The following is a 144,179-nucleotide window of genomic DNA, read 5'->3' as shown; positions in this document are numbered from 1 at the left end:
CAGAAATTTTTTTAAAAAGTAAGTTAACCGAAATGTGGGAAAATGACCACAGCTGCCTTTATTAGCAAAAACTTGTTTGGGTCCACTTAACATCGTCATCATCGCTGGATTTGTTGTGACCCTCATTGAGTGCCTTCGATGTTCGGTGCTGTCAAGTACTTTTGCAATGCTGCACTTTTTGAACGCGCCTGCAGTCAAGCTTTCTGAAGTGTCATCTCAGGCTTGTCGCGAGACCCCCTACAAGGTGGATGTTTCTTTTGTCAATGCTGAGTTGCCTCCTTGACTGGAGGTTCGATGGGTTCTTTGCCGTCAGCATGACCATCCATTTAAAGGTAGCATTGTAATGACGCGGCAGCGACTAAACGAACCTGCACTGCCAAGCTGATGCGCATGCCAGTATGGAGGAACACTGAGCGATAATAATCAAAATAGCGGCCTGTAGCTTGCTTTGGTTGGCTGTGGCTGCAATACTGTTTTTAAGAATATTGCAGCCATAGATCGCAGTACATTTGCTATAGGCAAATGTACTGCGGTCAATACGTTTGCCTATAGCAGTGAGCTATACTCTAGCCAACCAAATCTGAAAATCCCGGCGGAAACTATTCAAACAAATGTTGGGGATTGGTTGGCTTAGACTTCAGAGTTGGGCAGTATTTTTCTCTAAATTTTTCTAAGCGAAGGTAGCAGTAGAGTGAAAGTATAAAGACACTTTTATAGACAAGTCTCTTGACCACTGTACTTGTCGAAGTAGCACTTAGCTGTGCTATTTGTTCGCAAAAACATGCCAGTCATTTCTGCGTGATAAAAGTCGCCAAACATATGCTGTGAAAAGATTCTGGAATAGCTGTGCCTGGATTCATTAAAGTGCATTGAGCTGACTTTTTGCTTGACAGAAGCTGTCTAAAGTTTGATTAAACTGGGTATACCATGACTAGCTCTAGTGGGCACTTATCTGAGTTTGCCAGTTTTCAGACATGGTTCAGTGTTTTAGTTGACGTAGTCACACTAGTGCACAGGCTAGCAGCCGTGTGCTTGCGCACTAGCACATGACTGTGTCCTCATCCGACTGTGTGTTACTGTTTCCTCATAATTGCCTGTGACATCTGTTTTTCATTTGTGCATCTCCGAGTTATTTTGTTTGAAGCCGTTTGTTGCCTTTGTTTTTTTCTTGGTGAACTGCAGTGCTTCGATCTTGAATCATACCTGCAACTGAACTGTGAACGAGGGTCCTGGAGGTGCCCAGTCTGCAGGTACAGATTACTTCTGATTTTTTGGGGAAATTGAAAACCTAATAGAAAACATAATAAATGGTGCCACTGTCACAAACTTTTTGCATTATGTGTTGCTTTTGATGTGACTTGAGCTGTAAACGGGGTTGGTGCGTTGGAATAAAAAACAAAATTATACAAGTTTAAACGAAAGTGACTGCTGTTGCGAAGTAGTTGGGTTTCATAGGCCATTGAGTTTGTCATAGAGGGAAAAACTTTGCAGGCAAACGCCATTGACATGCATTGTGCACAGTGCATTGAAAGGCCATGGTCTAAAAGAGCCATATACTGCCACTTATAGCTGAACTGATCGGCGTTAGCCCTTCCGTCTCTCCTAATCCCTGCTAAAATGCCATCATGTGCTGCTTCCATCATGGGATAAGCTGTGGAATCGTGCCATGGTGGTACCATTCCCACTTTGGAACCATGGCATGGTGGTGCAGTTCTCACCTAAGAAACAGGTTTGATCCTAAGTATTGGCAACTGATAAATTCTATCTTTAAAAAGTCATGAAGGTAAAAGTCTGACTTCAGAAATAGTGTGTGTAAGGTGTGCTTTAAAGCACTATTATTGTTTTGGGATTCAACATGCATTACTTAAATGCTACCTACTCACACTCTGTGGTAAATTTTGATTACCTAGAAGCCTGCAGCAGCAAGGGTGAGCCACCGGTTTGGTTAATGTTCAGAGAGGGAGAGGGCAGGGAAACAACTAAAGTCCAAATCACTTCTGTTATTGTGATTGAAATCTGGGGCCGAATTCTCTACAACGACGGGGTAGCGCCATGCAAATGCACGGTATCTGCGGTTGGGGCCGTCACTTTGAGGAGCTGTGCACGGAGTGCGAGCCGCAGAAAAGCACTGTGGCAAGGGCGCAAAGCGACACATGAACGCTTCGCGCCCTTGCCACAGTGCTTTTCTGCGGCTCACACTCCGGGCGCAGCTCCTCAAAGCGACGGCCCCAACCGCAGAACACGTGCATTTGCATGGCGCTACCCCGTCGTTGTAGAGAATTCGGCCCCTGGTGCCATTCCGGGCACATGCTGCAGAAACCGACTACACATTGCATAAGCCTAGAGGAAAAAAAAGCCTAGGAGAGGCGACTGCATCATGTCATGTGAAGCCATGATTCATCATTGTGAAAAAAGCATACGCGAGATACAAATCGGTTTATTTCTCGTCGAACTGCAGGCAGACGAATGGCTAAAGAGTTGCTTTGTAATGCTCTAGACTGGTGCATTGTTCGAGGGGAGATTCCATGTGCTCTTGCTTGCAGTAAAACAGCCATCCTGGAGGGACTGGAGGTGGACCAATACATGTGGGGCATCCTGACCAACTTGAGCAACTCAGACGTGGAGGAGGTCACCATTGATGCCACGGCGAGTTGGAAGCCTGTGACCATCAAGTCTATCAAGGATGAGCACGATGGCACTGGTGAGGGGGGCATCTATCTCCTAGGTGCGGGGTTGTCAGGTTGACAAAAAGTTTGCCGTAGTGCAACTGTCAAAAAATGAAAAAAAGTAAACATTGCTAGGATTCGAATGAATTTTGTCAGCACGGCTAACTGAGGTGCTAACATTAGTTGACCATACTGAGCTTAAGGGTGAGCCCTTTGTAGCAGAGATTCAGATAGGTCGGTGCAATATCAAACTGACCCACACGGTGGAGCACTGTTTTTCGTCAAAAGTTGGCATCCTGCAACCTTGGAGTAAGGGCTTGCAGCAGTGTCGTGCCCTTTGGGGTGGAATGTGGCCTGAGCGTGTGCTTGGTGTCTCTCTCATCAGAGTCGTGCAGCGGTGGCAAGCGACTAAAGGCCATGTCTCCAAGCAGTATGACCATGCCCACCACGAGCAGCTGGGAGATGGGGCAGGGTCTCTCACCCTACCCAGCGCTGCCCCCACCTGACATGCAGTGTGAGTGCCTGCTCCTCACTTGAAGGTTGTCTGTGTTGTCTTTTTCCCTCCTAGTTGCCACTGTAACTTTGGCTCTATTTTAGGTGTCCTTTATGCGTAGGTGCTTGTTGCGAACATGGTTTGTGTTGTGCCATTTCACTACTCAAAACACTGTTCGCAGCGAATCGTGATCATTTATGGTTTCATGTCCGTAGCCTGCCTGTCATTAGAAAGGAAATAGGCTGCAAGCTGTCTCGCACATTAACTCACAGAAATGGAAGTATACTTGCTTGCAACCTTGTCAAAGATAACCCTACAGCTGTTCCACTTGCACCAGTTTGCGCCACACTTGCTTACCTTTGCTATAGTGCGCCAATGCGTCTGAATTGTGCCAAGCTCATTTATTTCCACCGCTGTCCCTGAAGCGGGCTGCGAAGTGCGACTGCTGTATAGTGCTGAGCCATAAAATGTGGCTGTCATATCTTATTTTCAGTTTCATTAAGCTCCCTGCTTGCAGCAATGTGCACCCATGACTTGCCTTTGAAAGGGGAAAAGTGTGACGCGCCTTTTCTTCTTATTTCAAGTGGCAGGTTCTCACATTCCTCCCCGCTGTTTCTGACCAGTGTGCTGTAGTGGAGCTATCTGCGTCCATGCAGGCATGCAGGCTACTAGCACACTTGATGGATAGTTCCACTTACAGGAAACCTCCCCGTACGATATAGTATAAGAACTCTGTTGCAAGTTTCAAGTAGGTTCTAATGCACGGTAGAACATTGATGCAGTAAAATTCCTAGTTCTGACGTGTTTTTTTTTTTTTTTTTTTAAGAATGTCTTGAAACATGTAGTGGCAACAAAGCCACGCAGTCGTGAGGTTACATGTGCATTCGTGTCGGTTGTATGTGAAGCTGACTGTTTGGGCTATAGTATATATTTTTTGTTTTGCTCTGCAGCCATCGTGAATGGTCCCAGCATGGCCAATGGACCAGTGATGCCTGGCGGTCCCGTCATGACTGGTGGCGCAGGCATGCCCAATGGGCCAGTCATGGCAGGTGGTCCAGGCATGCCCAATGGTCCAGTCATGGGCAACGGGTCTGGCATGCCCAACGGGATGGGCTATACCAGCCGCAATGGGGGCTTCGACTTCCAGTCCCAGGCGTCCGACTTCGGCAGCCCCCTTGCCCACCTGAACGACAGTGTGGCATCCCTGGACCACCTGGCTGCCATGGAAAAGTCCCTCAACCATCATGAACAGGTGGGCAGCACGCTCGGACAACCACTCTCTAGGTGCGGTCTATTTGGATTTCCAGGCATCACTCCTGGGCAAGCGAGCCGTATCTGGGTGGCACACCGTCCAGCAACTGAGCAGAGGAACAAAATAGATCACGGACACTCACACCGGCAAATGAGTCGGCAAGACGTACACTGGCCACCTGAGGCCAGTGTACATTTCAAGGGCAGGGAACTTAGATGACTGTGCTTGCCCAACTTGTTGCTTAAAACTGACATGTAATGTGCACAGCAATTTATGCAACTCATTAGAAATGGACTGATTTTATTTCCCGGTCTTTTTTAGTAAGCAATGGCTTCTCTGTTATGGTCTTTTTTGTGCACTATGTGTTACCTAGATGAAATTAGTAGGCTAGATGAAATTACTAGGGTTCTGTGGATATTAAATAGTACCATCGAATTAGGAAAAAAAAGCCAAATATCAAATTGAATATCTTTTTTTTTTTTTGCAGGCCTTGATTTTCTGCAGGTTTTTGCACAAAAACAGAAGCTACTTTGCATGTTCGGGAGTCATGTCGCTCTTTTTATGACGAAAAAATAAACTTTTAAACTCTCATTCGCAGCAGTCCAGTCGTTGAAATTCTATGAGGAATCTGGAGCAGGCGCAATACGCATTTGAAGAACGACTTGCACTAGAGTTGCTGTACTGCAATCATAGGCAATGACTAGATAGTGCCTCTGAACTCTGAAGTGAGCACTTTGCAGGCATAAATATGATCTGAAAGCACAGCAGAACCTTCTTTAGAAGCGCATGGAGAGCGTGAAGTGTGAACAATACGTTGTGGAAGGAAGGCTTGCACTACAGTCGCTGCTTACAGTCTCTGTGCATGAGCCCGCGCTACTACGTGTAAGGGCAGCTTGCTATAGTACCACGACCAGGGCACACAATGAGACACTCCTTTGGAAGCCTGTGGCGAACATAAAAAAAATGCGGCAGCAGGGTGGCTTGCGCTGACCGCTCACCGGTTCAACAAAGGGTTCGTAAAACTATTGTCTTATGTGGTCTAGAATGCAATAAAAAAAAACAGGCAGTAAGCATACACCAACTACATGCAAGAAAAGCCAGAACCTCTTTTGTTTTCAAGTTAACAGAGGTGCTGTCAAAAGCACAACAAAAGCGGCGGCAATTGCTTTACCTGAAGCTTCCCTAACATGTAAGCATCCGGTTGCAGAATTCAAACAAGCGGCCAGAGTCGACGGCACGGAGGAAAGGTCTTATCGAAGCAATCGCAAATTACTCCGTGCTGCATGATAAAATTTGCGGCCTCTACAAGGCACGCTCGTCGAAGACGTGATTTGGGTGAAGCTTGCAGAGTACACGGAAAATGAGTAGACTGTGTAGCAGCTGTGCGTTAGCGTGCGCCAACATCTCTCTTTCGCAGAGCCAGGCCCACTCGGAAAACCTACTCGACTATTCGAAAAATCTACCACTAGTAGATATTCAATTCGCGAATCGAAATATTCGTGGAGGTACTGTTCGATTTGTATTTGAATATTTGAATATTTGTCCACCCCAAACAATACTTATTGCAGTTGCTACATTAAGAAATAGCCACCATTGGCAATTTGCAAAGTCTTCTTGAATGTCCACAGAATTCTCTGATACTGCAACTTGTTGCACGCTTTATCAAAAGTTGAAGTGCTTGAACAGAAGGCAAATGTGTTACTGAAACTAGATGCGCTGCAGCACAGGCCCATAGCAAAAATGTCTCAATGCTGGCTGTAACCTTGTACAGTTAAACCTCGTTATAACGAGACGGGCTATAACGAAATAATGGATATAACGAGCAAATTGTAATTCCCCTTGAAAGTTCCCATGGAAACCAATGTATTTAAAACCTCGTTTTAACTAGGTAAAATTTCCCCGTTATTGGATATAAGGAACAAATTTCATTGAGAAATCAAATTTTTAGCTAATTTTACAACAGTGCGCAACGCGGATTTGAGACAGTGCGTGACGCGGCAACTGTATTAGCAGTTCAAAACTCCCGCCACGCGCGCGAAGCTGGCTGGCGTGCCATGCAGACAATGGGGCCCTTCGATTTACAGTGTCGGACTCACAGCGGGCTCCCCGAGAAGCAGTCCGGAGTTCGATTTTCCCACGCTTCGGGGAATCCGCGGACTATCCGCGGTGAGCCCGAGAAGAACCCCAATGCACACGGCATGCGCGGTTGCGTCGCCTTCCTTTCCCCCCCCCCCCCCCCCCCCCCCCCCCCCCTCCCCTGTTTGTATCGCCGACGTTGTTGCGTAGCTGTGTGTGCGTGGGTTTTGGCAGTCTTCAGCCTTATCTTTTATCGTACTACCGGCGTGATTCCAACAACGCGAGTGCGAAAGGCGGGAAGCGAAAGCGAAAGACTATCACGCTTGAACAGAAGACGGCTATGATAAAAGCCGTCGCATCGGGCGCGAAGGAAGGTAAGGTGCACTCCGTGGTAAGGTGGCAAGAGACTTTGACGTGCGGACGAGTACTCTGTCCACCATCGTGAGCAACCGAGAGTCCATCGTCAGCGCTGTTGCACATGGCTTGAAAAGAAGCGCTAAGGACGGCGTCGGAGGCACTAGATGCGGTAGACGTGCTGCGTCGCTACTTCGGCGCGCACAAGGGCGGCGAAGATGGCGTGAATGTAGTGGCCGCAGCTGAGGGAGCCATCGCTCGCATCAAGAAGGTGCATCAATGTCCAATTACGGACTTCTTCGTAGCCAAGTCTGTTTGAAATACGAATTTTGAACTGCAATAAAGTAGGTTCGCGACTTTTCCTTTTTACCTCCGGATAGTGTTTATTTTACTGACTATCGCCATGCAGCAAGATGCTATTTCGCCCGCTTTTTGTTTTAGGTAACTACAATGCATATTATTTGCAGTAAATGTCGGCTACGCCTATAACGAAATATTGGCTATAACAAGCAAATCGCGGCGCCCCTTCAATTTCGTTATAACGAGGTTTAACTGTATTACAGCCAGCGTTGAGACACTTTTGTGATGGGCCAGCATTGAGTATGTAAATGTCCACTTTAATGTCTGGAATTATGACAAAATATAGTTGCCGTGCATTCAGTGCAGTCAAGCTACATCCTTACCCGCCGCGGTGGCTCAGTGGCTAAGGCGTTGCGCTGCTGAGCACGAGGTCGCGGGTTCGATTCCCGGCCGCGGCGGCCGCTTTTCTGATGGAGGCGAAAAGCAAAAACGCCCGTGTGTACGAGATTTCGGCGCACGATAAAGATCCCCAGGTGGTCAAAATTAATCCGGAGCCCTCCACTACGGCGCGCCTCATCGCCTGCGTTGCGTCGGCGCGTTAAACCCCAGAATCAATCAATCAATCAAGCTACATCCTTCTACTGGAGGGCTTGGTTCGCATTATATAGATAGAGGCGCAAGCAAGCAACATCATTGGAAATACTAACCCCGTGCCCTGACCGTCCTCTTCCAGCAAATGATGCCTATGTCCAACCACCACCAGCAGGATGCGCCAGCGCCTCAGGGGGCAGCATCCAGTCGTCACCCAGGAGGATCTCAGAACGCCGGCAGCAACGCCCCAGGCACGCCGAGCACAGCGGGCAATACTCCAACGTCCAGCCAGCCGACGGCCGTGGCGCAGCAGACACCCCTCTCGGTGGGCAGCAACGGGCCCCACACGCCCCACACCCCGCACACCCCACACACCCCGGGGGGCCCACCCAGCGTGCCCCCTCAGAGCCTTGAGGGCAGTGGGGGCCCCGACAGCCTGGCACCCGACCTCAGTGAGCTGAGCTTTGACCCGGCGGCAGTCATCGACGGCGAGGGACAGGGCCAGGAGGGCCTCAACGTGAGTGCCAGCCGTGATCCCTTCTGGGAGGTTACAAGGGCACCATCACCTTTGCGCTAGGGGGAAAGAATGGCTCTCGCAAGGCTATCAAGGATCCCGATCTCTTTCTGTCGCTAAACTTTACTTGCTCAAATGACACAGTTTCTGCCTGCGCCCCCTACCAATTTCTTCTACGAGTTTGCCTTGCAGAGGCCTGACTCAGAATGGATATTATGAGTGACAGTGAGAGCTGAAGTGTCAGTGTTGCTCTCTGGCTGCCATTTACACCATAGCTGCACCAGTTTACAAGCATGCTTACCGTATTTACACGATTGTAGGTCGACCCATTTTTTCAATTTTGACAATCCAGTGTTGGGGGGTCGACTTAGAATCAATTGAACTTTGTGCCGCTTGTAATGGCAAGAGAAATGAGAAATCAGGGGTGCTACGAGCTGGGGAAGGCGTAACACTGGGGTTTCTCTGGTTACGGTCGAGGCGTAGCGTTTACCATTGCATACATTCTAGCGTCAATAAAGCTGATGCCGACTTCGAAAGTTGGCGTTCCCGATCTGTGTACTTTGTCCACCGTACCTAGAGCGAACGGCTAACTTCCCACCAGCGCGTTTGGAAATGTACTGATTCGAACGTGATATGATTGTGCCTACGTCAGCACCGTGCATTGGTTCAAGGGATTCGTTAATACTCATTTTATTTATTAGAGACGAACAAAATGCTTCTTGATTACACGATTGTCTACCTACTTACAATCGTGTAAATTTGGTAGATGAAACCAGAAAAAAAAAAGGCAAAATTCGCTGTTACTCGTGTCTAGCGCATTATAACTGAAAGGTAAACTTGCGTTTGTCTTAGGCGGTTGCGGCGCACATCATTTGCTTCGCGAGGGTACTGCGTATGAAAAGATAGCAACCGTACGACCATTCCCAGCTTCGCCAGACGCCCTAGGAGTTTGCAAATAAACATCACACCACAAGGCGATCGAGTAACGCTGATTCAAAAGCGAGCAAAAGACGGATGTCGAGCTTAAAAACATCACACAATTTTTTTACCGTAGTGCCATAAAAACACAACTTCATCATCGTCATCATCATCACATTTACACGATTTGTTGTTTTATTTCTCAGTTTATATTAAAGACCACTTAGTACTATGTTAAAGCTTAAAGGAGCACTGACACGAAAATTTTATGTTACCATTTTATTGCTTTTATCGATGCTTAATGGTCTGGCAAACCTGAAACAGCACTTCAAATACTTAAGTGCACGATAGTTAATTACATTGAACGGCCTCAAAATCGTTTGTTTCAAATTCCTGCGCTTTCATCCCGAACGGCGCATATGACAGAATCCCGGCCTGACCTGACCGCTTAGTGCGGACGTCACCGGCGCCCGTTTGAGAGGGTGTTGTGCCGCTCGCCGCTCGTGGGGCCATGGGCGTGAAGTGACATCACGAGTTTTTGGCGAGCGCTGTCGCGTCACTTTTGGCTTCACGGAGTGATGTCACGCTGATGTCCATTTGCTGAGTGCCGCTCCGCACGCTGCTCCGTCGGCGCGATAAATGAGATCCCATTGAACTATGTTCTTCGTGTTGCAGGTTGCTCATATTTCAGCCAGGGTATTCTGTTGAGTGAAGGAAGTGAACTGTGCAATAATATTAATGCTGAAAATTGGTGTCAGTGCTCCTTTAAAGAGTTTTGTAGGATCATTTTATTCTTCCTTGTCAATCATTTACAGAGTGCCAGTGTTAGAGCTGTGTATTTCTGTTGCTTGAAAAACTATCTGCTTGGCCAGCAAAAGCGCAAAGGCAACAAAAAATGTGTTGTGCTGTTGTCGGACGTGGATGTTTCGGAAATCTGATCTTTATTTTCCTGCTGCTTTCCTTGCTTGGGCAGTTACTTCCCGAGAGCTGTGTGGACGCCATGGAGCTGCTGTCATACCTCGACCCGCCTGACCTAGGAGGTGGGGCCAGTAGTGCGGGAGGGGCCCACGCTGGCCCAGCTTCGAGTTCAGCCACGGCCGGGAGCACACCAGCCAACGACGATCTCCTGGCCCTATTTGAACCGTGACTCTCGTGATGAGCAGGACTTGCTTGTGTGCCCGAACAATGGCCTTGCGTGCGTGCTGCTCGTGCTGCAGAAACGGTTCTTGGTGACGCGCGTCTGGCACAGTGGTGTGCCCCATATTGTGATGCAGCATACGCCGATGCAGCTGCGACTGTGCGGCTGTACAGTGTCGCACGTTTCAAGACTTGCATGTGCGTCTGAACACCAAAGAGAGAAACTCCACGGATGGGAGGACTCAACACAGCGGCACTTGTGATTGCATGGGTGTTCAGCTAGCGATTCCTCAACTTCAGAAATCAACGAAAATAAGCTTGGAAGCTGATAATTCATGGTGATGATTTGAAAGCTACCCTTTTTTTTTTTTTTTTTTGTGGACCTGAAAACAACAAAAGAAAGCTCGTTTATTATTTTATATAGTCCTTTTTTTTTTTTCCCAAGATTCCCGTGTTGAGAAGAAAACTTTCGCTGGGCAGGAAATGGTTCGTTGAATACAAGAAGCGACTACACTTGGAGGATATTCCCAAGCAGTCCGTTGCAAAGACCGCAAAGAAAGAAAAGGAAGGGAGAAACAGTGTTGGGACGTCTGCAGCCGGGTACTGGCAATGTGATGCGCGACTCCTGCGTTTCGTCGTCCCACTGTCACGGCAGCGCCTGCGAAGGCGTCGGGATACTGCGACTTGTGCGCTACGATGCTCGTGGCACAGGGCAAGGCGCACCTCCTTCAAAGCCAAGGCCCGTCACGGCATGGGTGAGAAATCTCAGCGACCAGGAGCAGTTGGCGCAGCCAGGACGTGGGTCCCTTTTGCCACCATTACCTCATGATGTACAGAAGCCCGTCTCGACTGGTGGCCGGGGGCATTAGCCGGGGGGAGAGCGGGGACACTGGCCGACGGTGCCTCGCCACCCAGTATGCAACCAACCTACGGTCTCAGCGGAAAAGAAGGCAACGCACAGCTTCTCACTTGTGCTCCAGCAGACGGCAAAAAGAAAAAGAAACGAACGGTCGAGACACACAGTGCGACCTTGTGTACATAGAATTTTAATGGCACATTCATTTCGTGTCCCATGCTTTAAATTCCTTGCAAATCCTGGTATGTTGTGTATGCATGTGTGAGTTTTGTCCATGAATGTTGTATAGCACGTGTTTTTCTTTCCGGCTTTTTTTTTTTTTGTCATCTTTCTTTTTGTGTGCCCTTTGCAAAGCTGTTCTTACGTTTGTGAAGTCCCCAAGTATATATACATATACATATTATATATATTATAAATATATATATATATATATACTATTTATTTTAAGTGTGTGCTTGCGTGGCCGCAGCCTCCTTGTTTTTTCGTGGGGGAAAATCGTCTCCACGTTGTGTTACCGCCAGCACATTCTACATGTCAGTGTATCTGCAGCACTGGCCGACGCACACTTTTCCTCTTCACGTTGGTTGGGGCAGGCCTACTTCGAGTTGGGCATCTGGCAGCGGTAATGACTGGTCTACCGTATTTTTGCTTTGTTGGCTGTTGCTGGGGGAGGGGGTAGCTCTGTAAAGGGTGAGTATGTGCTCGGTACTTTGAGTTTGCCTGCTGTTTTTTTTTTCTTTAAATTAGTTTTACACAAAAATCTTTAGGGAGCTAAATGAAACAGAATTGTGAGCAACATGTGAGAATGTGTAATGCGATGAGGTGGTGGGACTTGGCTCAGTATTTTTAGCTGAGCGCTCAGGAAAAATAATTGGAAGAAGTGGCACTAGTTTAATATGAGCCGAAAGTTGTTTGAAGGATATTTTTAAATTGTTTCTGAGTTGATCATTTTTGGTACGTGAAATCGTTTGCTGGTATTACAATCTGTTTTGCTATAGTGATCAGTTGCGTGTGGAGCACTAAGTGGGTGATATATGCTGAATTGCTACTGCTGTTTCAGGTACTGAATGTTGTGCGGTTGCTGGGCTGGTATTTATTGCAGTTTCAAGCTTGTGTCAATCCCTTCATGCCTGTTGTCTGATGGTGAGAGTCCAGGTTGCCGTGTGCATTATGTGTCGCGCACGCCAGTGCTTGCTATTGAAACGGCTGTTGGGATAATTTCTTTTTGCCATGGCTGCCACACATCATTTTGTACATGCAGGATACTTTCATCTGTTGCTATATATACATGGTTGACCTTGTTTGTGATATCTGAAACTTTTTCGTTTTTAATTTTTTTTTTTTCAAGTACTTAATTTGTCCAAGTACCTGATTCTTTTTGGGCAAAGTGTCTGTCTTATTTTCATGGCACAAGAAATTACCTAGACACGAGTAAAGATGTTTGAACAGATCACTTGCGCCTTTAAATTTCATTGACGCCATTTCCCAGCTTTTCGCACATGCGTTAGTTTCATCTGTGAGAGCACTACAGAGTTCCTTTGCGCATTACGGCATTGCGTTTGACTAAATGACAAATCACGGCCTTGTAGTGAGGTTTTTGCCAAAAACTTACAGCTTGCGTGCTTTACAGAGTAGCAGAGAGCTAATAAAGTAACGAATGGGGCTCTTAAAATACTATAGGCTATAAACGGCTACCTGACATGGGAAGTGGCCACATAAATTGGGGTTATACTTGTAGTTCGGAACCCTACGCTTGCTTCGTACATGTGTGTGATTTTTGAGAAAGAACCACATAGCCAAGCTAGCCAAGGTGGCCTGGGCCATTAATTTTGTGAACATTTTCGGTCTTTGTACATAATGCTGCCTATCAGTACTATATGCAGAACACCAGTGACTGCTATAGCTTGTGTGTTCATTGTTCCAAGTTCCGAGGAGCATGAAAATATTTTTTTTTTGCCCCATTTTCGTAGGAGTCCGGAAAATGTCACCGTTAACGCTAATTGAAAAGCACTTTAAAAGGAGCATGCACGAACTGAAATTTTGCAAAACGAAACAGCTACTGACACTCTGTGGCCCTGGATTCTTGCGCAAGTTTTGCAGGGCATTATGAACTTCCACCTTCTAAGAGGCAGTTGTGCACCAGAAAGATACGGCTGTTCTTTTTGAAGTTAAAAAACCAGCCCTTCAGATTTGGGCCGTTGTGCATATCACATCCTGTCTGAAGCTGAAGCCACGTTCGGTTATGCAAGAGTGTTCGATTTGACGGCCTTTGTTCATAGTTCCGGATGTCTTGCTGCCGTGCAGTACTGACAATCACTCTGACCTCCTGCCCCGAGCAGGTATGAAAACGGGGAGAGTGGTGTGTGTCAATCGCATGATGGCCCTGCTTGAGTTACCCAGGAACTTGTGCTTCACAGCATTGTTTGTCACCCGCCCCTCCGCAGAGATCTAAAAGGCTTTGTCCATTTCTACATAGGTGTAGCATCTTGTTGAACCTGTCTTTCTCATTGCTGCCAGGGGAAGCGCTCCCCAAACCCGTTATACCTCAGAATGCGCACAGCATGCAAAACACACAGTGTTGTTCTCTCTTGTCTTGCGGTAGTTGTGCTGTCCCTGTATACGAGTCCAGCGCAAAAGAAATGTTTTCCAGCCTGGACGGTGCAGTGTCCTGTGTTGTGCTCCGAAACAGCGTAGGCTGCAGGGATGCAGTGACCTCTCTTTTCTCTAGCCTAGTGAGAAATTTCTAGATTGCATTGTAGAAAAACTGCGCTACGAAAGTCGTCGCCTGCATGTGATGACTGCCACTGCTCTATGAAGTCTAGCTCACTTGGTCACTAAGGCTGCTGCTGTTTGTCTGCTGCTCTTCAGGGTGGCCCAGCACTGACGTTTAATTAAAAATCGTTGTGAGCTCGTAGCGTCGTCTGCATTTTCTGCAGAAGAGCACCATAATGCAAAATTCTCCGCTGTAATAAATCTTTATTTTTTATAAGCCAGAAAGAAAAACAAAAACAAAACCCCGGTAAAAGCATCACATGTGTTCTCATTGGCTCGTATACTTTGTTCAGAGTTGGTACAAGCTTTTGTGTGACGTGTAGTGCTTGTGCTTGATTGTTTTGCTTTTCACAAGCGTCTTTATCATGCTGGGTTCGAAAGTGCTGGCCACATACTTGTCATTTCATGCAGTGACCCACAGGCTGTTCGTCATTTATAATTATGCAAGGAAAGGTGTTGCTCTGAGCAGTACAGGAGTTTGTGTACTTGGATGAAGCAAACAGCACATGAAAGGGTGGAAAATGAGCGTGGCAGGCTGGGCTTATGACAACTAAGGAACAAAACAGCCCAGAGCGTTTTGCACAAGGATTGTCAAAAAGATGCACATCTCCACAGCACAGTAGGTATGAGCAGCCGGAGCTAGCGCATAGCCTCCCAATCCATTTTTTTTTAAAGCATCTCAAGGGCTATCAATGTGGCTTTGCAACACAGTGGCCGGCTTTCGCAGCGTTCTTTTCGTCTTCCCTCACAAAGCACATGTGCATACAGACACTCTTTTCACCTCGTATTTCTTTTTTGGAACATGTACATATTGTAAAGTGCTTGCAATGCAACGTCAAGATTGAAGTCCCCGTCTGGGATGCTGCTAGACATTCGCGTACAGAAGTGCTCCCACCAGCCCCGCAATGCCTCCTTGCACTGTGAAGAATAACGTGTATTTAAACATGCCCCTGTTATGTCCTTAGGCACTTGCGTACATGTCGTCTGCTTCACAGCTCTTGTACAGGTCTTTCCTCATGAATAGCAGAAAAAGAAAAAAAAATGTCATTTTTTCAGTTTCTGTGTTTTATCTTTTTTGTATGGACAAGTTTGCTTCTTCCAAATACGTTGCTTAGTCAATGAACATGGTTAAAAAGCTGTCGTGTCAGCTGGCTGACTGACTGTAAGGCCACTCCAAAAGGAGCAGGAGTTCATGGCAACCATAGCGATTAGGGGCGTTGCTGGGCACAAGGAAATTTTACACAATGTAGGCACGTTGTTACTACACGTCCAAATGCGTTGGTCAAGAAGACACGTTATCTCTAACTCAAGCACGTTATTCTTCATCAAAGTTTATCGCATTAATTTTGTTTCAAACGGATCCTAATTATGCCACAGCTCCTTCCACTGCACGCTCAGGGGCACGTAAAGCTTCACAGTCTGTTTTGTGAGCGCAGAAAATGAGAAAGGGAAAAAAATGTACCTTGGAGGTACCTACCGTAGAAACGTCCTTACATTCAGCCAATGCCCAGTTGCGACACCAATTGGTGTCGTTCACCCGTTGGCCCTGGGCCTAATGGTGTGGCCTTTGCACCAGCACCAGCCGCTAGTCGATCAAACGACTTCATTCCGGCATTGTCTCCATCTGCTTGACAACTGCCCTGAAGTGCTTTCTTGTCTGCTTTTGTTATTTTGGCTTCAAGAAAGTGCAAATGGAGTGAAGTGCTGGTTCTTTCTTTTCTCTAGGGAGCATGGGGTTTGTGTTCTCTTATGAACATAAAAAAAAAAACTATTGTCAGTCCTTTTGTGCAGGCAGAGTTGTGCAACGTACGTCATATCAAACAGTTCCTATATGCATAAAGCACAGTTTTAGATCTGGTGACGGCGGGGAACATTGCAACGAAACGTCCTTTTCATTGTTTCATGCCAGCAAAGAGGTGGGGAGCGCATCTAAGACGCGTTTCTTCTGTGCATGCAGTTTATCTTTTCTTTCCCCTTCTTTCATCCTCCTCCTCGTGTGCGAAGGGATGGCCTCTTTTCATTGTCGTTCTCTTTCCATTGCTCGAGTGCCCTTTGGGGTGGTAGCAGCAGCGTTCATTGATGGAGTTCTTGTCCATACCATTTCATGTTCTTCTGTTTGTCATATTTCTAGTGTAGATATCCATATTTATACAATAAAATGTTTATATAACACAACCGGCCTCGTGACCCCTCTGTCTACACCAGGACACCCCATGGGAGTTCTTCGCTACTGGCTGTGGGCAGTAGCAGCAGCAGCTTTCGTTGTAGAAAGCTGCACTTCTTTTCATGTGGTAGTTGAAATGTCTTTGTGCAAGTGCACCAACAATCTTGGCGTGCATTTTCACGTGCGGGTAAACACAAAAGGCAGAGACAGCCGGATTTAATTGGGCCTAGCATTCAACAAGTGATGAGTTGAGACTTCCCACTGCAATAATTCTGGTAGTTCTGACCTTTACAGGTCAGACATTGATGTATGAATTTTAAATAGACGCCTTGAAGACTGCCTTTTGTGCATAATGTGTAAAAGGATGTGTGCGAAGTTGCCGTACTATTACGGTATAGTGGGTACAAGAACAGCAGGAACAGCAACACGGCCAGAGCTCAGCCATTTTGATAGATTTCAAAAGCCAGGGTTACCACATATGTTGCAGTCTCTTCTTCCAGCCTGGTAATTTAATCGGGCTTGCAGCCATTGTGACATATGAGAAAATGAGCTGGCTGATGACAATGCTACCGTCACAGATACTGTGGCAGGAAGAAGCTTGTATTTCTCTGCTATCATTTCTGGTTGTTCCGCCAAATATAGGAAACCACTGACAGTAGGAATAGGCGAAAAAAACTGAAGGCAAGCTGTACTTAGAATAGGCACATATAGGTAAGCATAACATTAAAAAAATGCAGCAGAGTAATTTTGAATAGGAAGTAAATAAACTCCAAGATCAGTCTAATCTACTGGTATAGTTTGTCTGAGCGTTATGGATTAGGATTAACTACAAACGTTAAACATTTCGGATGCCCTGCTTTCGAATATGGTACACTGCACGCAAGCTGGAAAAGAGCTAGTGCATGCGGCAAACACAAATCACAGGAAATGGGAAATGCTGGGAAAATGAGAAAAATCGGTGTTTTTTTTTTACTTGAAAATTTGCCGAATACTGTTTTTTAGCTGCAACCAAAGAAAAGGTAACATTCTGCACTTGTTTTCTCTGTCCTGAACTAAATGTGGTAATTTATTTAATTACCTTGTTCATTAACTAACTTTGCAAATAATTTACTGTAAAGCTGTCTTGATTCTTCGGTGGTTTCTGTCTTGACCCCGTTGCCGTGGGCAATAAAAATCACTTCCCATCATGTTACCATGCAGTAACGAAAGCTAATCCATGCACAGTCAGGGAGTTTTTATAAAACCATGCACGCACCCCTTCGTCTAACATCGACGGTTGAATGCGAGGCTTTATTGTGAGGGATTCCTTGGTTGTCGTTTGAGTTCGGATTCTCACCCGCACACGGTTTAGGCTTTGACCCTTCCCCATTTGATTTTGCACAAAGAAAGCTTCGTGTTCAACCAGTGTCGTTACACGAGGCGGTGAATGATTTTTCTGTGTAATTTTGCACATCAGTGCACCCCTCTCCAAATCCAAACTGCTTCAACCGTGTTGGAGTGGTGTAAACAGTCGTTGGCTTCGTAACATGAGGGACCCGTGTTAAATTCCGACTATGGGAAGGGTTTATTTCTTATCGTTCTCCCGAGATGATTGTCACTGTCAGAGAAAGTTGGCTCTCCTGGAGTGCGTTTTCGGTGCGACATACGCCATCAGTGGGACATAGAATGGTTCTCTGTAAAAATGCTGCAAAGATGTTCATAGAGAAATCTTTCCTTTGCGAGTAACGCAAATGGAAACAAGTGCAGTTATAAGGCAGAACCACGTGCATAACCAACAGTGCGGAGGGCCCCACGTTCCTCTACACGTTAATTGTGCTCGCATTTCCGACTCAGCCACCGAACGTCATCGACAGTGGCGATAGGTACATCATCCGTGAAGTACCTCAGTACTCGTATGAACCCAGTAACAGCCCGCAAGGGCTAACAGCTAGCATTGGAAAACCACGTTAGAAAAGGTGCAGAAATTCTGAAAATTGCATGTCTTCTAATGCGCAAGAATTCTTCTCAAAAAAATTACGCCCACCTCCCCTCGCGGGAACCCTGGTGTGATGCGACGCTGAAGGGGATTCCGTTGGGTGTTTCCGTTGGGTCGATTAGTCGAATTGCGTGAAACGCGTAGTGAACGTGAATTGCGTTTCAATCACATCGTTGGATTCCACGCGAGGGGATGCGGGCGTAATTTTGAGCATAATGAGAGACGTTGTTGTTGTCGTTTAGACGGAGGCTTTATTAAAGGAACCGTCGCATCAAGCAATCGTCGGTACTGCGAGAGAGCAAGTGCAAGCGCGGGCGACCGTCGACTGAGAGACCGGCCGGAGCGCGGCACTCCGCTTCTATGCGCAGCGCACCCGAAGGAGAGGAGACCGCGGAGAGAGAGAGTACTGTCCATGCGCACAGCGCGCAGCGCCGCCCACCGGCGGAGTGAGAGTGCGCTAGCTGCGCCACGCGCCTGCAGATGTTGGGCGAGAGCGTTCGCTATCGGAGAGAGGAGAGGGGGTGTGCGGAGGAGAGACGCAGCTGTGCGGACGCGGACGCCGACGCACGCAGGACAGGGCCGCCGGCAAGAGATGCTCCTCTCAGCGTCGCATCTAAAATAGCAGCAGGCATTCGTATAAAGGCACATGACTGTTCGGGCCGCTCACTGGGGCGTTTGGACGGCTTTTCGTTCTGGCAGCGCGAACCTCACACGTCCGACAGCAGCCTAGCAGCCTCACCACGCGTACATTTGCGCTCCTCGAACTTGGCCTCGGTGAGCAGCCTTTTCGAGCGGGGAATTTCGGCGATGAAACAGATTTGACAGATTTCTGTCACATCTTTCACAGAATTCCTGTTAGCAGATTTCTGTTGAACTGAATTCTCTTCACCGCCTCTCTCCCCTCTCCTTCCCACCCAGCCGTCCCTCCCACACTTCTCCACTCTCCGTGGTTTGTAAGTCTGAATGCCGCCATCCCTCTACCTCCAATCCCTCCCTCGCCGCAGTGTTGGCAACCACTTTCGACCGCCAAGCCCCAGCCCCACACCGCGCCTGAAAAAGCCCTACATCGCCCTACACAATTGTGGTGGCCCTACGCTCTACCCTACGACATACATCTTAATTTACAAGGTATTTTTATTTGGCGGGCTTCAGTTTTTGTTATTCTTAGTTCTGTTTATTTTAATACTTTGACAGCAAAGCTGTATCAGAGTCCGTCAATGCTTTTGTGCTTCGCGATCGGTTTCATAAGCCGCGTTTACATGAATGCGACACCTCGGTAACGGTGGTAACGGGGACGCGCGGGCTCGGGCATGGCGGCGCAGGCATGAGGCCGTCCCAGCGAGCTCAAAAGCTGTTTCACGCAGCGCCATACCTGTCTACCTGTCGCAAGACACGAGTGAGGTGATTACCAGGTGCGGGCAGCTGATTCAGCTGCCGTGTTTTGGTATCAGCCACAGATGCTGCCGCTTCGGCCATTATAAATAAAGTAAAAGTTCCTAGTCCCCTTTGATGCGGGGCAGGCGCTATAGGTAGCGCCACAGGAAAAAGTATCAGTAGCGAGTTTTAGCTGGCCGTTTTTCACGGTCCGCTGCGCTCCGATAGCAATTAAGCGGGAGGGCCATTGCGCATGCGTGGAACGCTTGTCCGCGAATGGCACTGGCTCCGGTTGCGCTGAGCGGGCCGCCGATACCGGAGCGGACCGTCGAAAACTGTCAGCTAAAACTCACTAGTGTACAGTTTGTTCGCCGCACTCATGAGCGGTCTTCTTTTTGCGCGGTCAGTGTTCTCCGTTCCCAATCCGCTCCGAGCCATGTTGAGTCGGCGGCGGCGTCAATTGTGTCAGCTGACCTTCGTAGGCGTGTGGCTTTTTTGTTCCGATGTTCAGCGAAGACACTGACACTGTCTGTTCGGCACTGCAGCCTCTGGGGCTTGTGGCCGCTCGTTGCTGGCTAGCTGCTGGTGTCGCAGAGTTTGTCGGCGTCAGCGTGCCGGCAGTGCTCCTCTCTGGCCCGGTCCTGTGTAGAGTTCCCGCACAGAGCCAAGCTTTCGGCTAGGACCTTGGCTGCCGAGACGTCTACGGGCATCTTGGGGCATTCGTAGAGGATGTGGTCCACTGTTTCGCTGGGGGCTCCGCACAGCCGGCACCTCGGGTCCGACCCGAACACTTCGTGTCGGCCAGGGAACGTCCAAGCTTGAGAGGGCGTTCTGGCTTGAAAGAAGAGGCCGCTTTCTCGGTCTCCGACATCTATCGGCGAGTGGTCGGCCACTCGCCGATGATGTCGCTAGTCGCCAAGCTAACAATGCACTAATTAACTGCTATGCCGCTACGCTACCGCCGTGTCTCAATCGTCATGCGCGTGAACTTCACAATTTCTTCTGAAGTGTTATTTGGCTTTTGTACTGAATGACTCTGCCGTGGGCAAGGTGCGGACGCACCTGTGTCCATTTCCGTACTCGCAGGCAACTGCGCTGCGTCGTGCCGCTTTTCGCAACCGCGGCTCCATTCTCCAATGGGGATGGGGAATTCTCAAGGGTGAGCAGCGCATCACCACGCACTGTCACGGCTATTATTCATGTCTGTTGAAGCCACAGCCGAGAACTGCTTGTAACGGGACAGCCTGTTTTATTTTTTTTTTCTGTAATGGACACGGTAATGGCGGTTTTTAGTGTTGCCAAGAGAAGAAATCGGCCACTAAACTTTTGTGTGAACACCATCTATAGCCTCCTGAGACCCGGGATGCATTTGGGTGCACAATTTTTTTCTAAATTTTCAGCATAAGTAAGGGGATGGGGCGTGGGGTCTTGACGTGCAGGAGGGTGCTGCGGTGTGCACCTCGATACACCGAAACTCGCGTTCTCGCTCAAGCCCTCAAGCTCGGCAACACACCGCAGACGCACGTTTTCGCGTCCACATCTTCTCACTAGAGAGTAGACGCCGCTTCCTCCCCCCCCTCCCTTTGTTTTGTCATCTTGTCTTTCCTTCTCAATTCCACCCTCCCTCATCCCTTTACCCCTTGTCTCCTCTCGCTCCTTCAAATCCTGCGTTACCACTCATTCTCTTTCTTTTCCCTTCTCTCCATTCATTGTCCCCCACTCCACTCGCACTCCTCCTCTCCACGTCGCCATTCTCTTCCACGTCTTCCCAGTTCACTCCTCTCTGCACTCCCCTACCTCTCTCCGTCATCTATTCTCCTCACTTTGTATACTGTGCTCTCTATTCTCCCTCAGCCTGCTCTATAATCCTCTTCCACACCCCAATCACTTACCTTGCATTTCCAAGAGGGTCAGCAATCTACTAGATAGGGAGCATACTCACGCGCTTCTGGAGGAATCGAGTCACCGACAGACCAAATTTATAAGTTTAGGTAGCCAAAGCTTAAGCCTAATGAACTTAGAACCTCACGACAGTTTTGGGACCCAATGGGGAACCAGACATGGGAGCCAGAGATGCCCTCGTAAGAAAATCAAACGCTTCTGGGGTGACCGGGAGCTAACCGAGAAAAAGGAACGGCTGGCTCATACCTCTGTCAGCCCGCAGAGAGCGAGAAGTGAAAACATCCAAGAAGCCCACACCACAATCTAATTTTATTCATACAGTTGACAGTTATTCCCCTGGAGCCGGGTTTGGAGCGGGGACACTGTACAGGTGAGCTCTGCTGGGGGCTCTGAGCCAGCGCAACGCGGCGTTAGTATCTACAATGCAGAGGCTGACCACACGGCTCTTAATTTCGGGGCGTTGTCCTTTCAGGACGGCTAGCACATCATCCTTGTGACACGGGACGGCCACGAAGGCACTGCCCTTGTGGTGGGGATCTGCGAGGTGCATCATGTAGACGGCGTCTGCCTTGAGCCCCGGGAAGCCGCTGAAGAACGCCTTGATGTCGTCTTCCGTAGTGCACTCCGGCATGTCGGTCACCTGCAACATGGTGAGGGGCACCTTGCTGGGGCTGCAGGTTTCCGGCGACGCCGTCGGGGGTGACATGGCGGGAGGATTGGACGTCGGCGACGGAGTGGACACTGCAGCCGGCTCCGGCGTCGGCACGCGAGGCTTGTCTTCGGGCTTAGTGGCATCCTGCGGTTCCTCCGGCTGAGGCTTCACGGCACCATTCGCTGGGGAGGGCACCGACTGGGAACTCGCGATCTTGGACTTCATCTCGTCCACGCTGCACAGAAACGCCTGTACGAAGCTCGGTTTTCGCCCAATCATGTAGCGGTTGTGGGAATGCACGACCGCCCAAAACGCAGATTCCTCGGAGTTCATTTGAACGATCGCTTCTCCCGATGGCTGTCCCTCGGGGGTGCAGATAATGTGGACGCCTTGGTCGACGACAAAGTCTGCGTCTTGTCCCAGGAACTCCATGATGGTGTCGTGCTGCGCGTCGAGCGGGACCCCTTGAAGACGGAGACATTCCTTACCCGTGGACAGCGGAGGCAGCGTCTCGTATCGCACTCCCTCGTAACGCGTCGTCGGCACTGATGGCTCCATCGTCTCGTGGAGCGAAGATGGGGCGGATGGCTCCGTCAAAGCGTCGACGGTTTCGGTGGACTATCGCTTTTCAATTAAGCTTGCAAGATATTTTTCGGCCTCGGCTGCGCTGCTTCTAGGACTCGTCTGTCGCCGTGCGCGATCTTGCACCTCGACATTGGCGTTCTGCACGTGCTCCGAACGTTGGTCACGTGATAAGGTACCGGGACGTTCACGCGATGGCCCTCGCTTCTTCATTCGCCGAGGCTTGGACGCCGGAGGAGCACGAGCGTCGCAAAGGAAAAAAAAAAAGAAAGACAAAAATCAAAAGGAGAAGTAAAGCGAACTGAGCGGCGTCTGCGTTGTGAGCGCGGTTCCCTGTATGCATCTCTACTCTGGCGTCGCTAAGGGCCTCGCTGAAGACACAGAACGCGGGCTAGTCACTTCTGCAATGCGCCAGCTGTCGGCTTTCGAAAGGTCCTGCATCGGCTTCTAAACTTGTGCTGTTTGGTCCTATAACTATACAGGGGAAAGCGTAGATTTTCTTGGGGCTCCATAAGGGGGTCATACGGTTTAATGAGAACTAATTTATTGCCTTCTGAAGAGAAAAAATCAGCGTGATTCATAGCAGCAAAGCGGCCCCTGTAGCAGAGGAACAGCTTTTCACTGGCCACGACATTGCATGGCGCTCATCAAGCACGCTCCGCTAATGCCATAGCGGGCATGTCTCCAAAATGGAATGGAATGGATGACTTTATTAGGAGGGGGACAGTAGGCCCTGTTCTGGGACATGGGAAAAAGGGTAGGGGAAGATGGTTCATATGAGCCTTTTCAGTGCACTGTAAACTGTCACTTAGCTAGTTATCTCTGGTTACGCCCACAGGGGTACCATATGCACAGTTGAAGTAGTGGCGAGGACACTATAATACGACGATCATCCGGGTATCCAAAATGAGCCGTTCAGGAGCCACAAAGGGTGTGTTTGGGGGGTCATCTAGAGAAGAGGTGAACGATCCGCCATCATACTGCTTTATAGAGACCTGTCTTTAGACCGAATGCTGTAATTTGCTGCAACATTTGGGGATTGTTTCTGACATGTTGAACGTGTTCTTCAGAAGTCGTCGGGCGTACTTGAGTTGTAAGGAACTGGTTGCGGTCAGTTGAGTAAGCTACCCGCCGCGGTGGGTCAGTGGCTAAGGCGTTGTGCTGCTTGAACACGAGGACGCGGGTTCGATTCTCGGCCGCGGCGGCCGCTTTTCTGATGGAGGCGAAAAGCAAAAACGCCCGTGTGTACGAGATTTCGGCGCGCGTTAAAGATCCCCATGTGGTCAAAAATAATCCGAAGCCCTCCACTACGGCGCGCCTCATCGCCTGCGTTGCGACGGTACGTTAAACTCTACAATCAATCAATCAGTTGAGTAAGCTGAACATGCCCAGGTGAGATGGAAAAGGTTCGGTGTATTGTTGCCACAGTAGGAGATGACGTCCGGAGTGTAGGCCGAGTCAGCGTTGACTTTGTTGGCAAAAATCGCGGTGGCGGAGTCCTGTTGGCCATTTCAAAAAATATTTCGTCCTCACCAATACACATTCGCAGTGATCTGGAAATTATCTGGGTTTCATTAACTCTCAGTCATTATACAATAATTCTTGGCGTCTGCTACCGGCCTCCGTCTTGCTCGCATGATTTCGTTAATGAATTGCACGACGCACTTAATCTGGTTTACACTCGTTTTTCTACCTCCAAAGTAATCTTTAATGGGTGATTTCAATTTTCCTAATATCACGTGGATCACCCAGCCACCATCCTTGTAACCATTGTCAACGCTATCAAATGACTTCATTGACTTATGATCTATGTTTGCATTATCCCAATTATTAGCACAGCCTAACGCACAATTAACGTAGCGAATATTCTAGACTTAGTTTTAACAAGCAGACCCGATTTCATTTCTCCATTTCACATCTCCCTGGTGTAAGTGATCATTCCTTGCTTACGTTTTCTCTAAATGTAACCAGGTGAAAGCGAGCATAACCAGGAAAACAATTCACAGAAAAGCTAACTTTGCCGCCATAAATAACGAATTATCGACATTCATTGACCCCTTTTTTCAAGACTTTGATAATAGATCAGTGGAATCTAACTGGAACATTTTTGCCAGTAAAATTCATGAGCTAATTGACAAGTTCATCCCAAGCCGCACCATCACCTCCAACGTACATGCGCCATGGTATAACGCTCATATTAAACGCTTATCTAATAAAAAGAAATGTGTGTATCGTCGTGCGAGACTTAATTGCCCCTAGTGAAGCACGTTCTACAGCTTACAAGTTGGCCTCAGAAACCTACGTATCGGCACTCAAGGATGCAAAAAATAAATTCTTAAATAGTGTGCTACCTTCTATGCTGATAACTAATACACGAAAATTTTGGCGTGTTATTAACCCCCCAACCAACAATTCCATTACGCTTTTTGACTCATTTAAGAACCCTATTCCTGCCAACGATTGTTCCTCTTTCCCACCTTTATTAAACATTTTTCTGGAACTTCTGATTTCGATCTCCCTATCACGCATCATTATGATTACGTTATTATGCCTCCCGTGGTCGTTGATGTACCTGGTATTGCTAAACTCATTGAAACTCTGCCTAATCACTTCTCACCTGGTCATGATGGTATCAGTGCGAAATTCCTAAAAAATACCAGCGCGTTAAGTTCAATAATATTAGCAAGAGTTTTTCAGCAACCAACAGACTCGTCTTCACTACCGTCTATGTGGAAAATTGGTAGATATATATATATATATATATATATATATATATATATATATATATATATATATATATATATATATATATATATATATATATATATCTCAGTCTATAAATCAGGCGACAATACTAACCCCATGAATTACAGACCTATCTGCCTTACAAGTGTGTGTTGTAAATTACTAGAACACGTTATTTTTACAAACCTAGTAAATTTTCTTGAAAGTAACTGTTTCTTCACACCAGCTCAACATGGTTTTCGAAAATCATATTCCTGCGAGACCCAGCTCATATCATTCACAGACAAACTGCATTGCATTTTAGATCGTTCTTCGTATGTTGATTGTATTTTTTTTAGATTTTTCAAAAGCCTTCGACAAAGTGTTTCATAAATTACTACTTCATAAGCTTCAGCAACTAAATATTGACTCCAATTTGTTGAAGTGGATTGAAGGCTTCCTAACTAACCGATTACAGTTCGTTTCAGCCAACGGTCATAACTCTCTACCCGGCCAGGTTCATTCAGGTGTACCTCAGGGATCGGTTCTTGGCCCACTCTTATTTCTACTATACATTAATGACCTCCATTCTCTTGTAAATTCTAACGTACACCTTTTTGCCGATGACTGCGTAATATTTCGTGAAGTACTCTCTGATTATGACAATACCACTCTCCAATCTGACTTCAATGTTGTCGCTAACTGGAGTAATTCGTGGCGTATGGAACTAAATATTAACAAATGCAAAGCTATGCGAACATCCCGCACTAATACCACTGCATTTTGTTACTATCTAAACGACACTCCGTTAGAAGCTGTAGAGTCGTATAAGTATTTAGGCGTCCACATAACAAGTAACCTGACCTGGTCCCTTCATATTCAAAATATAATGAACAGGGCTAACGCTAACCGCATGTTAGGTTACTTACGAGCTTAAATTACTGCTGTTCAAAACACTAATTCGACCAAAATTGGAATGCGCTACGAGTGTTTGGGACCCTCACCACGCTAATCTAATTAACGGACTTGAACTGGTACAGAATAACTGTGGTCGTTTTATACTAATCATAACCTAGGTGCAAGTATAAGTGCCATGAAGTCAAACATTGGGCTTCCATCCTTATCATCTCGCCGAAAGATTTCTCGCTTAACTTTGTTCCATAAGCTTTATCATCATGTTGCTCTTCGCGATGAACTAATCCCCCGGTTTCTGTACCTTTCTTCTCGCATCGATCATCGTCACAAAGTGGGTTTTCAGCCAAGCAACACGAAAGCGCTTTATCAGTCTTTTTTGCCGCTTACATATCGGGAATGGAACCACCTTCCCGAAGATATTGTTACAATTGCAGATAGCCATTTGTTTCGCGCATGCGTAGCAAAGATTGTATAATTAGGAGCAACGTCATGTATCTTTCGCATTAACAATTACACTGTATTTGTATTCTGTATTATTTTGACTTGTTAACCACTCCCCTCTGTAATATCTCTGGCCCTGAGGGTAAAATAAATAAACAAGCAAGCAAGCAAACAAACAAACAAACAAACAAACAAACAAACAAACAAACAAACAAACAAACAAACAAACAAACAAATAAATAAATAAATAAATAAATAAATAAATAAATAAATAAATAAATAAATAAATAAATAAATAAATAAATAAATAAATAAATAAAAAAATAAATAAATAAATAAAGTGAGACCTATGTGTTTGTGATGTTGCGAGAGCCATTAAGCAGGGCAGGTCCAGGCAACCGCTGCTGTTGTACCGTTCATAGCTACGTCGGTGAAAATGTCGATTTCATTCGGAGCTTTGTCGTTGGCGAGAGTGCCAACATATTGTTCCCGCACGGCGCGGTTAGGGCGAGAAATGGGTCGGTGTCTGAGGTGGCCCAGGGCGGGTCGCTCCCAGGGTAGAATAGCAGGTGGAAAAGTGCCAGCATTAAAAGTACTGGTTAATGTGTGCCACTTCAAAATGGATTGTCTTTGAGATACGCATTCAAGGTACTTCTGAAAGCGAAGTGTCGTCTCCTCTACCAGGTTAGCGACGGGAGGAAGCGAAACTGCTTCCGGCGGTGCGTTTGTTTTGGTATGGAGTGGAAGCCCCGAGATGGTTCGGGTTAAATGTATTGGGGATGTTCAGCTTGTTTAAATGGCGGTGACGCAATTCTTAAACGGGGAACCCGTAAGTCAGTCGTCCGTGCGCAGCGGCGCGAGCAAGCACGAGACATGCATTCTGACGTGATCCGCCATATTTTCCAGAGATGCAAGTTATCAAGTGTAATGGGGAGTTCTTAAATGGCGAATACATGCAGCAGGACTATTACAGCTGCTTATCTGCAGCCGCAGGAGCTTAATAATGCCATTTTTAGAGGTAATAACCTTGTTGGCCACTTGAAGTTCCATGGTTTGATCCGGGGTAGTCACGCGCTTGCCGACCACGCTGAGGAATTCTGTTTTATTAGGAAATAATTGCAGAAAGAATGTAGCAGCGAGGGTGCGCTCCAAGCTCAACACAGCACCTTGAAGCTCAATTTGCATACCTTCTCTGGAGTCATAGTCGGCAGCTTCTGTCCGCACGACGATATCATCTGCATACATGGCGAAGCGGGCAGCAGAGTCTGTTTCGAGTGTGCGAGTAACACGGTTCATAGCCATGGCTGAATAGTATAGGCCCGAGAATCGAGCCTTGAGGAACGCCTCTGTTGTGGGCGTTGCGTTCCGCGGGTTGAGACGAATGGGTGGGTGCTCTAGAAAGCTCTAGAACCCGTTTCTGCGCCTTTTTACTGGGGAAGGCAGCGGCTAATTCTCGCAGTATGCCCTCTTGGCTGACGTTGTCGAAAGCCTTGTGAATATCGAGAGCGACGATGTAGTCAGGAGTACTCTTGCGGGATGTTCCGTTCACTACTCGACGGAGAAGCCAAAGATAGTCGTGCGTTCCCAAATTAGGGCGGAAGCCAGTTAGGGCCGGGTGAAACCAACCAGTCTGCTCGAGATATTGTTGAAGCATTGATCATTTGTTCTATTAATTTGCATAGGGCAGGGGTTAATTCAATAGGCCTGAGATTTTCGGGCTTACGAGGGTCTTTGCCCGGCTTGGGTATCGGATGAATAATAGGCGTTTTGAGGGGGTCAGGAACTTATCCATGGAGTGTCCCAGGATTGGTTTACGAGAGCCAAAAGTGCCTCTTGCCCATTAGGTGGTAGGTTATGGATATCCTGCCATTTATTTCGGTCATGGCCCGGTGCTGACTTCGGCGTTCCCTGTGACATAGCGACTTGGAGCTCGCTCAAAGGGAATGGGGAGGCGAGGTCTCGAAGGGGTGCACACTAAACTTTTTTACACCCTTTTTGGCCGAAAAGGGTGTAAAAATCTTGTCCCATGGCTAACAGCCTTAAAGGGTGTTTCGGCAAAAAAAGGGTGTACGGATGAAAAAAAAGGTGTTGAGCATCCTCAACACCCTTAAAAAAGGGTGTTGAGGATGCTCAACACAGTTAAAAAAAGGTTTTGAGCATCATCACACCCTTTTTTTAGGCTGATGGCATGCGCAGTGGCAATGTGAATCGGTGGAGCGTGCAGCATTCAACACAAACAGTCAATACGCACAAGCTACAGTTGGAACACAAATAATTTGAGCAAGAAAACCAACAGGATGCAAGCAGTACAGGGAGAGCATACTTGCTTATGGCGTGTTCGGTTGGCCGCTCCAGTCCTCTGGCCTGGAGTCGCCAGATGCATACCTACCAGGTTCCCCGGGATGGCATTAGGGATATCTGTCCGGGGGGGTTGGGGAGGAGGAGGAGGAGGAGGAGGAGGAGGAGGAGGAGGAGGAGGAGGAGGCTGTGGATTTTCCATCACTATGTGATGGTCATTCGGTAGCGACATTATGGGATTATATATGGCCGGTCTTGTAGGTGTATCCTGTGACAGCGGTATATAGGAGACACCACATAGTGAGATGGCGATGTAGGGCTTTACTGCATGCGTTTGGTGTCTTGATCGTTTTGAGGGTCCGTTTTTGACACTTTGTGTTCCTGTTTGGGAAGGCGACTGGGACATACTTTGCTAACCGCTAGGTGACCACATCTGCTTGACACGCGGCGCAAAAAGTTGTGGACTCGCAATCTCCTTCAGAAGCGTGGGTGCGACTGCATTTTTTGCACACGCTGGGTGACGGACAATACTTGGACGTGTGTCCCAGACTGTGACAGTTGAAGCACACCAACCTTTTGGGGCGGTACTCTCCCACGCGTACCAGTTCCACGTAGTATTTCACTACTATGTGCAAGGTGGTTCAGTTAAATGTAAGAATGGTTCGGTCCGATTTGCCGATCTTCTGGACACGAAGCACTTCAGCTTGTTCACATCGAATCCAACTGTGGATTGCTCATTACTTTCATTAGGGTCCACTTGGATGTCACCTCGTATGGTGTTCTTGTTGGAGGGCATGCGTTCTATTGTCACTTCGATAGTTTCGATCTTCCCGTTCTGGCGGAATGAAAGGTGATCTATTTTGGCTAGCTTGGCTGCATGGCTTTCATCGTATACGGCGTAATACGCGCGCTGTTCGCAGCATCGTCAAATGTTACGGCTGCCATTTCAGCTAGTTCGGGGCTGGGGGCTGTAAGTGTGAAATAAAATTAAATAAATGGCTGCGGCTTAGCTCAGCTAACCCTGGATGCGCAAAGCGGAAGCTCATCGTAGTCTGGTTAAGTCTTGGTTTCACTTGGTTAACCTTTAAGGTATCTTGATTTGATTTGATTGTTTTTTGCAGGGACCGCAAAGCATTTTGCGAAAACCTAAATGGTCTGCAAAATCCAAATGATTCGTCCTAAACACAATTGCCTTTTGCGTTTATATTTGAGTTTTTACTGTACTCAAAGAATTTATTTATCGCCTGCCATCTAAGTTTGTCTTGTTATGCGTGTTCTTTTTGTCTGTTTTTTATTTCTTATCAGTGTGCACCTTCTTATTATTGCTTTGTTATGAAACTGTTCAAGCTTAGATGTACGCCCCCCCCCCCCCCCCCATTATGTAATGCCTTCGGGCCTTAAGGTCGAATAAATGAAATGAAATGAAATTTGTAATTGTTATTCTATTCGTCCAAAGACTGCCTTTGTCTACGGTTGCGGTCCCGCTTCCGGTGTTTTCCTAGCCGAACTACTCGCTCTTCCGCAGTCTCCGACGCTAGCTCCGCGCGCTTGGCATTCCGGACCATCTAAAAGTTCGCCGGGCGATATTAGCGGGTTGGCCAGACGCCGCTTGCCGACGATGGCTCAAAGCCTCAGGCTTCCGCGCAACGCTCAGAGAAGGAGACCCGGCCTCACTCTCATCCTGGCCAAGCTCGCATGCAAGTGGCGAGTCAGGCGTCGTCAGGTCAGACGTGGTCAGGCGTCGACCCAGCTGCGGAGAGCGCATGCGCCAAGCCGGCAGCAGAGGCGGGTCTCGGCCCGGCGAGTCACGTGATGCGTTGCCAAGGATACGGCGCAGCTGCGGTCAAATGAACGTCAAAGTTCCCGTGACGGCGAAACCACTCGAAAAGCATTGACGGACTCTGGTAAAACTTCGCTTTAAAAAGAAAAGCGCAGCAAAGCCGAGCATTCTTTGAAGAAACTGTGAGCCGGCGTGGGCGCCGGCAAGAGGCAAGTGTGTGTGTGCGTGCGCGCGTGCGTGCGTGTGTGCGTGTGTGCGCGCGTGTGTGTGTGTGTGCGTGCGTGTGTGTGTGTGTGTGTGCGTGTGTGTGTGTGTGTGTGTGACTCAACAGCCTAAGCTACAAACCCTCCCTCCTCCCATCCCCATTTTAACACCTGTGTGAAATAAAGGCTGGTACCTATATACGGCGAATGCATTAAAAGATGCGGCAGACTGTTAAAGGAGTACTGACACAAAATTTTAGTTACGCTTTTTTTGCTGTTATGGGTGCCTACCACCCCACTAATCATACAACGACACATTATACGGTCGGTCGCTGCGTAAATAATTATTTACTGCCTCGTTTATTCGTGTCAGTTTCGGTTTCGACAACACGAACACCGAGGCGGCCGCCAGGGTGGGAGGGCGCTCTTGACGTCACCGTTCTCGTCGCACCACTGCGCGCTCGAGCCGGCCCGCTTAGACCGGCCGTGGTCTGCACCATCTCCACGCAACCGGGCAGCAGGACACCAGTCCCCAAACCCGTGACGTGTTGCGCACGCCAGAGCAGCGCGCGCCAAGCGCCGACAGTGGCGTTGGCCACGTCACGGGGGTCCTAACGTCGGAAGTTTGAGTAGAGTGAACTGAGGCCAGGAGGAGCAGCTGTCGTCATGCTGATACCGATTGCGAAAGGATGTCCCCTGTGAGCTTTCTCGTGGGCGCGAAGATTAACATTGATTTAAGATATGTTATACTGAACGGTTACTGTTGAAACTTGCTGGGAGATATTTTCGAAGCTACAGATGTTAACACAGCGTATAATAATTTCCTTTTTTCTTTTCTCCGGGTGTACAAAAAACATTTTGTATTAAAAAGTAGGCCCAAACCTAAGAGGTGTAGAAAACCGTGGATGACTTATGACATTCTGAAAAATATCGATAAGAAAGACCGCCTATATAAGAATTTTATGTTATCCCGCGAGGAATCAGACCTTCGTGTTTTCAAAAGTTTCCGAAATGCTTTAAATAAGGAGATGAAAAAGTCAAAGGGACGTTACTATATACGACAGTTTACGTCTTGTTCGCAACAATCCGATGTTCTATGGAAGAAGCTCAACTCGCTCTTGGGGCGGGGTAGGATGCAAGAACAGCCAAAGAAAATTTTGCACGAACAACAGACGCATACGGGTGAATCTATGGTAAATATATTCAATAATTACTTCGTATACAGGGATTTTAACACAGTGTCCACCTCCTACAAAAGAACATTAGGCCCAGAGAACTGCTCTACATTGTTCCTACAACCAACTGACGAAATGAAAGTGTGTTCTACATTCTTGAACCTGAAAAATTCCCATAGCATCGATGCGGACGGAATACAAATAAAGCCTGTTAAATATGTTATTGATATAATAAGTCCTGCATTAACACATATTTTTAATCTCAGCATTTCTACGGGTGTTTTCCCCTCTAATATGCAAATCTCACGTGTTACTGCCTTGTACAAAAAAGGAGACAGGCAAAATGTTTAAAATTACCGTCCTGTATCCATCCTTCCTGTATTCTCCAAAGGGTTAGAAAAGATAATTTTAAAAAGAATAACCGATTTTTGCCAGAAGAATAATATCATAACTCCCTCCCAGTACGGTTTTCAAAAGAATAGGTCGACGGAATTGGCGTTATTGGACCAAAAAGAATATATACTCCGGAAGATTGAACAGAAGCAGGTAACAATGGGAATTTATATCGATTTTACTCAGGCTTTTGATTACATAAATCATTCAATACTCTACAAAAAACTTCATCACTATGGTATTCGTGGGCTACCGCTGGAATTGTTGCAAAGCTATTTGTCTCACAGATACCAGTTCGTTTCAATGAATAATTTCAATTCAGACAGAAAAAAACTAATTTCAGGGGTCCCACAGGGAAGTATACTAGGACCACTGTTGTTTATTCTCTATATTAATAACATTGTACACATCTCAAATGAGGAAAAATTTAGTATCTATGCAGATATCACCACAATATTTGTTTCAGCATTTTCTAGCAATGAAATTGTGTCTAGAGCTAATAACATATTGTCAAAACTTGACATTTGGACAACCGAAAATCAATTAAAAATCAATCCCACAAAAACCAAAGCAATTGTCTATCATTCTAAAGGAAAAGATGTGTTCCTTAAGTCTGAAATCTTATTCAGGTCATCAAAAATAGAAGTAGTAAATTCGGTTAAAATACTCGGTGTTTATTTCACGGCAACCATGCACTAGGATGACCAAGTAAATTATCTATTGAAAAAGTTGAGCTCAATTACTGGCATTTTGAACCGCAACAGGCACCTTCTGCCTGAGACCGTTAAACTTCTGGTTTATAACGCCTTATTTGCTTCCTACTTAAATTACTGTCATTTAGTTTGGGGTACTACTACCGAAACAAATCTAACAAAACTACTAAATATTCAGAAAAGAGTCCTCAGAATAATTGGAAACAAACCATATACCGAGCCTACCACGCAACTATTTAGGAAGTTAAAAATTATGAGAGTACATGATATCTACGAATATCGGCTAGCCAGAGAGTTATCTAATAGCATTAAAAAGAATAATCCATTATTAATTGAAATAGCTGATTTACATAATAATGAACTGTCTTACAAAACTAGAAAAGCAGAGAAATGGAAGGTTCCAAAATCTCGCGCAAACTATGGAATGCAAATGCTTGCAAATAACCTGCCACGTTTGCTGAATCAGTTTGATAGCCAGGGAATAGAGCTGACATTGCTAAGCACAGTTTATTTAACTGATTTATATACTGCCTAACACGAAGGTGCTTTTATTACTTTCTGTCATTGCATTTTTATAAAACTGTCTTGTATTTTATTATTTTCGCGGAACTCCCATATAATTTTTGCATCGTTTCCTAAATGCTTGTATTTCTTTCTCTATTCCACCCTTCTATAACCTGAACAGGATGTGCCTGTATTTTTTGCAAACTCCTGGAAAGTATATTATGGTCGTAACATCCTCGTATTATTACGTAAAATCCTCAATAAGGTTATTTGCCGATGATTGTGTCATTTATCGTGTAATATCATCAAATTCAGACACTCTAACATTACAGTCTGACCTAGATAAGATTTCCACTTGGTGTGATACTTGGAAGATGCGTCTTAACAGCCAAAAGTGCAAACTAATGAGAATTTCCCGCAGTACTGCTCCGCCTAACTTACACAATTATCACATTATGGGTTCTGCACTCGAAGAGGTCACCTCTTATAAATACTTAGGCGTCTACATAACATCTAACCTTTCCTGGCAAACTCACATTAACCATATCACTAACAACGCCAACCGCATGCTTGGTTACCTCCGTCGCAATTTCTCAATGGCTCCAGTTAACGTAAAGCTACTTCTCTACAAAACACTAATACGCCCTAAGCTTGAATATGCCTCTTCTGTCTGGGACCCTGGAGTAGAATATCTAACAAATGCAATAGAATCTGTTCAAAATCGTAGTGTACGTTTTATTCTTGCTAACTACTCTCGGACAGCTAGTGTAACATCTATGAAGACTACCTTAAACCTCCCTCTCCCCTCACACCGCAAGAAACTAGCACGATTAGTTCTACTCCACAAAATTTACTATTACAATCCGGAATTAAGAAGTCAACTTTTCTCTGCACCTTCTTACATATCGTCTCGAACTGATCACCTACATAAATTATTCGTTCCACAGTGCCGCTCTAATTTATTTTTCTACTCATTTATCCCAAAAACCACCACTGCATGGAACCGCCTCCGCGGCTCAATTGCTAGCATAACCGATTTGTCTGCATTTAAAAATGCTATAGAAAAACACTTTAGCTAATCCGCGTTTTTTTTTTTTCGATTTTTCCTGTTTTTGATACCCTTTCCCGTGTTTGCATTATGTATCAACTCCACTCCCTTCTGTAACGCCTTCGGGCCTTGAAGGTACAATAAATGAAATGATTTGTTTGATTTATGTCAAGCTTTGAGACTAAAGCATGTAAACTTGTTTAGTGCTTGTATTTGTAAACTTTTTTCCGTATTTATTGTACTTGCAGTTGGAGTTGTAGCTGTGTAAGTGTTGTTTTGATAATTGTTCTCGCGTAATCTTGAATATTTTGTGAAATTGTTCATGCCGGCTGTGTGTGTTTGCTTGTGATCGGCGCCAGTTGTTGCCGCGGGTGGCCAAGGAACCCTCAAGCCGTCGCAGAACGGCTTTTACCCTGGTCACCTCCCACTTTTGTGAGGTCCAATAAATAAATAAAGAAAGAAAGAAAGAAAGAAAGAAAGAAAGAAAGAAAGAAAGAAAGAAAGAAAGAAAGATATCTCCATATAAAAACGAAGCCTTTTACATAGTTATCTCAGCTTTGAAATTTCGTGTGGTGTTACGAATGAGCCCGCCGCTGTGCTTCCTTCAATATTCCTCGGCTGTGCGGCGAAGCCTCCACTACGCGCGCCTTTCAAGTAGGCTCTCCCTGTCGGTGACTCACACTTGCAGCCGACAATTCAAACAAGCTGCGACTTGTCTGGATCGGTGGCGCCTCGTTATCGGCGTGATCAAACTTCGGTGGCATGCCGACGCAACAGGCTGAGACTTGTCTGAAGGACACGGAAGCCCCGCGTCCGCTGCGGAGACCTCCTCTCTCCCCTCTCTCGGACTCAGCGTGCGCCGCTACTACTGACTGCTCACGAACACTGGAAAGAGCGTTGTGTATGTCTGGGCCGTTCGTGTCGTGTGCAGAATCTTTTGACCGTTGGCGCTTTGGCTATAAATAAGACCCCCCAAGCGCTGTAGTTCATTCCTGTTTGAGCAGTGAATCAATGCTGGCACTCTGCTCGAGTCCTGTACTGTAACCTCGCCCGTCGGGGCATTGTTCTTTGGCTTCGGCTCATCTCTCGCTATGAAGTAAACAGTTACGCTTGCCTACGGCTTCTGGACTTCTTCACGGCTGCAACATTGGCTGGCCGCTCGCTTCAAACCACGCTACCACACGCATGTCGGAGGCGGGGCTCGGCTCGGGTCGGCCTTCCCGTACGCAACAACGGGTTGTCAGCGGTGGGATGACAACGTCGCAACAACTGGTTGGCAGCGGTCGGATGGCAACTTCGTAACACCTGGAGCCAGCGGTGCGAGATCCAACACCACGGACGTCGAGGCGGCTTCGGACTTCGTAGAATTCACGGCGGTCAAGGGTGAGTGCGGGACTTTTCTTCACTGAGTTTTACCAGGCTTCTGAGGATAGCTGGTAGGGCGTGTGTTTTTGTCGCGTGGGTTATTCGCGCAAAACATTTTTTGAGCAGTGGGAAAGCAGTACTCTAGACCGGCCATGAATTTGAAGGCGTTGAAAAAACCGCAGTTGTTGGAGCTTGCAAAAGAGTTGCGCTTGGATGTTTCGGACGCGCTGAGAAAGCCAGAGCTGATGCAGGCCATACTCGCTGTTGGGGCTGACGATGATGAGCTGTCGGAATGCATTGAGCGGATTAATGACAGGGAGACCACGAAACGTCAGGCTGCAGAGGCATAGGCTGAGCGCCAGCGTGAGGAATGCGAGGAGAAAAAGCGAAAACAGGAGCTCGAGAGGCAGAAACAGGAACGCGAGGAGAAAAAGCGAGAACAGGAGCTCGAGAGGCAGAAACAGGAACGCGAGGAAATAAAACAACAGGAGGAAAATAGACGAGAGCATGAGAAACTCCTACTCGAGCAGATGGAAAGAAAGCGACAGCATTAGCTGGAAATGAAGCGTATCGAGATCAAGGCATCTCGATCAAGGCGTGAGAGACAGCAGCGCGCGAAGCGTGCAGTCTGCGACGACTGAGCGACCTACGTTACGAACGAGTGACCTAATGCGACCCTACAAGGTAGGAGAAGACATCGCTTTTTTTTGGTCAACTTCGAGCGTACGTGCGAGAGGGCCCAGTTTTGCCGAGACTCATGGCCGCAAAAGCTGCTTACGCTTTTGTCAGATGAGGCATCCGACGTGATGGCCTGCTTGCCAAAGGAGGAGGCGGGGGACTACGAGAAAGTCAAGTCGAGCCTCTGCGTAAGTACAGGCTGTGGGCAGAGGCGTTTCGCCAGAAATTCCGTGAAGCCGAGAAAGCTAAGGGCTAGTCGTACTCGGAGTTCGCCTATAAGCTGAGGGCTAACATGGAAGAGTGGCTCAAAGAGGCAAAGGCTTTCGGAGAGCACGACAAGGTAGTTGAGTGCTTCGGTCTCGAGCAGTTTTACCGCCTTCTACCAGAAAACCTGAGACTCTGGGTGCAAGATAGGCCAGGGGTAAATACTGTGGATCATGCAGCTCAGCTAGCCGGCGAGTTCGTCGCACGACGAGGTGCGCAGGGACTGAAAGACGGCCAAAAAGAGTTCAGGCCGAGGCCTGATAAGTCAGCGCCGAAAGGCAGAGCTCCCCAGGAAGACGGTGGAGCTAGCAAAGTTGCTTCGTGGATAGTGAAACTGGCTGCGAAAACGAAAAGAGAGCGGACGCTGAGAAGCAGCGCAGAAAGAAAGCTTTTGAAGCACGCAGACAGGCTGCGTGTTACAACTGAGGCGAGACGGGGCATTTCGCTGCGAGTTGCAAAAAGAGAAAACTCGTCTTTCACGTACTAGATCAGAGTGAGGATAGCAGGCAGTTTATGGAGCCGTACGTACGTGAGCTCGTGGTCAACGGTAAACCATGCCGAGTTCTTCGCGACTCCGCGGCGACGGTAGACATGGTCCACCATACGTTGAACCGGATTAGGTGACGGGGCAGAGTGTTTGGGTGAAGCAGGCCGTAGCAGCACGAAACGTGCGCCTGGCGATTGCTAAGGTCAGCATCGGAGGTCCGTTTGGTGAACTTGTCACGCAGGCGGCAGTATCCCCACAACTTCTTCCGGAATACAGGTACCTATTCTCAAACAGTTCGGATCAGCTGTTACGCGAAAACGGGTACAATTTCGAGAAACTGCCGAGGAAAGAGTCAGCTGTGCTCGCCGCGAAGCGCTCAAGTATAGAGTGCCTCGATGCGCGCGCCCCCGCTTAGAGTGCCTCGATGCGCGCGCCCCCGCTTAGAGTGGTGTCAGCTTTTGAAAGGGCAGGTGCCGCCTCGGCGGCCTTGGCGGCAGCGTGGCCGCCATTTTGACTCCTCCGGCCGGGCACCGGCGCTTGGTGTGCATGTTGTTGGTCGCTCGATGCTCGTTCCCCGCCAGTTTTATGCGATCGTTTCCATCACCATGCCCTTGTGCTGCGGGCCGCAGAGCAAAAATTATTCTAGGAATGGCTGAAAACTCTAGCACTTGCCCAGGGGATCGAAAAGAAGGCTTCTTTGGACAGCGAAAATCAAGCGCGACAAGCGGCATTTGACCAAAGCCTCATCCATTTGTACCGTAAATGAACATTTATTTTTTTGAGCGTGAAAGCTATTTCATCTGCCAGAAATATTTAGCGCACCATTATTTTTTATTTGGGTGGGCGGGCAAACGTCGGGCAGCCAAGTGTCGTGGAGCGTACGGGGAATTTGGGGACCGACCGTGCGGTGAGAAAATGCCCCAGATAGGAGGCCGGAGTATTTATTGAATACAAAAGCACCCGCTTGGGCAATATTTGGCGCAGCTTAAAGGGCCCTGAGTACTCTGATACATTCAAAAGTACTACCGAGGGTTTCAGAGTAGTGTCGTTGCGTGGGAAAGTTTCACCCTGGGTTCAGAACTTGTATTTATTCGTGCACGCTTTTCACAACTTCGTCGAAACTTGCATGCCTCTTCCGAAATGAGAAACTTTGGACACGAAACGTATGCTGTTACTGCGAAAACTGTTGAGCGTTACGATGCCGGGCCGGTTACCGCCGCCTTTGTTCTTGTGAAGCAGTGCTTTTAAATGACAAGTAAGAACAAGCCCAGGCCTATTGCGCAGTGTTGTGTCATTCTTACACGATAATTAAATTCTGCCTACTAGTTGGAAATCACGACTTGGTTACAAACTTTTCATAGAAATAAACCTGTAATCCCTGCTATAAAGTATCGCCCCAACGACCTTATCTTTCGTCAGCTGATTGTTTTTTATTCGCAAACATTTTCAGTGTGAAGGTTTAACGTATTACCCTAACAGCAGGCAAGGAACGCCATATATAAAACCTCGCCCCACAAACCTGATTCTTCGTCAGCTGATTGTTTTTATTCGCAAAATTTTCAGCTCAAAGGTTTAAAGCATTACCCTAACAGCAGGCAAGGTCCATTGTCGCGATCATTGAAACGGCTCACGGGAAAACGCACGTGAAACCAGATTATTAAAAATTTCCCGTGGAGCTAACCTTTCCAATGAATAAATACTTCTCTCTGTCACACACACATGCTCGTTCTTGCCGGGGATCATACAGCGCGCATAAAGGAGGTACAAGGACGTACATTCATCATTATTTTGCCAGTCTGCTGAAATCCAATTGTAATTTCCTTTGCAGGCTTACTTTGAACCAAACTATACTATGAATGAAACTGCGGGATGGTTGGGAAAGGCTGAAACCGAATGCAGTCATGAAGATAACAGCGAGTCAGCGACAGTCCTCAGCAAGTTCTCCATGTAGGGTTTTATTAGTGAAATTGCTTCCGTAGGCGCAGCATTTGTGTACACGAATAAATCACATGTTCACTGGAATTTTCGGGTTTTGTTTCGTAAAAGTAGAGCGACAGTATGAATGTGATGTGTTCAGGTATGCCCGTAAAGTATCTTCTGTATATGGTGAGGCGGGGGATGGGTATCGATGTAAGATATTAATAAGGGAAAGACAGGTGTTTATATACCGCAAAAAATTTAAATATTTGAATCATTTCCGCAAGAACACTAATAAAGTAGTTCACATTTCATCTTACCAGCATATTTACACAGTACATGCCACTCGACACCTTATTCCTAATTCCTTCTTCTGCGTGCAATGCAATTATGCCAGTTTTAGAAAATTAATAAATTGTTTGTAAACATTGTTTGTAAACACTAGCTAGCTCCACAATACTGAAATTTTTACGTTGAGGTACATGTACGGCTGCTGGCAGCATGTATAAGTGCTTTAAACGATGGGTGGCGTATTTGGAACAACGTTTTTACAAAGAAAATAGGTAAAGGTTTAGACATCGAACGTCTGTTGTTTCCCGCCGAAGGAAGATGATTCGCTTTTAATACATCAAAAACTACGCCAACCACTGACGCCTAGCACACGCACAGGCCATTAGCTTACAAGGCATACTTCGTTCCTTTGATAAGCATTTAGGCAACAACAGCACTAAGTGCTGGCTAAGCTTCGCAAAATAGAAAAGCTTGCGAACATGCGCTTGTTCCTGAACGTATCGTGCACCTCAAATGGTCGCACGCTTCGCATGCTACCCAGTTGTGGCGGGAGGCGCAATGGCGGATGCCGTAGCAGACGACGCGGCTGTCCTCACCCTCAGCGGAGCGCGCGAGCATCAAGGCACCCTACTCAAGTAAGAGTAGTGTCGCCACCTCTGAGAGGAATGGCGAGACTCGGAAAGATAGCGAGGATGGGGCATTTCCGGAGGCTCACGACAGAGGGCAGCGTAAGTACACTGTGTGTAAGGCCCCTACTGTGAGCGGAGATGTGTCAGCGTCGGCGTGTTCGGAATGCCCAGGTTTACGGGAGGCCGTGAAAACGGCTATCGATCCGAACGCGCGCAGTTCGCAGGCTAACGACGTTCCGCGGGAAAGCCAAAACCATGACGTTAGCGAAAGGAGGCAGCACGAGTCCGTTGAAACGAATGGTGTTTCTACGGACGCGAGTTCAGAACCGAGCTGCGCTGGGGCAGAGCCGGCAGTCGAGACACTGAACGGTTTTCACGGTGCATGAGCTAAGCTTGGCGATGACGCCGCAACGGAGCGAGTCGCTAGCGTTCCAACTGCAACTCAGATACTCGATGTTGAGCAACGGCCAGCCGAGCACGTAGCCATTCCAGTGTCGCCTGGGGTTGAGCCGTCTGTTGAGACCGGGCCACCGGGCCGCCCATGCCTAGATTGGCCTTGACAGCCGGAAACGAGAGCGAAAACACCCTCTGGTGTTCGCTTACCGACAGTGTGGCAAAAAAGTGCGGCAAGAGCTCCCATGCGCGCCTGCCGAGTCGCAGCGCCGCACGCACGCTTTGCGCCAGGTCTCAGCGGACCTCGGAGCGGCCGAGAACGAAAGCGCACGCCTTGCTCGAGCGGTGGAAAGTAGAGCAGTTTTCTCCGCGCGCTCGAGTCGAGATACGTCTCAGAAGAAGGCCGATGTCCTCTCGACCGGTCGCAGCAGCTTTCAGCGAACGGGCGCACCTAAGGTGCGATTCAAAAAGGGGAAAGCTCAGGGCAATGATGAGAGCTCAATTAAATCGCAGCTCTCAGCGCGAGAAGTGGCCTGTAGACGCCTGACTTTCTCGTTTGCATTATTTTTCCTGAAGTAGGTTTCGCCCTTTACGATTACATTTCTTTTAAGTGCGAATGCACTTCTTAAGCGACCCTGAACCTGCGTCCACCGGCGATGTCCGCGCACGTGGAGATGGGCGCGCGCAGCCTGGCCGCTGACATGGCACATACCCACGTGGGGGATTGGCCAGGAATCTCCTCGTCTTCCTTGGCAACGGGGGGAGATGGGCGCGCGCTGCCTGGCCGCTGATATGGCACATACCCACGTGGGGGATTGGCCAAGAATCGGGCGTGAGAAGGGCTAATGCACCTGCTTAAAGGAGTACTGACACGAAATTTCAAAGCTGAGATCCGCTCTGGCAATCAAGTACAACGACAACACAAATAGGTGTCTGTGAATAAATGCATCTTTCTTTCTTTGTAGTTGTGTGTGTGTGTGTGTGTGTGTGTGTGTGTGTGTGTGTGTGTGTGTGTGTGTGTGTGTGTGTGTGTGTGTGTGTGTGTGTGTGTGTGTGTGTGTGTGTGTGTGTGTGTGTGTGTGTGTGTGTGTGATCTCTCTTTCGCGAACATTACCGAACCGCGCAAATTCAACTCGTGCATTCGCACTTTCACATTCTTCCCCTCGGGGAAATGCGGGGAATTTTTTGTGTGGGACATTTCCAATCACGCGAAATGTCACCTTTCAAGTTTGTGTGCTTGGCTAAAGTACTGCTGGGCTAAAATATAACTAGTGTAGTTAGTTATTAGCGTATTTTATAGCAACTAAAAGCCTGGTAGAGCTTCAGTGTGGATTTGTCTTCGCACTTGCCGGCGATGTGGTTGTGTCTTCCTGTGTTGTTCTGTTGCTTGCCTAACCAAGCCAGAGACGTTCTTGGGGAGCGACTATTCGTCCAGTGACCGGCCTGGTGAAGCTCCAGCACGGTGTCGTACAGCCCAGGCCTGTTGTCGAGCATCTGGCGAGCACTTCTCTCCGAAAACATCCCTCCGGACAACGGTTGAAGACCCTTATCTATCGGGATCTCGGACCCCCGGCGGGGAAGCTGTTACGAATGAGCCCGCCGCTGTGCTTCCTTCAATATTCCTCGGCTGTGCGGCGAAGCCTACACTACGTGCGCCTTTCAGACAAGCCCCACCGTGTCGGTGACTCATGTTTTCACGTCTCGACAAGCCCGGGTCAGACGCTTCGCTTTCGGCGCGTTTCAAACTTCGACGGTTACCGGCGAAGCACGTCTCAACGCGCTGCAAGGACACAGAGGCCCCGCGATCGCAGCGGAACCCTCCTCTCTCCCCTCTCTTGGGCCAGCGTGCGCCCCTGCTACCGACTGCTCACGAACTCTGGAAAGAGCGTTGTGTGCGTCTGTGCCGTTCGTGTCGTGTGCAGAATCTAGAGGGAACGCTTGTTTGGACCGTTGGCACTTTGGGTATAAATAAGACCCCCCCTCCCCCCCCAAGCGCTGTAGTTCATTCCTGTTTGAGCAGTGAATCAATGCTGTCTCTCTGCTCGAGTCCTGTACTGTAACCTCGCCCGTCGGGGCATTTTTCTTTGGCTTCCGCTCATCTCTCGCTATGAAGTAAACAGTTACGTTTGCCTACGGCTTCTGGACTTCTTCACGGCTGCAACATTGCCTGGCCGCTCGCTTCAAACCACGCTACCAAACCTATGTCGGAGGCGACGGAGCTCGGCTCGGGTCGGCCTTACCGGATGCAACAGTGGGTACTCATTTATATCAGCCTGTGTTTTTCAATGCGTAAGTATTGAAAAGTCACCCAATTTAGATAGTGACAGCCTAATCTGAAACGCACGAGAATAAAAAAATTGGGCCCATCTCCCCGCGAGGGGGACTCGAGTAAATGCGTCGCATAGGGGGTGGGTGTATTGCGTTAATGTTTAGTGTTTGGGGAGTTGGTGGTAGTGAATGCGTTGCATCAGCAGCTTCTTGACGTAGTTTGAATGAGTCAAGGATATAAGGCGCGTTCGTAGCCTCCCATTCTGTGTCGGCTTTGTGGCGCAGTGGGTAGAGCACCTTGTACATTGCGTTCCGCCCGCAGGGTCGAGGGATCGAAACCAGGTGGCGGATAGTTTTTTTTTATATAGTGTAGGGGGAGGGGTGCGGACTACGACAACGGACGTCAACGCGGGTGACATCGTGAGTTACTGAAATGCTCTGCATTTAAAATATATTGAGAATTAATTATCAAATCGCAGGTTGACATTCTACGTAATCCTGTCCTTTTTCATGCGTGTATAAAAGCAGAAGAAAAGAGAACTGAGGTCTATCTGACGAAATCAACGTGTATTCCGATCCCGTGCTCTCAGGTGATTAGCAGTGTGGATTTAGGCATTTAATGCTTCCGAGAAAACGTAAGTTTTGTGAAACGGAAAAACCGCATCCAAATTTTTATGAATAAATAAGCAATTCTCAAAATTTCTGCCATTTTTAAAATTTCGTGGGCTTTGTTTGGTCCTACAATTTGTGTCAGCGGTTTCAATGAAGCACAAGCAACGCATTTTCTGTTTACGCAAGCGTAATTGGATGCTTGCCGCGACCGCAGCCTTCAGTTGTGAAACTTGGCAGGTTTTTGGCACCCTCGTAGAGTGTACATTGAACCCTCCTGTCTCTCGTCCTTCAGCCACGCAGTAATTGTTTTTCGAAAAGAAAAACATTAACCAACTAGCCATCAAAATCGCATTACAGGCATAGAGCAATGATTTTCCGCGTCAAGCAATAACTTTATACTGTCATGCGGTATTTATTCTGGAAACGATCCTTAATTGGTGTCATAATCATAAACGTATTCCTATGAAATTAACCGCGTTTCTACCGTAAGTAATGAAGTTACGTCCCTCAGCCTTTTTGGTTTGGGGTAAATCTTAGAAGGTAACCCCCAACTTTGTCTTTCGCTCGTGCGCGACGCCGTTTCTTTAACCGCCAAAGGCGAGCGCCGCAGCATACTTGGATCAACTTGTCACGCCGGCTTTGCAGGAGCATTTAGCTGCAGTTCATTCCTCGATGCGCCAAACTGCACGCAGACACTGCATGAAAAATTTACACTAAGGAACGGGCTTGCACTTCCAGCTGGACTTCCAGCTTGGTACAGTGAGCGTCATCGGCGATTTCCAATTACTGAGTATAGGTATTTGTAAATCATGCACATTGCATGCCTCGTAAAAGTCACTTCCACTTTCAAGATTTACCGATAAGAAAACGTCCCTGTGGTTATCTGCGCTTGGCAAGCCACACCTTACCAGAACGACAGAAAGCCACGCACAAGTACGCCACGCAGGCCGCCACCGCCATTCCACTGACGAGCGGTTCGCCACGGGCGTCGCTGTTCGCTAAAGCGACGGCGGGGCCATACAATGGCCGCCCGGTCCCTATTGCGAAAACACAAGCATCCAGTTGCCTTCAAGACGTAGAGTTTAAATAGACTCCGTATTGCGTTTTTATAAAGTGAACAAGGACTCCCAACCTATTGACTACGGACGCTAGAAAGTCTATTAACCTTTTTTTTCGGAAACAACATATATCCAGTCGCCTTCAAAGTTATTGAATTTTAACAGGCTCCGTATTGCACTTCCAGAGAGGGAAGAGTCAGACTGAATACTTATGGACTGGGGTGGTTAGAGAATCAACAAATTATTTATTGCCAGAACATAATAAGCAAATGTTCAAGAACCAAAAATCTGGCTGCTTCTACTGACTCTCATGTGAGGAACATGCAGCTGACACTGGAGGCTCTCGTAAGACCACGGCGGCATTGAGATGGGAAGTTTCCCCGGCCACTAATGGCACAATATTCTTAGAGTGTTAAGAGCAGTGTGCGCATGAGAGGCCGTCCTTGTTCGAAGCCGCCTTATTATCGCTCTTCCAGCACTGGTTTCCCCTAGACGCATTACCTGCGTCAGTAACCTCTATGACGCCATCAAGCGGAGTGTAGCAGACTGGCTCTCCCGTATGACCTTCTCGCTATGCAACGCTTCCAGGCGCTCATACTGGGATTCTGAAGGGGAGATCAGAGGCAAGTGGTAAAGAATACGAATTAGTGCTGACTGCAGCTTAATCAAGGACGCCGGGTGATTCCCTCATTTAGCTCCAGCAATCCTACTTAAAATCCCAGTCACCTTCAAATTTTTAGGGATGGTTCAGTCAATCCGCACAGAGGGGTTACTGCAGCTGTGTATGCCATTCCTGATGCCCAGGTTTCCTGGGCAGCACGCCTGGATCATGTGGTGTCCTTCACCGAATACGAGTGCAATGCCATTGCGGCTGCTTTGAGGAAACTCAAGTCATATAAGCCGCAGGAAGTTGTAATTCTGACTTATTAAAAAGCAGCACTACTACTTTTACAGCGTGGGATCCCAAAGGAAAGGGTCTATCAGCGTTCCTTACGGCTTGTGCAAGAACTCAGCATCAAGTGTTTTAATGTGCGGTTTCAATGGATTCCCTCCCATGGCGTCAAGGGCAATGAGACCGCGATCAGATGGCACGGCATGCGCTGCAATTTGCACCGACTATTAAAGTTTAAACTGGAACTAAAGTTAAAAACTGGAACGACTTCAGGCGAACAGTCGTCGAACATTTCAAGTCCTTGGGAGATCCCTATCATCAGCCTTGCGTCACAAAGGGAATTACGAGATCGGAGGCAACATTGCTGTACCGCATCCGAACGGGCTCAGCGAAGACCACAGCATGGCTATTCAAGGTGGGCCTCGTGCGATCGCCTTTGTGTTCGTCATGCGTAGTGATAGGGGATGTACACCACTATTTAACGTGTTTCCCAGAGCATGATGTCGAGCGGACTGCAATGCTCTCAGCGATTCGAAAGTTGGCAGCCCCATACAGCACTCTGGACCACATCGTCTTCCCAATGGGACATTGGATGCTGCGCAGAGACGTGTCGCGCCTTCTACTAAGCTTCCTTCAGGAGACAGAACTGGTGAACTCGTGGAGGAAGGACCGTAACATTGACTAATTAGGAGGAGCTTGGGCGGAGCAATTGTCGGCATATCCAGTTAGGCTAACCCCGCCTAATCCCACACAACAACCACGACCACCGCCACAACGTAACAAGCAACCAAGTGCCTTGAAGACATGGAGTTTTGATGGCCTCCACACTGCATTTTTATTGAGTGAAATGAAACTCAGAAGTTCTTTAATGTGACCAACTATTGACTAGCCCTGTTAGTGCTAGTGTCAGGGGCGCTACGACCCCCAACACCCCTCTGCGTCACTGCTACACGATAACATTATCGACAAAGGAAATAGTCTTTATTTCCACCTTGGGGACTCGTCGGAAAGTTTCCTGAGAGATGTGAAATTATAAATTTTAAGCCAAATAATTGAAACGAATCATAAACATGCGTAAAAGAACCAGACGGGTAAAGCGCAAATTTGGACGAGAGACGAAGGAAGACGACAGGGGCAAAGCTTCGTCGCTCGTCCAAGTTTCGTGCGTTTCAAGTCTAAAATGTAGTATTAACTGGCCCAGAAGTCCGCAATAATGACCTACGTAAAAAAACTCATCCGCTTATGTCGATACATATACGTGGGCAAGGAATTATACCAAGCAAAAAAAAAATAAGCAAGGTAGATGTATAAAATAGCATGCCTTGTCATATTTGTATTATTCATTCCAGTCGTCAAGGTGTAAAAAGGTTATTTACGGCTATAAATCTTAGCAAAATTAAATTGTGATGCATCCGACGCCTTTTAGTCTCCACTGACATGGTCACAGTATCGACTGGGCACCATTAATCAGTCAGCAGATCTATTGTTTCAGGGCACCACATATTATACGCTTCAGGTCATACCTTCAGCAAATGCAAATGACAAAGACAAGCTGCGCATGAAAACTGTTTGGCAATGGTGATTTATTTTACAAAGCAGCAAAAAAAAAACATTACTAAATATATAAAAAAAGCTTAGCGACCCCGTTATGCGTAGAATATGCGTACGTGGCATTTTAATTCCATTCCTGGTCGTACAAACGTGCAACGTATATAGTCGTTCAAAGGTGAACTCAGACTAAACTTGTAGTAATCGGAAAATCGCATTGCAGTAATCGGGAAACTTGTAGTAATCCCAACTCTAATCGAACCTCGAGTGGCCGGAGTTGGAATTAAGAATACGGAAGTTAAAAGTCTCAAAGTGGCCTTACAGAACTATGGACAAACGAGCAAGAATTCAAGTCGCGCGGGTACACATACAGTAAAAGCTCGTTAATTCGAACTGCTAGGAGACGCCTCCTCAGTTCGAATTAATGAAAGTCCAAACTAGCGAAAGTGAAGAACAAAAGCCGTACAATGCGATTATGGAGCAGTAGAGCATGCCGGTAATTGAATGCTTGAAGAAGTTCGAGAGTGAAGCCTGCCTTTTATCCTTGAAGGCAAGAGGGACGTACTACTTTCTTCTTGATCAACGAGCGAATGTAGCGGAAGGCCTCCTCTTCGCCTTCTTCAAACCTGAAGAAGAGACGGGCGGCATTCCATTACTTCCGAGCGGTGGCCGCACTGAAGATTCGTCCGTGGTCACTGGCAGCGATAGGCTCTGGGCTTCTAATTTCAGAAATGATGCCATCCATCAGTAGGCCGCGCACCTTGAACTCGTATCGACGTAGTACGCAAACAAACGTCTTGTCCACCATGTACTTTAACTTAGTACTTTAAGTTAAAGTACTTAAAGTGACTTTAACTCATTAGTACTTGCTTAGTACATTAACAAATAGCGCACCTGTATTTCCAAGGCTATAATGCCGCGGGATTACGACAAACAAAGCTTGCTGCCGAGAATGTGCTTCTGCAGCTTCGTTGGGACAAGCGCTTTATTTGCAGCAACAGAATTAATAACATGTAATCTCTAACCGGTGCTATATATCTTAAAATACGTATATATGTATTCCAGCTAAGCACAAAGTGCTAAGGAATTGCTTTCGCGGATTGAAAAAGTTTGTTGAGATGCCCTTCCTATCCGTTATGGCAGACGGGCAACTCTTCGGCGGGTCGGTTGTGTTTAGCATATTTTTTGCCCGTCAGGGATATAGCAGGCTTTTATTGTGTTTTCTTGATTGCTTCTTTACATTACATACATTTGTGTCATCAAACGGGGTCACCAACACAATCGCTTCAGCGGGCAAAGTCGTTGTCAAATAAAAAAAATTACGGGGGAGGCTTAGATATCTAAGAATCTGAAGGCGAAAGTCTTCTTGGGCCTTCTGTTGATCCACTGCTGAACTTCGCGGCCGTCACCACTTGACCAGCCCCCTGCAGGGCAGCACCCTCCGAAGCTCGTTCCGCTCGCTCGCCACAGACTGAACCGTCGAACCCTCCCACCCCCCCACAGCTCCCTATCACCAGAGGAGGCCCGCATGTGGCGCATCATCCAAGCGCACGCGTTCCCTCTCCGGAGGCACGATCGTACAGCGCTCCCACCCCCACCTGTTTCCCTCACCTCGCTGCCTGCACTGTGGTGCACTGGACACGCACTTTCATTCCCCCTTTCATTCCCCAAGAATCCCTCCCTACCCCTCCCCACCCCCCAGGCCTGGGAGCAGGCCATGCGGAGCTCCGAGGTTTCGGACCAGGTGCTAGTCACCTCCCAAGGCCTCCAGGTCGCTGCGGCCCTGTGGGCAGCCGCCACCGCCCCATAAGGGGGAGCTCTTTCAATAAATGTTATTTCTCTCTCTCTCTCTCTCTCTCTCTCTCTCTCTCTCTCTCTCTCTCTCTCTCTCTCTCTCTCTCTCTCTCTCTCTCTCTCTCTCTCTCTCTCTCGCCATCGCCACCTGTTCGCCAACGTCGGTATTCTCGGTTACAACTCAAGAACGGCACCACCTCATGTAGTGTATCACTCCGCCAAAGCGCCGGACCCGTGACGCCAGTGCGCTCGCGTTTTGAAAGGGGTTTGCTATGAATGCGTGATATCGTCTGCCTTGTCTCACGCAGTTTGTTTGTCGTCACTGGAGTCGTTTATAAGCATATGAAGTCCAAAAAATCACGGAAACGGCTCACGCCATGTTCAAAATATTCCCAGTAACGCCCTACTTGCGGCGCGCGGAGAAACATCCGGCTACGGTGATAAGGCACGGCGGCAACTTTCGGTGCCGTTCTTAAGTTGTCACCGAGTATAGCTTCACCTCTCAAAGCGGCTCGTGTATTGCACGTGCGGTGGCGGCCTAACCTGCTCCAGCGCTGCGCTCCGGCGCTCTTTCTCAGAGTCCTCCAACCCTCACATGGCACTAATTCCAATGGCTGAATTCCTAGCTGCGATTGACCACGCAAAACTTCGGACGACTCCGGGACCGGACGGCATTACATATGAGGTGTACAAGAACCTTGATGAGCCAGCGCTTAGCCATCTCCTCAACTACATCAACGAGGTTTGGCTCTCTGCCCAAATACCAGAGTCGTGGCTTCACGCAGACATTGTGCGTATACCGAAGCCAGGGAAGTCACCCGACCATCTTCCCAACTTGCGCCCAATCGCCTTGACGTCCACGCTTTGCAAGCTTCTGGAGCGCATGCTGGCAGCCCGCCTTCAATGGTGGTTGGACACCTTCCAATGGTATACCCTTCAGCCCAGATCGGGTTTAGACCTCGTCTGGGTACAGAGGATGGGCTGGGCCATTTGTCGTCAATGGTGCTACTGGGAGGTCGTTCACACAAAGTGCGGACAGTCCTTGCTATGGACATCCACAAGGCGTACGACAACGTCAGCCACGGGGCAATCCTGGAAACTCTCCGAAGTCTTTGTGTACCAGACAAGGTGTGCGCTTTCATCGAGACCTTTCTTACTGGAACATCCTTCTCTGTACGAATCGGCGGGGCAAACTACGGCCACTTCACACCAGTTCGCGGAGTACCTCAGGGGTCAGTTATTTCACCCCTCCTCTTTAATATTATGATGTTGCCGCTTGCCTGGCATCTGGGCTCCATACCGGACATGCATTTCCTCGTCTACGCGGACGACATAACGGTATGGACCGTCCACCCAGACCTGCATCGCCAAAACGTGTGACTTCAACAGGCCTTGAGAGACACGCAGACATGGTGTCAATACGCTGGACTGACACTTTCAGCGGACAAAACAGCCGTTCTGCCTGTGGCCAGTGCTTGGGGCCGTCGCAAACTAGCGATTTCACCCCTCATACTGCAACTTTCCGGCCAAACCGTACGCACCGCCGCATCTCTTCGCGTGCTAGGTTTGGAAATCTCTGCGTCTGGGTCGGCTGCCATGTGGCTTCGATCTGCCCGACAAAAAGCAGAACAGATGCTTCACCTGATTCGGCGCATCTCACAGAAGTCTGGTGGTTCTTGCTCTAAGATGGCTCGCCTCCTGGTGAGGTCAGTACTGCAGCCTCGAATGGTTTATCAGGCCCAATTCCAGTACATGACTCAGACGGAGTGGGCCCGACTTGAGGCTATCAACAGAGCCGCTATGCGCACCATCACCTGCCTCCCTGCAATGACCCCGATACCATCGCTCCAAGCTGAGGCTCAGCTGAACACGCTTGACGAACTCGTCGAACAACGTCGCTCAGCCCGCATACACAAACGTACTTTTGTTGCGGAAGCAGCGGCCTTGGCTAGCTATATGGGCTGTTCCCTACCTGCTTCACCAGATCGCCCTGTAACCAGGCCGCCGTGGCGGTATCACCAGGTGACCGACAACCGACCACTGACTAGACTGCACACTCGAACTACCGGAAACGCATGTGCGAAAGGACCACTACTGAAGGCTGCGACCCAGTACGAGGCGATAGAGGCCTTCGTGGACGCTGGTGCCCAGGATGGCGTTTTATCTACGGCTATACAGTGTCCCGTTTATCCTGACGCCTCTCAAACTTGCCTCTACCAAACCATCCGCACCCTGCCCTCTCTACTGGCGGAGCTCACAGCCATCCGGGATGGCCTACAGGCACTAACGCCGGCCCTACAGCGTGCCCCCGTGGGTTCTATCCTACATCTTTATACGGACTCCACCGCGGCGATACGGGATTTACGCCAAGTATCGAACAATTGTACCATTTCAAGGGACATCCACACACTACTAGACACGTGCCCCTGCCCTCTCAGGCTCGTGTGGGTTAGGCGGAATACGCTCCCCGCTCACATTGCAGTGGATATGACTTGTCACCCGACGTATATTCCTCGGCCGCTGCCAATGTTAAGAACCGGTCCGATAGAAAACTTTCTCCAACGGAAGGACGATCTGCGTCGCGCCACACGTGCCCTCATCCCCCCGTGTGGAACGGACCTCCCCAGTAGACTTGCTCGCTGGGAAGAGGTTTTGCTGCGCAGACTTCGCGTTGGAGTGGCGCTTTCACCTGCTGTGACCTGGCCGTGGCCACCACGCTACCATGCCCCGTTCGACGACACCTGCCCCTTCTGCACAGCTCCGGCCGCACAAGCTGACGCGGACCATCTCATATGGGCGTGTCCTTCACTGGCCTCAGCCAGAAAGCGACACCTGAGAGGCACAGGCCTCCATCCTGGAAGACCCCCCGATCTTCAGCGGTGGCTCTGGGGACCCCACCACCGCTCCCTTCTTGACTTCCTTCGAGAGACGGGGGCCCATCTATATTTGTAAATAAGTTATTTTTATGCCAACGGGCATTCTATCGTAAAAAAAAAAACCCTGATAATTCCATTTCCTGGCGCTCGATCTCCTGCTCGCGCTCCTATTTCTTGTTCCTCACGATATTCTGTACCTCACAACGCGTGGGCTTGAAATATATCGATCTAAGGGATTTCGCCTTAAACACTACAGTGAATCGGGGGAAAGGGCGTACAAAAAGTAGTACAAATAAGTGCACGAAATTCAAGTATCAAACACGCGTAGCTTGACTGGAATTGTTAATGAAAGTTTGCTGGCTAAGAAAAAGTCGCGGATGAAATCTGCGTTTAGGGCGTAAGATGTTAAGATAAGAAGGAGCGTTTTGGAAGGGAGTTGTTGCTTCCAAGCACTGAAGGTCAGCGAAGAGAGCGAGACCAGCAGCCACATTTTATAACCGCGGCACCGGAAATACAGAGGCCATTATTGCGACCGGGCGGGGGCACCCGATCCGAGCTCCGTGGCCTCCGACATACGAGTGGTAGCGTGTATGATACGAGCGGCCAACCGCTGTTGCAGCCGTGAAGAAGTCCAGAAGCCGTAGCCTAACGTAACTGTTTACTTCATAGCGAGAGGTGAGCAAAGAACAATGCCCCGACGGGCGAGGTTACAATACAGGACTCGAGCAGAGCGACAACATCGATTCGCTGCTCTAACAGGAATGGTTTACAACGCTTGGGCAGCTCTATTTATACCCAGAAGCGATAACGGTCAAACGCAAACAAGCTGGAACACGCACAAACGTCACAGACACACGCAACGCTCTTTCCAGAGTTCGTTAGTCGTCGGTAGCCTCCGCGCACGTTGAGTCCGAGAGAGGAGAGAGAGGAGGACTCCGTTGCGATCGACGGGGCCTCTGGGTCCTTGAAGAGCGTGGAGACGAGCCACGCCGCCAGCCACAGAAGTTTTGATGGGCTGAGAGCGAAGCGTCTGACGCGGCTTGTCGCAACTTGTCACCGACATGGTTGCGCCTGTTTTCGAAGGAGCACGCAGGGGCTTCGCCGCACAGCCGAGGAGTGATGCGGGACAGTACGGCGGCGCTGGCCGATTCGTAACAGCTTCTCCGCCGGGGGTCCGAGATCCCGATGGACAAGGGTCTTCAATCGTTGTCCGGAGGGATGCTGTCGAAGTGAAGTGCTCGGCAGACGCTCGACTCCAGGCCTTGTCTGTACGACACCGTGCTGGAGCTTCACCGGGCGGGTCACCGGACGAGTAGTGGCTCCCCAAGAACGTCTCTGGCTTGGTCAGGCAAGCAACAGAACAACACAGGAAGACACAACCGCATCGCCGGCAAGTGCGAAGACAAATCCACACTGAAGCTTTACCAGGCTTTTAGTTGCGATAAAATACGCTAATAACTAACTACTCTAGTTATATTTTTGGCCAGCAGTACTTTAGACAAGTGACAAACCTGAAAGGTGACATTTCGCTTGATTGGAAATGTCCCACACAAAAAGAAACGTAATCGTAAAGGGCGAAACCTGCGTCAGGAAAAACAATGAACTTGAGAAAGTCAGGCGTCTACAGGCCGCTTCTCGCGCTGAGAGCTGCGATTCGAGCTCTCATCATTGCCTTGAGTTTTTCCCTGTTTGTACCGCACTTTAGGTGCGCCTGCTTCCTGAAAGCGACTGCTGCGACCGCGTGAAAGGACACCGGTCGTCTTGTTCGACAAAGGTCGAGCGCGCGGAGGAGCGAGCGGGATTTTCCACCGTTCATACGTTAGGCGCGCACTCCTTCTAGGAGGCGGCGTTCCCTTGGCGCGATGCGAGCTCATGGCCTTGCCCCTCGGCGTGCTCGCATTGAAACATGCGCCACAAGTACGCGCGGAAGTTTTCCCTCTGTCAGGAGTCAAGGTGCGAAGACGGCGGAGACGACGACGAAGAAGGGAGAAGAAGCGAGAAATTTCTGGAAGCTGGTGGAGGAAGAAGGAGAGGAAAAAACGAGAAGGAAGACGACGAGCGGGTGGACGGAGATCGTGGTTCGAGGCGACCGAAGGAGGCGGGACCCGAGGTCTGGGAACCCGCAAGGCACCAGCGGCACTGGCCCGTTGGCTTCCGCAAGCATTTGACGCGGGTGATCCTGGTCAACGGCGGCTCCGCTCCGCTGGCTTCAGCACCGGCTTGCACGGGCACGCACGCACCAGTGGCTTCGCCCCACTGGCCCCGTCACCATCTTCACGGCGCTGCGCTCAGGGAGCCATCTCAGTGACAACGGATACCCCGCTACCCCAACGATCCAGTGCAACGCAACGACAGAATGTGCGGTAGGGAAATGGCGTTTAGGAAACTATAGGGACCAATAGGTATAGCGAGAGGACACTATTGCAGTTCATGAACTAAAAGCCATTTGAGGTCTTTTTTACATGTAATATATTTCTAGCACTTTTATTGTATATTTCTCTTACATTATTCTTCCTTAAAGTCTCATCTTACTTTGATCCCTTTGTGTCCGGAGCCTATTCTTCTACCGAGGTGACGCGTGACAAAAACATTGGCGAGCCTGCCAGGATCCCTTTCCCCATTGTCACCTGTTTACCGCGGTGGAAGAGATGGATCTCGAAAAGTTAATGACATTGGCGAGTAGCTTGGGGTTGACTAAGGAAGAGATGTTGGACCTGTACGAGAGGGAAAATCAGAGACGCCGAGAGGAAAGAGCAGCAGTGAGGGACGCGAATCGAGAAGAGGAAGAGAGAGCGAAGCGCATGGCGGATGTAGAAAAAGAAAAGCTAGCCCAAGAGAAAGAGTTGGTCGAGTTAAAGCTACGTTTAGCAAATGCCAGTGCATCAAACCAAAGTGGTGAACAATCCCCAGTATCTCCAGTACCACAGATGTCCAAGAGTCCGGAAATTTGCCCAAGAAAACTCATGGCTCCTTTCGATGACAAAAGAGATGACCTCGATGCTTATCTCCATCGCTTCGAACGAGTAGCACTAGGGCAAGGTTGGGAGAAGAGTCAGTGGGCGACAGCATTGAGTCTCTGTCTGGTCGGCGAAGCACTTAGTGTCTTCGGAAGAATGCCGGCATCAGAGTCTATGGACTACGACACTGTAAAGACAGCACTGCTGCAAAGATTTAGACTGACAGCCGATGGTTTCCGCGAGAAATTTCGCAGCGCAAAGCCAGAGGATGCGGAGACAGGAAAGCAGTTTGCTTCGCGTCTCCTGAGTTATTTTGACCGGTGGTTAGAGATGTCCAACACAGAAAAGACGTATGAAAAACTTCGTGAGCGAATGGTGACAGAACAGTTTCTTGCGTGTTGCAATTCCAAGTTGGCAGTATTTTTGAAGGAGCGCAGCCTAAAGACCCTTGAAGAGATGACTACTGCCGCGGATCAATACTGCGAAGCCCATAGGCTTAAGAACTTGGGCAAAGTGAAGGAAGAGGGCATGGCGACGAGCATAGAATCACCGGAAAGTATGACACAAAGGTTCGCTCCGAGGGCTCCATCGCGTTGTTTTCTTTGCGATCGCGTAGGGCATCGGGCCGTTGATTGCCGAACTGTTGCTAACTCGAGGCAAGCACCTTCAACTTGCCCGGTGTGTAAGAGAAGAGGGCATGCAACAGAGGAATGCCGTTTTCAAAAGCAGGAGACGTCAGCTTGTGCAATAAAAGCGAACGAGTTCGGCCCAGCCCCGCCAAAGACAATCACAAGCACCAAAGAAAAAGAGACAACACTTAGAGAAGGAGAGGATCGGGCGACACAAGGATGGCAAATGCCTGTTGTAGATGGCGAGCTGCGGGGAGAGCGAATCTCAGTTCTCCGGGATACCGGAACGAACACGGTATTGGTGAGGAGGAGCCTTGTCACGGAAAACGAGTTTACTGGGAAGGAGGCACAAGTGGTTCTTGTAGATGGAACGGTAAGGTGCTGGCCGGAAGCTATCATTCAAGTTTCTACCCCTTACTACACGGGAGAGTTAATAGCCAAATGTGTAGATGAACCACCGTTTGACTTGATTCTGGGTAACGTGAGAGGCATTAGGGAAGTGAATGACCGTGACACGAAATGGACAAGCAAGTTAGCGGATATGAATGGAGAACGAAGATGCCCAGATGAAGAAAAGAAAAAGGATAAAGAAACAACAAAAGCAATCATTTCAACACCGATAATGTCTATGACAGCGCGTGCAATGTCCGCCATTGAGAAAACAGAATCGCTACATGAACTCGCTGATTCAAGTACTCTAGCGTTGGGCAGGTCACCCGAGAGAATCCCCCGACAACAAAAGAAGGATCCATCTTGGAGAAAGTGGTGTCTACAAGCTTATTGCGAAGATCGCCGGCGACATTTCCAAAGTACCAGACGACGAGGTTGGAGAGCAGACAACAGTAAGAGCTGCAGGGCATACGGCAACCCCTCTCAACGAGGCAGAAACTTTTGTCAAGATGAAATCGTACCAGAAGGTCATCGTTACCGGTGCGCGAATGAAACCTACAGTGGACCACGAAAATCATATAGTCAGAAAAAACAACGAAGATGGCGAAGAGTGGTTGAACAGAGTCAAGAAGACGGTCGACTCAACGTTCATGGCGCATCTAAAGGGTGCTACCAAGCTTGCTGGGGAAGTGGAGATGCAGGTCAACGGGCTGAAGAACTGCGAGGACAGAAAGAGTTTCGAGGAACAGGGTGTTTCAACCCAAAACAGTACCTTGTCGAAAGACATTATGCCGGACAAGCTTATGGACGCAAATACTATGGCTTTTCGAGACAGGGCGGTCTAGATCGTAGAGATAGAGTTTGCCAAGGATGTAAGAATAGAAGGAATCCCTAGCTGAGCAGAATACTGTGAATTGGTAGATTAGTGATGTAGTAGTGTATTTTGCTGAATGTCCAAAATGAGAAAGATATGTTAAATTAGCAAGTGAGCAGTGAACTAGATAGACGACAATGTAATGCTACAGCAGATTTTATGAGTGGAGTGCCGTGATTAACCAATCAGTAGTCTGTATGTTAGGCATTGCTGGCATAGTGCCTGAGAGAAAATGTTTTTGTGAATTTACACTAACGCGCACGGAAAGTGACACTTTCGTGAACTTTTCAGTGATTATACCTTTGTGTCATAGCTGTGGCCCTTAGGACTGAACTGAACTGTGCTGTGAGAAAGTGACTCACTGTGATTCGTGATGTGAGTGCGTGTATCATCGACCTCAAACGTGGAAGCAGTTTTTCAGGAAAAACTCTTGAAGACGGGGGCAAATGTCAGGAGTCAAGGTGCGAAGACGGCGGAGACGACGACGAAGAAGGGAGAAGAAGCGAGAAATTTCTGGAAGCTGGTGGAGGAAGAAGGAGAGGAAAAAACGAGAAGGAAGACGACGAGCGGGTGGACGGAGATCGTGGTTCGAGGCGACCGAAGGAGGCGGGACCCGAGGTCTGGGAACCCGCAAGGCACCAGCGGCACTGGCCCGTTGGCTTCCGCAAGCATTTGACGCGGGTGATCCTGGTCAACGGCGGCTCCGCTCCGCTGGCTTCAGCACCGGCTTGCACGGGCACGCACGCACCAGTGGCTTCGCCCCACTGGCCCCGTCACCATCTTCACGGCGCTGCGCTCAGGGAGCCATCTCAGTGACAACGGATACCCCGCTACCCCAACGATCCAGTGCAACGCAACGACAGAATGTGCGGTAGGGAAATGGCGTTTAGGAAACTATAGGGACCAATAGGTATAGCGAGAGGACACTATTGCAGTTCATGAACTAAAAGCCATTTGAGGTCTTTTTTACATGTAATATATTTCTAGCACTTTTATTGTATATTTCTCTTACATTATTCTTCCTTAAAGTCTCATCTTACTTTGATCCCTTTGTGTCCGGAGCCTATTCTTCTACCGAGGTGACGCGTGACACCCTCTATCCTTCTTGCTCGCCTTTTCGCGAACGCGTTCGGAAAGCAAACGCCGGAACGCGTTTGCGTTCCTTCCCCTTGGCTGGTCGGTTCCCGACTTCGGCTCAGCCACAAGAGAAACTGGAATCTCAACTAGCTCAGCTGATGTTGGCTTATCGTCGGGAGCATTAGCTGGGAGTGACAAGGGCACGATGTGCTCATTAGACGCCTCGTAGCATCCATCAGTCACTACCTCGTCGTGCCTCGCTGTTTTGGCGGCAGCCTCAGCACGCGAAGACCGAAGCGTGTTCCCGTTCTTATTCCTCACTGCCAGAACTACACTACAACTAAGCTGCCCTGTCTGATTCTCAAAAGACGGCTCAGCCACAGGCGCCACCGAAATCTCAACTAGCTTAGCCGATGTTGGCCTATCATCGGGAGCATCAGCTGGGAGTGAAAAGGGCACGACGTGCTCATTAGACACCTGGTAGCTTCGAACAGTCACTACCTCGTCGCCCCTCGCGCTTTCGGCGCAGCCTCAGCAAGCGAACACCGAAGGGTGTTTTCGTTCTGTTTTGCGGCTGTCAAGGCTACACTAGATCCCGGCTGCCCTGTCTCAGACGGCTCAGCCGCCCGCGACACCTGAATCTCTACGAGCTCGGCTGGCCGTTGCTCGAGGTCAGCTACCTGAGCTGGTGGCAGAACGGAGTCGGCTTGCTCAGTGGTGAGGATCGTCATGACTCCCAACTGAGCTGTGCAAACCGCTCGCTGCCTCGGCAGCAGGCTTTGCCACCACGTCGCTCGTTTCTGCACTACCGTACGAAAGAACAACCTCTGTTTCAGCGGACTCGTGCGGCCTCTCGGTAGCCTCGTGGTTTCCGTACTCCCGCGAAACCTCGCTATCTCGCGAATTGTTCATGTTCAGACCGGTAGCCGTTCCCAAGGCCTCTAGCGAATTTGAACCGTCCGAACACTCCGCCGAGATTTCCGAAACTAACGTCGACACATTATCACACTCAGTCTGCCGACAGTCTGAGCTAATGCGCCGTCGTTATCTCTCTCCGCAACCTTGACGCGCTGCGGGGCAGCAACGGTCGCTTCCGACTCGCCCTCCCGAGCGTCTGCTACTGGCAGCGCTGGCACGGTGCTTTCCTCGACAACGAGGTCTTTTCCGAGCAACAATTCCAACTCGGGCTTCAGTTCCTGCTCGAGTTGAATTTCATGCTCTAGGTGCTTGTTCTCCCATTGGAGTCTCTCTCGCTCGAGCCTCTTTCTTTCCTTTCGCATTCGCTCGATATCGAGGTCGTACCATCGCATCTTTTCCTCGTGTTCCTGTCTTCGTTTCTGCCTCTCGAACTCCTCACGCTGGCGCTCAGCCTCAGCCTCAGCCTCTGCCTCTGCCTCTGCCTCGGCAGCCTGACGTTTCGCGGTCTCCCTGCCATTGATCAGCTCAATGCATTCCGACAGCTCCTCATCGTCAGCCCTGACAGCGAGTATAGCCTGTATCAGCTCTGGCTTTCGCAGCGCGTCCGTAACATCCAAGCGCAACTCTTTTGCAAGCTCCAACAACTGCGGTTTTTTCAACGCTTTCAAATTCATGGCCGGTCTAGAGTACTGCTTTCCCACTGCTCCAAAAATGTTTTGCGCGAATAACCCACGCGACAAAAACACACGCCCTACCAGCTATCCTCAGAAGCCTGGTAAAACTCAGTGAAGACAAGTCCCGCACTCACCATTGACTGCCGTGAATTCTGCGAAGTCCGAAGCCGCCTTGACGTCAGTTGTGTTGGATCTCGCACCGCTGGCTTCAGGTGTTACGAAGTTGCCATCCCACCGCTGCCAACCAGTTGTTGGGACCGGGCGGGGGCACCCGATCCGATCTCCGTGGCCTCCGACATACGAGTGGTAGCGTGTATGATACGAGCGGCCAGCCGCTGTTGCAGCCGTGAAGAAGTCCAGAAGCCGTAGGCTAACGTAACTGTTTACTTCATAGCGAGAGGTGAGCCGAAGCCAAAGAACAATGCCCCGACGGGCGAGGTTACAATACAGGACTCGAGCAGAGCGACAACATCGATTCGCTGCTCTAACAGGAATGGTTTACAACGCTTGGGCAGCTTGGACAGCTCTATTTATACCCAAAAGCGATAACGGTCAAACGCAAACAAGCTGGAACACGCACAAACGTCACAGACACACGCAACGCTCTTTCCAGAGTTCGTTAGTCGTCGGTAGCCTCCGCGCACGTTGAGTCCGAGAGAGGGGAGAGAGGAGGACTCCGTTGCGATCGGCGGGGCCTCTGTGTCCTTGAAGAGCGTGGAGACGAGCCACGCCGCCAGCCGCCGAAGTTTTGATGGGCTGAGAGCGAAGCGTCTGACGCGGCTTGTCGCAACTTGTCACCGACATGGTTGCGCCTGTTTTCGAAGGAGCACGCAGGGGCTTCGCCGCACAGCCGAGGAGTGATGCGGGACAGTACGGCGGCGCTGGCCGATTCGTAACACCATCTAAGCTAGTGTGGCTAAAGATGTGAGGTCCAAAGGTTGCATAATGGCAACAGCGCAAAGACGACGGACTTAGAAAAAGTGGGAGACCGACACGCGCTGACTAGCAAATGTAATTTTAATCAACAGGAAAAACATATGCATAAAAAAGACATATCCACAGGCAAAACACTTCCAGGCCTCCACCTGGAACTCTTTTTTAGCGCAAAATCCCATAATCCAGGTGTTCCATTCCGCGCTAGAGCTGGCAGCAGGTTGTTTCTGCTTATTTGCAGCTCCACCTTAAGCGTATAGGTACCCGATCCCTATTGTGTTCCGAAGTCTGCGGCTGTTGTCATGTGCCTAAAGGGTTACAATCCGGGAGAGTGTATATCATTTAGCGTTGATGTTTGAGACCTTTTTCACTCCCTCCGATGTGAAAAACGTTTGGAGAGAAATTTTACTGCTATGTTGATGATTACCTCATCTCTACAGGGAAGCATGGATTTGACGATACGAGGGGCAGAATCTTGGGAATCTGAGAAGAGCGCGTGTGGCCTGTCTTTCACGTCCGAAGTGCCGGTGAATGGACAAATACAGTTCCTGGGTCTAAAACTCTGTTTTTGACCCGGGCATGTCTGTTGGACCTATCTGCCTCGCACACGCAAACCGTTGCTGGAATATAGCTCGGGGCACTGTAAGTTGGTCGTGCTTGCATTCGGCTCTGCAAAAGTCCTACTTAGTCTGTGAAAGCTTCTTTCAGCAAACAGAGAGGCTTGAGCCGGCGCATTACCCGGCTAGTGAGTTGATAGCTGTCAGCCAGGTCCTAAAAAAATGGGTGAAACAGAATGAGGAATCAGTGGAGAGGGGCCAGGATGAAGGAAAAAGAAAATTTCTTCTAATCCGCTATGGGCACCAGCTATCCCATGGGTCAAAAAATGTCGCTGGCAGGTATGGCGTTCATGCGGTCTTCTCAGCCCCGAAAAAGCATTCTCGTGCCTGTCCCGCCATTGAGAAGAAAGCGAAGGCGAAGAACCGTAGGCGGAACGGGTACCAGACGAAGCACAACGTGTATTTTGTTCAATGCCGGCTGGGTGTCGTGTATTGCTATCATGTGGTTCGGTGTATGTGGGTAAGACCGGCCGACGCCTTAACCCACTCCTGCGGAAGCACAGGAACACTCCCAAGAAAGAAGTGCGCATCTATACCCGCACTGTGCAAGTGCGGATGCGACCCGTGCTTCGACGACACCTAGGTGGTTTTTCAACACAGACCGGCTCACCCGCGAGATAGTTGAGGCGTTTCACATCGCGAGGAATTATCGCTGGCTGGTAGATAGGTTGACTTTCTGGCCAGTGCGTTTGATTATGTCCGCACGCGTGCCAGTTGTGTTTTATCTTGTGTTTGCTTGCCAGTATGCGCAAAGGAATGTGCACTGTGTGAATGGTAATTTTCATGTGTCTTTATATGTTTGCCCGTTGATTAAAATTTCACTTGCTGGTCAGCGCGTGTCCTGTCGTCCACCTTTCGAAGTCGGTCGTCTTTGCACTGTTTGCATTTTAAACCAGTATACCAACCTGCCCAATTGGCAGCCCTTCTGAAAGGTTGCAGCTGCAGAATGGTGGTCAGTTTGAGCGAGAAGGCGACAGTGACGGTGTTACAAAGTGTTGACTCTCTAACGTAATTGTGACCGTACTTAACGGGTTAGTTTTTTTGCTGAGAGAGAGAGAGAGAGAGAGAGAGAGAGAGAGAGAGAGAGAGAGAGAGAGAGAGAGAGAGAGAGAGAGAGAGAGAGATCTTTATTGAGTAAGAAATTGTGGGAGTTTGGGAAAAGGGGGTAAACAGGTAGTGGGGAGCTAAAGAGTGGAACCCGAAGTCTAAGGCTCCAGAGGCAGCAGCTCCGACACTTGCCCTCTCAATCAGCTAGCTGATGCTCATATTGAGGTGGCGAGCTGGTTAGGGATGCCTCCCATGTTTTGATAGAACTGCAATATATGTAATGTGTGACGGTTGTCTCCTCAGCATATCGTTGGAAATGACCAGATTGCTAGAAGAGGATGCACACGTTTCCCCGCGCTTAGCACTGTTTTAAGGTAATGTCGGGTGCTTCCTACAAAGCATTATCGCCTATCCTCGGTATTCAATGGCGTGGAATGTATGCAGGCAACCAAGTGTGCGCCGCCATATCTGTGGCCAAGCGTCTGTTGCTAGGCGACGTTGCGCGCACGGCCCGCAGATCAAGCACTCCTCTTCTCCTGCATGCACTATGGTCCCTAGAAATGCAACCGTGTGAGTGCGCCCGTGGCCTCCGCGATTTGCTGCCGGCGGCGCGCCGCCGGTAGCCGATCGCGAAGGCCACGGTGTGCCGTCACTCGTTACGTCGGGCTCCGCGGGATGGCGGCACTTGTCCGTGCTAAGCACGACTGTGAAAAACATGACTGTGTTTCACGTTACGAACTCTTTGCCGAACACAAAGTATTGCGTCGAGTTCACTGTGAGTGCGATTAATAACATCTCTGTTGGCGCAACTGTTTAGAATCGGATTGGAACGGAGCAGGTGACGCACGCCGGTGTCTTTTTTTTCTTCGGCGTGCGGCCGCAGTGTCCCAGGCTGCGCCGTGTCCGTGGCGCATCGGCCATGTCTGTGGCCGTTTCCAGTGTTGCTAAGCGAAGAAATTGACCGCTAAACTTTTCAACGAATAGCGTCTATATAGATCTGTGGTTATATTTGTTGGTTTGTATCACGCGCAGGGTTTGCGATTTTTCGGTGTTGAGCTCCCAGTGTGACACGAGTAAGGACCGTTTTCGCAGGAGTAGGGTGAGGAGACGTCCTATATACCTTTCGGGAAGGTCGCAAGGAGCACGGTAAGAGAGTTTTCGTGCTTCTGCTTCCTGTTCGACCGCCTCATTCTCTTACAGACCCTCGTGTCCGGCTGGCAGCCAGGCTCGACTTCGACTTCCGGGGCTTCCTTTTTGTCAAGGTCACCCTGAGGGTGTCTACTCCGACACATATGCTACCACTATCTTGAAAGCTGACGCCTTTGGCCCCCATTATAGTTCATTCATCGGCTTTTTGCCAAAAAGCCCATGAAGGGGCTTTAGACCCCTCCTTCTCAGGCCTGTGCCTAATACCACCTCATTTGGCGCGTTTTGCCCCGGTCTCGTCGTGCGACGAACTCCTCAGCGAGGGGAGTTGCGCGACTTCTGTCTTAGCAAGAGTAGTTTAAAATAAATTTTGCCGTGCATTCTCGCACAAACACTCTATCATCCTAGTGAATTTCGAGTCATTCATTTCCATAGATAATTAACCATTGCAGTTTTAAACTGAATGATATGAACGCCGCCTCTTCAACACTGCTGTCGGGTGTCATTCAGGAAAATTGCTGTAGAACGAGCTGTAATGTAGAATACGCGAAAATAAGTACAGTGGTCTCGTTCACTATCGTAAAACCATAAAGTTTTGATGCAGTAACCCACTGACACACGGGGGAACTCGCAGTTTCGAAGCTGTCGTGATTTTGCACCCCGCACTCATTAATAGTCACAACATCATCGTGGCGCCATGCATTGTCATCGTGGCGGCGGCCCGCAAAGCTGATCATACACCTTTTCTCGTTGGTTTTCGTACCAGGGCTTTTGTACTTTCTAAACCAGTGTGTCCTGCAACGATAATCATACTCTAGTGGATTCCATGTCAGTTAAAGGCATGTACGCATAAACACGCATTTTAAGCATTCACAATTTTTTCAGGGACTCGTTGAGACAATTTCTTTGCAGAATAATAAAAAGACAGACTAATAAAAAATGCCCAGTTCTCTTTTTCACAACATTTATGTCAAAGGCACCGCGAGGCTGTTGCCCGTGCAGGATTGGGTCAGTCCATCCGCTTGTTTATTTCACTTCGGCCATCCTCGTTTTCGTCTGCACTCCCATCGAAGTCGAAATTTCCGCCGAGCCCGAAGTTGAGGCCCAGGCCTCCTCCAAAATGTCCACTCGCTTCGCCCGCCGCTGACGCAGTGGCGGCGGCCAGGGCCAAGGCGCACAGAAGCAGCTGCACAGAGCGAGTTGGCCAAGCTTCAGAACAGGCAGCTAGTTCTAGTCCCGGCTATTCGTCCCATGAGAATTACGGAAGCTCAATTATGCACAATTGTGCATAACTATGCTCTCAATTATGCACAGTTATGCGCAATTATGCGCTCGGGGATGCACTCCCGCACTGTTCCTGCCCAAAAGAAATTTCATCATTGCCTTAAATGTTATTACCTCCAGCCATGGTAAGTCACCCCTCAAGCATATGCAAGTCCCAAAACTTCGGTTGATAGAATTACATGCAAGAGACCCTGGCAGGACTCAGCTAAACAACCAGTCCTGGTCACCTGCACGAAGGAAAAAGGACGAGGGTACAGGGAAGTATGTTAACTGGAGAGGCGTCCGTTTGACTATCTGATACGTGCAGGACAGGGGGACGAAAAAAAGAAAAAGAAGGCAAAATAGTCGAAAAAAAATCAGAGTAATAAAATAGGACAGTAAAGCAAATCCACATGAAGTTAACTAGGTAAATCTAATAATGGGCGAGCACAAGGTGCTTCGCGCTACCAATGCCACTACAACCCCTCACGAAAGCTTAAACGCAGGAAAGCGAAACAGGGTTTATTTGAAATAGCTACCGGGGAACGCTAGTGCATCGAAAGCGTTTACCGTAAATCTTTTTATCTAAGAGCTGCTGCCGCTGCGTGATCAAACGGGAACTTTGACGCATAAAGCACACCTGTCTATGTAAGCTTCTTCGGGCATACTACGGCCAACAGAGCGAACCTCCCGTAGACCCAAAATACTACCCCAGCAGAGGGGTGGATGTTGGTCTTTTTAGTTCTCATTCGTACCTGGAAGCACTGCGAACGCTCTATAGTTACCGCCAGTCCGAAATGGCTCTCCGTAATTTGCTCGTAGGCAGCTGCCGTTTTACAGCCGAGCTGTACGTGGCTGCGCTCCGCCAACAACGGTAACCTTTTGGCAGGGCTGCGCGAAAGTTAGGCAAACCCTGTGCTCTCAAAGTCTGGAAATATTGCGACCGCTACATGGGTGCAAAAACTCTACTTCCGTATTTTCTATATAAAAACTGATTAATATATAGATGGCTCTTGCTCGGGCGGTCGCAGCAAGTGGTTGTACTTTTCTATGCGCCCAGAGGTTGTCGAGTTATTCAAATTTTAGCGATGTTACGTGTGTCCCCTGGGTCTCCTTCCTATTCCTAACCCGGTAAACAGTTAAACAGTTACCGGTGTTACATTCAAGAAGGCGTCCCAGCACCTGGCTCCGTCGCCTTCGTCATGCGAGGTAGTAGCGGCAAGCAATAGTTGCTGCCTTGGTGGCGGCGACAAGAAGCCGAAGGCAAACTTAACGGGTTTACTGCATGGCCAGAGATGAGCCGAAGCAATTCAGGAACAGTACCCTTCCGGGCGAGGTTACAGTACAGGACTCGAGCAGAGTGGCAGCATTTATTCGCTGCTCCAAAACGAATAACTTTCTGCGCTCGGGGCTCCTTTATACTTATGCCCAAATAAAGTGTTAAAGGTCAAACAAGTTCTCCCCCTGCTTTTCGCACACGGCGCGAACATAACACACACAACACTCTAGAATTCGTGAGGGGTAGGTAGTAGCGGCGCACGCTGAGTCTGAGAGAGGGGAGAAAGAAGTACTCCGCTGCGGCGTCCGCGTCCTTTGGGCAAGCCTTCACACGTCACGTTTGCCGCCGCCGAAGTTTGAATCACGCCGACAGCGAAGCGCCCTTGCGCCGGCCGTTCTGCGGCATGTTGTGATCTGTCCGAGGCCGCTTTCTTACCCACCGCGGCACTCCGCAAAACTTTGCAAGACGTGCGAACATTGTTGCGGCGTGCAGAATCGTAACTCCGGTAAACACGATAATCAGTTATTCGGCTTAGAATAGTATTAAAAAGGCGAGGAAGGACGCTGATACACCTTCAGCGGCCTTTTCGACCAGCTGAGCTTCAAACTAGCCATTTTTCGTAGCTATACCCTTGAGCATAGCAGTGGCTGACTTTTCCAACGGCAGACGTCAGTGGATCTCTCATCAGTAAGCCACCGCCTCAGCTTAGTTTTTCAGAACCGCGCGTATAAAAAGCAAAACCGACAAAAGCTGGCTGAATATCACTGCAGGCATGCACGGCAACGTCATTTCTCGCTTTATCTCTCTCTTTCGTCTGGCTCTCTGTGCCCAACCCGTGCAGGTATGGTGTGCTGCCTGCTCGGAAGTAACCATCATCCCGGATGCCTAAGAGGCTACACTTGAAAGGTTCAGCCATGCTAGGAAGGCTCTTAGGGACACAAACAGCCCTCCCTCACCAGAGAAGGAGGTGTAGTATAGACGGCTGCCACCTCCCATGACTGACCAAGTCAACTCGCAGCCCTGAGTCCCCAGCAGCTGTAGATCACCTGTCCATGGTGTGGGTCAGAACAGCGATACAGCAGAGGGTGCTAAGAACCTCTGGGTCCGGACAGCCCGCCTTTGGAGCTTGACCCTGGCAACGCTCAACGCACGCGCCCCGTCTAGCAAGCGAAGCTTAGCTGTACTACTAGAGGAGCTTTCGGGCATTAAGTGAAATATTCTAGGGTTAAGCGAAGTTAGAAGGACAGAAGAAGGCTTCATGGAGCTTACTAGAGGGCATATTCTAGGCTACAGTGGACCCCAAGAGGAGAAAGAACGCGGGGTGGGATTTTTAATCCACAGAGAAATAGCAGGAAACGTGGAGGAGTTTTTCAGCATTAGCGAGAGAGTCACAGCTGTTGTGATCAAGCTAATACAGGTTAAAGATAGCGCAGGCCTATGCGCCAACAACCAATTATATATACAGTGATGAAGCCGTTGACAGCTTCTACGAGGACGCCGAATCAGCAATGAAGGAGGCGACAACACAGTTCACGATTGTGATGGGAGACTTTAACGCAAAAGTCGGTAAGAAGCAAATGGGAGAAAGGTCAGTGGGAAACTTCGGTATAGACAATCGCAACAGTCGAGGAGATACATTGGCCGGATTTGCAGAGAGAAATACTCTACAGTTAATGAACACATTCTTTTACAAACGAAAGAATAGGTAATGGACATGGAAAAGTCCCGATGGTACAACAAAAAACGAAATTGACTTCATTTTGAGTAACAACCCAGATATCGTGCAAGACGTAGAGGCGCTAAGTAAGATTCGGAGCAGCGATCACAGGATGGTATAGATGCAAGCTGAATCTCCTTAGAGAAGGGAGGAAACTCGTGAAATAAAAACCCCGCATGGAGTCAGTCAGGGCCAAGTCGCAGGAGTTTAAAATAACTCTTCAAAACAAATACTCGCTTCTAGACGAGCAGAAAGATGTCAGTGTAGACAGGCTAAATGACAACCTAACATCGGCAATCAGTGAATCAGCAGCAGCTGTAGGAGAAGCAACATGTAAGGAACAAACTGAAAAACTAGCCAAAAAAACGAAGGAAGTAATTGCCAAACGTAAGAACATGAAATTGTCAAGTACGGCAGATGTCGAACCGAGCTGTCGAAACTGATAAACAGAAGTAAAACAAACGATATTCATGCATATAACATGGCAGTGATCGAGAAAACGCTGCAAATAGGGGGAAGCTTGAAAGCAATTAAGAGAAAGCTAGCTATAATCAAACACACGACGTACGCACTCAGAGACGAAAAGGGTAACATTACGCGCAACTTGGACGATATAATAACGGTAGCAATTTGTACACCACGCTGTATGCCAGCGACGTTATACCAGGGGATCCACTACTGAGAGTAGAAGCTCAACGTGCGATGTCCCACTAGTAACTAAAGAGGAGGTAGGAAAGGCTCTCAACGGCACGAAAAGAGGAAAAGCTGCAGGTGACGACGGCATAACCGTGAATCGTTTGAAGGAGGGAGGAGATATTGTAATGGAAAATCTTGCTATATTATTTTCGGAATGCTTGAAGACTCAAAAAAGTGCCCATCACCTAGAAAAACGCCAACATTATTCTTATTCATAAGAAGGGAGATCCCATTGACCTCAAGAACAACTGACCCATCAGCCTACTCTCACTTGTTTACAAGCTGTTTACCAAAGAGGAACAAGTGACAGCCTGGATTTCAATCAACCCAGAGATCAGGCCTGGTTTAGGATAGGGTACTCAACCATGGATAAACATTCGTGTTGTCAATCAAGGGATAGAAAAATCCGCAGAATACACTAAACCCCTTTACATGGAATTCATAGACTATGAGAACGCGTTTGATTCCGTACTCACCGCAGCCGTGATAGAAGCACTCAAAGACCAGAGAATAGAAGAGACGTACATAAGACTTCTAGAAGATGCATATAAGAAATGCACGGGCAGGATTACCCTCCACAAGCAAAGCGATAAATTCCCGATCCGAAAGAGAGCAAGACAGGGAGATACCATCTCGCCAAATACGCACAGCATGTCTGGAGGGGCTATTTAGAAAGCTTGACTGGGAAAACAGGATTAAGAATAAACTGGGAATACTTGAGCCATTTGAGGTTTGCGGACGACATAGTCTTGCTGAGTGATATTGCAGAACACCTGCAAACAATTATGGAGGAACTACAATCAGAAAGCCCTGCCGTGGGGTTAAAAATAAATATGAATAAATCTAAAGTAATGAGGAATAAGCGTGCCAAAAACGTCCTCTTCAGCTTAGGAAACGAAAAGCTAGAAGAAGTGAAAGAATATAACTACCTTGCACAGATCGTTAGTGCTGAACCCAACCCCGAGAGAGAAATCCGGCGCAGAATAGGTATGGGTTGGGGAACACACGGCAAGCACTCCAAATAATGAAAGTAAGCTACTTCTGTCACTCAAAAGAAAAATCTACAACCAGTAAATACCGCTGGTTATGGCATTCAGAGCTGAAACTTGGCACCGTACTCATCTAGAAAGCAAAGCATGGCTCAACAGGCCATGGAATGAATAATGTTAGGAGTAACACTCAGGGACAGGAAACGAGCTACCTGGATGAGAGAGCAACCTAGAGTAGAAGATGTCATAGTTCAAGTAAAGAAAAAACCCGGGGAGGGGCGCAACATGCAGTGTATAAGTGTATTCTTAAGTCCGTGATTTTCTCCTCGCAGCCGATAGCCTTTTTAGATTTATCTTTGATTTTTATAACGAAGCTACATATGGATCGGTTCCGACCAAAGCTGCGTCCGTCGACAGAGCCATGAATGAATGAACGTATTTATTGTTTACAAGGAAAGGAAAGACCACCAGCAGGCGTAGTTTGTCTCACCTAAGGGTGGACACCGGAACGCCTGCTGGTGTGGGGGTGTGGGGAATGGGGAACACAGTTGTACAGGAAAGGGAGGATAGAGAGGAGAGGATAAATATAAAAATATATACAGGTCTAACAGGACATATATCTGCAATATATACAAGGTAAACACTAAAACACGAAGACAAAAAAACAAGAAAAAAAAACACCCCCCCCCACACACGCACGCACACGCACACGCACACACACACACACACAAACAGTTTAGTTTATGTAGAGAGACAGCGGAGAGCCGGGAGGAGTCCTGAGGCGTCCAGGTAGGACCCCAGGACCTCATGGACTCCGTCCCGCTCTCTGGCACTGCCTGGTGGACACAGAAACTCTTCGAGGGGCCGAGCCCCTCCCTCGAAGGTGGCCAACAGTTTGGTCCTCCCTGCCACAAACTGGGGGCACTCCAGGACCAGATGGCAGGGTCTGAACAGCCGTCCGGCAGTGCTGGTACGACGGGTCGTCGACGAGCTCCAGGTAGAATGAAAATTTTTGTCTTCAGAGCTAGTGTAAAATTCACGGTAGCTCTCAATATAATGCAGGTATCTTGAAAAAAAGTTATATTGAAATTGGGCGCTAAGACGGCTCTGTCGTTGCTCCAAGTTTCGTTTACTTGCCGTAATTAGTTAATTCGCAGTGAAGTTGCAGGCGTTACAGAATTCCCATCTGCTGCCAATACCTGCATCCGTCCACGGAGAACTACGGTTACAGAAAACGGCTGTAACTCTTGTTTTATCGAAACCATACCGAAACAAATTATATGAGTATTAGCCGCTAAAGCAACTCCAACATTGTGCCGAGTCTCATCTAATTTCGTAACGACGTAGTTCACATTAAGTTGTAAATATCACAGAATTCCTGTCTGCACAAATACAGCTTCGCTGGTCTTCCATCTGCACAGTGGAAGGACTGAATTTTTTTGTGACGTTTTCTTTATAACAGCTTGTATCGGATGCTTTTATGACTGCAACTGAAGGGAAGCCAGCCAAAAGAGTCAATATTGCCTTTGTAACGTCACACAGACGCAATAATAATACACATACGTTGAAGAACGCCGAGTAAGAGAGAACATCTGAAAGTAACTGGTGTTTGCCATTGTAAGGTTGACGCTGCTCGCCCGCAGCGCCACTGCACCGTCATCGCTTTAGCTGTGCTTCATGTAGTTGCTCGCTGCGCTCGCGCTCTGATGCGGCATCTTTATCGCTCCTGACATTTTACTGCCAACTCCCCTCCAACCCGCTTTTTTTCACGCAGGAGAATGGGGTTGCGTCGGAAAAGTTTTCTTCGTACACAGGACCGCGAGATTTTCCTTTCGCCCAGCCATACAAAGCTTCGCTTTAAAAATAGTTTGTGTAAGTTATCTGATTGCGTTGAGCACTAAGTGTTGTTTGGCTCGGCCTTTCGTGGTTCCCTAACTAAAGGAATGGAAGCGCTCGTTGAATATGTTCTAAAAGGATTGCAGATGCTGATAAAAGCTGAAACACGTCTTGCGCGGGCTTTTTAAAGCGAGTTGTTCAGTTATCTGATAGGCGCAGGGCAATAATTTTTTATTCGGCTATTTTGTGGCCAAATAATCTAAGGACTGAGGCGCTTATTGGAAATATAAAAACGTTTCACATGTTAAAAAAAAAAAATCAAAAAGGAGTTCTGTATCTCTCTCTCGTCCTCTCTCTTCCCTCCGTCGAGCGCGTGCGTAGTATTTGGGTCGGGGCTGCACAGTCACGAGGCCATGACAACTGCACACAAGGTTTCGTACTTCCGCCCCATGTAGATAGGATGATCCATGACGTTCGACGTTCGAAGTTGCCCTCAAGGGCATCAGCTGGGGTTAGCGAAGCTTTTCTTAAGCGCACACGCCCTGGAAGAGCCTGGCGCCTGGCCGGGGGGACGCTTGTACCCGATTTCGTACACCGGTGGGTATTCGGCGGTGGGATTCGAACCAACCACCTTCCGAAGCCGAGACGGGCCGAGGCTGAGTATAGCAGAACGCTTTAAGAACGTTTTTACCTCTAAGGTAAAAAGATTACTGACGCTGACATTACGCAAGCACGACCACGACGTTTTGCGCTGCAAATTGTCACAGATGAGATCACATTTTCTAATCAAATCGTTGGCTGAGATTCGCCGGGCCTCTAATTAGCTCGGTTGTATGTAGTAGGACTTGATCCTTGAGGATCGCTGTGATGAAACGAACCCGCAGCACTTTGTGTGAGTGCCTAGGAAGCGAGAGGACCAATGAAGTTTTCGTCAATCTGTGAAGCCGGTGAAAGTAAATTTTCTATAGCTGTGCTGAAAATACGGCTCCAGTTACTCTAGCGCAGACTCGTGATTGAAATGGGAAGAGATTCTTTCAGGAAGCGCCCAAGAGCCGGAGCTCCGTCTGCTTACTAGGACGTGTTTCAATGAGCAAAGGACGAACTAGAGAGGCCGATACAGGGTACGGGAAGCAAAGACGATGGGACTACGCGGGAATGGCTTCGTCCGCTTTCGACTGTTGTCCACGAGCTGCAAGATGACCGAGGTTCCGTACTGAGGGACGGTAATGTAACGAGTGGGAGATATGACATAATGATCATTCTGAAATATAATTTACTGAAATTTAACGTAATAAACCTCGTCTCAATAAAACCAACGGGATTCACAAATATCTGTCTCGCATGCGAGAGGGTCTTCTTGTGTCTTAATTGGGTTGATGATGTTAAATTACCGTAAATCATAAGCCTAGACTCGTTTTATTGTTGTGTAACACATTTTTATGACGTCAATTTCGTACGCACAATGACGAGCCGGCATTCACGGAAACTGAAACTGAACGAATGCTATCATTATCCAGGGAGCAGACTTTTTTCATGTCATTGCCGAATGGTTGTGTCAATAAGACTAACAACCGGTTCACAGGTGAAATTTAGACGTAAATTCGGGAAGTGGCATATAATTTAGTGCTTCCATGCAGGCGTACTTACCGCAAGCTTTATTCCAGACATTGCCTGACCTGCGTTTGGGATGGACGCTAAAGCTTTACAGACTAAGCCCAGGCTTTTATACACGAAGCAACGCGCGCACGCGAACGGATTTGTCGAGGCAGCAGCCCGAAAAATTAGCTGTGACATCAATCTAAATACGCATACATCAAGACGCCAGAAAAGCTGCCAGAATGCAAAAGTACACGTATTCGAAGAACGTGTGCGCATCAACCAAATTTGCTATGACAGCCTCTACAGATACTGCCGGTATTCCTTGATTGATCTTTTCAATGCGCTGGAAGAGACGGCTCACAGGAAGTTCCGCAAGGGTCGCACGTCGAAACCGGTAAACGGGTGGCGTACTGCATTCGGGCACATGTGCAGGATGTACAGTACAGCTGTAGCGGACGTTGGTACCCTTTTCCATCAGTGTAAGCAGAAAACAAGACGCGAATATGCAGCTCCGTCACGCGTGCTCTTTGCTGCGCTCTGCGGACGGAACTGACCGGGAAAACATTTCCAAGGATTATCATGATGTGGGGAGTATGGTGAAACTTATGCTAGAGATGCACGTATTGGGAGCACCCGGGTTGTACGCCCACGGTGAGTCCAAAATAGCGGTGAGGTATACACAATTCAATCTCGACATTGCGTCTCTGAGCGTACAAAACACATTATCATAGAATAAAAGGGCTGCGTGGCTACAAGCAAATAGCGGTCAGTACGTTCGCTCCCCGTACTCCATGAGGTTATCATCGTCACATTAATTGCCAAATCATCGTAATAATGGCAAATAGCCCTCCAGGAATTATCCTTCTCGAAAGTTAAATTTTGATAATGATGATACCACCCGGCCTCTACACGTACACCTCAATTCCGCTTTCAAAGTCTAAATAAGTTCGAATGCTTTGAGCAGGCACGCAGTTTGCTGAAGAGGCCTGAGAATTACTGAGCTCCTGCTTTGGAGAGCCGGGTTCAAATCCCACATGAACCTAAAGGTGTTTTTATTCTTTTTACAGCGGCGGCCATCTTGGTACAGTTCCTACTGTCACTGACCACGACGACGGTCACATTTCGCTTTTGATGAGACATATAAGGCATTCGCCTTAATAAATGCGCACCCAGCGTGACGGCTAGGCCGCTGGGAGAGAATAGGTAAGCTGTACAAGCGCAAAGGCTCACGGGTACGACGTCGTCTGCTCCCGCAACTTCTGGTTCGGTTCGAGAGCCTGGTGGCTTCCCGTCCGCCAGCGGGAATTCAGGTGTGTGTGTGTGTGTGTGTTGGTGTTGTTTGTTTCCACCGGAAAGAAAACACTCAAACATCGCGCCTTCAACGAATAACGATTGATGCTATTGGGGGCTTCTCTGAAATGTAAGCACTTTGTGTGGCAAATAAACAGGCGAAGCTAACTCCACGCTTTTTTATCGTGATAGCGTTATTAGGCTCATTTTCTTATTTTCCCGTGGCTGCTAGCCGTCCGCTATCACCCGTGATCATCAAGCGTCCACGGAAATACGTCATCGCTGTGATCCAGAAGCTGCGACTGAGGCAGACAGATGCGAGGTCTCGCCTAATCTGGAATATGGCGCAGCGACAACTGAGGTGCGGAAAGGAGGGCAATGATACTACGGCGGAGACGAAAGAAACGGTACGCATTTTCAGCAGGTGTCGCGCCTGCGCAGTGAAGTTCGTTATACGCCCTTTTGATTGTAGCATGCTCGGCAGACATGGTCGCCAGCCGCGCCCGCACCTGACGCCATCACACCTAAGTGCCTCTCCAGAGGAGGTTAAAAGGTTTAAATTTTTGATAACTTACGGGCCGAAGCAACACCTGGGATGTGAAGCGCTCCGGATTAATTTTGACCCTTTAACGTTCGCCGAAATCTCGCCACCCTGGTGTTTTTGTTTTCTGCTTCTATCAGGACAACGGCCGCCGCATCCGGGAATCGAACCCACGTCCTTCGGCTCAGCAGCGCAACGCCTTACCCACTGAGCCACTACGGCCTTTTTCCACCGGAAGCTGCGGCAGGCACCAATATTGAGTCACCAATAACAACAGGGGGAAAACGATCTTAAAGATCAAGGAGGGAATATACTGTCAGCCGAAACGAACTAAAATAAAGCCCAGTGTATAGCGTCTAATTACGCGAATTTTCAAACTATTGTTCGACATTCTCGCGGTTCTGTCTTCACCGCCAGCTGTGTTTAGCACCCGACGGATGGCGCCACGAGGCCGGAGATATCCACGTAAAAATGCTCGGCATGGCTCTAGAGTTAAGTGGCAGAGCCAATCTCGCAATCGCCAAAATAGCGTAATAACCAATTGCCTAGATTATAAAACGCCTAACCAAGAGAAGTGGAGGAAAAAGAGGAGGAGAAACAATGACTCATGCAGCGACTTATCATGAGCTGGATATCGGAGAAAGTACCGTTTCACAAACTTACTAGCACCGAAGAAAACCAAGTAAACACCATCCCGAGGGTTCAATCTTGGCGGCCTCGATAATTTCTCGAGTAAGCGTGTGGAAATCTCTGCCGAAATTTCTGCACGGCAATTTCCAAACAGGGGCTCGCAGCCGCATGTGTCGCAGTGGGTGGCAAGCGGATCCTCAGAATTTCTACCGTGGGACGAACTGGCAACCGGTGGACCACAAGGGCAACAAAGAAGATACCCAGAGATGGGTGTATACAAGGGGAAGGCTGTTCACTCGACGGAGGGACGAAATAGGAAAATGTGGAGGCATAGAATGGGCTCGGGCAGCGCAGCACAGGACCGGGAAAAGGTCAATGGCAGAGTCCTTAGTCCTGCAGTGGACTTAAATCGGCTGTTGTTGATGATGGTGAAGAAAACGTCCTCAATTTGGGCCTTCATAACGCTTTTGAAGAAATCGGAGAAACCAGTCTCCCTGCATGAAAGGAGCGGCTGGGAAAAAAGTATCAGGACGGGCCATAGCATGGAAGACAGCTACCTGCCCCCCTGCGTCCACCACCCCCTTCCCCACCCACCGGAAAAGAAACATCTGGACGTCATGATGTACGTGTTGCCGATCCAGCGACTCCGCAAAGACACTCTTCCCTACCAAAAACATGGATCCAAGCCTGCACAATGACAGGCGATCTGGCAGGATAAAGTCCATTCGACGAAAGTTCCAAAATCGTGTGAATACGATATACACCGACTCCGGTATGTACAAACGTACGGGGCAGTAATTGTCGCAGCGGACTACGCTGGCAGTCATTGTGACTGCATGACCCACCAATATGCAGTATCGAAGAAGCGGAAGTTGGAGCCATCATGTTGGCAATCCGATTAGAGGCAGTGTGGAATAGAAGCTTAAACAGCCTTACAAACTCTCAAAGGGGTTTGGACTGTTGGTTGCAGGGAGAATCCCTAAATAATTCGGTAATGTACTCTCATCCACAATGGAGAAAGTTAACGACGTCACCTGAAACCCGCACACAAGCGCCTGGAAGAGAACCACACACCTACAAAGATAGACGACCACAAGTATCTACGAATGTGTGCGGGCAAAAGATGTTCGGCGGGAACATCAGAATTAACTTAAAACTGTGCTCAATTCGGAGAAACGTCCACCCGCTTCTACGCAACCTAGCCATGCGCCAGATATGCTTAGGGGAGAACAACTCAAACATGACATATCTACTTTTATCGAGACATGGGAGGCAGCTTCGACCAGCTCGTTACCTAAAGATCATCGTGAGCTGATGGAGAGTGCAAGGGAAGGAGCTGCTGCATGCACCTGGGGCCCTAAACTTGAGGTTCACCTTTGAGCTCTCTACCGTCTGTTTACCCACTGGTTACAAAAATCTTCTCTCCTCTCCTCTCCTCTCCTCTCCTCTCCTCTCCTCTCCTCTCCCTCTCTCTCTCTCTCTCTCTCTCTCTCTCTCTCTCTCTCTCTCTCTCTCTCTCTCTCTCTCTCTCTCTCTCTCTCTCTCTCTCTCTCTCTCTCTCTCTCTCTCTCTCTCTCTATCTCTCCTATTAGAAAGAAAGCAAACACATTCATTACGGCAAAGACGTTAGAGAATAACCACTTTGAACCACTGACAGTGTCTCCCTCTCGCTCAAACTGACCAGTAGACGGTAGCCGAAACATTTCACGCTCACATCTTAATAAGCCACAGAGCCCCGACGGCGTGTCTCTCTCATGGGCAATTAAAATCAATTGCCGTTAGTATTTCTCTCTTCGCCGACCTTCAGTGCTCGTGAAGCGCAGATCATAAATGAAGCAACTCCGTCCCCAAACGATCTCTGGGCGTCGAAATAACGCTATCGAGTAGTACATCTTAAGAGATTAACGTAGATGGCATCTGCGACTTTTTAATTGAAGGTGCATTGGCTTCAGACCATTTGATCTTTTCGTTTTAAACCTTTTTCGTTGCATTGTGTTATTATCTGGAGAAGGGGCAGTATGCATGCGAGCTTGCAGTCAGCTAGAAAGTGTTCAAAATTTTCTAAGGCCTGGCCATGCTACCTTTAGTTGAGTGGAATCTCTAGCATAAATAAAAATCTGCTTTGCCTGTTAGAAGATTGCTTCGTAAAATTATTTCGAGAGCCGCTACAACCCATTTTTCAGCTTTCTCAAGATCTGAACCGCTTTTAGAACGTGGTTATTTATCAATTCCGGTCCTTATATAATGTGGCCCTAAATAGCGTAGCCAAATACTGCTTCTCTACGCGCAACATGACTCGAAAACGCACTCGAAATGCTTGCCTCTCTTTCCTGTGCTCTTTAAAGTCTTGAAATTCCTTGTGCTCGAATTTGTCGCCACACATAATAGATCGCAACTTTGTTCGGGGTCCATTTAGCTGCGGCAATAAAAATCTTCTACAGCCGTTTAAAGAGAGCCGCAATAAAATCGAAGCGAACGGTATCTTTTGGGCGAGCAAATCACAGAGTTCAGTTCTGTGCATGCGATAGAGAAAGCGTTACCCTCCAATCTTCAACTCAGTTATGACGAAGTTTATTCCACTTCTGACATTTCATTATCTTGGAACTTTTTAGGGATAAGCAGGCCCGTGTCCGAAACGTATGCAGCTATTTTTGCGTGTTCATCAGTTTGGTCATTTGTATAATTACGGCTGCGCTTTTTAATGCCTGAAAAGGCAAGACAGTACCCGCCCTTAGACTCTCCACATTATGTTTTAATTTGGAGAATTTTCGGGTTATGGTTGCTTATACTCTCTAAGTCAATCTAGTATCAGCTTCACCGCAATGCACTCGATTGATCAATCCATGCAGCCAGCAACGAAATTTCGGGGAATGAAGATGTCGAGCATAAGATTTGACTTAAGTTTGTGTTCTGCGCTGCGACATCACACAATACAAACGCCATGTTCTGCTGCATTGCGCAACGCCACAGCGCAGATCCCATTTTTGAGTCGAATGAATGCACGTTGCTGTCGTTCACCGAATTGGCTTTGTTGGTGGCATGGATTGGTCTCTCGAGTGCGTTGTGCTGAGCGTGAACCACGAGATTGCCTTACAGTGTAGATGTGCGATACTTTGCATTGTGACTATAGTCACACTGCAAGCCATCAGGATTGAAAACTTTTTTGAGTGCTATTCGGGTGAAGTACCCCAACTATTGAAAAACGGCTTCTCTGTGGATCCCCCCAAAATTATAATCAAATTCTGCGAGCCTATATTTACCCCCCTTCAAAATGCTCCAGTGCATGCCAGTTACTACATGGGCCCGTTCCAACCCACGTACCAGCTTTGCAGCAACGTACTAGCAGTAGCAAAATTTTGTTTTGCGTAAACGTTGTGGTGATTGCACAACTGAGTTATTCCGTCAATCATCTAGACAGCGTGGCTCCAGATGTTTTGAGAGCTCTGTGTCTTCACAGAATTGAGCGAGGATCTCTTTCACAAGGGAAGTTGGGCTAGAAATGGCAGCCTCACACCCTGTAAGCGATGATAGCTTATGAAGTATTGTTGGCTGAGTGCTTCTAAGAGATTCAACGATGTCTCGTCATGGCAGAATGATGGGGTGAAGTGAGGCTCGTTCTATCGAAAAGAAAGGGAAGTTGTCTTTATACTAGGCTGTATGATGGACATGCGATGGGGAGTAGGAAATGACAGCGTGTGCAGCTGACTGCGACTAGGCAACGGATGCGGTAATGAAAGCCCGGCACGATCTGGAAGGAAATGGTCGGTAATTTCGCCGAAAGTGGGGAGAGAGGAAAAAAAAATGTTGCCGGCTTTTCTCAGGTGTCCCATAAGGCTTCCTGTCCACCATATCTCGAGCATTCTCCCGGGCCGTCTCAATTTCCATTAGACCAGGGTGTTCTGATATGGAAGGTCCGGCTATGAAGTTGGGGCCTTAGGCTATATTCTGCCGTTTAGAAAGTTTAGCACGGCCGATTTGGAGAGGGTGAAGATGTTTGGATAGGAGACGGGCTTTGTAAACTCTGTAATAAACTCGCGCTGCTGTAGGGTGGAATAAAAAAATTATGCCCTTGAAAGAACGAACCAATTACGGTAAAATGTTTTCCTGTCTTGTCACGTGTGAAATGCCCGTTTGCCCATCAAAAAAGCTGCACATCATTTATTATATTACATGGTGGAACTTCATGTAATAGCATCAATGCTGCTTTTCAGCTATCCGCAGCTTAATTTGAGTCGAAACCGAGTCGGTTTCGCGTAACTAACGACAGCGAACGTTCCTCAAAGCTTGATTCTGTCTCGGTGCACGAACTGAAGAATATTTATCCAACGTTAAGGCACCTACTGTGGGACTGCCCCGGCCTTTCGCCGCTGAGGAACAAGCACAAGGGCGCCGGCGTTACATCATTGGAAGAATGGACAACCCCGCCCCCTCACTTGGACGCCGCGAGCACGATCCTTTCTTTGTGGGAGTTCGTGCGAGCGGCAGACCTGACCGGACGACTCTGACGGCCGCCCCACTCCCTTTCCCTTCTCCCCTCTTCCCCAACTAGGCTACCAAGCCCCCCGTATCGTTAATAAAGTTTCATTCATTCATTCATTGCAAAAAACGAACACAGTAAAACCGAACTTGGCCAACAATACAGACAAACCAAATTTATGTCTTAATTGTTCAGATCTTAATTATGTCTTAAATTTCCAGATGTCTAAAGTGTACGTTGTTATTAGTGAATTTATTTTGCTGTTTAGCTGCGCAGACAAAAAAGAGCGGCAGTAATGTGTTTGGTTTAAAATGCGGATATGTAACCTGCTGATTAACGGTGTGAAATGAACTGTAAGGCCGTGGTGCCAAATGCCTGTTACGTGACAACGCATGACACTGCCCACGGAAAAATGCTAATCGTACTAACTTGCTGCAGCGGCTGTAGTGAATGAGGGGTGTGAGGGTGACATGTGTCTTGACTTAGGAAACACTGGTGAGCGATGTGAACCAGAGAAGCAAAGCAAACACGGCGATGTTGTACGACTTATATGGTTTAGTATAGATTCCCTTGATCAGTATCCATAATTGGGGCTGCGTACGTATTTCAGCTTCATCCAACGTCTGTTTTATAGCCTTCTAATTTTAGGTGGATGGTAGCTAGTTCAGTAAAATTGCATTCAAGATAGCCAAGGCACCTTTTTGTTAAGAAACATTCACAGCACCCGTTATGACAACAGTTTTTTTTCTTCAAAGCACGTTGAAGTGTCACGAAAACCCGTGCTTGTTTCTCACGAAAAGTGCGCACCAAAAGATTCTGGTGGTTTTTTTTTTTTTTTTTTTTTTGCTTCCTGGGAATGTCTGAGTGGTTAATTCGGGGGCAGCGGCGCATTCCGCCCCATTCTCTGGTATGGTAGCGTGGCCTGATGTGCAGACTATGTCCAGAAGCCTGCGCGTTGTGAGGTACAGAAAATAGGTGGTCCGAAAAATCTTGAGCTTGCGTGAGCCGGGGATCGCGCGCCGGGAAAAGGAAATGGCAGTGCGGGAGGAGGGTCGGAGGAGGGCTGTGGGAAAGGGCGAAGCAGCGCGCACCGGGAATGGGTAACCGCAGTGCAAAGGAGGGTAGGCTGCTACCGCACGTGCAATATACGATTCGCCTTGAGAAGTGAAGCTATACCGACGTTGGCGAACAGGTGGCTCCTGGCGTTGGCGAGAGAGGGTGCTGTCCAGGGAGCTGGGTAAGTGTTGACGTGCGCGACCGCAAAGTTTAACCCTTTCAGCCCTGAGTTTTTTAAAGCAAAAAAAAAAATGTTTTCTGTGTATTCTACCAAATTTTAGGGCACCCATAAGCCCACAAACGAGAAATAAAGCTGGTAGTGTAAGTAATAATGATATAATATTGACGCAATTAAAATGTTATGTTGAGCAGAAATCTTTTTTCGCAGGGTTTTCTAAATTTTACGAACCCATGAGCCTACAAATGAGCTTCGTAGTGCACATATTTAAAGATTTACAAGCTTGGCAATAAAACTTGATTTGATTTGATTGATTGTAGGGTTTAACGCGCCGACGCAACGCAGGCGATGAGGCGCGCCGTAGTGGAGGACTCCGAATTAATTTTGACCACCTGGGGACCTTTAACGTGCACCTAAATCTCGTACACACGGTCGTTCTTGCTTTTCGCCTCCATCAGAAAAGCGGCCGCCGTGGCCGGGAATCGAACCCGCGTCCTTGTGAATAAAACTATGACCTCGGTTTTTTTAGCCTTGACGCCGTAATTTTGTATTTGCTCGATTTTTTTCTTCTTTGTATGGTCCAGCTCTCCTAAAACGCAACAATGTTGATGTCCATCGCAATAGCTATCCTTGAAGGACAATTCCACGGAAAACTATCCGTTTTGGTTTTGTTCTGTGCTGGAGGGACGTCTAGGTGCCGGTGTCAACTGACACCGCCAGGGCCGAAAGGGCTAGCGGAAAGTTCAATGGGAGATCAACACAAGGCCCAACCAGGCTTTCTCCTGCATATTCTCAGATACTCTTAAGCGCTCCCTGTAATTAATTTTTTTCATCGATTAACTTCATCCCTTCTTTTTGAATCTCACCCGCAATTCTTCTTTCTCCGTGGTGCACCTTTGTTAAGCTTTTTGTTGCACGGTTTAGTAACGCCATTTCGTTGACATTTTGGTCATGGACAGCTTCAGATAAAACACATTATTCCGTGAACGTCTCCAGATTCACGCGAAGTCATGAAGAGAGCGAAAATACTAATTTTATAACCGCGCACTTCATTGTGGCAAGTACCGTGTAGGAGGACGCACCATATCAGATCAACCACCAGTCAACAGTTCTATTATGAGCCGGAACACTGTCCCTGAAAAAGAAAAAAAAAATACGTTTTATGCTTTTGGTCCGACCATCGGATTCACTAATTTCTTCGGAGCAATAGGACTTCACGTGAAGAAGACTCACAATGGTTACATGCGCCCATAATTATAGGACGATCTACACCCCCTCCCCCCTCCCCCCGACGTGCAATCGTAGAAAAACCAACTTTGCAGAAGGCTGGATCAGGATTTACAAAATCTGTGACGCACAGAATTCGTCTTATATGCAGCCGGGAGAGCAAGCCAGTGCAGAGGAGGAAGAAAACAATGACGCTCCACCCCTTTCGTTACGTTTCGATGTTTAAAAAAAAACCCACATGCGCTTTACAAAAAAAAAAAGGGTTTTGTCGAAAGCGTGAGCAGCGAGACCGACGTCAAGCCCATGCCCGGCGCTGACAAGACTTCGTGCCCTGAGGATCCCAGCCGGGCACACCTACGTGGCACAGTCAGCGCTACAGGTGGCAACAGTTGGCAAGGGTGGAAGGGCTTGGCGAGTCGCCCTTCTCTTCAGGCTGTCGTCTTGTGGCCGGCATGAACTTCGCCCGAACCATCTTGTCCAACTTGCTGGTAGGGCACTCGCACAGCAGGTACATCAGGTAGGCGAACATGTACACGAGGACAGTGTGGCCTAAGTAGTCCCGCACCTGCGCGGACAACAGGAAGTACATCGAGAAGGACACAGAATAAGATCACAGGTAATGCAGCGCGCGTACACACACACGTGCATGCACACGCACACGCACACGCACGCACGCACGCACATACACACACACACACACACACATATATATATATATATATATATATATATATATATATATATATATATATATATATATATATATATATATATATATATATATATATATATATATATATATATATATATATATATATATACACTACTGAAAACTACTGGTTGCATGCCCTGTAATAAACCTCGAAAAGTATGCCCACACATGATCACTACACAGCGTGCCACCAGCACTGCTTCAGACTACTACGTAAATATAAAGGGTAACTGTGACGCTGCTAATGTCGTATACCTTCTAGAGTGCACCGTTTGTAGGCAGCAATATATCGGCCAAACTAAACGCCCTTCCGAATACGATTCAATAATCACCGCTCTCATGCAAAAAGTTGCCCTTATTTGCCCCTGTCAAGACATGTGAACGGTCCCGGTCATGCATTTGAACATCTTAAAGCAACAATTTTAGAATCTGCTTTAAAAACCCACCACAACCACGAGGTTCGGGAATCTTATCTCATTTATAAGTTTGGGTCAGCGACGCTTGGTTTAATGAAAGTTACGGAAAACTATCGTGCTTATCCCTCAATTAAAAGTGCGACTTCATAATTTTTATCACATTCTTCATTAACCCTACCCGTGAGTTTCCCATTAGAATTCGCAGAAACTCCCATAATACAGCAGCTTTATTAGCCTAATGCGACTCAACAATGCGATTTGTCCTTGGGAAGGAGGCCGCGTTCCCCCCACCACTTAGAAACGTTTAACCCTTTATTATCTATGGACCCTACCTATTTCCTGTTCAGTTGCTAGCTCTTGTGCAATGTCTTTTGTGTACTGTGTCTATTCTGTCCATCCACCGGGGGCACACCCAAAACACATTCTTCGTTCATGCCCGTATGGATCCCTCCGAACCAGTCTCCCCACCCACTGATACCTTATTGTATACTTTTCCCTTCCTTTTGAAACCGCGATTGCCGAGTCTTCCGCACTTGCAGGCCGTGCCAGGTACGTTGCCCCGTCGTGGAGCAACCTTGACCGCTGCCTTGTAAATACGACCCCTTCCTCTCTCTCCCTCTCTCCTTTCTCTATTGTTGTTGTTGTTGTTGTAACATAGGCCTAGCCCGACTGCATGCATACTCTCCGTTTTCGAAACATCTTCCAATCCTTCTCAGAGTTTTCTGCAAATCTATAAAAGAAATGTGTTCCAAATGTTTGTGACAGAAAAATCATGTAACTGTACTCTGATGATGGCAAGTCCCGTTGTCGCTACGTAAGTAAACGTTCTTTGTTATTGTTCTTGCAGTGTATCCGACTCTTTACTTATATTATATATATATATATATATATATATATATATATATATATATATACAGAAATAAGGATTGGCAGTCAAGAATGCCAAGGAAAGCAAACGGGAGGATGCGGTAGGTCATTGAAACAGATAAAGAATTTTTGGAAGAAAGAAACTGGAGAAAATATGCCCGCCGGGTGTGATCCGAACCCACGACCTCCAGAATACGTGTCTGGTGCGATGACCACTACGCCCCGAGTAGTCCCAGTGGCGCTGGCTACCACCCTTAAGCGCAGGCAACAAATCCCTTAACATAAGTACCCGAGAAAGTGGAGGGGAAAAACAGCCCCGCCGGTAGCGTAGTGGTCATCGCACCAGACGCGTATTCTGGAGGTCGTGGATTCGGATCCCACCCGGCAGGCCTTTTTTTCTCCACTTTCTTTCTTTCTTCCAAAAATTCTTTATCTGTTTCAATGACCTACCGCATATATATATATATATAGGGTTTGGAAATGAGGGGCTCGTTAGGAAATACAGAAAGAAATACAGAATACAAAAATACAGAAAGACTGCCGGCATTTCTTTCTGTATATATATATATATATATATATATATATATATATATATATATATATATATATATATATATATATATATGACAGAAAATAAGGGTTGGCAGTCAAATTTTTTAACTCTTTCTTTTACCCTAGTTACACGGGCGCAGTTACCCACGGTTAAGCGAACCGCGGTTAGACAAAACCGCAGTTTGCTGCGTTACACGACAGACGAAACTGCGGTTACCCCGCTAACCGTGGTTAATGCACACTGAGCTTGGCCACCTCAGTTCGGTCACGCTAACCGCAGTTCCCGCAGCCGCAGTGCTCAAAATCGCACAAGTCAGTCCGGATGTATGTGGCGGCGCATCAGCGGAGGCGAAAAAAAAAAATCACCTGGCGTTCGGAGGAGACGAAGGTTCTCAAATAGCCGGCGCCTCAAAGCTGCCCCAAAGAGGCGCTTGCGTTCTTTGCGTCGCTCTCGCAATCAGCGTGACTGCCCGTCAACAGCGGTTCGTTTCCCGATCCACCCGATCAACTACGACAAAAACCGTGCTAAATTTGTAAATTCCGCGTGTCGTCCGCCAAAAAAAAAAAAAAAAAAATGGATAAAGCAGGCAATCATGCAGCGTTTTCAGCACTCGGAGCCGATCGGCGCGCACGTCTGCCGTGCCTGCAAACACGCCGGCGCTCCTGCCCGCACGGCACTGAAAGCGGCTCGAACCGGCCCAGACCACGGCAGCAATAGCTTATTGGCGCTCTTTTAAGTTGAACTGATCGCGGAAAAGAAACTCCACATGCCAGAGAGTGGATGTTAGTGTGGTGAAAAATTGTGCTATGGATTCTAATTCGCAGTTGCAGAGATAGCGTCGGTCAAATATCCACCGCGATGCTAAGCCTAAAGTTCCCAAACACCGAGCAGACCTGAGGAAACCAAGCTAGTTGGGAGCTGTTGGGGAAGCCCATCTCCTCGCCGCGCGCGAGCGCATTGCGTATGTGGGGGCAAATTGGTGCCTCTGATAATGACAAACCGCCAGGTTTATTCCAAGAAACCACCCGAAATTGCACATTTTGAATTGGGGGTTGGGCTTCACCGCATGACACAAGCACCGTGCATGCTAACATTTTTTTTTTATATCTGACAAACTGTTCCGCTCAAGTCGACATTTTTTCTAGGGCGTGTTTTTGAAATGTTTCCCTACAAAATGTATATTCTAATTTTTTTATACTACTGGTGGTTTGATAAACCCAACTCCTTTTTTATCATTTTTTTCGACAACTTGACAAAAATTTTGATTTTGAAATTTTTTTTTTACAATTATGATATATAAAAACCTTTAAAAAACTGGTGTTATTGAAAAGGCCGTTAAATAATCTGCATTTTGTGTTCCTGCAATTAGTGCCTAACCAATTTTTTAGCAGAAAAAAATGTTTTCTTGGACCCCTAAAATTAGTGAATTTTCCGGTGGTAGCGAAAGAGTTAACTCTTTCGTTACCGCGCAAAATTGACCAATTTTTAAGGGTCTAACAAAACATTTTTTTTGTGCTATACATAGTGGTTAGGCACACATTGCAGTGACATAAAATGCAGATTATTCCACGCGCTTTCCAACGATACCAGTTTTAATAATGTTTTCCTAAATAATGATTGCGAAAAAAAATATCGAATACGAAAATTTTGTCCACGCGTCGAAGAAAATAAGAAAAAGTAAGTTGTGTATAATAAACGACCAGTAGTAGAAAAAATTTAGAATATACATTTTGTAGGTAGACATTTCAAAAACCCGTCCTAGAAAAAAAATTGAGTTGCGCAGTGCAATTTGTGAGATATAAAAAAAAAAATATAGCCCGCGTGGTGCCCGTGCCATGTGGTGAAGCCCAACCACTATTTCAAATTTTGCTATTTTAGATGGTTCTCTGGAAGAACTTTGGTAGTTTGACATTATTAAAGGCCCAAATTAGCCTCCACGTGATGTAAAAACACCTTGTCAATGATTATGATCTGCACAATATTGAAGGCAAGCAAGCGATGTGAAAAAAATCGGCTTGGAGTTGAGAACCAAACTCTTTGGTGGATGCTTGTTGACGTTCTGATGATCACTTATCAGTCAGAACTTTCATTTGCGGTTTATTATCATGTTCTAACTCACTATGGTAGCCCTGCTTGCAGGGATAAAGTACGATGCGCTAGAATTATGCCCAGCAAGCTTTCACCAAGCCGCCGTCAGGCTGTGAAGCGAGTTCAGCACCTCGAGCCTACTACATTGCAGCGCCACCTAACAATTTTGAAAAGAAACAAATAGAAGGCTGTTGGAGACTTCGTCAGAATAGATAGTACTACTAAGAAGCGACACTAGACCTCCGGAAATACCTCGTGTGAAACCAAAAGTGGCCGGTGAACAGCTGGTGGTGTTCAAGGCCAATTGGAAGCGTTCTCCTCGTCTGAACTGATACCCGACGACTTGGTGTTATCGTTTGACTTTCAGCGGAAGCTCTTATCGCAAAAGCAAGGCGTAGATCAAGTGGAAGCGCGAGCGGCATGCTTGTTTTTAGGAGCAGTAGCGGGGAACGGATGCGCCATGGCAAATGAGCTTGTAGTTGGGTAACTGCGTAGTAGCGCCAAATATGAATTTCGCAATGCAAAAACGAAACCGAAACTGCTGGAACTGGTTGAAAATGGCAGTTGCTAGACATGCGGGGGACCATCAGAAATAAGCTTTGGGAGAATAAAGCTGCCATTTGACCGAACCAAAGATCATAAGTGAATAGGTGGGGCCATTTTCAAGTAATTATCACCTCTCAACACTGTCGGATTACAAAGTTGACCGCATTTTTTGGTATTTGACTTGCCAGGAGCCTTTTGACAAAAAAAAAATATTATGGTAATGCAGCCTAACCACGATCTGCATCCTTTTTTCTCAAGTGCAGCAGCCACGCCCCCTTCCTCAAAAACACACGCACCTAAGCTCGCAAAAAACGCCGTCAAAAATCTCAATGTCGCCGGAGCGGGAAAATTTAAACTGATTCTAAAAGGGCAGTGCCTAGACGCCTAGACTAACCACAGGCCGCATTAAGTGTACGAGAAACAACAACAACATGTTGAAATAGGCAATATAAATCATCGATCACCGGTGATCGATTTGAATAGGCGTGGTTCAACGCTGGTTCAACGCTGGTCGACCACTCTCGACATGCCGTAGACACTCGAGTCACGGCCCGGGGATTAAAAAGAAGGTCCCCTTCACCCCGAGTAGTCCGAGTGGCGCTGGCTGCCACCCCCAAGTGCAGAAACAAAAAAATACCTTAACATAAATACCCGAGAAAGTGGTGGGGAAACAGCCCCGCCGGTAGCGTGGTGGTTATCGCACCAGACCGGTATTCTGGAGGTCATGGGTTCGGATCCCACCCGGCGGGAATTTTTTCACCACTTTCTTTCTGACTCAAAAAATTCTTCACCTCTTTCTATGACCCACCTCAACCTCCCCTTTGCTTTCCGAGGTTTTCTTGACTACCAACCCTTATTTTCTGTCTTATTTCACCGAGCCCCTCATTTCCCATTTTCTGATTCGCTATTTCGCTATATATATATATATATATATATATATATATATATATATATATATATATATATATATATATATATCAAGGTTGCAGTCGTCATTGCCAGTGCTATTCGGCTGTTTCCGAGATATTTAATAGTGCCGAATGACGTGTGTTTGTCATGTTTCTTTATTACAGTGGTAAATAGGCGAAAATATAAGTCGAGAAAAAATCCGCCGTTTTTCCGGGAGCGGGAGTCGAACCCACATCTCCGCATAACGCATGCGGTGCGTTAACCAATTACGCTATCCCGCAGCGGCTCCCCTCTCGACTTTTACCGGGGGGTTTATATTTACAAGTTTATATTTTTTTCTCGACTTATATTTTCGCCTATTTACCACTGTAATAAAGAAACATGACAAACACACGTCATTCGGCACTATTAAATATCTCGGAAACAGCCGAATAGCACTGGCAATGACGACTGCAACCTTGATATGTGTCCTTACTGAGTCCCTCGTCCCGTATCTTTCTCTGTTCTGCTATATATATATATATATATATATATATATATATATATATATATATATATATATATATATATATATATATATATATATAAATATATATATATATATATATATATATATATATATATATATATATGTATGTTTGTAGGTATGTATGTATGTATATATGAAAGATTCAAAGATGCACTTCTTATTGTCAGTGCTATTCGGCTACTTGAAGCGCCGAATAAGGTAATTGTCTTTTTTTGCGTGATACAGGGATGGAAAAATCATGTGACATTGAGGAAGAAGCGATAGAGATTGTGGGAATGCTCTATTATTCCCGTATTCCCCCAAAGCGGTCCCGCTCTCGCGACGGGTGTCGCGGCGTGCATGAGCGGCGGGAGGCAAGACACGGCTGCTTCGTTTTCCCGTGCGCCGCGTAGCACGCGGGGGCGCGCTGCTGTCCGTCGATGGAGCGGAGGAAGTGGGGGTGGTGGTAGGCTTCTGTTTTTCCGCAAAAAAACCCGAGGGGACGCTCTCTCGGGTTCGGACCACCGAAGGAGGCAGAAGTAGGCCATCCCCGCTGCGTCGACCAGGGTCCCTTTGTTCTTTGTTGGAGTATCCCCAGCCCGGGAAGCCTGACTGACCTTTCTATTTTTTATGTAAGCGGAATCAGAGCTAGTCAGTGTGTTTTTGTACGTTTTAGTTATTCAATAAATGTGTTTGGTAGAGTCCCGATCTCTGTTTTCGCCCGAACCCTTTCGCCCGCTATCTTTTTCTCGCGGGAGCCGCTAGGCGAAGCCCGCTTGCCAGGCTGAGCGAGTAAGGCGACCCCATAAGATATACCTGTATGGAACTTCCATCAGGCGTTCGGACTCATGTATGACGAGTGTGAATATTGTATGAAGCGGAAAGGAGCTAGTTTTAAATCTGTTTAAGGGAATTTACACAGTATACTGATTCGGTACACACAAGTCCGTCTTACGGAATTTTGTCAATTAGGCCCTCTTCATGTGACTAGAGAGATGTACTAGTATTTTTATTTCCTTATTTTATCACACAGTCCACGTTCCCGGCTCTAGTGACAACCTGCATGCACACTTGTGCGTTTTTACTGTCAGAAAGGCCCCGTGGCGGGCAGGCACTGCTGGAAAGCAATATGCTGCCCCATCCATACCACGCTGCGTAAGAAGGGAGCTTTCAAAAGCGGCAGAACGTGAATTCACCAACGGAAAAAGGCAGACATACACCTACCGATTGATTGTATGGTTTAACGCGTCGACGCAAAGCAGGCGATGAGGCGCGCCGTAGTGGAGAGCTCCAGGTTAATTTTGACCACCTGGAGATCTTTAACGTGCGCCGAAATCTCGTACATACGGCCGTTTTTGCTGTTCGCCTCCATCAGAAAAGCGGCCGCCGCGGCCGGGAATCGAACCCGCGTCCTCGTGCTCAGCAGCACAACGCCTCAGCCACTGAGCCACCGCGGCGGGTATAGGCATAAACATACCATGGACCAGTGCGTATAGTGCGTCGAATGCCTCAGGGTGACCAGTCTAGTGGAGATGACGAGCATTTGAACCAGGTAGCCGCAGTACGTGAGCCGGCTCAGCGGCACGAACAAATTCAGCGAGAGCAGCCGGTTCGCCAACTCTGCGTGGAAAAGGCGTGGACAGATTGATACAAAGGGCGGCACAAGAAAAATGTGTTTCCAATACTCTACAGAGAGGACACTGAGCACGCACGCGCATAATGAGCTCTTGCACGCTGAACACGGAACCCATGACAGTTGTCAAGCTTACAAAATTAAAGGTAAATAGAAAAGCATCATCACTTATAAAATATGTTTTAATCGTACGAGCCCTGACCGTGGATAACAACCCCACTGCGCAGGTGCAGCGCGTGCTAAAATTACGTATCCTGCCTTTCTTCTCCGTCGTACCGTCACTTTCGGTGAGCCCACCGGCATGCTTCCTCCTTTCCCTGCTACTGTCGTTGCTGCGCCCGATTCCAGCTGCATACGGGTGCTCGCTTTTTGCTGCCTCCGTCGTCGTTGCCGGTGGGCGGCAATGACGTCGTTTTCACGAACGCCTGATGAGCACGGCAGACGCGAACGGCTCAGAATGACCACGAAAAAGCGCTCAATGATTTTAGTGCCACTATGATGTTCACTGAAATGACATAATGATTGTCAGCGAAATCAGGCGGTCAGATGCGAAACGTCGTGACGCACGTTCTAGAGAATGTTACCACGATGTGTATGTTTTGACGTTGCCTTTGTGTTTTATTAACGAACAGATCATCGAATTGTTCCCCTCACGTCCAACTCAAAAGCGACTCCACAATACTAGCGAGTTAGCAGTTTTAAATTTATCCCCTCTGCGTGTTGCGCTTCGTTCACGGACAACACACCGCTGTGTTTTCGCCTGAGCACAACCGACGATGCGACTGCAGTACTGGCTGGTATGTCTTTCTTTTAGCCCGTAGTGGGCATTTTACTATGAATGTTCTTCTTTCGGGATTTTGTTTAAAAAAAAACAATTACTGCGCGCCGAAATTGTTCCCTTGAGAGGAGATAAACACGTCGACCTCGTTGGAAGGCCCAGCCCATGAATTCGTACGTCGCTGTCCTCTCGGAGGTTTGTGCGAGTCTGCGGGTACGGCACAAACATCGACGCTAACTGCTACAGGATTTGCAGTTAAAATTTTTGCGTGGTTTATATTCCGGGCCAAATTATTCGCAGGAAATACCGTATGTTCTCGGTGACACCAAGCATTAGGCCATTTGTAAACAGGCCAAAATGTGAGCCTCTGACAAGAGTTCTATCCACCTGTACGTTATAGCCGACTTAATTACATTGGGCGGTAAAATAATGCGCAAAAATTTTGCCGATGAAACTGCTACGTGCTTGCTTTGTAGCTAAGGCAGGCTAACCAAAAGCACCTGATGTTAGTGGGCAAGATGTTACGAAATGAAGCTCAGTTACACCAGTCACAAAGTACGTTTGCGCAGAGTCTTCAAAAGCTTCCCTCTGAAATCACTGACGAGGAAAGAGAAGGCAGCAAGCAGGTCCCATGCGGTCCACGTACCAGCCTGTCCTGTGGCGCAGACGAAAATGACCCAACAGACGGCCAGCGCCCACGCCAGCCGGTGCAGCCCGGCATAGGCAGAGACCCAGGCCTGCACGTACGAACCTCGGTGGTTCCAGTCGAATACCGCGTACAGCACCACCAGTGCGGTAATCACGCTCAACAGCCAGCCGAGGGCGTAGGACACCTGCGCGGGATTGCGTGGCAGGCGTCCTCCTAGGTCTTAAAGAGCTTCAGGCAACACCATTATTTGTGTGAGGTTTGCGGCACCGGGAGAAATAATATGGGACGGCGCACCGATAGCTAGTAAGATCTGAAAGGGCTTCCTCTCTAACATCAATGCTCATGACCGGCCCCTCGACTTGCATGCGCAGGGCTTTCAACGGCAGCGCGCGTGGTCAGAGTGTAGTGGTGCTCCTTCAACACGCGACAGAAAACTCATTTATCTTCAAGAAGGTGCTTTGAATGTCGTTAAAGGCATTTTCTCAGCTGCAGTAATCAAACGTACTTCTTTTGTCATAACTTGTTATACAGTGAGGCTGGCCCCAGATAACCTAGATGATGCCTGAAGTTCTTTACACACGCTGTACTTACCCGCTTGCCTGGTGAAAACAGGCATAGTACGTCGCTCCATGTTTTAAATGGAAGAAGCCTGAAATGCAGACCACGATGAAAACACGATGAGAACTCGAGGTGCACTGTTGGCTGCGTTAGTGCAGGTCAGCGCGAACTTCAGATAGAAAGTACCGTATTTGCATGATTGTAACACTCCCCCGATTGTAACGCGCAGGCAATTTTAGTGATGAAAATTCGAAAAAATTAACTTGACGCCGATTCTATCGCGCAGATGTAAACGTCATGGCACCGCGTACCTGGTAGAAGACATTTTATTTGACGCACACAACTGTGACAGCGAAGATTGCCCGTGTAGCCCGCGGCACGCCACTCGAGTGTTACAGACAAGTGTGTTGCAGATGGATGTAAATGTACATCACCTCGGCTATTCCGGCTACCTGCCAAAGTTTCCCACTGCAGGCTCACCTGCCTGCTTGCGCGTTGAAGTCTCCGCGGGCTGAGCGTTCAGCTGATTCACTGCCGAATCGTCATCCTCGTAGGAAGCGTCAACAGCCTCATCTGCGTAATTAGGTGATAGTGCGTACATAGGCTTGTACTATCTCCCACTATTGAGCTTGATAACAACTGCCGCGCCCCTTATAGAGAATGTTGTATAATTTTGCCCCGAATATTCCCTGCTATATCTCTTTGTGAATTAAGTGTCCTGCCTGAGCTCCGTCTTTTGTTTAAGCCCTCGTTAGACAGCATATGCCCTAAATTCAACGCCTTAAAGCCCTCACCCGTTCCTTGCCTCGCTTCAGAGTCCATGGCGTCCCATTTAACGCCCGAGAGCTCCTCTATCGCAGCTAAGCTATCCTCGCTCGTCTGAATCCTAGTGTCAAGAGTTTCCAGGTTCAGGTTCCAGTGGCTGTTCTTAATGTAATACGCGGAGGCAACTCATACAGTGCTAGATAAGGAAAGGAAAGGAGGAATAATGGGCATGTAGGAGAATCCAAGCCCCCGTGGCCCAGTCACTGCAAACAGTAATGCCGTGAAAAATGCTCAAAAACAAACTGCAAATAAGAACTTTCCAGACGAAAAATGACACACTGTATTTTAAGCAAAAGCAACAAACTGTATTACAGTACGGTTTCTGGTCTAGTACGCTGGTCTAGCACGCTGAATGGCATCGCCATGAAGCTCGGTGTGTTTTTGACATATTTTACTGATATGGTGGTTCAGAAAGGGTATCACTATACCCTAAGGTAGCTTTCACATTTATGCTGAAAAGTTCAGCTGTATTCTCAGAGAAGTTTCTGCCTTAAACCTTGATAAAACTGAAACCTTGGCTTACCCTTGTAATTTGTTTCTTTATCGCTTTCAAAATAAAATTGAATGAATGCTTTTTGTTAGCGTTTTTTCTAAATAAAAAGAATTAAAAAAGAAACATTTTTCGGACTTGAAATTCATAGATGCGCTCGCGTATTCTTGTAAGATATAATAAAAAAATATTTTGTGAAACTTGCGAAGATAGATCAATTTTTTACCCTTGTTTCTTTCTCGCAATATGCAAACGATTGTTTGAAAGATGCGGCCCAACGCGGAATCGGTTTCCCAATGCAAAAGTTAAAAACGTTGGAAGGAATGCCAAGCTTAAAACACCTGAGTCGTATTTCTTTCTTTTAATTGTCTGCTGAACAGGTGCGTACCTTTCCAAACCTGATGTAGCTGTACTTGTGGAAGCAAAAGGCTGTGAGTATTCCGGCCACGAAGGGAGTCAAGTGTCCCGTTGGCCTCAGATACATAGCAGCGTGTCCTTCAAAGAAGAGGCTACAGGGAAATCAAAAGAACAACCGGTCAGTGTGAGCGCTTATAACAGTGCGGCATGCTGAGCTTAACTGCTGATTGGCTAATGGTCATCAATCAATCAATCAATCAATCAATCAATCAATCAATCAATCAATCAATCAATCAATCAATCAATCAATCAATCAATCAATCAATCAATCAATCAATCAATCAATCAATCAATCAATCAATCAATCAATGCGTCAACCACTCACTCAATGTTGCTGATGTGTGTGTAAGGCAGAGGCTCGTAGGCGTTGACGTAATGCTGGACCCCGACAGCAACGCAGGCGCCCAGCGCAACGGCAGTCAAGATCAGCCCACCCAGGAGAGGCTTTCTGCGAGGGCGAAAGCAGGGTGGGCGGGCACCTCAAGGAGCGCACCTTAGCGGGAGTTTGCACCACCAGGAACAGGCTAGCCTGAATGATACATTTTCACTCTCCCATTTCTTGTTAAAATTTCTTGTTCATAGAGCAGTGGAAAGTATCGGCAGAGCAGCTCAAACCTCAATCCCCAACAACATCCGGTGGACTGGGCAAGACAAGCCGTCAAGAAACAGCGCTCCGTGTACTAAGGGCCTGAGGCCCTCGACAGCTGGTCAACCAAATAACTCTGACTGCTCCAAGAAACTTTACTCAGCTCCTTGTTTTGTAAACCTGCCATTATTTGACGGGGCAACCTGCGGGCACCGCGGTCGAGTATCTGCAGCGCTTTCACTGCCGCAAAACATTAAGGACAACCGACGGTGAACGCGAAAGACTTTGGTGCGCTGAACGCTGGTGTTAAGCAACTCCATTGATTTGTTGGAGAAAAAACAAAAAACAAAAACTCACCGAAGGCATATGTAGGCTGCCCGAGCTGCTTTTCACATATGCAGCGTGGTGTTATACAGTGGTCACAGTACGAGGCAACTGCACTTTTTTATTGAGATGCAGTACATAAACGCCTACCTGCACGAGATTTCGGTCTGTGTTGATAAATCCCAGGTGTTCGGAATTAATCCGTAGCCCTTTACTTCTGCACTCCCCAGAGCCCAGAAGTATATTTTTTGGCTCGCTAAACCCGAATTAGAAAACTTGAAATATTTGGATGAGGAAATTTTACATCAAGAATTGGCGAGGACACCTAAGCACTCCCTGTGATGTAGTGACTGCAAAAGCACGAGTGTTCAATTGCCGAACGAGCGCATGTCCTCTCCTATTACCTTCACCCATTGCATTTTGCGAGTGGTGCCACTGCTATTCTGGGAGGGTGCCCTTCGTCCAGTGGGTGCTGAAGAGTTGCAGGACCTTAATCCCGAAAGCCCACAAACCCATTCAGCTGACGCCGCTACGCCCGGTCGCCCTTATCTCATGCAATGGGGAAGAGTTCGAACGTCTTGAACATCACCGCCTCACTGACTACGCCGAAGAAGAACACCTCTGGCCACTTACCATGTTTGGTTTTCACCCCAAACTGTCCACGCAGGGCATTCTCTCACAATTTAAGGAGCAGGTGCTTGACCACCTCAGCCGCGCCACATCACGCACCGTCCCCTCGCACTCGGCGCAAAAGGCGATTTCGACAGCGTTACCCACCAAGCAATGCTAGACAACGTCATCGTCATCCATTGCGGCTATCGCACCTTTAACTACGTTGCAGCGTTTCTACGCGATCGCATGGCTACTACCAAGGTCGGGCTCTTGACCTTGCCCATCATCAACACGCGCCTTAACGGCACGCACCAAAGATCGGTTACTCCCCCCCCCCCCCCTCACCCCCTTCTGCTTTTTAATATTGCACTACTCGAACTCCCCACCCTTGTGAACAAAATGCCCAACCTGAAGCACGCTATCTACGCCGACGGCACCACTTTCTTGACCCCATCTGGTTCCAGTGGAGAACAGCAAGACGCCCGTAAACACCTGCGTCCCAGGGGCCTCACCTGTGAAGCCGCCAAATCAGCCCCCTTTGTGGGCCCAATCAGGTGGCCGTGCTCTTTATCCCACTCCTGATCCTCAAGTATCCATACAAGTCGAACCCTCGGTGACCATCCTCCGCCTCCTCGGCGTCCCTTTCCACCGGGACGGCACGGGCACAGCGCTCCTTCCGCAACTCCAGACCTCCACTACTCGCCTGACCCATATTTTCCGTAGAATCCGCTGCCGACATCATGGCCTCAAAGACTCCGAAACGACTTGAATAAAGCTTGGTGTTGGGCTAGTTGGTATCTATACATCATAGAACATAGAACGCAGAGCGCATAGAACGCATAGAGCGCATAGAGACACCACAGAGCATAGAGCGCATCTTCCGTTTCGTGTGTCCTTTTTCCTTTTATGCTGTGGTCGTCGAGTAAAGTTCAGCGCTCTATGTTCTACGATGTCCCCGAAACAAGCTCTCCTTATCAGTAAAATCATACTCCACGCGTACCCAAAACTTCCAATGCAAGAAACCGCAAAAATATTAGCCCTCATTCGTAATGCCTACAAAAGTGCTGTCGGGCTCCCATCTACATGTCCACGAACTAAAACTGGGACTACACAACGTCCTTGGAGAGCTAATGGAGGCTCAGAGAATCCCCCAACTACAACGACTCCCGTTCACGCCAACTGGCCAAACCATTCTCCACTCGCTCGGCTACCCTACGCCGCCAAATCAAGACCGACCACGACGACTCCAAACTGCCCTCAAGAACAGCATCCACGTCTCCCCTACCCCTCTCCATATACATACCACCTTCAACCAAAGCCGCCGGGAAGTGCGGACCCGCTATCTCACGACCCCCAGGTTCGCTTCACTGACGTGGCCTATGACTCCTGCGTTCGAAGCACACCTTTGATCACCCTCAATCACGTCGGCCAAATGGCCACGGCTGCAACCACGCACACTAATCAGAAGCTCTAGCGATCTCATTCGCATGCAGCCACAACCTTCCCCACATCCCTATAGTCTCTGACTGGCAGCAGGCATGTCGTCTCTTCCAGACAGGCCCACTCAAGGCCATTCCTTTCACGTAACGTCTACCCGACGAGACTACCAGCTCGATAATCTGGACTCGTGGTCACTTCGGCTTTCCGTGGAATGAAGCGGCCCACGCCGAAGCCCGAGCTATGCTCTCCCGGGCATTCCCCACCGATGACCAAGTGATTCCACCACCTAGCACGAACGCCTCCGACCTCCAAATTCCACTCGATAATACGTACAAGTTACAACGCCCTCCTGTCTTACTGGACGCGTCTACCCCTCTCCACACCTGACCCTAATTACCAACCAGCAAGTCATCATATTTCGTCGCCTTCACACACGTACCTACTACAATCACGTCATCGTGCACCAGATCACATCCACTATCTACCCATGTCAATGCCAACAATAGGACACCCCGGCCGCTCACCACATTCTACCCCACCCCCCTCACCCACTACCCTTCTCCACCCCGGAGCAGTGGGAGAATGAGCTGACCAGCCCGGACCCGGCCCGCCAGAGGGCCTTGGTTTCTCGGGCCATCCAGTCGGCCCGGTCAAGAGGCATCCTGGACTAGGGACGCTTCACCAGCACCCTCTTCCAATTTTCTTTTGTTCCAATAAACGTTTGTTACTGCTACTACTTTACACTTTGCGCCCTTTTCTTCTTTCGCGTTATATATGACTCAGAACACACGCATTCGCATCGCCTAGCAAAGATGACATTCAGTGGGACATACTTTGCTACCCGCCTAAGGCTAATTAGGTAATTACCCCCTCCCCCCTTTCCGTGCCCTCTGTAAAGCGGGAAGGTTGATGACCAACGAAAAGCCGTATAAAATACACATCACATACACGGTTAGAAAATGTACACGTATTCAATTTTCTTGTCATTTGGTAATGGCGGTTACAATGTCTTCGTGATTATTTAATGAAACCTGGGAGGTCTATAGGTTTAATTTAGCAGACGGAGTCGGGGCTGTGTGTTTCCCACCCATATGAACATCAGCCCACGTATTGACGGCAGATGTAAATTTTGTCACGTTTACAACTTCACCGTGAACTAATTACGACAAGTAAATGCCACTCGGAGTAACGATAGAGCGGTCTTAGCGGCTATTGTCATATAATAGTTTGTAGGAAAGTTTCGAATAAGGCAAGAGTTACAGCCGCTGTTTGCATGCAGGTCATTCGCGATGAAGAGTAAGGAAAAATTACGGAACCCTATCCATCTTATGCTTCCCATTAAAAGAAGATGTAGTCGTGAGCGGGCCCTCGTTGCTACTAAAGCGCTCGCGATGTCGCTGGCTCTATTCATTGCTTGCACAACTCTCACCTGCTGTCAAGCGGGAAAAATGTCTGGTAAACATTTTAAGTATAATTGCTCATGCTGAGAATGCACTTGTATGGGTAAGGCGTCCCGAAAAGACGGCCGACATTTTGGTGCGGCAACCCGCCGCACATTTTTTTTTTCTTTTCAAGGTTGAGAGTGGTCGAACGCCTATGTTTGACCAAACACTGATTTCTCGTTAGCTAAACGCATTATCTGCGACAAGAAAGAGTGAAGGGGACGTGAGGAGACGTTCCGCCTTCATTTATTGAGGAGTGCCGAAGGATCGAGAACTTCACTGGACGTGCAAAGTTCCCACCTGTTCTCCAACGCACTTGCCCACGCAAACCTTTCGGAGCGACTATCGTGTCTCTACGAACGATGGCCAGCACTGCGTCTGCGTCTCCTTTCTCCGCCGCCCTGGCCCGTCGGCCACAGGCGCCGTGCAACATTTGTGGGTGCGGGCGGCCTGCCTCGTTACGCGACGGCCGGCCCTGCTTACAAGAGAAAAGCGGGGCCGTACAAATACTTACCCCATACCGCCTTTTTGTTTCTTGTTTGAGATTTTGAGCTACTCCTTTTTAAATATCGAATAGCGGCGTATACTTTAGCCACGGACAGTGCGAAATCATGCTTGTTTCGGGAGTTTACCTCGAGATGTGCCACCGGCATTTCATACGGACACCGCTGGAGATGCAGCCGCGAAGTGAAATAATTATCTCGGAGCATACGCGCATTACGTATGATGGGGAGACACGCCGCACTTTGCCGCACTATCGTGCCCCGTTGCGGGCGGAGGAATGCATGGTCTTCCGGAGGCTTCCTCTGGTGTTGCGGAATTGCCGCTCTTTGCGCGCTTACCGAGGCCGTCAACGGCGGAAGACGCAGACATGGCTCTAGCCAGTGCTGTCTGCCAACTGAACGTTTGCTGTAGGAAAGGGCGTTTAAATACACGCCAACAAGATAACATCAGCGCGGACAAACAACAATGAAAGTGGCCGTGAAGAACGAGTGATCATGATGTTTTAAGAATGCCGTTCACCTACTCGTATCATAACTGGAAGACGCCTGAAGTAGGAGCTTCAGTCCGGAAGCCTTCGGGAACCTGGCACTGACCGAGCTGGCGACCTTCTAAATGAAAGTCCAGGCCGCGCAGGTCTACGCCCACAGCTTCTCCTACCGAAGCGGTCCCACCGAAACAGCCTTCCACTTGAACGCGCAATTTCGGCGTCGTTGCGCAAAAAAAAAAAAAAAAAAGAAAGAAAGAAAGCAGAAAGTGTAGCCTTTACTCCGGCACTGAGACGCGACCATAGGGAGGAAGGGGCGCTACTAAATGCGATAGATTTCCTTGAGCATCTTGTCGGTGGGATAAGTTGGGAGGCAGGACTCGAGTATCTGATCTGCGCTGTGGCACTGCGCAATGCAGGCAGTCGTCATGCTTGCATTGCGTGTTGTCACAGCGCAGGCCGAACTTTTAAGTCAAATCATATGCTCGGCACCGTCATTCGCCGAAATTTCATTGTTGGCTGCATGTATATGCCAATCAAGTGCGTTGTGGTGCAGCTGAACTACGGGATCGTCTTAGAATATGGTCGGGAGCTGGAGCATCCATGAGCCTGTTCACCTCGTGTATACCCGTGTTAACAAGGGGGCCCGAAATCCGCCGCCTCAAATGAGAGGCCTGCTTACAACGAGGAGAAGAGCTGCAGGAGCTACGGTGGCTGACCCTGCAGCCACTGGCTGTACGGACAGCCACAACCATTAATATAAGATAAAAGAAAGATGAACTGTGTCCATACAGTTTTTTTCTACACTGCCTGCGCTTTTCGGCGGCGTGAATTTGGGCTGCGATGTGGAGCCGGAGCTTATAGAATGCAAACCCAACATGCTTCCCTTCCCCTGCACCACGGCCGGTTCTTGGCTCCAGTTAACTTAAAATGCACCTATAGGGAATGCGTTGTGGCTTACGCTTTAAAAGCGGGTATTGGAGACATGTATTGAGGCGTGTACAGGAGTAATTGAAGCCCACTAGTTGCCGAATTAGCAAAGTATGTTTACGCTTATAATGTACATGTAGGTAATAACATGAGCGAAGAAGACAAAAACAACAGACAGGAAGAAAACTTCTTCGTTCGGCGTCCATACTTATTCAGAATTTTAATTGGTATGGTTTTTAATTAGATTGCTTTCATGCGTTCACACAAGCGTGAGACTCATCCACGAGTGAGACGAACTTCAATAGAAAATTCAAGTATGCGAGTTTGATATTGGCGATGCATCTTTGCTGAGAAATTTTGAATTTAGGTAATCCTGGAACAATAACTTCTCCAGTCAGACATTTTAACGCACTTTTTATTGCAATTTTACAGTTTTTAATACACTACAAGTTTTTGTTGAAAACTTCATAGATAGCTAGCTACTTGACTGCGTGTAGTTACTGATATTCGCATGTTTCCCCAGCATTGTAATGTATGTGAAAATGGTTGTAGTAGCTCTAAAGAGTCATTTTTCACAGCTAATATCCTCCAGATTTCTTAGGAAATTTCAACTGTCAGAAGTTTCCACGGCTGATGTATTGCTATGACTGAAGTATGAATGGCTATTTTCCCCTATCGCATGTACTAAAAAAATTCCCCCGCACCTCCCCGAAGGGAATCGTGCAGAAATGCGAATGCATTGGGTGCACCGATGAGTGTGTTGCGAGTAATGGCGTAATTAATGACGAGAGTGTGAACGTAACCTCGGGTGCGAGGTACACGGTCACCACAAAGACTCCGTCTCCGGTGTAGGCAAGGGTGTACAAGTCCTTGTACGGAGACGTGTCTCGAACGGGAGACGTGGCAACGGCGTGCGATATCAAGTTCCCTCGGGCGTGTCCTCTCCCCTTGCCCTCCGCTACTCCCGCCCGAGCTACCACCTGCTCCGGTTGCTAGGCGCGCCACAGCTGTTGCTAGGGGCGAGGAGGAGCGCGGAGAGATAACACCTGCGGGCGCACGCCGACGGAGCACGACAACCCCCGACTAAGAAATGCATTCGCATTTACGACGACGACGACGACGAAGGCAGAACTACGAGGCGCGCGCTCACGTGCGCTCGCGCTGGAGGAATGCAGGCGCACGCCGGCCAACGGAGCAAGACAACCCCCGGCACGACGACGACGACGACGAAGGCAGAGCTACGAGGCGCGCGCTCACGTGCGCTCGCGCTGGAGGAATGCAGGCGCACGCCGGCCAACGGAGCAAGACAACCCCCGGCTAATAAATGCATTCGCATTTAAAACGTTGTTTGTGTTATCTTTGTTCGTTTTATTTTAGTCCTCCTTGTCATAGACAACTTTAGGTAAAAGGACGGATGTGACTCACGGTTGCAACAGCAGTGAGTTTGTTGGATGTACTGTCGTTTCAGAATGGCTGTCTTCATGAAACGATGCTACTTCCCATAAGAAAAGAAATCTGCTGGAAACAACACCTTTGCTTGAAACTCCTTACCTGACTGCCAGATGTCACCCCTTCGCTTAAAACTTTTTAAAAAGATTGCGAAGTTGTACGATGAAGTGCAGACTACCTTGTGCTGCGGCCATGTGTGCAAGTACAAGGCTCGGGCGAGATAATTTCGACTGGTCTTGCAAGGCCCGACAAACCTGTAAACGCGACAGCATAGAGCCCGAACTCACTTGGCGAGAAGGAACACCAGCAGCAGGGTCGCCAAGAAAAGCTGGTAGTCACAGGCAATGTACCACAGCGTAGGCAGGCACTGAAACAGGGAGAGGACGTTCACTCACGTAAATAAAGGTCTTTGATAGCTAAGTGCATACAAGACGTGTCTTCACCATCAAATCAGGTGTATCCTGTCGTTTTCCCTTTGTCTTCACCAACAACTGTGGCTACTGAGAAAGATACGGCTCATTATTTCAGTAACTAGGTGAAATTATCCCGTCTTGCCTCTCGCAAAATAGCCTAGAGTTCCATGTATTCTTCAAAATGGCTAGAGTTCCGTGTATTCTTCAAGCCCGACAAGAGGAACTCCCGAGACTCCTCGTGTCTTTAAAGCGCGAGGCGCTCTGTAGCACGAGGTGTTGGAAACGAACGGCCCCGTGTGTGTGCTGTCAGCACGCGGTAACCACCAGTCGTACGCCGTTGAAAACATAATTTTGACCTAGAGATATACGCCCCATCACTTGGATATACACCTTGAGTATATTAGTTAATAAGAGGCAGTTTCAATATCACAACAGTCAAAATAAAAGTGTGCGTGTGTATGTACTATTATGAGCAATATGAAAGGGAACACAGGAACGCGTGGCAAACAGCCTCGAAACAGACTCGGACCGATACGCGGATGGCGCTGTGAAAAACGAAGGGGGAAAGGAGGGCGCTCTTCCACTAACTGTTGGCACTCCCACCACGCTGACATTTCTACAAAGCCGCAGGTTACGTCATTTCACCGATAATACGGTATCGTCGGACAGCCGATAAGACGCACGGCGGGAATGGGAACAGTTGTTGGAACAGCGTCCCCCTTTCCACTGTGTTTCGGACGGCGGCCGCTGCGTATCACTCATATCTGGGTCTGAGGGTGTTTTCTGCGCGTTCCTGTGTTCCCTTTCATATTGCTCATAATAGTACGTGTCGTTCTTAGGTATGACTGCCGTCGGCATTATACATGTCGGCGACTGGCAGGAGGACACGCGGCAAACGTTTTCTTTTTCCTATAAATGGTCGAAACTTCTGCTGAAGGAACACAAACGTGTTCTTTTTGACCATGCATTACTACGTAACCTAGATCGCACAGTCAAACTGGTAATAATCCATACATTTTTTTTAATTGTTGATCAAAGTGCTTCTGCTGCTGCTTCTTTAGTGGTAGGAAGCTTAAAATAACCGTAATTTCCTTTCCGAAAAAAAAACTGCTCTATCGCAAGATTCTTCTCTGTACGACTCCCTCAAAATACGCTATCAATTTGAGTACCACAATTGAATGAAGAAAAAAAAAATGACAGAATTATACTAATTGGGCTGTGCATGAATGCCCAGCTCTGAAACCATGTTGGTAGTTTATAAAGAAATTATTTACCTGCAAATGATGAAATATGTTCGAGTAAATAATATTCTCAAGGATTTTGCAGCACATGCTCGTCACCGATATGTGTCTGTAGTCCGTAGTTCAAAGTATTGAATTAAAACTTTTTTTGTTTTTCATTTCTGCAGCGGCTCTCTGACGCGCCGTACCCAAGCAGCCCAGTTGGCACGAATGGACGAATGTGTGCAGCGAGTGGCTTCACTTTTGGAGAACGTACCACGTCCACCGGGCTCCGCAGGTTTGACACGTGTGTCAGAACATGCCACCAGTTACGGCGGCACACGTTGTTGATCAGGTACTCGACTACGTCGTCCACCAGTGGGCCCGAGACGAGCAGCGGGTAGACGAACGACACTCCCACGAGAAACATGGCGGGAACCGTCAGCCTGCGTTCGTGGGACGCCATCAGACGAGCTGGAAAGATCGAAACCCGCCTCCGCGGCTCAGTGGCGAAGGCGTTGTGCTGCTGAGCCCAAGAAAGAGCGTTCGATGCCCGGCCGCGGCGGCCGCTTTTCGGTGGGGGCGAAAAGAAAAAAAAAAAAAAAAAAAAAAAAAAAACGCCTGTGTGTCGAGATTTAGACGCACGTTAAAGATCGCCGGGTAGTTAAAATTAATCCCGAGCCCTTTACTGCGGCACGCCTCATAGCCCAGGCGTAGCCTAACTTCAAAAGTGGAAACACTGCAGTGCAACTGATACCACAAATGCGTGCTCTGGGCAACCTGTTTTTACATCGACACCCAACAGCCCACACACCAGAACTTGCTATCCTCGAGCCCCGGTTTAGATGGATGGTGGCGTTACAGTCAATGCATGATAATACAAAAAATAGTTTACTTATTTGGCCAGTACACATTGGATTCGTAAGAAAATTGGCCGCACAACTGCTAAATTCGCTTAAAATGTCGTCGAAACACGATAGTCTTCCCCCGCCTCTGCCACGTATATGACTCTCTTCTCTTTCCCGCCCATCTCTCACGCTCGCCCCCTCCCGTATCGCCCCTCCCACGATAAACACAATGGAGGTTAATTTGCTCAAGACAATTCAATTTTCCCGCGTTCACTAGCGATCCGCAGGCGCGCAGAGCGGAAGGCGCGACGCACCAGAGCTTTAGAAGTCCTGCAAGAAGCTCGCAAGGCACAGAAACATGTGAGATGACATTTGAAAAAGTTACGCAGGCAGCGATGGCAAGACTTCTGCGCAAATTTAGATGTCCACAAACCGTCGACGCACATTTGGCGCGTTGTTAAGGGCATGCGCAACAATACCTCGCAGCTACACCCATTCAACGTGCTATCGCTGCACGTAGACATTTCCCAGATGGAAGCAGCTGAACAGTACGGCAAGCTCCTGTCGGCAACCTGGTTTACGCAGATGCGCTTACACCCCAACGGCATCGTTCCACTGCCATCTGCTCACCCTCCTTGGACCTCCCATTCTCAATAGAGGAATTGAACACCGCGATTTCCGACGTCAAAAAACGTTCCTCTCCTGGCTACGACGGAATAACTTACGAGGCTATTTCTCATTCACCTCAGCACTCCCGTATACGTATTCTAGAATATTATAATACAGCGTGGCTACGTGGCATCGTCCCCCTGATTGGAAACTCGCAAAAATTACCTGTGTCTTAAAACCAGGAAAACCGCCGACACGTTACGACTCCCTTCGTCCGATAGCCCTGCTTAGTTGAATTAGGAAATTACGGAAAAGATTATTTTTAAAAGGGTCACTTGGTACATGGAAACCAAAAAATCTCTATCCACTTCAAATGAATGGGTTTCGGCAAAACAGATCGGCTATTGACAACATCATTGCCCTTGTATCGTCCGTAGACTACAATTTGTCCATGTACCAATTGCAGTGTTTCTAGACGTCAAATCAGCATTCGACTCAGTTTATCACGATGCAATCCTAGCATCCCTTATTGCACTTGGACTCGGCGGAAGATTGTACTCATAGATCTCAAACTATCTTGAGGGACGAAAACTCTTCATCTACACGGCAGAAGGCCCAGCATCATATTATGAAATAAAAAGAGGGGTGCCTCAAGGAGCTCTATTGAGCCATTTACTGTTTAATCTCACGCTCATACACCTGAAACGCGTACTCACCCCCTTAACGTCAAGATCACTCTGTACGCGGACGACATCTGCTTTTGGAGTGCATCACGATCACGGAGGGTAACGCAAAACAAACTACAGAAGGCGCTCGCAAAAATATCTGCATACCAAGTGCCTAAAGAACTTCATCTTTTTTTCAGAAAAAAAGCGTCGCCATTGCATTCACCCGCAAATGATGGATAGATATCCTTCAATCCTCGGTGGCCGGCCTCTGCACTACGTACGCGGAACCAAAGATATATTGCTATCCTATTAGACCGAAACCTCTCGTGGGCCCCTGAAGTGAAGAGGCTACGGACCAGAATTTCAACAGCATCGCAAATTATCGGGTACCTTGCAGGCAGCCACTGGGGGAGTGATTGCCACTCTATGGTTTTGCTGTTCAAGGCGTACGCTGACGGAGTGCTGCGCTATAGCCTGCCTGTGCTGCAACAGCTATCACCAACAAATAAAAGACAACTGGAGGCGGCGAGGAATAACTGTCTCAGAAAACGACCAGGACTTCCTAAAGGCTCGTCGTGTACTGGGACAATTGCTGAAGCCGGTTGTCTCCCCTTGGACGTACTACGGCTTCAAGAAACGCTCCGCGTTAACTTTGGGCACAGGCTACACACAAAAAGCAATCTCTTGTCCCATTTTGCTCTTCAAAACCACAATTCTAGCTTTGGGCAAACCATTAAAAGCCTTAATGTCTCCATTCCAACTCAAGCCCCGCAGACCATGCCACGCAACTTCCCACCCTGTACTCTGACGCCCGTGCGAATAAAATCATTCATACCTGGAATTGATTCGAAAAAGCATATGCCTCAAATTGGTCTACTCCAGGTGACTCTTGCCCACATTAACAGGCTTTATTCGGCAACGACTCACGTTTATACAGATGGATCAGCAACACCTGAGTGCAGTTCTTCTGGAATTTTTATTCCATCAGCTGACAAAGCATTCTCGTATCGGCTTGAGCGACCGACTTCACCCGCGTCGGCAGAGTTATACGCGATTAGAGACGCCCTACGATACTTCTACGCCAGCCGCCAACATACTGGACCATCTTCTGCGATTCAATAGCAGCTCTTCAAAGCCTGCAACGTGCCAGCTGTTTCAGCTTTCACGAACATGCCCAGCGCATACGTCGCTGGGCACCGGGTAACCCTCCAGTGGATTGCGGGACACAGCGGCATCATGGGACATGAGAAAGCGGATCAGGCTGCCCGCAAGGGCCTACAAATGAGGAACAGTAAGGTCTTCTTCACGAAACATGATGCCTCAACAATTACGAAGACACTAGCTTTGACGGAAAGGAACCGTTTATGGTGCCTGCCGGAGTACCATCACGGTATTTTACATGACACAGATCCATGTATTAGAATGAGGCTGCCGGAACGTCTGCCCCGCCGACTGGAGACGTTACTACATAAGCTCCGTCTCAACTCGGCATTGACAAACTCCTACCTACATCGTATAGGCCATCAAGCCCATACTACGATAATTGCGGTTCAACTGAAACAGTCGAACATATATTACTCGAGTGCTGTTCTTATGCCGAATCATGGTGCCGCTTACAGAATAGAATTGATTGTCTCGACCCTGGACCAATGACACTGAGACTATTACTTGGACCATGGCCCTCTCCCTCTGCTCAACGCAAAGTCCTGTCTGCACTATACGACTTTCTCCAGGAAATTGGTGTGTCTACGACGTTGCAGTCTTCACGCCATTTCAAGAAACATTTAACTCAATGCCCTGAAGCTGGAATGTATTTTTTTAATTTTTTCTCTTCTGCTACTCTTCTTACCTACACCTACTACCTTTTTTCCCTCTCCTCCTTTCCCTGCAGAGTAGCATGTCGGCGAACTCATGTCGGCAAACCTCTCTGCGTTTTCCTCTTTAATAAAGAGTTTCTCCCTCTCTCACTGCTTGCCACGAACGCTTTTTGTATTTTTGGTCACACTATCTTTTTTCAAGACGTAATTTCTTTGCTATCGCAAAATCAAGCAGCCATGTAATTTTAATTAGAGAGCACCGCAAGTGGCACTTATGTATTGATTTTTTGCCTCAAGAATGTCTAATGCTTTTTTTTTTGCTCAACAATGTTGAGCATTGTTGCCAACATTGCCACCAGATTTAGTAGTTTGGAAATGTTTTGCCTACAGTACGTCTCGTTCAAGAATTCTTGTAACTTTTGGCCAGGCGGCTAAATTGAGGGACAGACAGACAGACAGACAGACAGACAGACAGACAGACAGACAGACAGACAGACAGACAGACAGACGGATGGACGGACGGATGGACGGACGGGCGGACGGACGGATGAATGGAAGGATCAAAATTTTTAGGTTTAAGTAGCCCAAGAAAGACTCGTCTTTAAAAACCACTACCTTTCACGAGCGCTATCGCAAAGTACCACATTGATGTTTAACGTGCCGATCAAAATGAGGGCCATATGGCGTACCGTCGTGGTTTTATTTAGGCCACTTGAGTTTATTTTACTTGCACCAATAATCCATGTATTCCTTACGATGAGGTGAATTACGATCTTGTTGTTCAAGCGGGGCAACGTATGCGGCGTGTCGTTGTAATTACCGGCATATTTAATCCGCCACTGTCCCTTATTGAAGGCGAGACGGAAATACTGCTTATCCTTCCGTTTTTCGCCAACATCAGCTAGTGTAAAACAGACATTTGGCTCGTCACGTGGCCCTAAGTAAGAGCAAGCAATGATGATGGTGGTGCTGTGTCGTGACGTACGTACGTACGTACGGACAAAGCACCCACGGGGCCTGTGCCCGTGCTGCTTTACTTACCTAATGTACCTTGTGACTGCTGCAATCGGAAGCAAGAACCAGGCAGGCTTCTTCTTTTTAACTTCGTTGAACATTGCGAAAGCTACTAGAAATCCACTGCAAAGTTTGGGGAAAAGAATAAAGACACGCATGGTCAGACACACAGGGTAACTGCGATGAACGTAGAATGTACGGCGAATGGCAAAGCGATGCGTACAATTTCGACTCAAAAATGCGATTGGCGTGGTGGCACTGCTCATGGAGGAGAACGCCATACTAATATACCATAGCACCAACCCCATTTTTGAGTCAAATCTTGGGCTGAGGATCGTTATTCACCGAATTTCCCTTGTTAGACGCAAGAATTTTTCGTTCCAGCACGTGCTAGGGGAGCAGACTCGCCGGGCTGACTGACAGTACACCGTGAGCCCGATGTTACTGGGATCGAAAAAAATCTGTTCGCCTATGCGGAGTTCGGCCTTTCAAAATGTACAAAACATTCTGTCCAGCTGGTATGGGCCAGAATACTCAGACTTAAAATGAAATAATGCTAGTCAATAAAGTTGTTATTTTCGCCGCAGGAATAAAAGTACTGTCATTACACTAGCCCTTTCATCAGACATAACAGCGCACAAGATAAATTGTCGCCCTTCTTCATTGTTTTTTCCGCCGTAAGGTGTATGCTAAAGAAATCTTCAATTCTTTTAAGTTTCTGCATTCACTTCCAACATTACTTTACGTGCAACCAGTTAACCATATGCAGGTAATTTACTACGTGCAGTACGTATTTACTGTCATTTTCATGATCCTCTCTATGCATCACCAACAAAAAATTTCTGCTAACTCGATTGATTAAGCAATTTTGCATTGAATTCATTAATCGGATTACAATTTATTAACTAGGCGACCACTGTTCTACGTCTTACCACTATCAGAGTCCAGGTTTGCTATGATGCCTAAAAAATCGTCTTAACCGAACTTCACGGCTAAATAATTCATTTTAGGGAGTTTTTTTTTCCTATTGCGTCCACGAGAAACCAGACGCCACCCACATAGGTGTTCCGACAATTTGTCTCCAGCTAGTTTATCTAGACAATACGCTCCATTTAGGTAAATAAACCAAGGTCTTGAGCTTGAAACTACCCTCCAAGGCAATTCCGGTTCGACTTCACCACACAGCACTTTATTCACCAATCCATGGCGATTAAAACTTGAATTCGGCGAACGACAGCAACGTACCATTTAACTAAACAAATGTTATCTGCGCTGCGGCACTACGTAATGCAGAACATCATGATTGCGTTGCGTGATGCCACGGCGCATTCCGAGCGTTCAAGTCAAACCATGTGCTCGACATCGTCACTCGCCGAATTCGCTTTGTTGGTGGCATGGATTGGTCAAGCGAGGGCGTTGCGGTGAAGCTGAACCACGGGATTCTCTTAAAGTGTATGCTGCGTCTCTGTACATAGGTCAACATCCTATCCCACCTGCAAACGCATATTATGCAGGTTGTCCCCCCTAAAGGCAAATACCAAACCTTGAACAGTGAACCTTCCAAGTTTCCATCGAGGCAGCTAGTAACTGTTCTTGTCCTCTAGTAGAACTTCATGACTTTTTTACAATTTCATTATTTAAAGGGACCCGGCAACACTTTCGATAAACGCTTTCACTCTTTCCTTCGCGTCTGGAAGCACTGCGAAAGCTATAGTTATTGCCAGCACGAAGCGGCGCTGCATGATTTGATCGTCGCACCAGATATACGCCTTCCGTTTCTGCTTTGTTTTTGTGGCTTTATTTTTAAAGTTGCTGTCGGAAAGCGTTCATTGCTGCAACTGAAGGAAAACCGGCCAACAGCCGCTACATGGCCTTAGTGACGTAATTCGGGCGGTCGAAGAACGTCAAGACCGGGAAAGAGAGAAAAATATTTTGGGCGAGTTTACAAGATGGACATAGAGCAGTAATTTTTGGCTGAAGTACTTTGCGACCCCCAAATCTAAGTACTGTTCGTGTTGGGTGACTACGTTCTGCAAGCATTTAAGATTTCAAAAAAAAAGTTGAAAAAAGTGTTGCAGGGTCCCTTTAAAGGAACAACGACCGCAGATTCTTTTTAATTCGTGAGCGTGTGAGCAGTCTGAAGAAGTAAAATGGTCGAAATCTCCGTAAAGATGCCCTAAATTGGAGGTATTTCATGACACTAGAAACAACTCCGCAATATGACTCAATTTAGATGTCTACTTGGCGTGAAAGTGGGGACTCGAGCACGCGTTGCAATGGTTGAGGCAAAAGGGCACAGAAACACGTCATGTGAATAATGATGCTCTTAATTAAACGGCTGGTTGCGTGATCGATGCGTCTCCATTCAAATCAGGGAAAAATATTCTAATAAGGAGGAATTTCTGTTGATCATATACACTGTATTCGTCGTTTCACTGCACGCCGCAGGACATATCATTGAAAAAAAAAAACAGACCTGCAATCTTCGATGTTTGAAAATCTAAATTTATATTTGATCTTATCTAATGAATTTATTTTTAAACCATGAAAACAGTATCAAAAGGATTATCAGGCACTTTGGTCCTACAAAATTTAGATGTTCTGTTCTCGAAACTTAGCGCTACTTGGAAAGGGCATCGTATATATTACGAGCATTATTTCTCAATGCGTTGCATTTTTTGCCAAGTACCCGTGAGCCAGGACCGTGTAAAGCCCTGCATTCTCACAAAAATGCATAATTGGCGAAAGTAACATATTTAATTGTTATAATAGCGAGCATGGAGATAATTGGTCAAACAGAACTAAAAAAATAGAGAAAAAATAAGATTTGCACAACAGTGATCTCACAAAGTAAAAAAATACGCATCTGATACATCTCCTCCAAAAAACGCGGAATAAGCAAAAAATGCCCGCAAAGGAATGTTCGTAAAACGAAAAAAAAAAAAAGCGAAAATGAGCAAACCGTGTAACGGCCTGCATTTCAACAAAACTGCATAAGCGGCGGAAGTAATACATTTAATCGTTATAATAGCGTTAAGGGAGATAATTGGTCAAACAGAATTTCGAAAAACCAAAAAATAAAAAAATAAAAAAATAAATTTTTCACAAAAATGATGTGACAAAATTCTCCTTGACAAAAATACTCGTCTTACACATCTACAAAAACTGAAGTTTAAATAAAAAAATCATCCCCAAAAACGTCCTAGATTCGAATAAGAAATAGCGAAAACGGACCGACCCTGCCCAACCCTACGCCTTGCATCTGCGGAAAAATACATAATTTGCGATGAAAGGCCCTTAATCGCTATAATGGTATAAATTTACATCACTGGCGAAAAGCAACGAAAAAAACTTGAGAACAATAAAATAACCCAGCGTCTTTCGCTTTTCATAGCCAAATCTGGCTGTAAAGAACTCACACTTTAGAAAAGCGACATAAGAATGTTACGCATTAGAAGACAATTCTGTGGATTTCTGCAATTTTTTTAAAGCGAAGCTTTTTACCTCTACCCCCCGAAGGGTTCTGTCGCGACCGTTGGTGTCAACAGAAAACTCCCGCGAACACATAAAATAAATTACAGGCACCACCAGGAGAACCTGGAACGAATAGAGAAACCGAGTGAGAGCCGTTTGTCTTACCGAACGAGCTACGAGCCCACGCGGAGACGGGGGAGACAAACGGTGCACACAACGAACAAATCTGCGGGTTTACCCCCTGCGTTCTCGCTGAATGCCACGGGTTAGCGTCATGCGACCTCTCGCGCTGCTGTGCGCTCCACCCACGGCACGTGTAGCGGCCATGTGCGCACCTTGCGCATGCGCAAGGAGTTAGTAATGATTAAAGGAAGCTCACACTAATGCATGGCATCTCACTTCTCCGTCTCTGCCGCCGATCTCGTCGCCTCCGTCGGTGGCGGCAGAGGCAGAGAAGTGAGATCGTCTAACCCCGGGTTTGAGCATCCTTTAATTTTATACAAAAAGAGTTTCCACTCATGTGCTTCACCGATACAACTCAACCAACCACCATTCGTGAATCATGCAATGATTTAACATTAGCAAAGAATATCTCTTTGAATTAATAAAGGGTGTGGTTAAGTGCATTTCACTTACCTCTGGTTTCACTCTGTGTATAAAGCCACGTGTGTGAACTCAGTGACGTCGCATGGGTAATCGTTGTGGGTGTCGTTTACAGCTCCGCTTTCAACCACCTTCACAGGGTGGATTGGTGCGCATTTTATTGGACGCGAACATTGGAGATTGAACGCCTCAAATATCTGCTAGCATCTTCTTGCGGAAAGCTTATTCAAGATGCTCAATGTTAGTTACGGTTATGTTTTGTTTTAATAAAGTTGAGGCAATAACGTTTAAATTTATCATAGAGAAATTTATTAAAGTGCCCCGCTCTCCCCGAGAACAATTGTATGAAGAAACTGGTTGCTTACCTCAGTATGAAGAATGTCTCCACAGACAGCATCCCGTTAATAACGACTGTGAAAGCGAAGCCTTCCATCATTTCCAGCGCTGACAAACCCCGGACTGAAGAATCAAAAACGAACGACGGCTGTGTTAAGAACACTGAGTCAATGTTTGTAACTCTTTTCAGTGTTGTGCCTTAAGGCGATACCATGCAGAAAGTCTTGAATTGAACCTCTTAATTTCGATTTTAAAAAATAAAAATAAAGGCGCAGTTCGTTTCTCATGACTGTCCTTAGAAGCGAAGCAATTGTTTGCTTTGGGAAAATTCATCATCATCAGCAGCAGCAGCCTGTTCAGGTCCACTGCAGGACGAAGGCCTCTCCCACTGACCTCCAACCGCTCCAATCCTGCGCTACTCGTGTCCACAGTTTACTCCCGAGTTTTTTTTTTTATTTAATTGCCTCCACCTTCTTCTAGTCCCATCTCTTGGTGTCCATTCTGTTACCCTTATTGTACACCGGTTTTCGGTTCGTCTCACTCAATGGCCAGCCCAAGTCCGTTTCCTTTTCTTTATCTGAAATATGATATCGTCAACTCTAGTTTGTGCTCCGTTCCTGGTAGCTCGTTACTTGTCCCTGAGTGTTATTCCTAACATTACTCGTTCCATGGCCCGTTGAGCTGACCTAAGTTTGCTTTCTGGTTGCTTAGTAAGGCGCGAAGTTTCAGCTCCGTTTGTGATCATCGGCAGTGTGCACTGGTTGTAGATTTTTCTTTTGAGTGAAAGAGGTAGCTTACTTTTTCATTATGTGGGAGTGCTTGTCGAGTGCTGAGTGGGAAAATTATTCGTACAATATCCTCAGGAATTACCCTCAGAAATAATTGAAACTCCTTGCAATGACTGGGCAATACTTGTAAGTAAATGTTCCAAGTAATTTTCAGAAATGCCAAGAAATTCTAAGTAATTTCAACAAATCTCATGCGGATCCATTCCATTTTCTGTCTGTCTGTCTGTCTGTCTGTCTGTCTGTCTGTCTGTCTGTCTGTCTGTCTGTCTGTATGTCTGTCTGTCTGTCTGTCTGTGAAAGTGTACGCGTGTCCGTGTGCTTGTGCGTGTGTGTAGTGCACATAAAAAAACTGGTAACGCCGCGAAAACGATGGCGCAGAAATTGCGCAATGTGTGTTTTGGACAGGTCATTTTCTCCAGGGATAGCTTCATTTGGTAATTAAGAATAACGCCAGTGGAAATACTCGCTTCAGGGTGGGGCGAGGATGTGTTGCAAGTTTGTCCTTTGCATTTAGTACTATTTCGCGCTTTAACTTTCTAGAATGCGAAAGTGTGACCCACTTCCAAGCACGTTTTTGCAGGCTACCAATGTAATCAATTTTCTGTAATCGTCAAAGTGGCATATTTACTCTTGCTTGGGAATTACTGCTGTGGTTCATGTCCTCGGCGCTTTTTTCTCTTTCCGGAAGAATTTGGTTTCAGCCTACGGCCCTTTTGTGACCGCAAATTTATTCGTAATTAGGAACATATAGACTAATCCTGATATTTAAACCGGATAATGAAATCTGATATGTTAAACCTGAGAAATCCGGTTACACCTGATTTTACTGAAACCTGCGAAGGGGGGGGGGGGGGGGCTACCAGGCAATATAGGGGTTTATCTAAAGAAAATCCCATAACTCTAACCGTATCACTTCTTTTCCGTGTTTCGAAGTTTCAGTTACGTGGCGTCATTGTTTTCATTCCGCGCTCAACTGTTTAACACGCCACTATGTCAGCACTTTGCATCTGAGTGAGCAGTCATTGAGATCAAATGGACAAAGTCGGTCAATAGCCAGGCCCAGCCTCATCCGAAAAATTACGCAATGCAAGCATGCGTGAAGCTACAGCACATCGGACACTTTTGAGCGAAAGCATATGTCTATATAGTGTCGTTGCTGGTCAAGTTTTTCTTTCCTTTGTACGCAAAGCTTGGTCATACACACCGATTGTGGGCAGACAGACTTGCGTAATTTCGTATGAGCTCACCTCTTGTGCTCCAGTGCGGCCTTTCCCGGTACTGACGTTGTACGGAGCTTGTTTGTCAAATGACGTATTATGCTCGTGTGGAACAATTTTACCTGTTTCACTCACGGTTGATTTTGTATAGTGGTAGGGGTGTCGGAATGACTTCCTTTCATAAATGAGGGCAAAGGCACTGAAGCGTAGAGTGCGAAATCTAAAGAAGTAGTGAGGCTAAAATAATGCTTGTAAAGAAAGAAAACTCCTCTCCCCCCCCTCCAAACCCGTTCTGAGGCAGCCTTTGAAAATCTGCGGGCAAGCACCGGCTCGCTCGAGCGTTATTGTCTCACTGTAGAGCTGGGAGCTGGGAGCTGGAAAACTGCACATTTTGGCGGGCCGCAAAGAGAGAGAGAGAGAGAGAGAGAGAGAGAGAGAGAGAGAGAGAGAGAGAGAGAGAGAGAGAGAGAGAGAGAGAGAGAGAGAGAGAGAGAGAGAGAGAGAGAGAGAGAGAGAGAGAGAGAGAGAGAGAGAGAGAGGAGAGAGAGAGAGGAGAGAGAGAGAGAGAAACATCTTTATTTGCCCTTCTATAAAGGCTTCTGCGTTGCTGGGGGAAGGAGCTGCTGTTACCAGTCGCCCCCAAGAACTGCCTCAATGTGTTGGAGGAGGGCCTCCCCAGTGCTCCTCTTCTGTCAGTCGTAGTGAGGAGGTGGTCAATTGTCGGACTGAGAGTGCGTACCGGCCGGTGCTTTTCGTCTCGGCGGGCCGCAAACAGCGCATATACAAACGCAATTCCTTGCATCGGCATACTACATCTGCGATGCGGAGATCAGAAGCGTCGCACAGTTGCAACCAAATTGGTTTCAATATGGCCCGACACAAGGCGGTAGGGAATTTACGTTGTTTCAATGATTTATTCAATGATTGCGAAACCCAGCATTATAATAAACTTCACCTTCACTTTTATTGCTGTCATCAGACACGACAAAAGAAAAAAACAACTACAACAAGCGAAGCTCGGCAGTTCTTTATCCAAATCTACGCAACTATGGAAGCCCCTGTGTACACTATCCTCAGCGTGACCCAGCTTCGTTAAAATGTTTGGTTGGGGAAAATGACGCCGTATTCTGGTTCGCGTGATGCATTTCTTAATTTTAACCATACAAAAATCGGGAGTACGGTACTACGGTTATCCTGACCGCTGCGCAGAAACGTGGGGAAAGGTCACCTGCGATGCTGCAATGGGCGGCATGGTCACAAAAATGGTTGGGAGGCGGAGGGAAAAAACATTGACCACTACGCCGCCAACAGAAGAGGGAATCGAGAGCGAGGGCAGGCCAGCTCACACATGGTGTGCGGGTCCACCACGGCGTAGTTGTGGCACAGTGTGACCCACAGGTAGGATATGACCCGGACGCCATGCAGGCAGCGAAGCCGGTGCGCGTCCGTGTCCCGGCCGGCGCGGCTCAGAAGGGTCCGCGTGTTGCTCACTGCCGAGAAGGCCAGCAGCGCGCCCAGCCACAGCGCTGCGGGGGTAGCACGTGACAATGGGATTAGCACTGAACGCCGCTTTGCCAAGCTATGCCCGGCTTCTACGCATCTATCAGCGCCGCATTTTTTGGTCCCCCGGTTACTTGACCTGCCAGGGAACGATAGGGGTACCCAGCCTCGAGTACCATGTAAACGGTACGAGCTATCATCGTTAGACTGTTAAAATATGCAAACTAAGAGGTTTACCAACGTTTCGTATCGAAGCGTTAGTAAACCTTCTTGTTCTTGTTTTTTGAAACGAGAGTCGGACTCTACTTTTTATTATTTTTCCTGGACCATCCATTGTAAGGCACACACACACACACACACACATATATATATATATATATATATATATATATATACAGTGAAAGAGAAGACTAAAGGGAAACGAACGAAAATGTATTAACGTTTCGGCTTCGGAGAAGCCTTCGTCAGAATCATGTTTCTGACGAAGGCTTCTCCGAAGCCGAAACGTTAATACATTTTCGTTCGTTACCCTTTAGTCTTCTCTTTCACTGTATATTTTTTACCGGCCCCATCGTACTTCATTCATACGCTATATATATATATATATATATATAGGTCAATTTGTTATCACTGAAACAGATACAGTTTTTTTAAAGAAAGGAAGTGGAGATGCCCGCCGGGTGGGATCCCACCCGGATCCCACCCGGCGGGCCTCCGGAACCAGCATAGCCTCCGGAACCGTCTGGTATTTGCATAAGGTTACCAACGGTTTGGTGGCACCTTCCAGCCGAAGTCAGAGAAATGGGTCGGTAGGAATCGGGCTGATTTGGCAGACAAGCGCCAGTGGTAAAATGGGCGGGATAACTCCTTTACTCCGAATTTGATTAAAGGCGTCGAGCAGACGCATTTTACCTCTCTTGCCCAGGCTTCGTAGCACCTGGTAAGTCAGACCCTCAGCTCCCGGGTCACTAAGGCGTTTTTCTCTCTTGGTGGCATCTTGTAGTTTATCAAGAGGCACGTCCTTGTTGCACATGACTTCAATCTTTGGGCTTACAGAAGTTGCTTTTGCCAGGGTGTATTGTACAATGTGGCTACCTGGAGCACATGGGCGGAGGTGCAAAGCGTTCGGGGAAGTACTTGCGCCATGGAGTGTGCTCTGATGTCCACGGGAATGGTGATATCGTCATGACAGCGCGTATAAGCGACAGGCGTAGGGCGACAGGCATAATTATATTTTGTTCAATAAATCATGTAACGGTGCGTGAAACAAGAAACATATGACGATAAAAATAATATCGTACAAGTTAAAGCTTACAATAAATGAAGAAACTCACGTTTTTCCTGTTCGTTTTTGAATTCGCTGTAGGGGGACGTCAGCCACAATTCTAAGGCCGTTGCTGACAGCACCAGTAGGCCAAGAACGCTTAGCATACATCTGAAAGGAAGAAGAAAAGTACAGATTGTGAAGAACCGAACATCTTGCCTGACATCCGAAGAAGCTTACCGCCATTGTTTTTGTGCATCTGTGTGTAGGTGGGGGGCACAGTCATGAGCGAACGCGTATACGAGTCACGAAAGGGACAACTTCAGGCGATTTTTCTGTTGTGTGCACACAAGTGAATTATTAGCTCATAAGGTATCCTAAACACACGTACATCAGGCTGCCGTGTTGAATAAAAATTGTTCCCAAATTGCCGCTCGCATGGTCTGTAAGCTTTTCTCGCTACTGTACATACATACAGGGTGTTACAACGATAATTAAAACACTTTAATTTTTTTTCTGAGCGAAATGCTGCGCAGTTCGCGCTCAAAATTCACACGAAAGTCGCATTTTGGGGTCTATTTTGTTTGACACCGGGAACAACGATGGTACCTGCCTGTTTATTCTGAAAATAAGTAAAAACTATTTTTGCCTATAGGAAAATGGCGACCGATTTGGACGTGTGAGCCAGTGCAAGCTGATCTTGGAGCGACGACGCCACCTCGGGTACGCAGAGTGAAACGGACGATGAGGATTCACGGTAGGAAGGAGCCAAATGCTGTAGCAGACGATCAAAAAATCTTTTTCATCCCTAGTTTACGATGATCCTAAATAGTTGCATAAAATCTGATACCAATCATAATAAAATATTCCCATGGTTCATCATTGTCAATAAACGTTGGATTTGTTTCCTCACCTGCTTTCACAATTTCTGGTTGTCTGATACCTCATTCGGCTCCTTCCTACCGTGGAAGGACCCAAATGGAAGGAGCCCAATGAGGTAGCAGACGATCAGAAAGCCTGCTTTCACATTTTCTGATCGTCTGCTACCTCATTTGGCTCCTTCCTACCTGTCGTTCATTTCGCTCTGCATACCCCAGGTGGCGCAGCCATTAAAAGATCAGCTTGCACTGGCTCGGACGTCCAAATAGGCCACCGTTTTCACATAGGCCAAAATCGTAATTATTTCTTTTCAGAATAAGCAGGTAGTACCGCCGTTGTTCCCGGTGCTAAACAAAATAGACCACAAAATGCGACCTTAGTGTGAAGTTTTAGCGCAAACCGAGCAGCGGTTCGCTCAGGAAAAATTTAAAGTGTTCATACATACATACATACATACATACATACATACATACATACATACATACATACATACATACATACATACATACATACATACATACATACATACATACATACATACATACATACATACATACATACACACATACATACATACATACATACATACATACATACATACATACATGCATAACGATTTCTGCTAATCCAATACTGTTTAACTGTAGTTTAGAATAGGTCAAATGAGCCGCCATGGTTCATTCACGCTTCATAAATATATAGCTCATGAGTTCGCGCTCAGCCCATCACTAAGGGCGAAAATTCGCCCATACGCCAATAATCCAAATCACGTAGCTCTTCTCTCTCAGTGAATGTAACTGCTCCAATGACGCCAGTAGCCCACTACCTGAACAGAGAACATCACGACGACCTGCCGGCGTCACATTGTCGAAAGATTGATCTGGAGTCCGAGTAATTATAAAGTTAAAAGTTCTGCGGTGCGAACCTAATGAATGACAATGTGTGCTTGAAAGATGAAGCCACAGTGGCAATATAGTACGACTTGACTGCCTGGTTCAAACACAGATACAGCTGGCGGAACTCTGAAGAGCGGGAGCGGCTTCAGCGGGCATTAGCGAGGCGCTGCAAGACGTGGATTAGCTAATTATGTATACGAGGACGCAAGTCGAATAGTGTTTCGACCAATGGAGACATCATCACAGTCGCACGTGGCCAATCCTTGCCGTGGAAGACGAAAACAACACCACGAGCACGAAAAGGAGATGCTGCCGTTCATGGGTGTGGTGTGCTTGTTCCGCAATTTTTGATGCCTATGCTGTGTATTTTCGCGCTATACCAAAAATGATGTCGACCGCCTAATAAAATGGCTGTGTTTTTCCCCCATTTCTATTTTGGAGCATTTGTGGTCTTCCTTGTTCTGCACATAGCAAGTTTACTGTGCTTCGTCTTTATTTCTAAAGGGGCCCACAAATCACATTGGTTTTATCAATTTAAATGGGCCCTTTCGTACTTCCTGTCCACGCCTGCGTGTTTTCGTTTACTGCAGGGAATTTTTCTCAAAAAGTATAGTGTACATGATGAAAATTTTCGAGGAACGCTTTCCCCAAACGTACCCAGTGAATAGCTTTTCAAAGACTGTCCCCGGTTTGCAACAAAATGTTACGTTAGAAGTGTATAAAACAAATAACCACACACGCACGGTGGCGTATAGTGGTTTTATCCGTCTTTTTATTTAGTCCAAGAAACTGATACCCATAGACCTATTTGCCAGGCACACTCAAGCAAGCACGCAAGCACGCACGCACACAAGACACATTTGTATAATCATGCACTGGAATCTATAGACAATGCAGCACCCGCTAAGGGCTTGTTGCGGCGAAATACAAGATTACGGAGCCCATTAACCTTCCTTCTAATAGCTGATTTTAACATTCCAAACATTTCCTGGTCCACTGAACCACCTACCATTCAACCCCTTTTCCACATTCGCAAATGATTTCTTAAATCTGTGCTCTATTTTTTCCTTGTCACAATTAGTAAAGCAACCTACCAGAACAACTGCGTCGGTAGCTAACACACTAGATCTTGTGCTAACGTCACACTCCGACTTTGTTTCGAACATTACCCATCTGCCAGGATTAAGCGATCATACTCTGCTATCGTTCAACATCAATGCATCCTGTCCCAAGCATGTAAAAACGGCTAAAACAATTCATGACTACGGTAAAGCCGATTTTACCTCCATTAATAATGAACTTTGCACATTTCTTGATAGTTTCCTCTCCACCTTTGATAGTCGTAGTGTTCAAACTAACTGGGACGTTTTTGTAGATAATATGAAACAACTAACAAATAAATACATTCTGATCTGATTGCACGGTTTAACGCACCGACGCAGCGCAGGCGATGAGGCGCGCCGTAGTGGAGGGCTCCGGATTAATTTTGACCACCTGGGGATCTTTAACGTGCGCCGAAATCTCGTACACACGGGCGTTTTTGCTTTTCGCCTCCATCAGAAAAAAATAAATACATTCCTGTTCGCGCTATCACATCCGGTCGCAATGCACCATGGTTCAAAGTACAGATTAAGCTCTTAAACAAAAAGCGTCGTATTTATAGGGCCGCGAAAAAATCCTCCAGCATCGCTCGATGGGACGACTACAAAAAGGCCTCGCAAGAGTACACCGCCGCAATGAAAAATGCGAAATATTGCTATTTTAACACCACGCTACCTACTATGTTATTAACTGATCCAAAGAAATTTTGGCGCGTTATTAACCCCAAAGATAGCGAAATGTTAACCTTGATTGATAGTGCTGGAAACACCATTCCCCCTCATCTGTGTGCAGAAGCCCTAAATGATGCCTTTTCCAGATATGGTTCAGTAACCACAGATGTCCCTCTTCCGACTACCCCCCACTGTGACTACCCACCCATGCCTCCTATTATATTTTTACTATGTTGGTGTAGAAAGTGCAATCAAGTCCTTAAAGCCTTCCTCGTCTCCTGGGTGTGATACGATCAGTCCGAAATTTTTGGAAAACACAAGTTCTTATTGTTCAATCATACTAACAAAGATATTCGAACAATCGCTTCATGAAGGCTGTCTCCCCATCGACTTTAAGATTGGAAAGATAACTGCACTGTTTAAAACGGGTAACAAACATTCACCATCTAACTACCGGCCTATCTCGCTAACCAGCATACCTTGTAAAATATTAGAACACATAATATATTCCAACCTGGCAGGTTTTCTCGAATCTAACTCGTTTTTTTCTAAGTGCCAACACGGTTTCAGAAAAAATTATTCATGTGAAACTCAACTTGCATCTTCCACCCATGGACTACACACCATTCTTGATCGTTCATCTATCGCTGATTGCATTTTTTTAGACTTTTCGAAAACGTTTGATAAAGTATGTCACAAGTTGTTACTTCACAAACTACAAAATCTTAATCTTGATCCCAAACTTTTATTTTGGCTTGAATGTTTTCTTTTTAACCGCTCTCAGTTTGTTTTAGCTAACGATAACGTCTCACCCCGAACGAACGTCTCTTCTGGAGTCCCTCAAGGATCTGTCCTGACTCCCCTGCTATTTCTTATCTACATTAACGACTTACCTTTATCCGTTACATCTGACATTCACTTGTTTGCCGATGATTGCGTCCTCTTTCGTGAAATATGTAATGACAATGACCAATTAACCCTTCAATCCGATCTTAACGCTATTTCTGTGTGGTGCAAAACATGGGTAATGGAACTTAACACTAGCAAATGCAAGTTTCTTCGCGTATCTAGAACTAACCGTTTATTGCCCACTTACTACCTGAACGATGCTCCATTAGAATCTGTCAGCACTTACAAATATCTCGGAATACATATTACTATCGACCTCACATGGACCGTGCATACTGCGTACGTAATTAATAACGCTAATCGCATGCTCGGCTACGTACGTCGAAATTTCTCACAGGCTCCCTCAACATTAAAACTGACTCTTTACAAAACGCTTATCCTTTCCAAACTGGAATATGCTGCATCAGTTTGGGATCCTAACCAAGAAAATCTAACACACTCACTTGAAATGGTCCAAAATAACTCTGCTCGTTTTATACTTTCTAACTACAACCGGACTGCTAGTATTAGCACTATGAAATCCAGCCTCGGATTACCTTCCTTATCATCTCGTAGAAAAATCCTTCGCCTTTGTCTTTTTCATAAGCTTTTTTATCACAGCCAGCTACGCGACGAACTCATTCTGCCTCCTCGGTACATTTCAGCTCGCATTAATCATGTCCATAAAGTCGGCTTGCCGTCCTGCAGAACTAACTCCTTTCCCAGTCATTCATACCACGTACATCACAAGAATGGAACCACCTACCCGCACTGACGGCAACAATTTCGGACCACCAACTTTTTAAAACTGCTTTAGCTAACATTGTATAATCAGAAGCATTGAAGTACATTGCATTTTCCTGGTTTTGTTTCTGTTTATTATTTATATGCTCTGTTTTGTAATATGTTTGTAACTATTGTAACCCACTCCCCTCTCTAATGCCTCTGGCCCTGAGGGTACCTAAATAAATAAATAAATAAACCATCCTAGGTCGTTTAAATTAGCCCGTAGCCCAAGGTGTAGCTTCGGCCCGCGTTCTAATGTAAACCTTGAATCAACATAGATATTTTTGTTACTCTTTGGCGTGTGTGTGTGTGTGTGGCGGGGGGGGGGGGGGACAGGTTTGCAAAAGAAGTGAAAATGCCGTGCTTAAATGTGCACAGTTCCTTATTTATTTTATTCATTGTCAAAACGTGCAGTAGGCACCGCCATCCCCTTCTGGCAACCAAATATTTGGTCCAACCCTCTGTTATATTTTCTGGGGCGAGAAATGTCACCCACAATCCAGGCGCTGGTTGATTACATAACTTTCGCGCATTGCTAGCCTGCTCCTGCAAGAGAAAAGAAAGCACACTCACATCATACACAGCTGCAGAGTAGTAAACGTCACAGGTTTTTGAACGGCGCATGCGCTGACTTTCGTGCGTATATCCAGTGGCCTGGCGACTGAAACCAAGATTGTAAGTGTCAGCATAAAATTCGTACCCTTAGATATTTGTTCGCAATTTTTTCCAGCTATGTTAAATATACTGCTTTATAAACGTAAGCGCTCACATCTGTCCACGATGTACTTGAGATCTTTGCCGGAGCACTGGGAGGGCAAGCAGACACCCAAGCGGAGCCCTCCCACCATCCAGTGGTCATACAGCTCCCTCAACTGCGTCGCATTTTGCACACGTTTCTGGAAACAAAAATAAAATAAGCGACAAGGATCGAGCGAGGGACTGAACATCAACTGCACAAGGTGATTTATGCCCGTAGGGCGGGGTTTCCCACTGAGAGTCGGAGTAGCCGCTGTCGGTCGTTATGATGTGCGCTCACGCCAATGCTGCGATACAAAGGGAAAAACAAGACACGAGCTCTAGGTTTTCACATTTTTTTGTTATAAAATGTAGCGGTCGTTGCAGTAAGAAGTTGTCCCCTTTCTTTCCCCCTTTTTCTGAATTTGAATTAAGTCAGGTTAAATACCAATTCGATGGTGCCCGTGAAACAAATGCCGCAGCATTATGCCCAACCACTTCAAGCACGGAACGTTTATTTGGAGTGTTTGTAAAGCAAAATGCATTGTCCGAGTCATACTAGATTACGTGACTAAACTTAGTCATTCACAGCCCGCTACGTCCGCTTTAAAATATCAAATATATACATTAAAACTTTCTCAGCAGAATCAATATATGCGGACTATGGCGTGCATCGGTTTGCTCATTTAGGCATGTTTCAGCGCAACCTACCTGAATTTCTAACCGTTGCGATCATGTGGACCAAGTTGACGAATAACGAACCCGACTTTAACAATGTGGTCTACATTGCGCAATGCAAGTGTAGAGGTTTGATTCAAATCGCGTGTCGTAGCTCGCTGCTCGTTTAATTCGTTCCCTTGGACGCTTGGATTATTCAACCACGGGTAGTGTGTGCTAGCAGGCCCGCGGTATCTATTCGAGCGTTACCTAAGTTCCGCCAATGCGTGGAGCAATGGCGTTACTCCTCTGCCGTCACATCCATGCAGCAGGCGTCATTCGCTTGACATAAAGCCTTTCTGATCTCGACAGAGGCAGCGCGTGCACGGCTGCATATGTGCCCCACCCGTACTGAGCAGGCGCGTTGCCCGCAACAGCAGCCATAGCTCACCCGGACAAGGCGCGGGAACTTGTCGAGCGACTGCTGTAGTCTCTCGAGCCTCCTGTCGTTGAGCGTAGGCTTGACGTACAGCGTGCAGTACTGCCCGCGGAAGGCCTCCGGGGAGTCCGGACCGTCACCGCTGGGCACCGAGATGGCCAGGCACTCGTCATACATGCCCAAGGCCCCCGAAGATCCGGCAAGCATCCCGGCCGGGGGTCGGCCCATGGCGTCCAGGACTGCGAGTGTACACGATGCTGACAACGTTGTTCCTCCCGGGCCTCCTATTCAGTGTCCAGGTGCTTCTCTGAAAGGGGCTTTTCGCTCCTCCTAGCTCTAGAACTTTCCTCTCTCACTTATGCTTCCTGAGCATCCGGGTTGCCTCGAAACCGGCAAAGAGGGCGCTAAGTTTGCCCTCTCAATGCGTCAGCGGCGAACGAAACTGTAGAAATGTATGCCCTGAGGGGTAGCCTGTTCTGGTTCAATAAAACGGCAAGGAGAACTTGATTTTTCAGCAAAAGCCCTAGCATTGCAAAGTGGGAAGACAGCCAGCAAAGGGAGGAAGCAGGGGACACAAAAGACAATGTGGAAAACAATAGTGTAAGCAATCGCGATGCCGGCGTGCATGCGTGCATATGACCGAACAGGCGGGGGTCTGTGCGAAGTAAGATTACAATGTCATCTTCATCATCATTTTATTGTTATTATTATCATCAGCATCATAATCGTTGTCGTCCTCGTCATAATCATCATTCAGAAACAACTATGTAATAAAAACTGCCAGTACAGCACACTCGTTAATTCAACTGTAGCGGGGCAGCTGAAATTTGTCGAATGAATTAAAAATTGAACTAACTGAATCCGAAATGCATAACGGAGCCTGCAGATGTTATCTAAATGCGGAAAGTCGAACCACGTATAGATAGTGAAACAAATTAGAGTGCCTTGCAAGCTAAACCTGTGGATAATGCAAGGTGTCAGCGCGGTGAGGGTGATCGCCTTCCCATGCAAGCGGTCTTCTGATCTTGCACTGGTAAGCCTACAGTGAGTGAGTGAGTGAGTGAGTGAGTGAGTGAGTGAGTGAGTGAGTGAGTGAGTGAGTGAGTGAGTGAGTGAGTGAGTGAGTGAGTGAGTGAGTGAGTGAGTGAGTGAAAAACTTTATTGAGACGAGCTTCAGGCGCTGATGATTGGGCGCCCGCCCGGTGAGGGGCCTCCTCTATAGTCCGGGAAGCCCTGGTCCACGCTGGCTGCCCTCGTCTTCTCCACCAGGCTACGCTAGATTGAGAGGTCGGTGTCCCGAGGAGGAAACTTTTATACTAGAGAATTACAGCGCGAAACGCGCCGGATGAGAGTGGCTCCTCTTCACAAGATTCCGTATGCTGTCTGCCTCTGGTGACCAGCGGAAGCTGATCCTCCAAAGCGGAGCTGGACAGCAAGATTTACCATCGCTCGCTAGGAGAAAGGGTAGGGTTATTAGGGGAGGCAATGGGCGATGGGTGTTCTTGGCTGAAATCGCACTCCCCCACCATGCAGTGAAGAATGCCTAGCTTTGTACATAACGGGCGGCAGTCCTCGTACTGATGGGGACATGCGGTTGTCTAACCGGGAGAGAGGGGAGGACCCTGATTGTATCTGTCGATACAGTACTTGCTGCTCCCACGTGAGTTTTGGGTGCGGGATAGGGAGTCTATGCTTATCTTCCAGATTGTATGCTACTCTACCTGTAAGCGACCATAGGTTGACTTGATTAAAAGAAGCGCAAAAAAAAAATCAAGACGAAGACAGGAAATGCACAGGACCGGCGCTTACTATCAACTGAGTTTTGATGAAACAGAACAACACAAAAAATTGGTCGCCATCCGGCCCTGCGAAAGTGGATGTCGAGCAAAGCTGTTGTAAACCGCTTGAAATGGTGATGGAGGAGGGTATGAAATGTTTCTTGCCGTCTCGGCGGGCTTGTCGCTCGCGCTTGGCACTTGTCACTAAATCTGCAGTGTGACAAAACGACATGCTTTGCTCGAATAATGGCGCCCCACACGGTTTAATTGAATAAATGTCTGTATTGTGACATCGTGCATTGCAAAACGCAAAACGTAATGCTTGCATTACCTAATGTCACAGCACTGACTACATAAAATAAATGTGTAAGTAAGTTAAATACGCAGACCAGTTGAAGAAAGAAGTTATGCTACATGTAAATTGAACCGTGTATGTTATATTATTAGAGTACGTGTATACACAACAAATCATTTGTTTTAATTTCGTTCCGAATATTTGTGATTTTCCGGTGTGCCGATAGATTATGGAAATAATCCTTGGATATCCCAAAAAATTCTACACGTGAAATGGGGGCTGAAATGTCTGCGAGCAAGCTGCGCCCATCACTACACGACCGAAAAGCGCGGCCTTGTAAGAGTGTTTTCTAAAGCTTTTAGGGTAGAAGTTGCGCAAGCTAAGTAGCGTTAATGAATGAGTCACTGACAAACTTTATTCAGCAGGCCCCAGAAAAATTCTGAAGACATATCTCAAAGCAAAATTCTGCTGTAACCAATGCTTTTGAAATGGCGTGTATTCTTAATGATCATTTTGAGTCTGTATTCAATAGTGATGATGACAGAGTTCCGGAATATCGAGGATGTCCCAATAGCAGAAGGAGTATTCGACCTGCTTCTTAAATTAGACGGAACAAAGCAACAGGCCCTGGCGGTATTTCTTATATTTTCCTAAGATATGCTGAGTGGTGCTCTTACTATTTGACTGAAATATTCAACAAATCACTCCTAACCGAGGACGTACCTGCCGACTGAAAATGAGCGAAAGTTAAACCTGTTCCTAAACACGACCCTGAGTATGATCCTACAAACTACAGACCTATATCTCTGATCTAGAACACGTGCTAACCAAACATTTCACGCAGTTCGTAGAGAGTAACCATATCTTAAGCACTAACCAACATGGTTTTCGCCGAGGCTATTGTACTTTTAGGATTTTAACTGAAGTGGTACAAAAACTCGCTCGGTGCATTGATAAGCAGGATTAGGTACAGATTATTTTAGGAAAGCATTAAACAAAATAGCTCACCAGAAGTTGTTATTTAAGCTTCGCATACTTAAAAAAATGATCAGATAACCCAGTAGATTGAATCTTATTTGTCGCAAATGAAACATTTTTGCTTCTTTAAATGGCCCCTCAAGTACTAAACTAGACGTGTGATCTGGTGCTCCCCAGGGGTCCGTGATAGGCACCTTGTTGTTCTCTCTGCATATTAGTGACATGAGTTCAGTTTCCCTACCTGACATAACTATATACGAAGCACTGTGCCGATGACACCATAATTTATGCCAGAATAAAATCCCGAGACGATCAAATAAGACTTCACAACTACCTGAAATCAGTCAGTGCCTGGCGCAAAACATGGCAAATTAGCATCAATTCTGATAAAACCGCGTTTATGCTCATGACTCCAAAGAAGGCGCCGTTTCAGTGATGCTACCAAATTGATAACATCCCGTTGAAGGAAGTTTCAGAATATAAATATCTTGGTATTTTGTAGCGTGAGCTACAGTAGCCGAGGTTGAGCAGTTTCGCGTGGCTCCTGGAGAGCCGTGCTGCGCAAGCGCTACACGTGGCGGCCCGGTCCACTTGATGATCATGAGAGGGGTGGCCGGGTGTGCAACCGATGGCTCGTGCGCCGCATCAACACCGGCGTGCGCCTGTGGAACCAGCTTAGCTCTGGGGCGATTGGTGACGCTGTGCCGGAGCCGCTTGATAAATATACATGAGTCACATAATACGTATGCCGTGTGTGTGTGTGTGTGTCATTAAAGCAGCAGTAAGCATGATAATCAAGCTAATCCTAGACAACCAGGAAAGCTAACCAGCTGAACCTTAGTCATGCTACGTATATCCTGGCATAGCCGAGCTAAGACACTGCTATTTTTTTTATTACCCGTACATGTGCCGTCATAAGCAGTTGGAACAAGGATATGTGAATATCACAAAATATCTGTCTTAGTGGCTTTATGACAGCCGTTACCGGCTTACAGGAAGCTTTTTCTATTATGGATGACTCCTTTAAACGCACCCCAATGCATCGAAGCAGTTTCCAGAAGAAGAAATTCCTGTAAATTTCCGAGACCGTGTTCCAATTACTTTTGACCGCACCTGTACTTGAAATTGGACAGCACACGTGGACTACATCTGGGATAGAGCCCAAAAGAAACTGTCGGCGTTGCGAAGGTAACTGCACGATGCGACGACAGAAGTGAAACTGCTCGCGTACACAATATTCATTATGCCAGTAGTTGATTAACCTAGTCAAGTCTGGCACCCGTACACAGAAAAGAATATAAAGAAATGGGAAAGCATTCAAACTAAAGCTCTGAGGTTTATATTTTAACTCTTATCGTCGAATGCAGTCGATACCACAACACCGGAAAAGGGCTGGAATCATGACTGCCAAACACAGAATGAAGATAAACAGGCTCAAATTCTTTTTCTAGATATTGCATGGTCCCTATAGCTTCGATATTGCCAATTACATCACGTGGGAAACCTCACCTGCGCTCAATACTTATACGAAACACATCAAACCGGGGAATTATGAATTATAGAACAGATTGTCTGAAAAAATTAGCAGAGTCTTAGCTCGGCTATGCCAGGATATACGTAGCGTGAGTTAAGGTTCAGCTGGTTATTCTTAGCTTTCCTGGTTGTCTAGGATTAGCTTGATTATCATGCTTACTGCTGCTTCAATGACACACACACGGTATACGCATTATGTGACACATGTATATTTATCAAGCGGCTCCGGCGCAGCGTCACCAATCGCCCCAGAGCTAAGCTGGTTCCACAGGCGACCGCCGGTGTTGCTGCGGCGCACGAGCCATCGGCTCCACACCCGGCCACTCCTCGCATGATCAAGTGGACCGGGCCGCCACGTGCGGAACGGAGGTCGGCGAAGACGCTGGACGCGTGGGGTGTGGTTCCACAGGCGCACGCCGGTGTTGCTGCGGCGCACGAGCCATCGGTTCCACACCCGGCCACCCGTCGCATGATCATCAAGTGGACCGGGCCGCCACGTGCGGAACGGAGGTCGGTGAAGACGCTGGACGCGGGGGGTGTGGTTCCACAGGCGCCCGCCGGTGTTGCTGCGGCGCACGAGCCATTGGTTGCACACCCGGCCACCCCTCGCATGATCATCAAGTGGACCGGGCTGCCACGTGCTGCGCTTGCGCAGCACGGTGTTGCTGCGACGCACGAGCCATCGGTTCCACAACCGGCCACCCCTCGCATGACCATAAAGTGGACCGGGCCGCCACGTGCCGCACTTGCGCAGCACGGCTCTCCAGGAGCCACGCGAAACTGCTCAACCTCGGCTGCAGTGTAGCTCACGTTACAATATTATTTTTTCGACAAACTGATTGACAAATCGAACTCGCTGCCAATTGACGTTGTTATCCTCAGTGACGTCAAACGCTTCAAAGCTGTGTTGAGCAATATGCTACCCCTGACACATAATGTTGCCTTCTTCTAAAGGCGATAGCCTTTCTTAGGCTACTTAAACGCAGAAATTTTGGTCTGTCTGTCTGTCTGCGACTCGATTCAACCACCCGGCAAAAGTGAAACAGGAACTGCACAATAGTCTTTCTTTACCCACAGCCAAACCTAAACGTCTAAGTCCGGTGCTATAGTGTTCATACTTGTCAACATTGTTGAGCAAGAACAAGACATTACGCAAATATAAGGCAGAAAATCAATACATTAGTGATATTTTCAGTTTTCTTTATTAAAAAAATTCACGGGTGCTTGGTTTTTGCGATAGCAAATAAAATACTATATCAACTACAGAAAACCATCGCCTGCTGTTGTCTGCGCTACCTGAAGGCATTTAGAAAAATCAAACAGCAACAGCAACGAAAGGTTCCACTAGATATGTTCCACGTTCCGCTTGGAACACTTGTGGAGTACGGCAACGTGGTTGTATAAACGTTGTAGTAGGTTGCGTCGATTCACACGCGTCTCCGCCGTACGGCAGCGCTGGCATCGAGGTACCCGACTTGGAGCAGTGGAACGCAGTAAATTTAAATTGACTTGAGGAAACCTCTAGCGTATTATCCTGGGAGGAACGACACGGAAGAGGAACACTACTATAGGTGACCGGGAAGGAGAATCGAGGCATTTACTTGCCAGTGACGCCAGTCGACTATCGTCTTTCGTCGACATTTGGAACGAAAGGAGCAGATACGAGGCCAATTTATTTGTTTGTTATTATCTAAGAACAAGTCAATGCGCATGTGGTTGTACTGCTGATGTGATTTATTGCCTGCCTATGTCAATTTTTCAATTTTTCAAGCGCCTCTCTTTTTCTTTTCGCTGTTGTATGTAAATTTGATTTCTTGGTGTCGCACTTGCTTATTTCACAATATAAATTCCTGTCTTGGCTGTATGCTGACAGTGTAAACAAACAAACAAACAAACAAACAAACAAACAAACAAACAAACAAACAAACACAAATAAACAATAAATAAATAAATAAATAAATAAATAAATAAATAAATAATAGGGAAATCTCAGTTTTACGATACGGATGCATTCATATTTTGTAATAAATAGCCGGACTATTGATATCTCTGCGAATACTTGTTAGAGTGTGAGCAATTATGTGATTGCTGCAAGCCGCTTAGGAAACCACTGTTTCCTAAGAAATCTTTTGATCGATTGATTGATTGTAGGGTTTAACGCGCCGACGCAACGCAGGCGATGAGGCGCGCCGTAGTGGAGGGCTGCGGATAAATTTTATCTTTAACGTGCGCCGAAATCTCGTACACACGGGCGTTGTTGCTTTTCGCCTCCATTGCTAAGAAATCTGAGGTGCTAGTTGGCGTAACATATTACTCATACTGTCCAGTGGAGCTGGCTATACTATCATGATAGTATGAGCCGGATATAAAGGGCAAACCCAATATGCCATCCATCCTTTGACTGATGCCGCAGGCATAGAATATTTGAGACACGAGCCGAGCATTAGCCTATTAAATTCTTCATAACATAGTCTTTCAACTAGGCAGATATCTACTCAAAACTGGTAACGTCGAAATCACTTTTCTTTTACAGACCCGCCGCGGTGACTCAGTGGCTAAGGCGTTGTTCTGCTGAGTCCGAGGACGCGGGTTGGATTCCCGGCGCGGCGGCCGCTTTTCTGATGGAGGCGAAAAGTGAAAACTCCCGCGTGTTCGAGATTTCGGCGCACGTTAAAGATCCCCAGGTGATCAAAATTAATCCGGAGCCCTCCACTCCCGTGCGCCTCATCGCCAGTGTAGCGTTGGTGCGTTAAACCTCACAATCAATCAATCAATCAATCAATCAATCAATCAATCAATCAATCAATCAATCAATCAATCAATCAATCAATCAATCAATCAATCAATCAATCAATCAATCAATCAATCAATAATCGATCAATAAATATTTTTTTTTCAGAATTGGGGGCATTCACAAAGGCGAAAAATATCGTATAAGCAGTATAAGTAATGACCAGCACCATTTGGATTTCGACTGACTATCGTCTGATCCTTAAGCATTTTGCCTTCTTCAAATAAATCTAACTTTCCCGGAGCCGTCCGGGGCTCTGCAGAAGACTTCGGGTGCCCTTTGACGGGGGTAGCCGTGCTCCCACTTTTGTAAAAGAGGAGTCATCGCTCCCCCCTGCACCCCTGTTCCGACGCCCCTGATAGCAACAAGATCTCGTAAATAGGTCAAACTTGGAAGCTATGGCAGGAGTTGGCCCAACTGCCGACGAAGGGACTTCCGGCCCTACAAGTGCCTACTTTTTGGAAAGGTCTCCCCACTTGTGTATTCTTTGTTTCTGAATTATATTCTGACCTCCGCAGCAGCACTCGTTGGTGACCTGTTAAGTTGCTTGTTTTTCTGCTGGTTACAAACACTACACATTATGAAAATACCATCACCATGAACATCTGAAAGACATATGCCACCCAAACCACGGGAAGGCGATAAAGTCGCGGTAACTGCAAAAATGAAGAACCGCAATGGTGGAACAATACAGAACCAGTGCATTTTTAGTCACTACAACCAGCCCGATTAGCGATGACTTCAACTTTCTCTCGGTGTTATGGTGAAAACGAGGTGAGTACCAATAATTATTTTTTTAGAATGAGTGGGGCTCGACCATAGCAAAAACACTAACCAAAGAAAAACATTTCGTGAGAAAAGATTGGCTCAAACGTAACTTCTCCCTGATTCCAGTTCATCCTTCAAAGCAACCAAGGGTGTGTTCGTTCGCAACGCACCTGAACCACCTATCATTACGATCAAATGGGCCATATAGGCCAACGACGCGACCCACCGCATGATTTGACTAAAGACCGTTCATTGGGCTGTGACATTGCGAAATACAAGTAAACTTCTGGCATTGCGCGATGTCAAAGCGCAGATGATGTTTTAGAATCAAATGGTACGTGGATTATCGCTGCTGATCAGATTTTCTATCTGGCAACGTGATTTATCATTCATGTGCGTTACGGCGATATGAAAAAGACCACTTCAATTGTAGGAATCAACGCCTGCTAAACAACGAGAAAGCCTACTTGCGCTCAGAGGCCGTTTTCTTGACAGGAATCCCCAATCTTGAAGAGGCGTAAAATCACGGACGTATATATCGTCATTAAAGCACGCTGTTTGGGATGTTGATGCTTGTTCTAAAAATTAGAGCGCGAAAAACACACCGCAAAAGAAGCACGACGGAACAAGAGCGCTTGTCCCGTCGTGCTTCTTCTGTGTCGTAGTGTTTTTCGCTCTCTAATTTTTTTTTTTTTGAACGCGGAGGTACGTTGAAGGGAAAACAAACAGAGCGCCTTTGTTCATTTCTTCCTCAACGTACGTCCCTGTGTTTGTGCCTTTCCAAGATGCGCCTCGTCAAGAGCAAACCAACTCGCCCAGCTCTCTGTTTTGAGAACCCCCAGGTTATTTTAAAAGAAACAGCTGCGAAACATCATTATGTGGCCCCTAAATGAGGCGGCTAGCTAATCGTACGCCGGGGATGGGACGGCAGGCATGAGGCGTCATCTTTACCGACGCGCTGTTGGTATATACAAACGCGCTATAGTTTGACAGCACTATACCGTCAAAGCTACTCACACTTGAAGGCCCACAGCTTGTTGCTTCGAAGGCCGCTGCCCAGCTTGAACATGTTGGAGATGCACTCCTGGGGTATGTTCTGATCGTAGGCCAAGTCTTGCACGTACGGAAACAGCCTCTTAGTCGCGTCTCGCATCATGCCTTGGGCTATTTCGCGCAGCTCATTGGCGCTGTACGCGAAACCTTCCGGGGTCGTCGGCTCGCTGTCGCTCGACACGGCTCGCTGGTGCAGCCGCATTGTCCGCCCAATCGTTGCCTGCCCTTCCGCGCCGGGCCATAGTTGTAGGGCAGCTATCGACACCGCGACAAGGCACGCAGCCCAATTTTTCCGCTCACTCGCGCACATTGCCCCGTCCGCATCGGTCGCCTCGAATCAAAAGCAGCGGCTTCACTAGCGGCCGAGAATGCTAGCATAAACACGGGGTCACTCTTGGCACTTTTATTTTTCCCTCTCAGCTTTAATTGCAGCATTTTATTACGAAGCGCTTCACTGGGATGGCCGCTGAGGAAGGGGTGGCTACCGACATGGGTTTCTCGGGGGCTCCCGAAAGCGCAACCGCCGAGCACTCGCTCTCGTTTTCCGAGTTTCAGAGACGGAAGGCCATCTCTCTGGACACGGAAGAAGCGGAATGACGTTCGCTTTTTTAACCTTCACGCGCACGCTGCCATATTGTCGGGGCGCCTCCTCTCCCGTCGCGAAATGCGGAGTCGTAGACATAAAGGTCGCCCACTGGGAGCCAGGGACAGTCAGGGGCACGGCGAACAAATCTTCGTTTGGGGAGGTTGTGTCGCTAATGAGCGTTATTACAGTCTGCGAGTGCAGTAAGCTACGAAGCAAGCGCATTTATAGCGGTAGAGTACAACATCTGTTTTTCTGAACAGACAATGGAACCTTGCTTTGCTAAGTGACAAGAGGCACAGTTAGCACAAACTCCGCGACAGAATAATCGGGTCACCCCTGCTTTGAAATTAAATTAATGTAAAGCTGGATGGGAGGATTCTGCTTCGAAAACTTCGCCTCCAGTGCGTCGCACACCGACAGTGACATACTGTTTTCCGAGAGTGTGAAGGCGAGCTGGGCCGTGCCTTTCTCCATGAGTAGGGAACACGGCACGGGAGGTTTTTGATATTCTTCTAAGCACGCGAGCTTCAGCTCAATTATCAGCTATGCCGATACGAAATGAGAGTAAAGGTTCGGGAGGGCTACTCCCAGCCAAAGATGGCCAAATGGAACTATCTATATGTATACAGGTAAGGTCACGTGGAAGGTTGCGCTGAACAGGAAAGTCAGGATAGCGTAGACGAGCATTTGAAGAGTCCGGCATGTTCCACTGCTTGAAGATATATTCTTGTGTGTAATTAAGGCAGTTTGCGCGCAACCTTGCGCCGCGTCAGCCTGCGAGAAATGCACCATGGCTAGCCGTATTTCGCCGTGAGCGTAGGGGGACACTTGATTCGGGAAGCCATTGTGGTAATACTTCTCATTAACTAGAAAGTTATTATTAAATCATTAACGTACCTCCATTCCAATTACGGCTATATTTATTTCCATATGTGACTTTAAACCTAAATAGAATGATAAGATTAGGCACCACTAATCTTGAGAACTTACTGCACGGCCTGATACCTGATACCTGTGCCAGATGGCTACTTCAGTGGTCGTGGAAGTTACCCTAGAACTGAATGGAGATCAGCTGCCACGCGGTTAGTTTCAATTAGAATCGACCAGTTCTTTGAACTCGACGAAGTTCGCCGAGCGCCGTCGAAATTGTAGAGGATCACCCAGCTATTCAACTGACAGCCTAGTTCTTGGGGCGCCACTAAACGCTCAAACGATGTAAAACTAAATAAGAATGAATTAACCACAAAATGTTTTTACTTTATAAAAGAAAGTTGGCGCACGTTCATTTTCGTTCTCACAGCCCACAAACACCCCTGTGCCCATATATGAGGAAGTGGATATCTGGCAGTTGTGAAATAAATGTTTGTGTAGTTCTACACAATAAACAACACAACATCGAAATAAAGAGTCTGTTATGACAGTTTCATCCAACAGCAGCGACTTTCTTACCTTAATTTCAATTGCTTTTATTACATTTCTGTCAAATGGTGTGTACAACTGCCCAATGGCTCTTTCACATGGCCGCGTGTGTTAAAGACGTATTTTCGTTGGATGCGATTATCATCGAAAGTTACAATGGACATTGAGTTCAATTACCATCGAAGTAACAAGTATTACTCGAAGTGAACTGGCCGAACTAGTCACATCAGTTGAAAAATAACAGGCTTACAGATTGTGTCTCAGGCAGACCTCTTTTCGTTTCAATAAACCTTTCTTAGTGTTGTCATATCAAGCCTCCCGCTTTTTCGGGCATTCCTCCGCAATACTGTTGACAAAACATAAAAATGCATTTGCACTAAGGAACCGTTTTGTTGAGTAAACTTTACATCTACTTATATTCCGCACCAAAACAATATTGTTTACATCCCTTGGCCATTTTTAACGCTTGTTATAATCTGTATTGCAGGTAGGAAAGAAAATGAAGGCCGTAAACACCGGCATCCAACACTTGACGACCAATAAAAAAATACCAAGACGGAAAGCCTCGTACCAAAACTAATAGTAGAGGAGTCGCCCAACAATTCCGATCACGGGGAAGCGTTGATCGCAAAAATCGCCAACTGCCTGCAATCACTAAATTTCTAAAATAAACTTGTGCAAGGATGCAGGTCATTGAAAATGTGCTTGCCACCCGTAATATTTTGCTTTCTTCGACTTGAAAAACACAGAAACACCCAAAAGCTTCTCATTGTGTGAGAATTAACTGATCAAAAAGTTTTGTCACTACATGCGCTATAAAGAAAGGGGAGTTCGAGGGCCTTTTAAAACCCAGCAGTATCAGATTTCTTGAGGCCGACCTCTACAGTTAAGATACGGAAGAAACCCGGCATTGCTCTCACCGCTCCTTGCATTAGCAAGTGCTTCAGTTCATCGGGCGCACAAATGTTCTTGCTCGTGATTTAAACGCACGGTCTCAGTGTATATAGTTCCAAATGGTCTCCGTATGTATGAACATCGGCAGAACATGAATTCAGCACGGTAGAAATAACCAAGGCAGCCGCAAGCCCTCGACTTGCGAAGCTCGCGGAGAGTCGAAAATGGGGGCCGCCGCTGGGTGTTCCGCCTTTGCAAACCGACCTTCACGAGGCCTCCCGCAGTTGCGAAGTGCCAGGGGATAAAGAAAAAAGTGCCACATCGTCAAGACCAGGCGAGGTTGCCTTAAACCCAGTGGTGGATCCGTAGTGACTTCAGGAGGGGAGGAGGATTGATTGATTGATTGTGGGGTTTAACGCGCCGACGCAACGCAGGCGATGAGGCGCGCCGTAGTGGAGGGCTCCGGATTAATTTTGACCACCTGGGGATCTTTATCGTGCGCCGAAATCTCGTACACACGGGCGTTTTTGCTTTTCGCCTCCATCAGAAAAGCGGCCGCCGCGGCCGGGAATCGAACCCGACCTCGTGCTCAGCAGCGCAACGCCTTAGCCACTGAGCCACCGCGGCGGGTAGGAGGGGAGGAGGAGGGGCATTTGTTAAGGCACGGCTAGAAGAAGAGAAGGGGGGGGGGGGGGGGGGGGGGGATGGCGCACGCTGCGGGCTTAGCAGTAAAAGCTCCGAAAACGCAGACGGAGGGATTTCATCATGAGAAGGGGTGGGGTCCCCCAATGCCCAAACTATAGACGGACCCTACTCTCTAGGACACTCGTGTGGTTCAATATTACCATGATGCAAAGCCAACAATGGACTGTCGGCGAATGATGATGTCGAACATACAATTTTACCCAAAAGTTCGGTCTGCACTGTGGCATCACGCAATGCAAGCACGACGTTCTGCACTGCGCAGTGCCGCAGCTCAAACCATTTTTTTTAGTCAAATATTATGCACGTTGCGGTCATTCACCGAATTTTCTTTATTGGCGGCGAAGATTGGTCATTCGACTACGCCGTGGTAAAGCTTTACTCCGGGCCTGTTTTAAAGCGTAGTGAACGTGAATAAGGGAAAAAATAAAGGGGTAATATTTTTAACAATTGTTTCTATAGCTTAATTATGCCTATATTGTGATCACGAACTAAAATGGCTACGCTTGAAGCGACTGCGGTTCTAAGCAACTTTGCGCGGTACACGTAAGTCGGTTTTTCAGTGTTGAATTGTTCCTCCAATGCCGAATTTTTGAGGATCTCTTACGAATCGGCTACATCGATACAGCATTTCACACAGCATCCAATAAGAGGTTATTGTGGTATTAAGTGGGACGCTTTTAAATGCCATAATACCTGCGTATATTAGGTCATAGTAGCGAGTTTAAATAGGTCCGTTCCTAAAGAGTGAAAATAATACTTAATTACGAAGTGGGTACTCCATCCAGACAAGGGCAACTGTATGAGTTTTCGAAGTCACGAGGTCGGCGTTACTATTCAGGCAGAGTGAGGTGCGCTTTAAATTGCTATCTCCTGGCTATTATGAGATTAACTCGGGTAGAAATAGAGGTCGAAAAGAGGTCCAAGGGAAAAGATACAGTCCTTCTTTTTTTACGTGTGGAGGCTCAGATTTCAAAAAATATTGTCATCCGTGAGGTGTCCTCTGATTCACTGGAATTATTTTAGGTTACCGCATTTTTTTTTCAGCCCCGCCAACGTTTGTCACGTGGTCAACGGTCCCATATAGTGCTTCGAGTCACGGAGGAAACATAATCTTTTCTTTCGTTCCCCTTTACAGTTGTCCCGGAGCTGGTAGCACTACTTTTATGACTCCCAGAGGGAGGTAGCAAAACTTCATTTGCGCGTAATCTGCGCCGGAGGGGCTTCTTGATCCAGAAGTCCAAGAGCCGTCTGCACACGCTTTGCCATATATTGCCGTCAGGATGACCTGCTCAACAGGTTGTGGGGCTGGACAGCGTGGTGAGGAATTCGTTTTTTGACGTAACCACCACCGTTATTGCTCTCTTCTGTTTACATGCATCTTGCTGCGTCCGTGTAACCACCAATCCGTCTTCACCGTACATTTCCTCCGAGGTTGTGGCCCTGGCCGGTTTTCCTACTGCATGATGTTCGGGATGCATGTTGTGAGGGATGCGCATATTTGCAAGCACTGTCTCATCTCCAACAGTATACCTCAGAATTGTAGCTAATTCTGAGTGGTCCACTGAAGTCTCCCCAAAAGCTGTACCCGGGTGTCAGTTCTATTTCTGACCCTTTGCTGTATACAGAAAAGGGTCAGAAATCCCCGAAATCACTCTAAGTCAGAAAGGGTCAGAAATCACTCTAAGAAGCCCCCGTAGAGCGTCTTCACCTCAATGCTCTAGAATGACCAATCGAAGTGGCCTAGTGTGCGAATTCGGCGAATGACATGGCCGAGAATTCGATTTGAGTGAAAAAGGGCATCTCCGCTTGGACATTGCGCAACGCAAAACGCCTTGCACGCCTTGCGTGTTGTCCCTGCGCACATGCATTTTTTTAGTCAAGTCATATGTTGGGCTTCGTCATTCGCCGAATTTACACACTAGGCCACTTCGATTGGTTGTTCCAGAGCATTGAGGGAAAGACGCGGGGACTTAGCGTGTACACGACAATACAAGAAACGGACTTGTTCCGCTAAAAAAAACAGATACAAGTGCATTTCTCATTTCAACTAAGTTATAATGGCCAACATGGTTTTAGAAACATATCGCTGAGACAGGGCCCTCGCAAAGTTTCTGAGATGGCCCCCTTGGTAACCTCACAGTCGTTGATGACGCACGAAACAACAAGTACAGGACACATGGACATGGCGGAAGCCCACCTGCTCCCCGCTAAAGGTGTCATATATTATGTCTTCGGAGGCCTGCGGCGCACCAGCACAAGCAGCAGTGCACTGAGACGGCGTGACCTTCGTTTGGCCGCGGCTTAGCTTCTCGTCGGTCAGTCGCCGGAATAATTCAACGCAACATGCTTCCTCGTTGCGGAAGTCTAACGCCATTCGGTGCGCACGTGCGTGTTTGGGATGAGCCAGGTCTGCGCAATACATCGCGCTCAGTCCGGAGGCCGGTCTCTCGAGGGCCCTTCATTGTAAGCTCAGAGCGCAACTTGCGAAATTGTCCGAATTTTTGCATCTTTAGCAAAAAGAATACAGGATGAAGTTAGTGATGCCTATTGTAGAAGCATATTTTGCATCCGCTGGTGTGGTATGCTGCTAGTGGTGAGTCGCGAGTTCGGTCTCCGGATGTGCGCGATAGATGCGCTTCGACAGATATTCGGCGCAAATCTGCCTGCTTCCTGTAATCGCCGTGCAACTTAAGGAGCCTGTATTGCGTTCGGACGTACTCATCAGCACCACGGTATGTCCCTCGCAGCACACTGTTTGGTGAGCGAAGGGGGTATGTGAACTAAGCTAAACGTATTATGAAAGTATTAGTGTGCAACATTTATTCCCAGGTATTCTTAGCCCGAAATAAACGACTCTGAAATCACAGAAAAGGGCATTTCGGCAATTTGGTTGAGATTGCTACTAAAACTACCACGCATAATCTTATTCACTAATATTTATTTACCATTATCTTATACCATGCTCAATACATTATTCTCCCGCACAAAGCTTATATTTCCACGCACAAGAATGATTCACTAAATATACTACAACACCTGTTGTAACAACTGTTTAGTTACCGTCCATGCAAAGAAATTAGGCAAGAAACAATAATCGACTACTTCTTTTTGTTCCGACTAGCAAACAAGAAATCACCAAGACGTTCGCAACATGGATTAGCACTCCGTATACTCAGTCTGTTCCGTGGTTACTGTGTTGAATGGGACCCGACTGCGCCTGCGTGCGCAGGCACGGCGAGGAGAACGCAGCTCACCGTAACGAATGCGCGGGAATGGCGAGAGTAGGCCCGCGGAACTAATCCACCCTACCGGAACGAATGCGCAAGTGCCCAGACGGGTCCCGGTCAACACGGTACGCACGTAGAACTCCGAGCATACGTAGTGCTAAAACTGTCTGATATCTAGACGTAATCCCCGTGCGACTAGATTACGTAGCGACAAAATTGCGTAATGATAACACTTGATGGAGTATGCACGACAAACCTCCTAATAACCCTGTCACACGCGCACTTTCGATCGCGATTGAGTCGATCCGGATCGAGCTCAATCCAGATCGGACGCTGCTACACGGCAGTCTCAATCGCGATCGAGCCCTATCCCGCTCGAACTCAATCGTTCCCCAAGCGCGATCGAGACTTCCAAGTGCGATCGAACGAAAGCGGCGATACTCTCGTCCCCGCTCGGTAATGGCACAGAAGGCGGCAACTTCTACTAACGCCACAAGTTGTGTCAAATAACTTGACTCGAATAAGCGTGCGGTAACATTTACATAGTTACGTATACCTACGACCGCGCGAAGTTACCAGACGCCGGCCGCAAGTACAGTGTTAGCGCGATATGGCGTACACGAGTGCAACCGGTGCAACTTCTCGATCTCGATTGAAACGTGCCGTGTAGCAGCGGCAGTGCGTCGAGCGCGCTCGAAAACTCGATCGCGATTCGCTTCAATCGCGATTGAAAGTGCCCGTGTGATTCGCTTCAATCGCGATTGAAAGTGCTCGTGTGACAGAGGTATGAGACTACCGAATAAATTAAATGCCCATTCAAATTTCCTAAATTAACTTTAAGGAACTGCATCATTATTTAAGAACGATTTAACTATTTTGTGTGCTGAGTGATTTGTAACAACTTTTGTAGCGTGAGCTACACTGGCCGAGGTTGAGCAGTTTCGCGTGGCTCCTGGAGAGCCGTGCTGCGCATAGGAGCAGTGACGTCACACGGCGCACAGAACGTTGCTCGCTGCCCGGCGTCTCTCCGTTCCGCACGTGGCGGCCCGATCCACTTGATGATCATGCGAGGGGTGGCCGGGTGTGGAACCGGTGGCTCGTGCGTCGCAGCAACACCGGCGTGCGTCTGTGGAACCAGCTTAGCTCTGGGGTGATTGGTGACGCTGCGCCGGAGCCGCTTGATAAATATACATGTGTCACATAATAAGTATACCGTATGCGTGTCATTAAAGCAGCAGTAAGCATGATAATCAAGCTAATCCTAGACAACCAAGAAAGCTAACCAGCTGAACCTTAGCTCACGCTACGTATATCCTGGCATAGCCGAGCTAAGCCACGGCTAATGTTTTTTTAAACAAGCGTTTCACTGCGGTTTCTGTACCCCTAAAATGATGAGTTTGGTTTAGACTTCTTTTCCGTTTTCTGTTCAACTTTTTGTAGGTCTGTAATATCATCTGTGAGAGCTTGTATTGATACAGATACCGGCGAATGTGTCTTTATAGTACAAACAATGTATTTTTCTATATTTATTTTCTACAGGGCACCATTTCTTTTCGGTCACTCTTGATGCGATGCTCTTATAGGGTTGAGGACTTGCGGCTTTGCCTGTATGTCAATTGTCACAGCTTTTATTGCTCGCCCCCATCGGCATGTACTTTTCGCAAGATGCAAATAAAACACATGCAAATACATGTTACCAATATTACCTCAACTTGTGTTTATCTGCAATTGTGCGCGCAACCATGGCACTCGGTACTAGTAGCACCTACAGCGTCGCACACCGTTTAAGAGAAAGCAAACACGTTCGCACGCTTTGACATCGTATGTTGTATTCCCCTTCTATAATTTTAAATAATAAACATTTAAAACACTAGAGAGCGTCTGTGGGAAAAAAAAAGCTCAAGGAAATAACCGAAATTGTTCTAGCGATATATTAGACGCGTTTAATGTGGCGCTCAAAGCAATGATTCAAAATGAGGAGGTATTTCTTTTAATGCCTGTAGCCTGCACTGTTCGTTCATTGGTTCGTTCCACTTCTCCTCGTCCAAAACGTAACTGTTGCAGGTGTTCCTGAAATGTGGGTGGTGTGTTTGGATCTTGTGCCAAGTTACAGCGAATGGGAAGGCACTACAAAACATCAAAAGTTGGCCGTATCAGTGATCTAACCAAACTTAGACGAGGAAGTGAGAACAATCACATTGTAAGGATGGTTGTAACCCGAGCTATGGGGGCGAAGGAGGGGAGAGGAACCAAGTGGTGTTAAATGATGAAACGTTAAGGGATTGCAACATTAAAGGAGCCAAGCGGCTCACGAGAGGTCTCACTGTACGGGCGCTGCCGGATACAAATTCAGAAGTAAACTCCTCCAAACTAATCAATAGCTTTGATGTTTGGCCTTTCTAGAACTTTCTAGAGCTTGTGGTCAGCTTGTAATCTACACGGACATCGACCGTAGGTAGCTAACTTTGGTATTCAGTGGGCGTTTTCGAAATGATTGGACCTACGCCCCAGGTTCACTATTATGTGGACGTAGTCACGAGAAAAATCGCGACCTTAATTTTAATGCACCGACGACGATCGTATGTATGAGTGCGTTCTCGGCCCTTCAGGTGTTTGCGACGAGTGCAGTAATGTTTTCTGTTGTATTTTAAGCACAAGGTCCCTATCTGGTCAGTATATGTGTACTTCCTCATAGTCGGTGCTTGTATCTGCATCGACAGAACATACGAGATGCAGTTCGAGGAAAACGGCCAAGGTAGCTGGATGCTCTCCATTTGTGAAATCACAAGCTCTTGAAAAGTGATAAATAAGGCCATGGGATGTTCCGATCGAGAAGATGGACCTTCACAAAGCTCTCCCGCAGTGGTGCCGTTCTCCCTTTCATGCGGTTGGCGCCAGGGCAAACCCCATGCACGAATAGCGCCGATCACGAAACGCACCCACTTGAACGTGTTTTTACCTTACATGGTATTTTTCATCCCCTTTAGAAAAAGTGGTACAATATATTCTTCGCTTATCCGCAATTGTTTGCGCATTCACTGCGCGCTCTCTGTGCGAATACCGAGATAACATTCGACAAACTTGGTTTAACCGTGTTTAACCCCGTGAAACATTTTTGAAACTTTTAACGACATAAGTCAAGTTCAGAGATTGTGTTAAGGTCAAATCGCAAGGATAAGTGGTAGGAACCGGAGAAAATGTTAAGATATATTACGTTAGTCATCGTCAAAGTGTCGAACATGGAAAGATACAGAATTGGGTAGATTATCACTATAAACGAGGAAACGTAGAGGGCCAAAGACACTTCCTGGGGTACTTCAGAAGTTACTGGCACTACAATTTTAGCACTGAAAAATCCGGAATAAGGGTTTTCAATGGCGTTAGTACTGACGCAGTGTCAATCGAGCATGTTGAATTACCCAGAGTCAAGCAATATAAATATTTGGGAGTGGGGATAAACGAAGGGTAAAACTACTTAAGAACTCCCGAGGAACAACTTAAGAATAAAGGAAAATGAAACACAGCTATAATGAAGCATAAAGCTCTGTGGTGATATAACAAATACGAAGCAGTGAGAGGAATTTGGAAAGGAGTAGTATGGTTCCAGGCCTCACATTTGCGAATGCAGTACTCTGCTTAAAATCAGAGGCTCTATCATGCCTCGAAGTGAACCATTGAGCGGTAGGCCATTTGGCTTTTGGGGCGCATGGTAAAACAACTAACGA

The 144,179-nt window shown here is 47.4% G+C and overlaps 3 protein-coding genes and 1 long non-coding RNA gene across 10 annotated transcripts in view; 1 reads left to right on the top strand and 3 right to left on the bottom strand.

Annotated features, from left to right (window-relative positions):
- Window positions 1-16,104, top strand: part of Tna (Zinc finger MIZ domain-containing protein tonalli) — a 333,903-nt gene extending 317,799 nt beyond the window's left edge. For all 7 annotated transcript variants that reach the window (XM_077678781.1, XM_077678789.1, XM_077678758.1 and 4 more), the window contains 6 exons: window positions 1,183-1,250; window positions 2,544-2,701; window positions 3,052-3,180; window positions 4,110-4,411; window positions 7,875-8,249; window positions 10,138-16,104. In XM_077678781.1, coding sequence (XP_077534907.1) covers window positions 1,183-1,250; window positions 2,544-2,701; window positions 3,052-3,180; window positions 4,110-4,411; window positions 7,875-8,249; window positions 10,138-10,311 — 1,206 coding nt within the window. In that variant the 3' untranslated portion in view covers window positions 10,312-16,104. The remainder of the gene's footprint in view (window positions 1-1,182; window positions 1,251-2,543; window positions 2,702-3,051; window positions 3,181-4,109; window positions 4,412-7,874; window positions 8,250-10,137) is intronic.
- Window positions 16,105-64,005: 47,901 nt separating this feature from the next.
- LOC144169756 (uncharacterized) lies at window positions 64,006-72,567 on the bottom strand. Its single transcript, XR_013322518.1, has 2 exons — window positions 72,534-72,567; window positions 64,006-64,292 (listed from the first exon to the last, which is right to left on the bottom strand). It is a non-coding gene; the product is annotated as an uncharacterized LOC144169756 (long non-coding RNA).
- A 9,091-nt stretch (window positions 72,568-81,658) lies between these two features.
- On the bottom strand, window positions 81,659-117,144 carry LOC144159017 (nose resistant to fluoxetine protein 6-like). Its single transcript, XM_077690249.1, has 12 exons — window positions 117,024-117,144; window positions 115,958-116,137; window positions 112,636-112,729; window positions 108,221-108,316; window positions 103,515-103,683; window positions 101,892-101,971; window positions 94,159-94,281; window positions 93,805-93,925; window positions 91,541-91,727; window positions 89,961-90,103; window positions 82,243-82,449; window positions 81,659-81,792 (listed from the first exon to the last, which is right to left on the bottom strand). The coding sequence occupies exons 1-11, from the start codon at window positions 117,142-117,144 to the stop codon at window positions 82,258-82,260; spliced, it is 1,506 nt and encodes a 501-aa protein (XP_077546375.1). The 3' UTR covers window positions 81,659-81,792; window positions 82,243-82,257.
- Window positions 117,145-117,422: 278 nt separating this feature from the next.
- LOC144159006 (uncharacterized) lies at window positions 117,423-133,825 on the bottom strand. The gene is made up of 5 exons (XM_077690237.1): window positions 133,588-133,825; window positions 124,440-124,666; window positions 123,366-123,492; window positions 123,170-123,257; window positions 117,423-117,546 (listed from the first exon to the last, which is right to left on the bottom strand). Exons 1-5 carry the CDS (start codon window positions 133,823-133,825, stop codon window positions 117,423-117,425), a joined length of 804 nt encoding a protein of 267 aa, XP_077546363.1.
- Between the last annotated feature and the right edge of the window lie 10,354 nt (window positions 133,826-144,179).

The sequence above is a fragment of the Haemaphysalis longicornis genome, unplaced genomic scaffold (genome assembly GCF_048455015.1).
Source record: "Haemaphysalis longicornis isolate Haplotype H1 unplaced genomic scaffold, Haemaphysalis longicornis Haplotype H1 scaffold_1, whole genome shotgun sequence".
Classification (NCBI taxonomy): Eukaryota; Metazoa; Arthropoda; class Arachnida; order Ixodida; family Ixodidae; genus Haemaphysalis; species Haemaphysalis longicornis.
The sequence above is the reverse complement of the archived record's forward strand: the minus strand, read 5'-3'. Positions and strand labels throughout refer to the sequence as shown.

Coding starts and splice junctions, on each gene's coding strand:
- LOC144159017 (XM_077690249.1), bottom strand. CDS start 117,144: ATGTGCAACAAGGACGTGCCTCTTGATAAACTACAAGATGCCACCAAG. Junction 103,684..108,220: donor GCAGTCACAAGGTACATTAG/GTAAGTAAAGCA, acceptor CCACGAACGCAG/GCTGACGGTTCCCGCCATGT. Junction 93,926..94,158: donor ACACACATCAGCAACATTGA/GTGAGTGGTTGA, acceptor ATTTCCCTGTAG/CCTCTTCTTTGAAGGACACG.
- LOC144159006 (XM_077690237.1), bottom strand. CDS start 133,825: ATGCGGCTGCACCAGCGAGCCGTGTCGAGCGACAGCGAGCCGACGACC. Junction 124,667..133,587: donor CAAGCTGTGGGCCTTCAAGT/GTGAGTAGCTTT, acceptor GTACACTCGCAG/TCCTGGACGCCATGGGCCGA. Junction 123,258..123,365: donor CAAGTACATCGTGGACAGAT/GTGAGCGCTTAC, acceptor TCTTGGTTTCAG/TCGCCAGGCCACTGGATATA.